Source organism: Entelurus aequoreus, linkage group LG02 (assembly GCF_033978785.1).
Source record: "Entelurus aequoreus isolate RoL-2023_Sb linkage group LG02, RoL_Eaeq_v1.1, whole genome shotgun sequence".
Lineage (NCBI taxonomy): Eukaryota > Metazoa > Chordata > Actinopteri > Syngnathiformes > Syngnathidae > Entelurus > Entelurus aequoreus.
In genome coordinates, this window is record NC_084732.1 from 38,549,849 (window position 1) to 38,670,202 (window position 120,354).

General features: G+C 39.6%; 1 protein-coding gene across 1 annotated transcript; it reads right to left on the minus strand.

Moving 5' to 3' along the window:
- Positions 1-54,654: 54,654 nt before the first annotated feature.
- Positions 54,655-114,846, minus strand: myom2b (myomesin 2b). The gene is made up of 39 exons (XM_062026305.1): positions 114,759-114,846; positions 112,537-112,640; positions 106,383-106,440; positions 106,089-106,243; positions 105,908-105,994; positions 104,856-104,944; positions 104,724-104,771; positions 104,472-104,636; positions 104,202-104,363; positions 99,732-99,873; positions 99,321-99,520; positions 99,137-99,190; positions 98,891-99,018; positions 98,158-98,341; positions 97,870-98,044; positions 97,683-97,804; positions 97,409-97,596; positions 93,331-93,457; positions 93,087-93,265; positions 92,515-92,629; positions 90,156-90,318; positions 89,952-90,058; positions 85,039-85,083; positions 84,566-84,702; positions 84,194-84,338; positions 78,455-78,517; positions 77,906-77,973; positions 70,084-70,197; positions 69,809-69,896; positions 68,959-68,997; positions 68,518-68,623; positions 67,777-67,843; positions 67,365-67,461; positions 57,153-57,189; positions 57,031-57,053; positions 56,847-56,902; positions 56,691-56,780; positions 55,245-55,370; positions 54,655-55,134 (listed from the first exon to the last, which is right to left on the minus strand). The coding sequence occupies exons 2-39, from the start codon at positions 112,617-112,619 to the stop codon at positions 54,922-54,924; spliced, it is 4,245 nt and encodes a 1,414-aa protein (XP_061882289.1). The 5' UTR covers positions 112,620-112,640; positions 114,759-114,846; the 3' UTR covers positions 54,655-54,921.
- Between the last annotated feature and the right edge of the window lie 5,508 nt (positions 114,847-120,354).

Sequence of the window (120,354 nt, forward strand, 5' to 3'; positions counted from 1 at the left end):
TCTCACATAAACAACTGAAATGTTTTTCTCTCACACACCCTACTGAACCACTCTTATAAACACTACTGAAATTCTCTTACATACACTACTGAAACACTCTTATAAACACTACTGAAACACTCTTATAAACACTACTAAAATGCTCTTGTAAACACTACAGAAACGCTCTTATAAACACTACTGAAATGCTCTAATAAACACTACTGAAACACTCTTATAAACACTACTGAAACACTCTTTTAAACACTACTGAAACACTCTTATAAACACTACTGAAACACTCTTACATACACTACTGAAACACTCTTATAAACACTACTGAAACACTCTTATAAACACTACTGAAACACTCTTATAAACACTACTGAAACGCTCTTATAAACACTACTGAAACACTCTTACATACACTACTGAAACACTCTTATAAACACTACTGAAACACTCTTATAAACACTACTGAAACACTCTTATTAACACTACTGAAATGTTTTTGTCTCATGCACACACACACACACACCTGGAATTATTTTTCACTAGTATGTATAAACGGATTTCACCTGTGTGTGTGTGTGTGCTTTTTACACGTGCGTGTGACAGACAACAATTTCAGTAGTATGTGTGCAAAGATTTCAGTTATGTGTATGAGCGCATTTTACCACTATGTGTAAGAGCATCTTACTAGTGTGTATATATATTTTTTTAAAGCCAAGTTACACTATGTCTGCCTGACTGCCGACAAGTAGCTTAATTGAGGCAGGAGCTCTACTTCATAATTTTAGGGCTTCAGCGGAGAATATAAGAACACTTTCATCCAGCTCTTGGACATTGAAGCAAGAGGACGAAAAGGTAATTAGACATTATTTATTTAAATGATTTCTAAATGATTGTTGAATCACACGAAATGTAAGACAACATGGCATCGTAGTGAGCTAAACAGTTAGCCTTAGTCTGCCTCCACTACAAACATGTTAGCAACTAGTGTTTCCGCGGCTCCTAAGAGTCTGCCATCTATTGCAAACTTGCCGTTTGTCTCGGAGGAAGCGGACAAAAGTACACAGTCAAGTCAGCTAGTAATGTTTGCAGCGTTGTTGCTATGATAACATGTCGAAATGCGAGTCACGTCGTAGTACGTCAGTAGCTAATCATATACTAATAAGAATGGATTACATTTATTTAGCGCTTTTCTATCGACTAGATAAGGGGTCCCCAAACTACGGCCCGCGGGCTGGTTACGGCCCGCCAGCGTCCAAAATCCCGCCCGCGGGGAAAAAAAATAAATTATTTTACACTTCACCCGTGGTGAAGTGTAGACAGCGGGCACGACAGTCAGTATGGTGGCCCGGGCTGAGCCAGCAGCTGAATGAATTGGTTCTCAACTGCCGAACATGCTGTAAGGAGAGACAGAACCACAGGGAGCCGCTGATGCCGTCACCATACCCAGGCCGACCATGGGAGAAGTTAGGAGCTGATTTGTTCATGCTCGGTACCAAGACCTACCTGCTGGTAGTGGACTACATGTCAAGGTACGTGGAGATTGCTTTGCTGATCTCCACGAGGTCAAACAATGTAATCCACCACCTAAAATCGATCTATGCACGCCATGGAATCCCGGATCTTCTCGTTTCGGATGGTGGGCCCCAGTTAGTAATGTTTGCAGCGTTGTTGCTATGATAACATGTCGAAATGTGAGTCACGTCGTAGTACGTCAGTAGCTAATCATATACTAATATGAATGGATTACATTTATTTAGCGCTTTTCTATCGACTAGATAAGGGGTCCTCAAACTACGGCCCGCAGGCTGATTACAGCCCACCAGCGTCCAAAATCCGGCCCGCGGGGAAAAAAAAAAAAATATTATTTTAAATCTGACTTTTTTAATACATTTTTTGGTGTCTCCTAGCCGCTCAGGCAAATCATATTGTCTAAAAATGCATTTCCCTGTATGACTTATATTGTCTTAGCTGTTTTCATGTGATCTGATTTTTACATTCTTATTTCAGAGTCACCACACAGCTGCATGACCATTTCAACAAGGACGGAACTAACAACCTCTGGATTGTGTTCTTCGAGTAATTCCAAAGCATGATGCAATTATTTGCCATGATATAGCGATGGACACACAGTGAGAAATGTGTTCAGTGGCTATACTGGATCTGGGCCGCCCTGGGTGGCCAGTCATGGGTGTTGGAGGTGCCAAATTTGGCTCTCTGTCTGGCCTCATGTTCATGCAGCACATTGCAAAAACATCTATACAATGATCCTAGAATGTTCCGGACATCCGCATCATCACACACACCAAGAAATGCAGATCCAGTTTGAGTTTGCTCATTAAGCTCTCGATAAAGCCTCTCCTGATGGACTTACTCCATCTGTTCTTCCCGTAGAGAAGACTTTAAGAGCTGAATAAGCTGGACTGAAATGCCATTTATCAATATTATATAATCAATAGGATTCATGTCAATAATATATTTTTCAACAAATTATTATGTTTGAATGAAAGTCCATTTCTGTCAAAAAAAGAGAGGATAAATGAGTTTTCTTTTTAAATGTTCTTGTAGTCAGACAATATTTTCAGTATATTAAATGGAATTTTTACCTGATATTGGATAAGCTCCAACACTTCCTGCGACCTCAAAAGGGACAAGAGGTAGAAATGGATGGATGGATGTTTCGACTGTCATTAGCAGTCTTCTTCGGAAGGGTCACCTGATCACTGTGACGTGTTGCCTATTAGCTCCTCCCCCATTGACCATCAAGTAGTCTGCCTGGTTGTCCAGGCCTATAAGAAGAGCTGATAGGCAACACATCACAGCAGTCAGGTGTCCCTTCTGGAGAAGACTGCAGATTGTCGAGTTACTGAATTAATATGTGAGTCCAGCTGTACTTTATAACGTGGATACTTTTATTAGCTCAATCACAACAAGTGTCTCGCTCTCTAACTCACTCCCACTCTGTCTCTCGCTCCGTCGCACACACGTGACGTCATAGCCTGTCGACTCTGTAGTTCTCCCATAATACAATCACACCACATCTCCCCTTTCTAGAATCAATGGGTAGACCGCCATTGATTCAACAGACCTTGAGGATTATTCTGCCTCGTGGTTGGAAGGTCTGCTCCTATATGAGCCTGTACCAGACAATCAAACACACACACATATTTTACCCCTAGAACAATCCACTTCACATCAATACTCAAACATCCATCCTATACTAATCCTGTACTGTCCTCAACCTAAGCCCTGCAACTGACTTGAACATTTACAGTACAAGAAAACATATCCAAAACGCTCCAATTACACTTTTCTGTCTTTTCCCACATACAGTAACATTCTTTTTTTTCCCCATTAGAGTCTCTGTAATGTCTATAGGAAACAAAATTATAGGTCCAACCTAGTTGGTCTCACCACAGCCCTCCCAGACCTGGTTCAAGGAATAGGAGTAGATGGAGGTTCTGGAACACTCTGCTGCGATGTTTCTGCTGAAGGTTGTTCCGGAACGCCCCCCAGGAACGGCTCTGCTGCACTACAGCCACTCTGCTCCGGCCAGGATCCCATAGGGATGAGATGACGACGGTTCCGTCTGATGGTCCCATGGGGTCCTTCCACCAGATACTATCGTGGAGTGGTGTGACGTCCGATGATAGCTCCGGCTTTCTTTTGGTCCTTGATCCACACGTCCTGTCCCGGATTCAGTCTGTCAAGGTTCATTGCACGATGCCGCAGGTTGTAGCGTTGTGCATCGTTTGTCCTCTTCTCCCCTTCTTTCCGCATAACAGCTTCACTATCAGGAAGGCAGGATTTAGCAAAGAAGGAAGGATAAGCACTGTTGTGCGGAGCCTCCTCCCCATGAGAAGCTGCGCTGGACTATACCCATTGTTGAGAGGGGTAGCCCTGTAAGCGAGCAAAGCAAGATAGGGGTCACCTGCTTTCTTTAGGAGACCTTTCACCGTCTGTACTGCACGTTCGGCTTCGGCGTTACCTTGAGGATATCTTGGGCTACTGGTAATGTGACGGAATCCGTAAGACTCTGCGAACTCGGCGAAGCCTGCTCCGGAGAACTGGGGCCCACCATCCGAAACGAGAAGATCCGGGATTCCATGGCGTGCATAGATCGATTTTAGGTGGTGGATTACATTGTTTGACCTCGTGGAGGTCAGCAAAGCAATATCCACGTACCTTGACATGTAGTCCACTACCAGCAGGTAGGTCTTGGTACCGAGCATGAACAAATCAGCTCCTAACTTCTCCCATGGTCGGCCTGGGTATGGTGACGGCATCAACGGCTCCCTGTGGTTCTGTCTCTCCTTACAGCATGTTCGGCAGTTGAGAACCAATTCATTCAGCTGCTGGCTCAGCCCGGGCCACCATACTGACTGTCGTGCCCGCTGTCTACACTTCACCACGGGTGAAGTGTAAAATAATATTTTTTTTTTCCCCCGCGGGCGGGATTTTGGACGCTGGCGGGCCGTAACCAGCCCGCGGGCCGTAGTTTGGGGACCCCTTATCTAGTCGATAGAAAAGCGCTAAATAAATGTAATCCATTCTTATTAGTATATGATTAGCTACTGACGTACTACGACGTGACTCACATTTCGACATGTTATCATAGCAACAACGCTGCAAACATTACTAGCTGACTTGACTGTGTACTTTTGTCCGCTTCCTCCGAGACAAACGGCAAGTTTGCAAAAGATGGCAGACTCTTAGGAGCCGCGGAAACACTAGTTGCTAACATGTTTGTAGTGGAGGCAGACTAAGGCTAACTGCTTAGCTCACTACGATGCCATGTTGTCTTACATTTCGTGTGATTCAACAATCATTTAGAAATCATTTAAATAAGTAATGTCTAATTACCTTTTCGTCCTCTTGCATCAATGTCCAAGAGCTGGATGAAAGTGTTCTTATATTCTCCGCTGAAGCCCTAAAATTATGAAGTAGAGCTCCTACCTCAATTAAGCTACTTGTCGGCAGTCAGGCAGACATATTGTAACTTGGCTTTAAAAAAAAAAAAAAAAAAAACTTGTTTGAAAAGGGGCGGGGATTATTGGTCACCGGAACCGGAATGTACACTAGTAAGATGCTCTTATACACACTAGTAAGATTCTCTTACACATAGTGGTAAAATGCTCGTATACACAGTGGTAAGATGCGCTCATACACATAACTGAAATCTTTGCACACATACTACTGAAATTGTTGTCTCTCACACGTACGTGTAAAAAGCACACACACACAGGTGTAATCCGTTTATACATACTAGTGAAAAATAATTCCAGGTGTGTGTGCGTGTGTGTGCATGAGACAAAAACATTTCAGTAGTGTTTATAAGAGTGTTTCAGTAGTGTTTATAAGAGTGTTTCAGTAGTGTATGTAAGAGTGTTTCAGTAGTGTTTATAAGAGTGTTTCAGTAGTGTTTATAAGAGAGTTTCAGTAGTGTATGTAAGAGCATTTCAGTAGTGTATGTAAGAGCATTTCAGTAGTGTTTATAAGAGCATTTCAGTAGTGTTTATAAGAGTGTTTCAGTAGTGTATGTAAGAGCATTTCAGTAGTGTTTATAAGAGTGTTTCAGTAGGGTGTGTGAGAGAAAAACATTTCAGTTGTTTATGTGAGAGCATTTCAGTAGTGTATGTAAGAGCATTTCAGTAGTGTTTATAAGAGTGTTTCAGCATTGTGTATAAAAGAAAAAGATTTCAGTTGTTTATGTGAGAGCATTTCAGTAGTGTATGTAAGAGGTAATTCTGAATAATGTCCCTAACGGCCCCTCATATACAAGTCTGTTCGCGACACACGCTCACACACACACACAAACACACACACACATGCTCACGCACACACACGTGCGCTAGCACCTTCACAAAGCAATTTTGATCATTCACACTCTTTCACTTAGTGTGTTCTGGTCTAAATTTGTGTGCTTCTTACTCTCATTTATTGTTTAATGTCATCTTTACTTGAATTAAATCTATATGCAAATTGATGACTGAAGTAATTCACTGAAACGAGACACACAGTTTCCGCTGAGAGACTTTTCCAGTAATGAACACTGACACCATACCTGCTGCTCTAAAATTATGAATGTTAATGCATAATACTTGAAAGTGTTCTTCATTCTTTTAGCGTTAAACTGGTGTGATGTGTCCTCATACAGCCATCAGGTCCCGGCAAAGTTGTAATATATTGTCAAGTTTAGCATGGCTGTTTCCATGGCGATTGATGAGTACCTTTCACATTTGAACCAATTGCTGTTAGCTGGGAATTAATCCCTGTACTCAACGGTAACGATTTTCGGTACTTTTGTCTGTGTGCACGTCATGTGTGTATCATGACAGACAGCATATGCTGTCTGGCTAGCTGTGTACAAACAAAATATGAAATGTGGGCTAATACTTTACAGATATGATATGATTTTCAGTCAGTACAGATTGGTGTCTTATTGCATTGTGTTGTGCATTACAAACTGAAACACGTTTCGTGCTGACCTAGACGCTAGCTTATCTCTTTCTGTAGTTATTTTTTAAAGACTAATACCGAAGCACGCCGATATGTTGCTATGCTAGAAAGAGAGTTCCTCAGTGTTCACTTATACAATAACAATGTCGCAGTTTGGTCATTATACAGTTAACGCAGTATTGGTGACGGTTTTTGAATGCATTTTTAAAGTGATTTTGAGTTAGAATTGATTGCTCCCAGTAGCTGTATTGCTAGCTACCTAGAACGAGGCGATTTGTACACGTTACATTGCAAAGAAAAACAAAACTTGTCTTCTCGTCTCTTATATTGATTGTGAACGATAGGCAAAACTTCTCAAAAAATGTAATTCTCTTTTAGGTTGGATACATGATGGATGCATGGGAGAAGTGGGGGGGTTGTGTGCCTGGCGATTCCTTATGTTCCAGGACATCAATGCTTTCTACCTTTTGGAACTATGATAACATAAAATCTACCAATTGGATTTGTCACAGGGTGACAGGTGTGTGTGTGCGTGTGGGTGTGTCTGCCTGCCCGCGTACCTGCGGCACTGATTGCCTGATGCCTTGCACCTGTGTGGTTGAGCAGTGCTTGGAGGGGGGCTCATTTTCATGCAGCATCAGCAAGCGGAGAGAGGCCAGCGTGGAGCAGCTCAGCTGAAACGGACAAGGGACACGGGCAGGAACGCCAGGGACGCTAGGAGGGACCGAGCGCAAGCCGAAGGTCGTAACGGCTGAGAACGAGTCTGTCTGTGGCCTAGTGGTTAGAGTGTCCGCCCTGAGATCGGTAGGTTGTGAGTTCAAACCCCGGCAGAGTCATACCAAAGACTATAAAAATGGGACCCATTACCTCCCTGCTTGGCACTCAGCATCAAGGGTTGGAATTGGGGGTTAAATCACCAAAAATGATTTCCGGGCGCGGCACCGCTGCTGCCCACTGCTCCCCTCACCTCCAAAGGGGGTGAACAAGGGGATGGGTCAAATGTAGAGGACAAATTTCACCACACCTAGTGTGTGCGTGACAATCATTGGTACTTTAACTTTAACTGAGAATATTTAACACGGCTTCGGAGCGACAGGAATTGCCGCTGCGCAGAGGGTGGACACCATCGGCACACCAGGCCAACCAAGAGAGCGCACAGTGCGAGAGAGGGAAGCCGCGGGAGACAGTGGAAGGGTGGGGACGCGTTCCCTTCCTCCAGCTAAGTACCCTTTCTATCCCTCTCTTAGCCAAGGAATCTTATAGCAACAATTGCATGCACAGGCTCAATAGTTTGGATGGGGATTATTATGAGTTGCAGTGGAATTGATATATTTAACTTTTGATGACCTTATCTTGTTTTGACCCGCCCTGTGTTGGCTTTTGGTTATTTGATTGTACTATTAGTTATTCTTTCCCCACCAAAACTAATTGTTGTCCAGCAAGCCTAAGCAGCTGAAGACTGATGGACTAAACGTTACGTTACGGTTACCTCATGTTCTCCTTTCTCTTTTTAAAGTGACTGACTGCCAGTGGTATCGCGGCCTGCTGCCCAAGAGCTCAACATGTTTCTCATCCAAGAGTAAAACACACCAAGCTCTTTTATATGGACTCTTAAAAGTATATTTTTAATTGGTTCCGATGGTGTAATAAATACTTTGTTTAGAAGAAACTCTCCTCTGGTCTCTGTTGGTTGTGGTGGTCGCTCCCCTCAGAAAATATCGTGGTCTTGCACCCTGTCTCAGTCACTCAGATTGAGCATTTCTCTGGTGCATCGACAAATTTGGAAGATTAGTTCAGCTCTTCAAGTTACCCAGAAGCTGCCCGTCATGATTGGTGTAATGAGCAGGGCTGTATGCCCTCAAACTGTGGCGATTTTTGAACTGATTCGCAACCTGGATAACATTTTGGATAAGCTTGTTGCTCTGTAAGGCGCAATTATGAACAATTTGAGGAAAAGGAACAAACAATTAGAGTTGTCAACTATTGGAATGTACTGTATCTACTCACGCTAATCCAAACATCCTAATCTGCGTAAAGGTCACTGCTGAAAAAACTCCTCTTTCCGGAGATCGTTGCAGTGAAACACGCCGACATTCCTCCCTCATTATCTCATGGGCACCTGCTGATCGTTCACTTTTGTTTTTGGACTAGGATCATATAGCAACCAGCAGTTTTATCGCAAGGACATGCTGCAGAATGACGCACCAAAATGTTTACGCCAGACGACGCGATGTCCCAAGCTTACAGAAGCTACAGACACTACACAAACACAAACACATGTACCTTTCCCCCATTCCGCACCTTAACCGCTTCATCCCCAGTGCGGCACGTCGACGACGGAGTTGCGCTGTTTTTGGCAACAGCTATGGTTGGCTGCCTGCTTTGTACCTCCTCCTGCCCCGCCGTTGCAAGTCTCAAGATGTATGTCATAATGTGTGCTTATGATTGCTGAGGGTTTTTTTTTTTTGTCCCCCACTGCGCCTCCTACAAGAGCGCATTTTGGGAGGGTTATTTTTCCTCCCTCTTATTTTTTTCCCCATCTTTTACGGGGCCCTGCCCATGTGGCGACCCCTCAGCCTCCTGCCCTGTCTACCCCCTGTCATATTGCATTTCTGTTTCTTGGACGTGTTGACTGTAAACAAGTCTTGTTGTACATTTTAAGTGAAATAACAAATAAAGCATCTCATATCTCATCATGAGTCCGGGTTTGTATCTTTCAACGTCAATGTCGAGTGTGATGTCCAGATCAAGTTTGCAGTGGACCACCAGGAATTTGGTCAACTCAGTGAGGTTGCAGTTTAAAGATGAGCTGCGGAGGGCGTTGTTTCACTCCAACACTTCCTCATTTGGTGATGCCACCAGACAGGTAGTGAGTCGGGTAGTGTGTCGAGATCAGGCCCCCTACGAAAGGTTTGTTTTGGTACCTTCTGCTGTAGTGGCTGTTGGTAAAGGAGCTATTTGCTCTTATGTGTCCTTCTTTGTGTTCTTCATGTGTCCCTCTTGTTTGCATGTGTTTTTTGCCTTTTGGTTTGGGCCCTTTTCAGGTCTGCGTGACGTGCTGCATTTCAGTGTTTTTTTGTGGACTTTTGGACCTGCCTCGGGGGAGCCTTTTGCCGTGACCGTGTTTGCACCAGAGACCAGCTGCTGGCTCTCTGCCACAACGAAGTCGGCGTGGAGGGACCCGGGGGGTGATGCGGAGAAGGAGACGGGGCTACGGAGCTGGCGTTGTGCGTCCTAATGGACGGGATGGGCGGGATTTGTAGGACCCTGGCTGGATATGGAGGCTTTGGTCTGCCTGGACGGATTCTCGCTCATCCGCAAAAAAATATACAACATAAGGTGGCAAGATATACATACCTGTATACATTCATAATGAATAAAGCTACATATATCTGTGTTGGCCCTGTGATTTACTCTTGGGGTCTCCTAGCCACTCAGACAAATCACATTGTCTAAAAATGAATTTTCCCATCGATAATGTGACGTCATCGTGCTGACGCCGCAGTGTCGGGTGAGGGCCTGGCAAGTGCGCGCTTTTCAGTCATATAGTGCGCACGGAAAAACATGGGAGAATAATATGCGCTGTAAAAAAATTACCGTAAAAAGAATGTCAAGCAATTGTTAAATAGTAACAGCATAACATCGTAAAATCAAAACAGTTTATCACAGTAGCAAACGCTGTGAATTCCTGCAAACCAATAAACAATATATAACTACAATTAATATGGTTATAATAAGTAGAAAACACATGACATTACTATGAAAATGTAAAAAAAAAATGTACAGTGCATTTGCAAATACTGTAATGTCACAGGCATGCAAATACTCTACGGTATTATTTGGTCTACATTAAAGATTTTGCAGATTGTACATTTAAATTTACAGTATATCTTAACTGTTTTAGGGGTTAGTGTTAAAGCGTTAGCTTAGTTAACTTTTGGCTAGCAAAATATTTTCTTGTATTTTTGTGGCAAGTCATTTCAGACATTGAGGGGTTACGTCTATGTGCTTCATTGTAAACAGAATCAAAATGAACCACGCTGTGTTTTTAAATGTGTTGGAACTGGTTGCAAGCAGCTGTATAACAGATACGGAGCATTTAAGGCTCATTTTTAATAGTTGATCACTTGAAGAAACATGATACGGAAGGCCATGTTGTGAGTTGTCCAGTGAAAGGTTGTACGAATACTTTCAAGTTAAAATTCTCATGTACCGCTCACATTTCTCAGAAATATAGGCATTTTGTTAGGCATTGGTAACAGGGCAGCTCGTAGGAACTGTTAGTGTTTGTGCCTGACAGTGAGACAGTCCTGGTTCGATTACCGGGCTATGGGTCTCTCTGTGTGTGGTTTGCATGTTCTCCCCGTGACTGCGTGGGTTCTCTCCGTGTTCTCTGGTTTCCTCCCACCTCCAAAGACATGCACCTGGGGATAGACTGATTGGCAACACTAAAATTGGCCCTAATTTGTTTTACGGTGAATTCCTGGCAACCACAGCTGCCAGTATTTTACCGTAAATTCTATATATGTTTTTTCTAAACAGGATAACAATACATCAGTTTTTTTCAAAGTAATTTACCGTAACCAAACCAGTTACCGTTAAATCCACAGATTCAACATTAACATACTGCAATGTCTTACACATTGTGACTGTATTTGTTACGGTGAAGTCCTGGCAACCACAGCTACCAGTATTTTACCTTAAATTGTGCAGATTTGTTCTTACAGTGTATTGTTGGATATAACAACATCCAAACATTTTATTTATTGAATCAAAAATATTGATGTAGTGAATCTGCAAATTGCTAAAATTATGCACAAAGCAAACTATTACCTGCTACCCAAGAACAAACAACAAATGTTCTCAACAAAAGAGGAGAAAATATAACCTCAGAGTAAAATGTGACTTAAAGCATTTGTATGCATGTACAACACCTAAACATTTCAGTACATCAGTATGTGGAATTAGATTATGGAATGGATTAAGTAAAGAAATAAAACAAATGTAGTAAAATGACACAGTTTAAGAAACTGTTCAAACTCAAAGCGTTAACAAAGTACCAAGAAGAAGGACCATGAACATTGTGAACTTATTGATAATCTTATTTATCTCACTATATGAAATACAACTTACTTCACTTTTCATTTTTTATTTTTTATGGAGTATATTGTGAAAAAATTGAAAACAAGAATTGACAAACGTGTTAGCAATTGCTATTATATGGAAAAGGGTTAGGCTTAGACAAGCTCTGCTTCCTTCTACTCCTTTTCGAACATGTTGAAGAGGAACTGGAAATTGTGATGTATCATGCTGTAATTGTATGCATGTTTGAAATAAACTCAAATCCTGAACCGTAAACCATGTTCATTCTAGGCATGTCTGAAACTGCAAGACTGTCATTGTAAGTGTGTGTGTGTGTGTGTGTATGTGTGTGTGTGTGTGTGTGTGTGTGTGTGTGTGTGTGTGTGTGTGTGTGTGTGTGTGTGTGTGTGTGTGTGTGTGTGTGTGTGTGTGTGTGTGTGTGTGTGTGTGACTGCCGAGGTGGGTGTGCCTGTGAAGCGGCAAAATCATTTAAATTGGTAAAGGAACGCAGGAATGTGTGATTCTGATCTCAACCAAATTTATCCGTCAGAAAAAGAGCCCGACCAGCTGCCTTGCAATTTCACAGTGATTGGAGAACGAGTGAAAAAAGAAGGAGGGAGGGAGGATATAAAAAGAATGAGAGGGGGGAGTGGAAATGGAATACGAAGACAGACAGAGGTGAGGAGCAGACCTCAGACACAGCCTTCAATGTGTATTGTGCTTCGGGGTTAATATTGTCTGTAATTGAGCTGCAAGGCTGTCAGATGAATCTTCTTTCCTGTAACCATTAATGCTTAACCTCCGGGATCAGGATGCCCAAAGTGGGGCCTGCGAGCCAACTTTGGCCCGTCGTGTCATTTCGTTTGGCCTGACAAAAGGTGGCTAACATATTTAAAACATATTCATACGGCACCCCGAAAGAGACAAGCGGTAGAAAATGGATGGATGGATGGACAATTATTGATGGCATGTCTGCAAGATACACTGTAAAAAAAAATTGGTAGATGTTACGATAAAAAACTGACAGTTCAGAAAAGTACCATAAAATCATCAGTGGTACCATTTTTTCCATATACAGTAATGCACTGTAAAAGCAGGAAACATATTTTTATGATAAAAAAAAGTAGCAGTTAAGTTGCCAGAATCTTGCGGTAAAAATAACAATGTTACTGTTTTTCAATTCATTAGTAATGCCCTGTAAAACAAAACGCTATAGATTTTATGGTAAAAAAAAATAACTGGCCGATCAGTCATCTGAATTTTTACCTAAAAACAACAGTGGTACAGTTTTTCAATTAATGGCAATCTGTTGTGAAAAAATATCGTACGATTTATGGTGAAATTCTGGTGACTGAGCTGCCAGTTTTTTGTCGTAAAATCTCTAGATACAGGCTAACTAGGTGCATTTGAATTTCCTGTGAGACCCCTGCTCTATGATAAAGTTGTGACTTTTTTGACGATCTATGGAAAAAAAGGATAATTTTGATCGCCATGCTTTGCCGAGCTAAGTCCTATAGTGCAGTGGTCCCCAACCACCGGGGGCCGCGGCAAGAAATAAAAAAAAAAATATATATATATATTTTTTATTTTTATTAAATCAACATAAAAAACACAATATATACATATTGTGTATGTGTATGTCAATATAGATCAATACAGTCAGCAGGGATACAGTCCGTAAGCACACGTGATTGTATTTCTTTATGAAAAAATAAAAAAATAAAAAAATACCCCACTCCCCCCCCCCCGGTCCGTGGGACAAATTTTCAAGCGTTGACCGGTCCCCAGCTACAAAAAGGTTGGGGACCACTGCTATAGTGAAAGCCTAAACACCGCCACATGCAGCTCTTCAGAGCCGCCCTAGTGGCTCTCTGGAGCTTTTTCAAAAATGTATGAAAATGGAAAAAGATGAGGGGAAAAAACTTTTTTTTTTTTTAATATGGTTTCTGTAGGAGTACAAATATGACACAAACCTTCCTAATTGTTAGAAAGCCCACTTTTTATATTAAACATGCTTCACTAATGAGTGTTTGGCTAGCTCCGTTTTGTCCTACTAATTTCAGCAATCCTTGAACTCATGTTTACCTGTACAACTTTCTCCGATGCTGCCACAGAGAGACGTGTTCTATGCCACTCATGCTTTGTCTCATTTTGTCCACCAAACATTGTTTGCTGTGCGTGAATGCACAGAGGTGAGCTTTGTTGATGTTATTGACTTGTGTGGAGTGCTAATCAGGCATATTTGGTCAGTGCAGGACTGCAAGGTAATCAATGCTAACACACTATTTAGGCTAGCTGTATGTACATATTGCATCATTAGGCCTCGTTAGTAGGTATATACGAGCGCATTTAATATCCTTTACTTACTGTATTTTTCGGACCATAGGACGCACCGGTTTAAAAGGCGCACTGCCGATGAGCGGGTCTATTCAGGTCTACTTTCATTCAAAAGGAGCACCGGATTATAAAGCGCATTAAAGGGGTCATATTATGATTTGTTTTTCTACATTTAAAATCCTTGTGGTCTACATAACATGTAATGGTGGTTCTTTGGTCAAAATGTTGCATAGATTATGTTTTACAGACCATCTTCAAGTTGCTTTCTGACCGTCGCTTCAGAATGTGCCGTTTTGTTTGATTGATTGATTGAAACTTTTATTAGTAGAATGCACAGTACAGTACATATTCCGTACAATTGACCACTAAAATGGTAACACCCGAATAAGTTTTTCAACTTGTTCAAGTCGGGGTCCACGTTAATCAATTCATGGTAATTCTTGTGAGCAGTCTTATTTACGTGGCTCCAATTCGACAGCATCTTTTCTCCGTCATTTTTGTTGTAGCGGAGTAGCGTGCAAGGACGGGAGTGGAAGAAGTGTCGAAAGATGGAGCTAACTGTTTCAATGACATTCAGACTTTACTTATATCAATAACTGAGCAGCATCTCCTCATCCTGTGCACACTAGTGCAACAACAACGCCGGAAATGTTTCCCGTAAAAAACTGTTCAACCGGAACTCTCTAGTAACTAATGTTCCGTGGGTGAATTATGTAAACTCACTACCCCTGTAGTTTTTAGCTCTTCCATAGCGAGCCTACTTACTAATATAAGTTAGAACTTTGCGCAACTTTATATTACAAATGGTCCCAGGAGGATGAATACCCCATAACAAGAAGATAGAGAAAAAAAGAAGGTGGGTCGTCACGGACTACAATGGCGGACGTGCGCAAATTTTCAGGACCCCAAATACACATCAGCAGGTACAAGTAGATAAGAAAGGTTGGTTATGAACAATATTTTGCAAAACAAAACGGCAGATAATATGTCTGCTAATAGGTGCCATTTTGCGGTCTAGTGTGTGAATGTGAGTGTGAATGTTGTCTGTGTTGGCCCTGCGATGAGGTGGTGACTTATACAGGGTGTACCCCGGTATCCGCCCGAATGCAGCTGTGATAGGCTCCAGCACCTCCCGCGACCCCGAAAGGGACAAGCGGTATAAAATGGATTGATGGATATACACACACCATATTAGCCGTATGTTACAGCACAGTACGTCTGACTACGGTAGCCGCAATACTACAACAATCAAACAAGCGGTGCGGCTTCATAGCTTACCAAAGTCATACTCAAAACATTTTGACAGATTTTTGATCGCCGTGTAATGTGTTGCTTGCTGGCGTCATTTTGCAGTCCACACGTATCTCTTATGTGTGACTGCCATTTATTGGTCACACTTATCATTACTTCATGTACCAAATAAAATAGCTCCAAGGTCGGTAAGCGCAACCAAAATTATTCCATACATTAGGCGCACCGGGTTAAGAGGTGCACCGTCGATTTTTGAGAAAATGAAAGGAGCTAGTGGGTTCATGACGATAACTTTTGTTTTGTTTTATCAGCCGTTTTACTGCCGTGTTACAGACACAGTTGAAAAAAAATCAAGGTATGAAAATAAACATGTACAAGATATTACTGTGTAAATAACTCATTTCACAATCTGCGGCTTATAAACCGCTGCGGGTAAAATATGGAAAGAAATGTTTCTCATGAAATGTATTGGGTGCAGGTTATATATCGGTCTCTATAGTCCGGAAAATTCGGTAAACTTGTTTTAGATGGACAACATACCATGCTTTATTGTCATACAAAGAAATAACACAGCAGGCCTGTTAGAAAGAGAATAAAATAATGCAAGATGACTTTGCACATATCAGCCTTTTATTGGCTTCTACAAAACATCACTGTATACCTTACAGCAGAATTTATATGCGGGAAACACACTGTAGCTCTGCAACTCTTCCTCTTTCTTGGGTTTATGTTGAGGTCAGTCCTCCAATCCGAGGGATGTCCAGTGTGGATAATGCATATGTTTAAGAGTTATTTCTTTATTCATAATCATGTTTGAATCAGCTCATATTTTTCCATGTATACTCTGTATACCAGTTTCTCTTTGTCTTCAGATTGCCTGTTTAGACAGGGTCGTAAACCATCAGGAATGTGAACACAACCCCCAAGTCTCTCTTCTTATCAGTGTTGAGAGGAGGAGGGGGGGGATGGGGGCTTTCTTTGTGTGAAAAGAGTTGCTTTTTCCTTTGGAATGCCAGATCAACTTGGGCTACGCATTTGTATGTGTTGTTCGAGGCTGGTCTCTATTCTCAAATATTTGACAATAAATTACAAAATAACTATACTGTGCTTGGTGGTACCTTTGAGTTCAGTTTATATGTCATCTAAGGAACTTGGGACTGACCAGCGTTTTACATCCAACTTGAAGGAACATCTGGTCAAACGCAACAATTTGGGGGCTCGTCCGGGATGACACGCTGACAATTGGACCTTCTCTTGCAATCTTCTGGACAGACTCACATGGCCAAAACATAATTCAAGGTAAGCAGAACCTTTCTTTTTAGATAAAATCTGCATTAGGAGTCTGCCCAGAAGTCTGTAAGTTAAACACTGCTTTGTACCCCAGACACAGATTGGTGATTTTGATAGATTGATTGCATTTTTGCCAAGCCTGCCATTGCATTAAAATTGTAAATAAGTGGTCAACTCACGTCATTGTGTCTCGATTACCGTGACGGGCAGTTTCATTGACGAGTGAACTAATAGTTGGGTGTGGCTCACCCTGGGTAGTTGGTCGCCGCCTAAAAGAGTAACGGGTTGGATGCCCATCATATGGTACAGTAAATACTCCCTGGTTGTAAGATCCCTGTGACATCTTTATGTGCACACAAACTAAGGATGGGTTGGAGGCCATTTGTAAAATACAATAAATACTCCCTGGTTGTGAGTTCCCTACGGCATTAACGTGTGCGTTAAAATTAAGAATCGTACGGGAGGAGGCCCTTCTGTACCATATGATAAATTCCACGGCTGGAGGCCATTTGTAATAAATACAATAAAGATTCCCTGGTTGTGAGGTCCCGGCGACACTTTAGTGTGCACTAAAATTAAGGAAAAATAGACACAATGGACAAGGAGTGTGACAGACAAGAATGTGATGACGGCTGGGGAAAATGTGATGAATCATTACTGTTTAATAATCAATTGAATGCACTGTTGTCGACAATGGAATTAGCAGGTAAAGTTTAAAAAGAAAAAGAAAAAAAAAAGAAAAGAGAACGTTCCTTGAAAGGGTTAAGAGGGAGTTTACAATACTCGAAAAGTTGTGAACTCAAACGTCTGGTAAAATAAAAAATAAAATAAAAAAGTAACTGGGAGTTTTATGGTAAAGTGAAACGCAGAGAGAGTGCTTACGTGTGCGTGTGTGTGTGTGCGTAGGGCCGTAGGCACTTGCTTGTGTGTGCGTGAGTGCTTACACTTGCTTGTGTGTGCGTGAGTGTTTACACGTGCATGTGTGTGTGTGTGTGCTGGATGCGCGTGATCATGTGTGTGTGTGTGTGCGCTGGTGAAAATGGAACAGGCAGGTCAAGAGAAAAAAGAGCAGGGTTGGTGCTCGAGAATTTAAGAGTTTGGCGTATGATAAAAGTAAACGGGGATTACGTGGAAAAACGAAATGCAGCAAAAGAACAGATGATTAATGAGACAAATATGACAGATGGATTGATTGGTCTTTTGCCTGCCGCGCATGCGTAAGACAATTCAAACGACCCGCCCAGACTTTGACTAAGCCACCGCCCTATGACGTAAAGCCGGAGGCGTATTTATACCCACTTTTGACAGTCACAGGAGGAGCCCTGGTGGTCGAAACAGAAACAAAGCTCTCTGGTCCACCCCCTACTCCTGTGACAAATGAGGGCGGTGCTCACACAGCCTCTCTAAGATTGAACCCTCCTCCAAAACTAACGCTGTCTCCTGAGTGTAAATCACCTCTGGTGCCTAAGCCCCAAAATAACATCCACCCAGCGGAAAACCTCCCGAATATGCCTAATCTTACTAGACAGCAGATAATGCATGAGTCAACGCAAAACTCCTCACTTTACACGCCAGACCATTTTGTTGCCATAAACAAATGCCCTCCCCCAGTAGATGACAGCCTCTCACGTGCACATCAGACATTCTTGAACAACACACAACAGAGCCAGACTTTGTGGTCTCCTGTAACTGTTAATGGCTCAATGGAAGGCTACATTGACCAACACCCACATGAACCACATGCATACAACACACGCTCAAAAAAGCTAGAGGGACACGCATATCCACTTTTTCCTCATAAAAGCGGCAGATTTCAATATAAGCCTTTTGCTGTGGCAGACATGCAAGCCATTGTTGACAAACTTCCACCTGTGTCTGAAGGTGGGAGTCTTTGGCTCAACACATTAGACAAGCTAACAGCAGGATACACTCTCTCCGTAGCACACTTTAGAGGCATTTTGTATCGTTGTGTTTCCACACAAGATGGCACCAGTTAGACACTCATACCAGGAGACCTTTGACTCCTTTGTATATTTATATATGTTGGAACTCAAGGTGTGGTTGCTCATGTTGACCTATCTTTGAAACAACTAGCATGGTATAAGATGGACACAATTGTGTCTCACATTGTTCACTTGCTCTCTGTCTCGCCTACAAAACCAAAGAACTTAGGTGCAATGATAAGACACGGCGTAGCTGCCAAACATTACACCGACACCCAAATACCACATTTTCAATTGTTTAGGTTTAGCACATAGTTGTGTTAAACACATAACTATGGGCTGCACTTTAGACACCTGTAGGCTACGAGGAGCTAGCAGCTACACAACAGCTGAGCTAAAACGACACATTACACATTTAAGCATATCAAATAATTATAGTTGCTCATTACATACACAAAGTTGCCATGGCAGAAGTCTGATAGAAAGTATTCAGTAACAAACGTGTCCGCATCATTCGACTTTCTACAACATGAGCTTGACTTAATCAATTATTGGGGCCACCAGGTGTGGTAAAATTTCAAAATACTATTGCTAAAGCATCCGCCATAAGGGTAGTATTTTTCTTGTATTTGTGACAATATAAATATGAGCATATGTTGTTACTTTCACCATATTGAATAAGTTACATAAAAGTTAGGGTTTAGTTGAGTTTGAGTTATTTGTGATATTGCTAAGGGGTCCCCTACCCTAACAACACCCCCAGTGGACCACAGAGGCTAAAGAGACTATCATTGACTTCAAACATGACTTGTCCTCCGCTACTTGACTATTAGCTGACCTTTTTCTTAGATGTTTCTGAAAGTGATAGTATGACTAACACAGTCCTTTTTCAGAAACAGAAGGGGGTGAGTGAGGGTGGATACAGACTCCTTGGAACAAAATCGACAATCATCCGACTCTGAAACATTCCATAGTTTTAACGTTTTTACCGTGGGTAAGAAGTTATAAATAATTTTAATTTGAAAATAACGATTTTACACATCGATAGTAGTTTAGTAGATCAAATTTAGAATATGGAGCAGGTGAGGGTGAACCATGTATAGTCTTTGATTTCACTAATATGATCAATACGGTACAAGGGAAAAGGTACGTACTGACTTGTGTTGACAATCACAGTGGTTGGCCGGAAGCAACAACAACCTCAAAAGAGGATGCAATATCAGTAATTAAATGACTTTTGAATGACCTAGTACCCCGACATGGTTTCCCCAAAAAGATTAGGTCAGACAATGGCAACCATTTAAAAAAAAATACTCAATTAGCCTTGGTCGAAAAGGCTTTCGGACTAGAACACAGGTTTGGGGTGCCATCCTGGGTCCCAAGGTAAGGTTGAAAAGATGGACCAGAACATCAAAAACTAATTGGCTAAAATCTGTGCACAGACCAAATTTAATTGAATTGACATGTTGCAATTAGTGTTAATGATCATTCGAAGGTCCGTGAATAAAACTGTTTTACCGCCCTTTGAGTTTTTCACCCTATGAGCTGCATACAGGTCAGCCATTTACAGGACCAGCAGCCGCCATGGAAGGAGGACTCAGCGTAAAACCAAAATGGTATTTTACACAAAAAATGCAGAATTTGTGTGCCAGTTCTTCTGTACAGATACGAGGATGACAGCCCGCCACTCCAGATTCCCTTCCGGCCGCTGAGAGGGTCAAGATCTAGGTCATCAAACGCAAGTGGACGGAGCCCAGGTGGACTGGTCCCTTCAAGGTCGTGGAACGGACGTCTCACGCCCTTCGACTAGCTGGTAAAGGGGACACCTGGTACCACCTCTCCCTCTACACTCCTGCTGAAGAACCTGACAGATTACCAGCGGATGTCATTGCTGACATCGCCACTACATCTGCCCCACTCGACCCCCTAGCAGCGCCTTTTGAGCCTGAGGCATCTGAAGAAGAACGGGAGCAGAAAACGACTCATTTTTAGTGTGTGTGTTAACGAAGTAACACACATAAGGGGTGATTGTGCTAGTAACCTCTCCCCCTCTAGGTCATAGAAGAGCGAGGCTTTAATTACACACACATAATCCTACAGCCCAGAAGACGACGCTGAGAGAGAGATTTTCTACCTATATTACTCTTTTCCTCTTCTATATTGTATATCCTTATTTGAGACCAGCCTTTATACTCGAAGTTATCCAATTTCTCTTGCTTGTTTTCAGCATAACTACATGTGTCGTTACATTAAGTGAAAAGTTTGATGTTTATCCCCGTTTTGTTACCTAAATTACTCTGATATTGATAGACGAAAGGCAGGATGTTACACCCGGTAGTGTTCCCTGACGGACTGGTGCTTGGGCGTGTTCTACTGTCTTTGTGTCTCAGTTCTTCCTTCCTGACGACAGTGACTGACAAGTGTCTAAGCACAAACAGCGGACTTTAAATAGACTGGGTCAAAGGGGATAGCAAGACTTATTTTTTGACCTGTGTAGTGTGATTAATTACGGGGGACACAATAGCTATTACCGTGGTAATAACCTCTATATTTGTTACGACTCAACCCTGAACCATTGGTGTCGGATGCAGACAACATACCATGGTAGGTGGTGCCCATCGTCCCTTTTATGTTGTTTTGGGGGTTGACCTGACTGATACAGACTCTAAAGGAATTATTAAAATTAATGTCCTTGAGAGGGCGTTAACTACCTCTACACCCTCTGTAGCACCCAAAGTACCACCCCACCTCGGTGGTGTTTCAAAGGCTCTCACATCTGTGCGTGCTAATGACATCACCACCGAAGGCCTGGTAGCTTTGACCTTAGGAGCAGGTGCAGGCAACTTATGGCTCAGGTGGATGACTAGCATGGCTAAGAGCCAAAACCTGGGTGACTGTGTTGCTTGTTCCGCTGGACGTCCTTTTCCCCACACGTAAGTTTAAGTTGACTGACATAAATGGCTCAAACTGTCTTATTTCCTTGTTCTCTGAACCCACGCCACCAGGGTGCGATTTGTTGGCTAGTGTGTACCCTCCTGTTGACAATTCCACCCGACTTCTTCCATTTGTGGCCCAAAACCTGAATTACACGTGTTTTCAATTCAAAGGACCCTCTTCGTCCCCCAACAAATTGGGTGACATTAACCCTTCCTGGTGCACCACACTGATAGATGGCTCAAGGATAGGCCCTTGGGCACGAGCTGACTTATTCTGGTATTGTGGGGAGCACAGATTGTACATTAGAATCCCAACGTTATCCGTAGGGCTTTGTGCTATGGTTAGACTGGTGACCCCACTCACCCTAGTGGGTACCAAATTAACTCCCCTTGTAACTCCTGTCTCAGCGGCCTCTCTAACTTCTCGCCGACACCGCCATGTTTTATATCGAAGGAGTGTAAAGGGCTCCTTTGATCTGATGAGAAACCCTGATGGTGTTTACTTTGATGCAATTGGACAACCAAGAGGGGTCCCCTCACAACACAAATTGTGGTGTGAATCCTGTGCAGGTTTCGAGAACCTTCCTATCATTGGTGCTATTTTCCCTGTGACTGCTACTAAAAATGTAGAACGCATTAACTATGTTTTTTATAATCTGTTGAGACTGACCAACCTGACTCGTGACGCCGTTGAGGGACTTGCTGAACAACTTGCCCCGACCTCCCTCATGGCCATCCAGAACCGCATAGCCCTTGACCGCATCCTAGCCAAAGAAGAAGGTGTGTGTGCAATGTTTGGTGACCAATGCTGTACCTTCATTCCTAACAATGCTGCCCCCGATGGCTCGGTCCAGAGCGCCTTAGAAGGCCTCAGAGCCTAAGAACTTACTGAAGTTTCCGGTGTCTCTGACCCCTTTAAAGATTGGCTTCATAACACCTTTGGCAGGTGGTCTGACCTAATTAAGTCGGCCCTGGTCTCCATTGGAGTTTTCTTGGCCGTCATAACCTCATGCGGATGCTTTATTGCCCCTTGTGCTAGGTCTCTATGCACCCGCATCATTGTTAGAGCTGTCAAAGGTCAACCCCACCCTGGTTCTGGGCTTACTATGTCACTGAAGGGGGTCAAGCATAGTGGTGACTTTCAGGGACTGTTAGTTTCCTTCCCTGACAATGACGACATTGACGTTGACTCCCTCCTTCTCTCTCCCATGTAACTATGGTTTGATTGTTTATCGATAGCTTGCTCAAAAACCAAAATAGCACCTACTTTAATGTAGGGCGTGCTTTAGAGGTGTTGCTCTCGTAGGAGAGATCTTTTGGATAAGATCTGAAGGGGGATTGTGGATAATGCATATGTTTAAGAGTTATTTCTTTATTCATAATCATGTTTGAATCAGCTCATATTTTTCCATGTATACTCTGTATACCAGTTTCTCTTTGTCTTCAGATTGCCTGTTTAGACAGGGTCATAAACCATCAGGAATGTGAACACAACCCCCAAGTCTCTCTTCTTATCAGTGTTGAGAGGAGGGGGTGGGGGGGGGGGGGGGGGAGATGGGGGCTTTCTTTGTGTGAAAAGAGTTGCTTTTTCCTTTGGAATGCCAGATCAACTTGGGCTACGCATTTGTATGTGTTGTTCGAGGCTGGTCTCTATTCTCAAATATTTGACAATAAATTACAAAATACCTATACTGTGCTTGGTGGTACCTTTGAGTTCAGTTTATATGTCATCTAAGGAACTTGGGACTGACCAGCGTTTTACATCCCACTTGGAGGAACATCTGGTCAAATGCAACAACAGATAAGCGAGTTCCACTGTACTTACGTCTCAGCATGCGACTGTTAGCCGCTGTAAGACAACTTTGATGCAAGAGAAAACTGGGGGCAGCAAGAATAACAACAACGTGGAGACCGTGGAGTGCATTATAATTCCAAAATGCAAAAAAAAAAAAAGACCACTTTAAAATGGACCTTTACTATTGGTTGCCACTGTAAAATAAACGTCTTAACTCGATTTTGTCGCAGCAATTATGAACCAATAAGTAGACATCAGTAGTTCATGTCAGCCATATCAAGTTTTATTGTCATCATATGACTATGACATTCAAGCGGCTTTCACAATTGTGGTTTGGTACTTGGAGCCTGATTTACTGACGGTTTACAAACGTACAATGTTTCCCCTGGATTGGCAAGATACCTGTGGCAGTGGGGGCGTAGTTAGGGACGTGGTCTGCATGACATCGTATATGCTATGATATTTTTTTCTTTAAAAAGGCTAAACAAAAATGATACTTATATTAAAAGAGAAATCTGTTATGAATAAGTATTAACATTAAGATTTTTATATGATATAATTGTGCTATATTTTCATTTGTTCTTATTGTACAATTAATTTTTACAAGTGTTTAGAGACTTTCAGTGACTTTTTCTTTATTAGAAACACCCAGCAACAAATCTAGCATCTTTTTTGGTGGTGTTATAAAATGTACTCGTGTTTAGAGACTATACTTCTCTCCCTCGATGTCCCCGACGAAAAGCGAGCATGACGTCACACTTACTTGGCGCTGGTGCTCCAGTTGTACTTTCTCTCCTTAAAAGTTGCCACTGTCCTCATAATAACTGCACATGTCTGCATTTGTAGATCAGTGTCGCGGGTATATCTCCGATAGATTAAAGTTACGGTCATATCGTAGACGTACTGACTACGATCCAGAGTTTTGTTTACATCTGGTTTTGGCAGTGCTATTTTTCAGTCATCAAAGGCTTTTTGGCGGCTGAATTTTCGGTGCATTACTAAAGTTAAAGTTAAAGTACCCATGATTGTCACACATACACACTAGGTGTGGCGAAATTATTCTCTGCATTTGACCCATCACCCTTGATCACCCCCTGGGAGGTGAGGGGAGCGGTGAGCAAGTGAGCAGCAGCGGTGGCCGTGCCCGGGAATCATTTTTGGTGATTTAACCCCCAATTCCAACCTAGTCAATAGTGCACAAAAAAATAGGCTATATATATATATATATATATATATTCACATTTTAACGACCTGCTGGTAGTAATGTTCTATGATCGTGTGGTTCTGATTTGTAAATTTTTTCACATGGTCCGTGCCTGACAGCAGATTGGTGGAGAATAAAAAGTGTTGCGTGTCCGGAAAAGCCAGACACATAACAGCCGAAAGTGTTTGCACGGGATGTAAAACCTGTTGAAATGGTGCCGTTGTTAGCATAAGATTGGCAATAAAAGTAAAAAAATCATCAGACTTTGTGTGAGGCTACAATACATAATATTACTTTAATGTGTTTTCAAAAACAAAACAAAAAACCTGTGTGGGCTATGATTTTTCCGTGGTGGTGCATCACATTCAGTTACATTAAAGGGAAACCCTGGTTTATGTGTATTAAAACACTTGCAAACTTGATAGTACATGCTAAGCTGAGCTACTTAACTTGTGCACAGAGGATTGTGTCTCTTAAGTGTGCAAAAAGCGTGTCTGTTCATGAATATGCAGAATATATGCTGATCATCAGAGCTCCCACAATACTGCAAGGAAAAAATGCCGCTACTCCAATCAGCGCAGGTGCAAGCAATCATCTGCTCCTGTTGTGGCTGGTGGCAGACTAATGCTGTAGCGACACACATTACCTTCTTTAATTGTAAAGTATCCACTCAACGGATAAAATAACAAAACGATAAGATTCAAAGACTTAGGTCAACATGACCATCACCTTTGAAGTAGTTAGAGTTCCGTGCAGCGCTCGCAATTTGTAAACGGCACGATGTGCACACTGAACTCCATTGTAAAAATGTGTGTTAATGTTTAATGCTTAAATTTAGCATGTTCACATTAGTAAAGTTTGTAGTTATGTTACCTTTAATTTAGCTAAAATGTTGTCATTTGTTGGACAATTGTTTTGACTATATTATAATTGTTATATTTGAATGATGATAAATTAATGTGTTGTGGCAGTTGCGGATTTCACCAATGTGGCGGTTTGAGGAAACACTTGGTTGCTTTTCCAGTATGTCTTTGATGGTGAACTGTCAACATGAGAATGCTGAACAGGAAGTGCTTAAAGTTTGATGGCTGTGTTAGTACATTTGGAGACAAAGTTGAAGTTAATTGTGTTCTTCATGGGGTTATAAAACTTCACCAATTTTTTCCTCAGAATTTCCAACTAACTTGAAGTGTTTTGCCAAGAGGATTATTTGTAATATGTACATTTTAAGAATGTGCTTGTTCTGTTGCAGAACTGCTTCTAAAATGCTCAGAAAAAATGCCACAGGTAGAAGCATGATAACATAAATGTGCAGTAAATGAGTGTATCCATGGTGAAAGCCACGTAGTACATGCAAAAAATAATCATTTAAATAAGGCGGTCTGCACCAGTTATTAAATTACATGCAGATCTAGCAGATCACACACAACACGCCCACAAATAGTACACACAATTTTATTTGTATCATAGTAGAACAGATAGATTTTGTAAAGATTGAAAATGTTTTTCTTTCATTAAAGAAACAATTTTGCTGTAAGGTTATTTGTATCAAATTACAAATATGTGACACAACCTAGCTCCATCCCCCACTGCAAAAATGCAAAATTGTTCATTCCTGCAAAACCAGCATAGAACACTTCATAGTTCACTCACCACAGACGTCATAATGTCTTCAAAGCTAACATTTAACAGTAGGCATTCACACACAGCACCGACATTTGGGTATATATGTACTGTATGTCTATATATAAATGTGATATGTGTGGCAGCATCGGACAAATTTATGTTTAAGTTTCACTTTTGCATCTCATAGCACATAATTGTGATACGTTCAAGGAACCCTATTTAAAGTTCATAAAAGAGGCATCACTAGTTTTTGAAGACAGGGGAAGCTTAACCCCAGCAGTCACACTAATAATGATGAGAATGATGATAATAATCATAATAATAATAACATAATTATGTATTATTTGTAATTATTATTATCCACTAATGCCACTCCTACATGAATGAGCCAATATCTAGTTTCTGCCAAATTAAGTCAATAGCATTGGCGTTGTTAGGCCTATTTTAGGGGGGCTCAAGCCCCCCTAAAATGTTCTTAAGCCCCCCTAAATAATTTGGTGTTAAAAAAATTCAGACCGCTAAAAAAAATATACATATATATTTATTTTATTTTTTTTACAAAGACATGCCGACATATTCATTATAAAGTGGCCTGGATAGGAGTTTAAATAAATAATCATATAACCTGTCATTATTCACTCAGTTTCCCCTCACTTCATAGCGTAAGGTAGAGAGCCCCTTTAGTGCGTCGGTATCCAATCCATTCCACTTGTTCATATACAAAATGCCAACATCACTCAAAATCCAGTCCGCATTTTTTCTGCGACTTTGCTTGCGGTCCTTGAACTTGTTCATATAGAAAATGCCCACATCACTCAAAATCCAGTCCGCATTTTCTCTGCGACCTTGCTTGCGGTCCTGCAGGTGTACGAAGCACATTAGCACACAGCACTGCAGAACAAGAACTTTGTGTCTGCAATTGTAAATAATTTAGTTTTTAAGTTTTGTGTTTCTTGTAGAATCTATATAAAGTAATATACATTTGCCTATTGTTAAAATAATGAAAACAACATCATTAAATATATTTGTTTTATTGTATTGTTACATTAATAGCTGTTGTATTATTATAGGATGACTTTTTAAACATTTCATTGGATTTTCAGAGGGTGGAAAAACCAAGACATTTAATATAAAATGTAAAATGAATAAATACATAAAAAGAAAAAGGAAAAAAATGGTTAAAAACCATCGTCCCGGGGAGCTTTTAATTTCGTCCCGTGCATTTTTTTTACCGTCCCCGGGACGACGGGACTACGTTAATCTCAAGCCCTGGAAGTTACATTTTATTGTTTGCATTATTTGTTTCAGCATTGCACTTTGAAGATGGTCCCTCAGCTCTTTGACAGCTTTGGCTCTTTTTCAGATCAGCAGACTGAATAAGTCTTTCTTATTTACAGCATATATAAAAGTTTCTCATTTCTATTCAGACTTCCATATATATTTAATTTCCTTAACGGCTTGCCATAATATATACAAACGTGTATATATAAATATATTATATACAAGCCAAATTATCCCGATCCAGATATTACTTCAAGTAATTAAGTAATATTTCCAGGGCTTGAATTTACAACCATTTTAGTCACATATGTGCCCAAAATGTAATCTGTACAACTTCAAAATATTTGGGAACAAACAATTATTGTATTATGAGCTAAAGTCGTGGCATTAGCCTCTATGTTGTATATGAATAACATACAGGCTAATGCCATGACTTTCATTGTGTTTCAGTGTATCTTGAAGGATCATGCAAGTAATAGTTTCTGTAAACTGATGCTGTAAACAAAATGTCACTGTGCAAACCCATGTTTGTTGTTGTACTGAACACAGATTGAAAATAAACCGACTGAAATAATAATAATAACAATGATTAATTTCTAAGTCTTGGTTAGCCGTTTGTGAAGTTTTGTGCTCGTGCGCTACGTTCGCTCGCATCATGTGCATCTCCTGGGGGCTAAGCCGCCCCTGTCCTTAAAAGCTAGTGACGCCCCTGGTCAATAGTTTGTTTTTTAGTGCTTACAAACATACTGAGTGCGTATATGTGCCACAAACAAAATCTAGTTTAAGATCACACAAAGTCATGGATGCACGCCAGGGTTCAGATAATCACTCTCATATATGACTAAACAAACCGTACAAGTAGAGGAAATGCACCACAGTTTGTTTTAACCAACCCCCACCTGACATGCTGACCATGGATTTGTGGAATTACATTCATGTATTCACTGAGTCCAAATGCCATTTTTACAGCCATGGTCAGCACATGTGTCAAAAGCAGTGCGTGATGATCTGGGACATTTTGGGTTGTTGCGTTTCCAGACAGATGTGTTTGTTTTTTCCTTGCGAGGAAAGGATGCTCATGGCTGTCAAGGGCAGCATGGCTGAAGCTCATACAGCATATGAGTCACTTTGATATCAAAACTAAATGAACTTTTATCCCTGTGAGAGAAGGAGAACCCACCGACACATGGAAGTGACTAATGTTCTTATCTGGCAATAACACAGCAGGCTTCCTATGAGGAATTTAGTAACAGATTGTTTTTTTTGTCTTTTTGCTAGATGTCTTTTTTGTTATGAAAAAAGAGATCTATTTCATGTAATGAATAATGGAAATAGAAATAATTAGGTCAAGTATTAAATTCAATTTAAACATTTTCAACCTTAAAACCACCAAACCCCAGTACAGGGGGCAGCTGGGTGCATCTGTGCTGCTATGGTAATTGTTTCATGTTGATCATAGTTTTTTTTAATTATTTAATGGAGCCTATCCCAACTGCACTCAGGCAGGGTACCACCTGGACAATTCTCCACCATATCGCAGGTACAACACATACAGACAGACAACATTCACACTCACATTCACACACTAGGGCCACTTTAGGGTTGCCAATTAACCTATCCCCAGGTGCATGTCTTTGGAGGTGGGAGCAAGTCGGAATACCCGGAGAGAACCCACGCAGTTACAGAGAGAACATGCAGAAAGACACCGAGCACGGGAATCGAACCCAGGACCTTCTGTCAGTGGGGCACAAGCGCTAACCATGCTCCAATGTGCTGCCGGCAAATAATATATCCATCCATCCATTTTCTACCGCTTGTCCCTTTCGGGGTCGTGGGGGGTGCTGGAACCTGTCTCAGCTGCATTGGGGCGGAAGGCGGGGTACACCCTGGACAAGTCTCCACCTCATCATGGAATAAAAAATAACTAATAATACAATGTATACAAAACAACTCAACCGACACATGTCTTCATATGCATGCATGTAAATATGTCCACATATGCTGTATCCGAGGTGTCCAAAGTGGTCTATATAATGTGTATTGGGTTAGCCATCCACCCAAGCATGTTTTGTCACATTACAAAAAAAGAACAGATATAGCACCTTGAAGACTGATGTAAACATTTGTTTGCAACTGCACGGAATTTAAGGCACTTTGATTTCTGATTTTTTTGCTGTAGTTTGTACTTTTACATACTCTGCAGGCAATAATATGTACCATATAACTTTATACTTTAAGTTTGTAACTTAAAATGTGCCAAAGATAATAAATTACAAACTTGTTAAAACTTGAACGTTTACAATGGTGTACTGCATGCCAGTATTTTTGTTGAGGACACTCGTCAATTTGTATTCAAAGTTTAAAACAATGAATTGAAAGTTGAATCAGCGTTTACAGGAGTTGTTTGCAACATTTACACGGATGCTGAGAGGGCGCCAACTTTCCAATGCATTTTACACAGTATATGCCCCCTCTCACTGCTTCTCGTGCGTAATGACGGAATTACGTACGTACGTAACACATGCACGTGCATTAGCTTTAGGTGCTTTTGGCTAACAATTGCAATTTGGATAGCCAGTGTTAGCTGTCATGGATTGTATATTCTATCATTGCAAATTGTTCGTTGCTTCCCTTGGACTGCTTTTATATGTATGCACAGACTCCATGTGTGTTCATGAGGTGGGTCAGTGACTGCAGTAAACACCAATCTATTCAGACCGCTAAAAGGTTTTTATTACATAAACTTTGTGATTGTGAAAAATATAGACAACTGTCAAACAAATGTTTTCTGTTAAACCACTAATGGTAACATAAACTAGCGAACGGTGTTCGTGTTATATTTATTGCTTTGAAAATTGTTACTGTGTCAGGACGTGAACTTTGAGGGTTTTGTTTTCCCGAGATGCAAGTGAACTTGGACCAGACATGGCGTGAAGGTAATGACATCTTTTATTTTAACACTATAACTACAAAAAAAGAAGCAAACAAAAGGCGCGCACAATGGCGGAGAACAAACTTGACTAATGAAACAAAAGACTAGCTCAATGGCAATCAACTATGAACATGAAACAAAAACACTAACTGTGGCATTAATAAACAAAACTTACTTGCGATGACGTGAACAGGGCAGCATGGACTATGAAACAAGCAGCGTGAACTAAGCATGAAACCATAACATGGCATGAAACAGAGAGATGTCGCCAGAAAGACAGCCTGGCAACTGGAAGCTTAAATAATAGTGACATGATTAGTGACAGCAGGTGCGTGACTCAAAATGTGAAAACGTGAGACAGGTGCGTGACATGAGGATGTGAACCAGGTGAAACTAATGGTTGCTATAGTGACAAAGCAAGGGAGTGAAAACAGGAACTAAAAAGTGTCCAAAAACCAAGCAAAACATAACTAAACAAAACATGATCACAGACATGACATACTGTGAGGAAGTTGCAAACAGAACATTTAAGTTTAATAGGTTGATTCAATTTAAAAACCTTAAAGGCCTACTGAAATTATTTTTTTTTATTTAAACGGGAATAGCAGATCCATTCTATGTGTCATACTTGATCATTTCGCGATATTGCCATATTTTTGCTGAAAGGATTTAGTAGAGAAAATCGACGATAAAGTTCGCAACTTTTGCTCGCTGATAAAAAAAAAGCCTCGCCTGTACCGGAAGTAGCGTGACGTCACAGGAGCTAGTATTCCTCACAATTCCCCATTGTTTACAATGGAGCGAGAGAGATTCGGACCGAGAAAGTGACGATTACTCCATTAATTTGAGCGAGGATGAAAGATTCGTAGATGAGGAACGTTACAGTGAAGGACTTGAGAGGCAGTGATGGACGTATCTTTTTTCGCTCTGACCGTAACTTAGGTACAAGCTGGCTCATTGGATTCCACACTCTCTCCTTTTTCTATTGTGGATCACGGATTTGTATTTTAAACCACCTCGGATACTATATCCTCTTGAAAATGAGAGTCGAGCACGCGAAATGGACATTTAAAGTGACTTTTATCTCCAAGACAATACATCGGTGACACACTTAGCTACTGAGCTAACGTGATAGCATTGTTCTCAAATGAATATAGAAACAAAATAAATAGACCCCTGACTGGAAGGATAGACAGAAGACCAACAATACTATTAAACCATGTACATGTAACTACACGGTTAAAAATTCTCAGCCTGGTAAGGCTTAACAATGCTGTTGCTAACGACGCTAAGGCTAATTTAGCAACTTAGCAACCGGACCTCACAGAACTATGATAAAACATTAGCGCTCCACCTACGCCAGCCAGCCCTCATCTTCCCATCAACAGCCGTGCTCACCTGCATTCCAGCGATCAACGGCGCGACGAAGGACTTCATCCGTGGGTTTGGCGGCAAGCATCGGCTAGGCGTCTGCTATCAGGGTAAGTAGTCCTTGTTGTGTTGCTGTAAGTATTGTACTTAGCCGCTAAGACACCGATCGATCCCACCTACAACGTTCTTCTTTGCAGCCTCCATTGTTCATTAAACAAATTGCAAAAGATTCACCAACACAGATGTCCAGAATACTGTGGAATTTTGTCGAAGAAAACAAGAGGTTTTTCTATCGGGTCCGATGGGGTCCAACCACTTCCGTAGATTTTGTGACGTCACGCGCATAAATCATATCCAAAGGAGTTTTTCAACCGGAAGTGTGGCGGGAATTTTAAAATTGCACTTTATAAGTTAACCCGGCCGTATTGGCATGTGTTGCAATGTTAAGATTTCATCATTGCTATATAAACTATGAGACTGCGTGGTTGGTAGTAGTGGGTTTCAGTAGGCCTTTAAGCAACCGGTTGCAAGGGTTTTTATAGTTTACTCAACCTGAGCAGGAGATAATTGTGCCAACTTCTATTTCCATTTAAGACACTTATAAACACTTATAACTCTTATTTGCAGTAGCTTGTTTTTCTTACTACAATAGGGCGAAACCTTCTTTGCCCAGGCACACCCTCCTGGTTTTGGAGTATAAAATATTTAAGGTTTTGGCACCAGCTGCTAGACTAGATCTGACCAATCTAAGTCTATGAGCATGAACTGATGAAGCCTACTCGGATGAGAGGCAAAACGACTTCTAAGACAAACCAAACAGTCCCGTTACGATTGATTGAATGCCCTGAGATGAGCTGGAAGAATTAGAAGATTCGTAGACATTGGCAACACTAAATTAGCCCTAGTGTGTGAATGTGAGTGTGAATGTTGTCTGTCTATCTGTGTTGGTCCTGTGATGAAGTGGCGACTTGTCCAGGGTGTACCCCGCCTTCCACCCGAGTGCAGCTGAGATAGGCTCCAGCACCCCCGCTACCCCGAAAGGGAGAAGCGGTAGAAAATGGGTGGATGGCACAACATGAACCATAAGAGTGGAATAAACTAGAAAATGCTTTTCAGCCGGTTGTTCAACTGTTTTAAGTTGATTCAACTTTTTACTTTTAACAGTGAGTTTGAATATATATCTTACAAATAAAGATTATCACTGTTTTTCTTTAGTAGAGAGTAAACTTCATAAAGAGTAGATAGATTCACCTAGTCCCAATATCAGGTATGCATGCACACTTTCAGATTGAATCAGAGCTGCATAAAAAAGATCCATTTTGCAGAATTAATGTTACTGCATTCTGCATAATGCACATGCCAAGATTGTATGAATGAATTTTATTTCACCTATTTGTGTTGCCTCACATTTTCCGTGGAAAAATTTTGGACACCCCTGATACAAATTCATACCTGTCATCCAATATCTGGGATAAAAATGGCAGAGTTGTTCTATAATTAATATTATATTGACGTACTGTATCATTCATTTTTATTATCAAGATGCAAATCATATTTATATTGGAATGTTACACGTCCACATAACCAGAAGGACATCAGCTAAAAGCTATAAAAAAAACACACACATGAATCTAGAACACAGAAGATAATTTAAACAAAACAAAGCAGTCAGAGACCAGCAAATGTGCTAAATCATTTCATACGTAAATATTAATGCAACAAACATGGCACTTTTTGAAAATCTATTTCTCCAGTTAAAAGGCAATAATAGTACGTACCTTTATACTTGTAGCATTTAGATTTATAAATGTTTACATCTATGATGACCTTTTAGTCGCCCTTTATTTTGATAACATGATTATCTCTATAATGTCGTCCAAAACCTTGCTAGGAGTCCATTTGCCAATCCCTCAGCTTTTTTGGCACATTGTGAAAATGAAAGTATGACCGAAATTACCCACCTAAATTTAGAGGCCACCTAAATTTAGAGCAAAACAAAGATATACGTGTAATGGTACTTCAATTTACAAACCCTCCATTATACAAACTTTTTGATTTACGAACCGCAAATCAAATAGAAATAGGCTTTGTCCTACCTTTTCTCAGTGTGTTTCATCCACCAATTGTGTTCTTTCAAATAATCAGAAAGTATCCACAGTGTTGTCGACACTGCTTCCTCCCCCTATCTAGTTAAGAAAATTAACTGACAAAGTGAAGTTGATTTATTCACTTATTCCTAATCATTGTAGCAACCAGGCTGTTAAAGTTCAGGAGTTTTTTTATTTCAAACTGCTCACCACAGTGCTAGTGACAGTGTGTGTGTGTGTGTGTGTGTGTGTGTGTGTGTGTGTGTGTGTGTGTGTGTGTGTGTGTGTGTGTGTGTGTGTGTGTGTGTGTGTGTGTGTGTGTGTGTGTGTGCGCGTGTGTGTGTATGTGTGTGTTCTGGCAATGCTTACTTATTGGGGACGTCGCTCTGTTTACAAAGTCACCTTAGGGGACCTTTGACATTAAGGGGACAAAAAAACAGGTCCCCTAAAGGGAAACCTTTTTAAATAACAGGCAGCGTGAGCGCAGTACAGGAAGGAGTTCTACATTTCGGACGTCAAAACATGGAAACAAGTCATTTAAACTAAAAGGTAAAAATATATTTCTTATAAATGGAGGTTATTGACTATCATTTGTAGAAGATTAATGTGTTTATGACCAAGTTAAGCCAAAAAATTAGCAGCGAAGCGAACCTTTTCCAACGGGTGCATTTAATTTAGAACATGAGCCTTGCTCAAAAAAAGCTTGTGAATCACTTTGTGTTTTTGATTTTTTGGCATTTGGACTGGTTTATAGTCAAATTAGCTCTAATTTAATGCTAATTGGTTGTCTATAAGAACTTTTAATAAGTTATATGTGTAGTTATGATGGACATTAGAGACTAAGGACATTTTAAAAACCTCACATTGATTTTGCTTCACACATTTTAGATGAAAGACATATGTACAGTAGACCACATGGACTTGGACATAAACAGCATAACACCTGATGTCACTGGAACAGAGGAATACTGCTCAAGTCAGGAAACGATTGACAATGTAGTTGTTCGCCCTCCCATTACAAAACATGGAAAAATAGTTTACAACAAAAGACATTATTGCTTGTATTGCAGTAAGCCTTATGCCAAGCTGGCACGACATCTAAAAAGTGCACACAAAAACAAATTGGAAGTAGCCACAGCTCTTAGCTTTCCAACGAGTTCCATGGAGAGAAGGAAACAGCTACAGAATATTCGTAATAAAGGGAACTACGCTCACAATGCTGCTATTATGGAGTCAGGGAAGGGTGAACTAGTGCCATTTAAACGACCACCTAAAGAAGCTAAAGGAAATGATTTCATGCACTGTGCACATTGCCAAGGACTGTTTACCAGAAAGGTACTGTGGAGACACATGCGAAGTTGCCACCTCAAACCTTCATCAGTCACCCGAAAACCAGGAAAGAACCGTGTCCAGTCCATCTGCATATTTACTGGGCCTGTGCCTTCAAGTGTATCCAAACAACTGTGGGAAGTAATAAGTGTCATGATTCTTGATCCGATCACAGAAATACTAAAAAATGACCATGCCATCACAGATGTTGGGCAGCACCTGTTGAACAAAAGTGGTATGTCAGCAAAAAATCAACAATGTGTCAGAGAGAAGATGCGGGAATTAGGAAGACTGATTCATAAAGCCAGGAGAGTAACTACCTTGAAAAATTTTTTAGGATTTTGTGAATCCTAATAACTACTTGGAGATGGTCAAAGCTGTCAAATGTACTTGTGGCTATGATAGTGACACTAACAAATTCTGCATTCCATCACTGAAAAACTAAACTTGGGAATTCCCTGGTTAAAGTCAGTAAACTTTGAAAGCACAAGGTTTGATAAACAACAATGAAGATTTGGTCAGGAATGCCACTCAGTTCCAAGATGTCCATCATGAGAAGTGGAACGAGTTGATCTCTGCAACAGCCCTGAGGAATATAGCCTAAGAAAAAGGGAATGTACCACAACTTAAGCCCTTCACTGAGGATGTTCAAAAAATGCATCAGTTTCTCAGTCAAATGCATGATGAGTGCAGCAGTGCGCTATCTGAACATTCTTCCACAAAGGCCTGGTCAGACCTGACAAAAGTATGTTTGACACAGTTCATCCTTTTTAACAGACGAAGAGAAGGAGAGGTAGCAGCCATGCCCCTGTGGGCTTTTTTGTCAAGAGACACAACTGATCTTCCTGAAGATGTTGATTGGGCTCTCTGAAGTGGAAAAAAAAACTCTGCAGACATTTTTCAAGGATTGTCATCAGGGGAAAATGAGGCAGACGTGTTCCTATTCTCTTGACTCCAAAAATGGTGTGTGAATTAGAACTTCTCATTAAGTACAGGGAAACTTGTGGGGTTCTCAAAGACAACACTTACCTGTTTGTAAGACCCACAGCGATGACACATTTCCATGGTTCTGACTGCATACAAGACTATGCAAAAGCTGTCATGTCTGTTTATCATGTTTTGTTTTGGCCATGTGTTTGTTTTTTGGACTCTTTTTGGTTCCTGGTTGCACTTCCTGGTTTGTTTGTTTCCATAGCAACTCATTAGTTTTCACCTGTCCTGTCACGCACCTGTTTCACGTTTTGAGTCACACACCTGTTTTTACTGATCATGTCACTATTTAAATCTGTCTTTTTCTGTTGGTCTTCCTGGCGACATCACCTTCTCCACACAAATTTATGCTCTGCACCTGTTTACCATAGTTCTTGTTTCATCTCATGCCAAGTAAGTTTTGATTTAATGTTTATAGTTTTTATGCCCAAGTGCATGTCTTTTGTTTTTCATAGTCAAGTTTTTACCTCCGCTGGGAGCGCCTTTTGTTTATACCTTTTTTGAGTTTTGTTAGTGTAGAATAAAATCATGTTTTTACCTCCACGCCATGTTTGCTTCAGTTCGTTTGCATCTCGGGAAAGCAACCCACGCAGGAAACTGCATCATAGTCCATGTTCTGACAAAAGCATGTCATGCAAAGTGTCCTGTTTCCCTTACATCCACAAAACTACGAAAACATGCTGCCACCTGTCATGTATTGGTTATCCATCCGGTCACATGACCCGGAACAGGAAACGGATTTGTTGAAGGTACCAGTTGTTATGTAACACCACACACATGTGACGGAGCCGGCCGGCAGTGTGATGTTCCTGTCGGTCTGTAGTTAATAATAAACATTCTAAAGGATACTAAGCTTTGTGTATTCAATTCAGTGGTAAGATTGACACACAACAATGGCGACGAGGATTATTGTGGACGTTTGAAGACTGTTTAGTTGGACGTTAAAAGGAGTTAAACAAGCAACATGGACAAGTCGGGGATTCAAACGTTCGCATGTTACACGGACCCAGCCACGCTCGGGCCGAGATGGACCCGTTGGCTGACTTCGTTTGAATTATATGCTGATGGGAAAGGACTGATTATTGATGCTGACGCCACGGCTGTGGTGAAACAGAGGAGAAGAGCTCTACTTTTACACCTGGCGGGACCAGACGTCCAGGATGTGTTCCAAACTCTACCAGACACCGGGGAGGTGACTGACTATGCGAAGGCAGTCACGGCGCTGAACACCTACTTCGTGCCCAAAGTCAACTCAGCATATGCCCGCCAGACGTTTCACAAGTTGTGCCAGGAAACAGGTGAGACGGTGCAACAGTTTTCTACACGTTTGAGACGGACTGCGAGGGATTGCGGCTTTCAGGCTGACACAGACAACCAGATAAGGGACGCTATCCTGAATAAATGTACATCATCATATGTGCGCAGAAAGCTACTGGAGGAAGGGGACACGTTGACTCTTGCCCGCACATTGGAATTAGCCTCACAATGTGAGAGGATCGAGGAACAGATGGCAGCCATGTCTCTAACTGAGGAAAAGAGGGAACCTACAGTCTACGGGAGGGACACGGAGGCTGTGCATCGCGTTGCTCAAAAAGGAGGGAAATACTCTACACCTAGAGGGAAAACAGCGGAAAAAGAAGAAGGCGCCACTTCGGAGAGGAAGTGCTTCAGATGTGGATGCGCTGATCACATGGCAAAAGATCCCAAATGCCCTGCACGTGGACAGACATGTCACAAATGCAACGGGAAGGACCACTACGCCAAAATGTGCCGTTCAAGAGGATCAAGAAATCAAAATGTGAACAATCTGGAGGTAGAACATGACAGTGAGTTTGCATTCAATGTGAAAGAGGATGACATGTCAGAGAAACTTACATTTTGTGTGGGGGGAGTTAAGGTGGAAATGCTGGTTGATTCTGGTGCTAAGAGCAATGTGATGGGAACAAATGTATGGGAAAAACTAAAAGCAGAAAATATCAAATGTAATTCTTATGTGCCAAAAGAGCAGAGGAATTTGTACCCATACTCATCCAGTGAACCACTGCCAATTAAGGGGATGTTTGAGTGTGAAATCACCATCGGTGACAGATCTGAACAGGCAGAGTTCATTGTAATCAAGGGTAATGGTGAACCACTACTGGGGAGAAAGACAGCCATGAAACTAGGGGTGCTGAAAATAGGTGAGAATGTATCTGTAGTTACAGACATCAAAGGCACCCTCAGGCAACAATACCCAAAGGTCTTTAAGGGTGTAGGAAAATTAAAAACCAAACAGCTCAGCCTATACATAGACCCAAAAGTCAAGCCAGTGGCACAGCCTCTCAGGCGCATACCATACAACCTCAGAGAGGCTGTAGAGAATAAAATAAAGGAGCTGACTGAGCTAGACATAATAGAGTGTGTCAAAGGTCCCACCCCTTGGTTAAACCCCGTGGTGATATCCCCAAAACCTGACAATGATATCAGGTTGTGTCTAGATATGAGGAGGGCCAACGAAGCGATCATAAGAGAACGGTACCCTATTCCAACCGTGGATGACGTTTTACAAGGCCTGAATGGCTCTGCTATATTTAGCAAGCTAGATCTTAAATGGGGCTACCATCAGTTAGAACTGACCCCAGAGTCAAGAGATATAACCACTTTTGCAGTACACAATGGAGTGTACAGGTACAAAAGGCTGATTTTTGGTGTCTCATCAGCCAGTGAGCAATACCAGCATGAGATAGCCAATGCACTAGCCGGCATCGAGGGTGTCGAGAACATATCAGATGATGTGATAGTGCATGCACAAGATCAGGAAACACACGACAAGAGGTTACATGCTGTGATGAAGAGGCTTTCACAGTGTGGTTTAACACTAAATCCAGATAAATGTCAATTCAACATGGACAAGTTGGTTTTCATGGGGATACTTCTGACACAGAAAGGGATTGGCCCTACAGAAGAGAGGGTCAGAGCTATAGTAGAGGCCAGAGAACCCGAGGATGCTTCGGAAGTCAGGAGCTTCTTGGGTCTCGTAGGATTCAGTTCGAGATTTATCTCAGGTTTTGCAACAATATCAGAACCTTTAAGACGCCTGACCAGAAAAGACGTACCATTTGAGTTCGGTCCAGAACAGAAAAAAGCGTTTCAGGTTTTGAAGGAGGAATTAGCAAAAGCTGTTATACTAGCCTACTTTGACAAAGACGCACCAACCAAGGTGATAGCAGATGCTAGTCCAGTAGGGTTAGGTGCAGTGCTAGTGCAAAAACAACAGGGGGAGATGGTACCTGTGTGCTACGTGAGTCGCAGCCTGACAGACTGTGAGCGTAGGTACTCTCAGACAGAGCGCGAAGCTTTAGCTCTAGTATGGGCTTGTGAGAGACTACATCCTTATGTGTATGGCAAGAGATTTGATTTGGTCACAGACCATAAGCCATTAGAGGTTATATATGGCCCTAGATCCAAACCATCCGCACGCATTGAGAGATGGGTCCTCAGATTACAGCCATATGATTTCAGAGTTGTATACGTACATGGGAAACAAAACATAGCAGACCCATTGTCACGGCTGCTGGGCAACACAGCACAGAAAGAGGTACACAAACATGATTCAGAAGAGTATGTTAGATTTGTAGCAATGAGTGCCACACCCAAAACACTTACTACACGAGAGATAGAGGAAGCCTCTGCTACTGACCCAGAATTAATTGAGGTACGCAATGCAATAACAAGTGGATGTTTTGATAATTGTAAACAGTATGCACCAATTGTTAACGAGCTATGTACTATTGGATACATTGTGTTACGGGGGACACGCATAGTGCTGCCTCAGAGACTGCAAGCACGAGCACTTACACTAGCCCATGAGGGACATTTGGGAATAGTGGGAACCAAACAGCACCTCAGAACCAAGGTTTGGTGGCCTGGCATGGAGAAGGCAGCCGAGAAGTACTGTAAGGCCTGCCATGGATGCCAGATTGTAGCCAGACATGACCCACCAGAACCACTGAGATCCACAAGTCTACCGGACGGGCCCTGGCAAGATGTGGCCATAGATCTGCTAGGACCGCTGCCAACTAACCACTCCATACTTGTGGTGGTGGACTACTACAGTCGCTATTATGAGTATGACATTATGACCTCCACAACTGCAGAGAAGGTTGTGGACAGTCTGGAGTCTATTTTCAGCAGACACGGACTGCCAGTTACCTGCAGGTCAGACCAGGGGCCACAGTTCAAGTCTGACGTGTTCAAGGAGTATTGCGAGACAAATGGAATCACACACGTGAAGACGACTCCAAAGTGGGCTCAAGCAAATGGAGAAGTTGAGCGTCAGAACTCATCACTAATGAAAAGGATAAGGATCGCCCATGCAGAAGGACTGGACTGGAAACGTGAACTAAGGAAGTATGTGACTGTGTACCGGAGCATAGAACATGCTACTACTGGGAAGAGCCCTGCTGAGCTACTCTTCAATCGGAGGATGAGGGGAAAATTGCCAGATCTCTGTGGATCACACACAGCGTCGCTGGAAGTACGTGATAGAGATGCAGAGCAAAAGGGAAAAGCAAAGCTCTATGCTGATGAACGACGGGGAGCTCAGTACTCACAAGTAAACGTTGGAGACACAGTGCTCGTACAGCAGGACAAGGTGGACAAGTTCACCACACCCTTCAACGCGACACCACATAAAGTGGTGAGCAAAACAGGGAATCAGGTTGTGGTTGAATCACCAACAGGAGCGAGATATCAGAGAAACACCACACATGTAAAGAGATATGTGACAAACCGACCAACAGAGAGACACGACACACAAGAGGAGACGCAGTGGACGGAGGACATTGCACTTGGAGTGGACACAGAGGGACAGACTAATGACAATCACACTCCACACCACACCCGGATGTCAGAGGTGCCAAAGGCCAGACCCCAAAGGGTTACAAAACCGCCTGGAAGGTTCAGTGATTTTTGTCTTGACCTAGGTTGACTTACATTGGGAAAAAAAAAGAAAAGAGAGTTATTGTGCATTGGAAAAAAAAGTGTTTCACATGTTACTGTGCAATGGTTTCACAGGTTTGTTTGGAGAAAACGTTTTGTGGTTTTAAGGGTCAGTACAGAGGTTGTTTACGGTACAAGTTTATTTCCAAGGAAAAGAGGGATGTCATGTATTGGTTATCCATCCGGTCACATGACCCGGAACAGGAAACGGATTTGTTGAAGGTACCAGTTGTTATGTAACACCACACACATGTGACGGAGCCGGCCGGCAGTGTGATGTTCCTGTCGGTCTGTAGTTAATAATAAACATTCTAAAGGATACTAAGCTTTGTGTATTCAATTCAGTGGTAAGATTGACACACAACACCACCCTTTCAACTGTGCTAAACATGACAGACACAGAGATGGACCAGCTGGCCAACTTTCTTGGCCATGATATTAGAATCCATCGCGAGTTCTATAGACTTCCAGAAAAGACATTGCAGCTAGGGATGATACTCGAACCCGGTTTCCCGGTTGTTCGATAAGAAAAGAACCGAGTCCTCGAACTCGAATCCCTTTTTGAGAACTGGTATCCGTTATCGAGACCACTATAGTAAAGAACAAGAGTTGGTTCTTTATTCGAATCCCTGGGAACGAATCCCGTCCCGACAAGAAATGCCCCGTGTGACATCACAAGAAATTACGTCATGTAGCTCAGTCATTAGGCGCGATGGGGAAAGCAGGAAAAATATGAACCGGAAAAGGCGCTCCAAGGCATGGCTTCATTTCACCATAAAAAACGAGGAAACAGCAATATGCAATTATTGCCAGGCTTCGCCCTCGTGTAAGGGGGGGAAGCACAACAAGTGTGTCGTGTCTTCGACACGTGTTGAAGCGGCGGCAGAGACGACGAAGAACGCCCCTCTTCTTCTGCCAGCTGCCCAAGTCCCAGCTACAGTGGCGGTGACGCCGGTGAGTAACTAACATTAACTGTTGCCGGTTAATTTCGACATCTGCTCACTTGTAGTAACGTTACCTCTTATGTCAACCAGTGCTGCAGTAATGTTAGCTAGACTAACGTTACCTAAGCATAGTCAGCGGCTAACGGTAACGTTAACGTGAGCCTTTTTGTATGTGTCTGATAACGTTAACGTTATCTTGTAGCCTACACCACAACAGAGTTTGTAAGTCTGTCTAATAAACTAGTGCTTTCTTTATTTCTTTAGTTTATTTGGAACATGAACACACTTACAGTATAATACATCACAGTTTCATATCATTTCACTTTACAGGAGTAGGAAGAAGTAAAGCTTATTTAATCCTACCCCTTTCTCACTTCATAGCGTTTACAAATATATACATCATTTACTGACCTTTTTATAATAAAATATCTGTGAATTAGTATATACAACAGTTTTGTATTATGTAATTCATTAATTCAGTCATTATTAATATACTGAGATGAAGAATATCTTATTTTCAATAAGGTTGAAAGTATTTCTCATATTTCTTCGTCTTTGTACTTTGTAAGCACTATTCATTTGAACAACCTCTTAAACTGGATCATATCAGTACAATGTTTAACTTCTTTACTTAATCCATTCCATCATTTAATTCCAGATCATTGTAGCTGTTTGCAATTTTACCAAATCATTGAACTTTAATATTTTTGACTCAATAAATAAAGTGTTTGTATGTTCTCTATATCCAACATTATGTATCAGTCTAATTATTTTTTTTTGTAACACGGTTAACGAATGTAGCGCACATTTGTAGTTATTTCTCCACATTTCTGCACAATAACTCAGATATGGTAATACTATAGTAGCGAGCAGTAGAGAATGTGAAGTGATTTTTTAAAGCAAATATTGTGTGTTTTTTTCCATATACAACAACCTATCTGGACTCGATAAGAGAATCGATAAGGAATCGGTTTGATAAGAGGATTCGATAATAGGCTCGAACGCGATAATTTCTTATCAAACATCATCCCTAATTGCAGCTGGCAAAAATCAGCAAAGTTTTGATGGTATTCGAGCAAGGTCGATTATCTGAGTTCCATGGAAAGAACTTGGATGAAATCACAATTGGTCCAAATGGTAAGTTGTCATCTTTGTTGTTTGTTTGGTTTGAAGTCAATTATAAGCTTAACATGTTATGTGTACCACAGAATGTGTTGTGCAAACCGAAGAGGAAGATATCACCAGACAATGGTAAGTTAATATTCATTTTTCTGGTTTATTAAAGGTGCCCTATGGTAAACACGACACTGAATGCTTATTACATTTAAACCACAACAGAGGTGGCATTACCAACCACTGATGATGAACCCATTTCGCCCCCCAAGAGACTGACACCACCTTTAAAAGACATGGATGCATTATCACGACATCGTGCAGTGAGACATTCTTCCAATGGTATGTTTTCATCTTTGTTGTTTCCTTTGTTTATAATTCGGTTTTGATTTTCCATCATTGTGTTTGGTTTGAACTCAATTATAAGCTTAAGAACTTGAAAGAGTAAATGAAACCAAATTTCTAGGTACAATGATTCATGATAAATTGAACTGGAAACATTTTGTATGGTCACTTGCAGGTAAAGCTGCCCAGAAAAGGCGACCCTGGACACAGAAAGAGACAAAGGCTGTCGAGAAGGACATGAAGCGATTCATCCCTTCTGGTATTGTACCAGGAAAGAGTGACTGTTTAAAATGTTTGAGGGACGAACCGGAAGCTCTCTAAAACTGGGAATGGCAAGCATTGAAGTTCTATGTGTACAACCGCATTACGGCCAACAAAAGGACATTGCAGCTAAAATAGTAGATTACGAGATTATCAGCAAGACTGGTGAAGTACAACAGTTTTGTTTTTTTATGTTATTTATATTCAATGTTGTTCAAAATAAAAAGGAAAAATGAAAGTTTAAATGAGTTTCTTGAAAAGTGAAACATGTGTTATCCTGGCATAAATAGTACTATAATTCTGTATGGTATCCATCCTTAGTTAAAACTAATATATTGTTTCCCTTGTCTCCACAAGTGATGATGAAAAACTTGGTCCCCATTCCAAATGATAACCAGTGTGTGTGTGTGTGTGTGTGTGTGTGTGTGTGTGTGTGTGTGTGTGTGTGTGTGTGTGTGTGTGTGTGTGTGTGTGTGTGTGTGTGTGTGTGTGTGTCAGCAGGGTGGCTAGAAATGAGGACAGTTAAGCGAGTTGTTTTGATTGTGTTATTGAATAGAAAGTTAATCCATCAACCCCTTGTTATTTTATTGTTTTATTATACACAGTAATGTATGAGCCGGCGTGACTCAGATGGTAGAGTGAACGTGTTAGCAACTTCAGGATTCCAGGTTCGATTCCAGCTTCCGACATCCTAGTCACGGCTGTCGTGTCCTTCGGCAAGACACTTCACCGACCTTACTCCTGACAGGTTGTGGTTAGTGCCTTGCATGGCAGCTTCCGCCATCAGTGTGTGAGAGTGTGTGTGAATGGGTGAATGCCATGTATAATGTGAAGCACTTTGGGTATTTTTTTTAGGTATAGTAAAGTGCTATATAAATACAGACCATTTACAATACAGCAGGGGTGTCCAAACTCTTTGACTCAGGGCCGCATTGGGCTAAAAAAATTGACCGGTGGCCGAAAGCTGACTGCATGTAAAATAACAATATATATACACAAATATATGCATATATATGTATACATATATATATATTAGGGCTGCAACAACTAATCGATTAAAATTGATTATAAAAATAGTTGGCGATTAATTTAGTCATCGATTCGTTGGATCTATGCTATGTGCATGCGCAGAGGCTACAATTTTTATTTTTTATTTTTATAAACCTTTATTTACAAACTGCAACATTTACAAACAGCTGAGAAACAATAATCAAAATAAGTATGGTGCCAGTATGCTGTTTTTTTTCAATAAAATACTGTAAAGGATAGAAATGTAGTTTGTCTCTATTATCCGATTATTGATCGATTAATCGAAGTAATAATCGACAGATTAATCGATTACCAAATTAGTTGTTAGTTGCAGCCCTAATATATATATATATATATATATATATATATATATATATATATATATATATATATATATATATATATATATATACTTATTATATTAATATATTACACAGTTCTGAAGTTATTGTACTTATGTAGGTATTAAACATGTGTAATGTAATCAAATAAACATCTAAATTTGATATTAAAATGGCTACAGTAACTTCAGTTGTTTTATTTAAGTTATTTACTGCAGTTGTGTGCTGTCTCAGAGTGATTAGGTTTACACAGTTGTTTTTACACGTAATCTGTGATCGCAATGCTTTAGGTCTGCATATCGATTTCATACCAAATTGAAGAGGGAAGTTTGCCAAACATGTAAGAATATAGCATAACCTGCGGTAAAGCCATGTTTTCGAAGGTAATCGGCAATACCCTGTACAATGGTTGTACAATGGATGTGTGCACAGGCACAAACACACACATAGGCACACATTCACAACTACACATTTTACGACCCTATTTTTTTGGCCACAGAGTAGAGCTTTGATTGTGATGTAACAACAATCTTTTGTACCAAAATAAGACTTCAGTTTGCATTGGTTAAAACAAGCTATAACAGACTGAACAACATCACATAACTTCAACTACTTGGACTTCAACAACCCCCCACATCAGACCCTGACGACAATGCAATAAGAAGTATACATGATAAAACATGTTGTAGGCTGGCATGCTGTTAAGTGTTTGCGATTTAAAAGATCCGGGGGACCTCAGTTAGCGTGCAGGTAAGAAGAGTATTTACTTCAATACACAAGGCAACATAACATAGACTGGTGCTAGCTTAGCAGAGCATTAAAAGATTTGAAAGTGAACACATAGGTCGCGTGAAACAAACAACAAAACCAACACACAAACCGTTGTGTATCGCAAACAGGGAAAACATCAGAATATAAAGGGGAGTTATTAGGGGAAGAATTAGGTGAGAACGCTAATCAAAAACCAGAAAGCAGGTGCGGCTAATCAGCCACCTAGCAACAAGTGCATGTAACCAAGGGAGAAAACGTGCATTGAAAACATAACAGGCCACTAAACTAATGAGACTTAACACAAACACAGACTCTAACATGGTGTGACAAATCATAACACAACATTGAATATTAAGAGTATTTGAAAGTTTGACTCCCACCTTGTTTACTTCCCTGACGACCTCCTTAAAGTTGTGTAATCAATCAGAAATATCAAGCAGGTAAAATGCATCGAACATGGGGAGGTGTGGAGAGAGTGTGTTTGCATATCACCTATCATGCACTGTAATGGATTTATATACGTGTTATTTTAATATATATACAGTATATTGTGCTTATATGTGTTTTATAATGTGCACATAGTTCAGTAAGCAGGAAGTGTGTTATGTATGACTGTGTGTTGACTTTATTTGTTAGTTATAGTTAAACTATACCATTAATTACAAAGTTGTTTGGACGAGGTCATATAAATTCTGTGCCCAAATCTCATCTAAATGAAACTCACGGTCGTAGTCTATCTTTGTTCTCAAAGGGCAGCAATGTCACTCCATTTTAACCTACAGGCTATAAATTTAGCCGGTCAATCCTCTTGCTAAACTTGTGATGTCTCGAGGGCCACACCGAAGACTCCGGCAGGCCGCACCGTAGTAGTTTGGACACCCCTGTCGTATAGCATATATAGTTCACAGTAGGATTGTACGGTATACCGGTATTAGTATAGTACCCCGATACTAATGAATCATATTCGGTACTATACCGCCTTTGAAAAGTACCGGTCTGCCACCGCCCCATGACCAATGTATGATCCTGTAACGACTTGGTATCGGATTGATACCCAAATTTGTGGTATCATCCAAAACTAATGTAAAGTATCAAACAACAGAAGAATAAGTGATTATCAGTGATTATTTTAACAGAAGTGTAGATAGAACATGTAAGTAGTTTAATAATTTATTTTTTACCACTTGTACTTAATAATTTTGACAAAATAATAGAATGGAAAATGACACAATATGTTACTGCATACGTCAGCAGCTAAACTAGGAGCCTTTTTTGCTTACTTACTAATAAAAGACAAGTTGTCTTGTATGTTCACTATTTTATTTAAGGACAAACTTGCCATAAGAAACGTATGTTTAATGTACCCTAAGGTTTTTTGTTAGAATAAAGCCAATAATGCAATTTTTTGAGGTCCCCTTTATTTAGAAAAGTACCGAAAAGTATCGAAATAATTTTGGTACCGGTACCAGTACCAAAATATTGGTATCGGCACTAGTTCACACTGTACAAACTTTTGACTTTGACAAACTTTTGTCGAGGCTAGATCCCATTATTCATAAATACATTGGGAGAAAGTTGCTTAATTATACAAAATGTTTTATTCACGAACCCTGTTTGTAAATCGAGGTTCCACCCTACAAAGGGTTAAATAATTGTTTTGAATGTCAATGTGTGTGTTTTTATTATACAAAAAGGTGAAATAAATTAAAGTGAATGCCCACAGTCTTCCATTTTTTTTGTCTGTGGTCCTTCATGAAACACGTTTGGTCAGCCCTGATGTAGACCTTGTAGATGCAGAAAAAAAACAGCATTTATTTTCTTTTTTTTTTTTACTGTAAGCAAAATGTACCTGGGATTAAGGGTAGTTTAAAGTCTGGTACAATATGCTGATGCGGCAGTTTGAATTTCAAAGTCAAGTGTGACTTTTTTTTTATAACTTCAGATGGGGTTTTACTTTCGAGATTTTATTGCACACCAACTGGACAGTAACTACACAAGCCAAAATATTGGGGACAGCTCTTAGTAAGATGCAACTTGTAAATTTGGCGGTCACTACATCCAACTTTTGTCAGGATTTAATTTCATAGTTTTTCTTGCAGACGATGAGACTTCATGATGCACCCAACAATTTCTCACTTCAGCAAAGTCTCTTCTGCACCACACTTCTGCTTTGTATCGTTTGACTAGTTTAACAGAAGTAAAAGGCCACGGTGTAGCCTTTTGTGCATCTTCCCTAATCAGTTGTCGTCAATATCATCGTCAGAATAATTGTCTCCCACTATACCAATAACGTTGTATGCGTTTATTAAAAAAATGGCTGTGTGCACATCCCCAAAATGTCAGTGCTCCTACTTTATTCCATTGTTTGAACAACACTGTTTTAATTAGGACACGCCAGTGTGTGCGTGTGTGTGTGTGTGTGTGTCCAAAATGTGAGAAATTCCAATCCATGTTACAATAGTGCCCCCGTATGGAGCTTTGTATGAGGACTAGCATCCCGTAGTCCACACACACACACACACACGCACAAATACAGAGAGCCACACACTCCAATGACACGGTGTTATATTTGGAAACCCAATTTCATGCTATCAGTCCTGGCTAGCTATTCCATTTAGATAGCTGCCGTCTGTCTGTATATGTGTGTTCATATATATATATATATGTATGTGTGTGTGTGTGTGTGTGTGTGTGTTTATGATGTGCACTCTCTCTCCTCCTTATGCATCATATTGTGTGTTTCCCAGTGCCTTTTCAAGTTTTCTGTTTTGTTTCTTTTCCTCATTGAGTCAGAAAATTGGTTGCCATGGCAACATTTAGATTCTCAGTAATTATGCTGATTAAAAATGTGCAAATTAATTAAAAAGTCATGGAAATCATCTCACAGCAGATGATCAGTGAAACATCACAATAATTCATCTTGTGCACGCACACACACACGCACACACACACACACACACACACACACACACACACACACACACACACATGCACAGTATATGCATGCATTGTCTGCTTTACATTCAAGTATATATTTCCATAATGTGCATCACTAGACTGATCATCAATATCATCACCAGCTGTACTTTGTTCGCTCTCACCATTGTTCTCTTGCGCCAACAGCTGACAGCGAAGTGTAATCTCTCGTCTTTTATTAGCAGCATGCAGCAAACATTCAGTCAATGACTTCCCTCCTCCTCCGTCTCCTCCTCTCTCATCTCTGCTGCTCTCCTCTCATCAGCAGTAACGAAGCGCAAATCTCATCAGTCATCTTTTCATTTTCTTCCCAAGCATGCTTCCTCTCCGCAATGCCGTGTGCAGACCAACACCACAACATTCAGTGCAGCAAGCTGCACAAGCCAATGAGATCCAATGCAAGCCAAAAATATGGGTGCTCAGTTCGAAATGACGGCGGCGACAGAACCAATGTTTAATATCGTCAAGGAGAAAATGACCCCCTCAGCATTATTATTGCTGTTCCAGGTTTATGTAGCACACAAGTGTCACACCAACAGCTGAGTACTGCAATTAACATTTTAAGGCGCATGCAGAGGTAAATAAAGCTGCCGGATGCTGATCACACATGCCTGTACAAATGCCACCATGTGGTGTTAATAAAATGCTTAAATGGTAAATACCGATACGTAAAAAAAACAATAATTTACGACTGTTTTCAGGACATTTTTTATTTTTATGGAATTGTGTGACATGTTAGTTAAACAGGTAATTAGTGTATTAATACATTAATAAATGATAATTATTAGGGATGTGTCAACACTTTTGGCCTTGTATCAAGATCTAAAATGTTTTTTGCAAGTAAGTAAAGATAACACCTTTTTATAAAGCTTTACCTATTAAATTTTAAATTTGATATCATTGTTGTAAATCAGATTAATTTGTGGTATTGAATGCTACATGCATTTTTTTAAACAAAATAAAGTGGCTACAGCACGATAACTAAACAAAACCAAAAACTACTCTTGGTGTTATGGTTCAAACACCTGCCGCCTCTCACTCTGCTATGCGGAGCGCGCCTCGGGATATGCCCACGGGCACTCCTCTCCTGCTGCAATCATTCTGCAATCAACACACCTGACGCTGATGAGACACCTGCCTTCATAAGCCAGTGCGTCCTGCGTTCCAGTGCCAGAACGTAGCTACTTGTACCTGTACAGTAAGCCTCACACGCTTCTCGCTTCCTTGCTCATATACTTCCTCGCTCTTTGTGTTTCCCCTTCGTTGTGCTCATTGTGTCTTGTCCTGTGTCGTCATCCAACAGCCCTTCGTCATTCCCTGGTTTCGAGATGTGTGTCTCGTCTCCCTGGATCCCCTCTGGACTCTCTGCTGCCTTTCTGGATCTCTACCTCACGCCTACCCCCGGACAATGACGCCTTGCTCCAGCCCCAGACCTCATGCCGGTCCCTGGACCTCCGAGCCTACCTTGCCCTTTCTGGACATCCGCACAGATCTCAACAGGTACCTTCAACACCACCTGGTAACACTCGTCATATAATCGCTACACATAATCACAACGTATACATTTGGATTAATCACACACTTCATTTATATATTTCAATAAACACGCTGCAAGCTAACGACGTCCCTGCCTCTGTGCTGTCTTCTTCTCCACTGTACCGTTACACTTGGCTAGCATTTTAATAATTTGGGTTTTCCCCTCAAAGCCTTCTTGTATACAGAGACTTGTTACCCAAGTTTGTAAACAAAAACATCCCCCAAAAATGTTTAGTAATATTAAGAACAATAAATCACTTTATTATCATTAATATACCATACAGCAGTGGTCCCCAACCTTTTTATATTTACGGACCGGTCAAGGCTTGACAATTTTACCACAGACCAGCATGATCATTTTAACTCACTGTAACGCTAAATCAATGGGAGCCCTGAGCTTGTTTCTCTGCAACGAAACGGTCCCAACTGGGGGTAATGGGAGACAAAGACACCCGAAGTGTGTTGCTTATGTCCAATCTGCTCCGCTGTTTTCTTTTGGTGGCTGTCACTGCAGAAAATCCCGCGTCACACAGATAGGATGTCGGAAATGGCAACAGGGTTTTCAGTGCTGTGGTGGCGATCTCGGGGTATTCTGCCATGACTTTAATCCAGAACACCGGCAGAGTTGTTGTCTCTAACACACTTTTAAGGCTGCCGTCATTTGCGATCTCCAGCAGTTGATCTTCTTCTTGCACAGACATGATGGATTCACCTGCTTTGTTGACAAATGGGTTGCGGATCCATTCCATGGCAGTTTGTGGATCCTTTGAAGTTGGGAAGTAGCACTCGAACTCTTCTAAAAACACAGACAGGTGATCGTGCACCAGCTTGGTGAATGAAGGCGCAGGCTCAGTCTCACACAAAATCCCTGTTTATGTTTGAGAGCCGGTCACCGCATATTATGCAGCATATTATGCTTGGTACGTGGGAATCACCTGTTGCGATAAATCCATATTTCAAGTAGGACTCCTGGTATTGTCTGTTAAAAGCTTTCTTTTAGTTGGAAGTCGTAGGCTGTTCTTCTCTCTCTTCACTGTGCCTTTTCCCCTTCACAAATAAACTTTCCAAAGACTTCTTTTTTTTACTCATTTTGCTAGCTGGGTTAAATGTTGGCGCTCAAGTGACCAAGATATAAACGAGAGAATCCGGTCATTTTTTTAAATAAAATACTTTTTAAAATAAAAGATTGTTCGGGCTCAGATAATAAATACAACGGAAATAACTAATTATTTCTTATGCGTCCCGGTACCAGTCGATTCACGGACCGGTACCGGGCCGCGGTCCGGGGATTGTGGACCACTGCCATACAGGAACGATCAACCCTACTTTACATTGAAGCTTTAGCGGTTAGCTTCTTGTGTTGTCCTGCTTGGTTTGTGTGAGTGTCTAGCATACTTAGCCATTCCTTTTCCTCTAGTCCTCCAGTGATAATGTTACCTTGAGGAACCGTAGTTAATTTCCGCCAAAGCGGTGACGATTAGTATTTCAGAAGTTGCTTCGCACTTTGGATAGACTACACGTTCATTGCAGATTGCGCTCTAATTCGAACCGGTGTTCTGGCAAGACACGCACCCTCCTGAGATTTATACAACTCCTGCATGTGTGTAACAAGGACTATGGAAATATACTTGTGGCTCCCTGACCGTGCATCCATGTTGAAGGAGTCTTTCACTTGACTACAATCTTTAGCCATGTAAACAATCATCATCACCTCTGATAATTATCACTAACTACTAAATTCACCAATATGAAATACAAATCCACAACAAATTGTGTGATATTATGAGCAAAATGATTATACTTTAAAAAACAATAGTACTTATAGGGCTTACAATATGCACAGCTCAAGCAGAAATTGATAACTGATAACTAATTATACATACATAATCCCACATGCAGAAGTTGTGTGTTGATTGAGCAAAATTAAGTTATAGCGTAACGACCTGCTTGTTGTGATGCGATGTTGATGAAGGCACTTTGCCGTGAGATAGATTGGTGGATAATGAGGAAGCGTTTTGCTGCTGTAGAAACCTCTGTGCCAGTTTGAATATGGTGTTGGAACTCAGATAATAATACTTGTATGTTTAATGTGCCGACAATCCATCAAGCGATAGCTTACCAAAGTCGTACTAAAAACATTTTGACAGCTTTTTGAGCGCCGTGTGTAATGTTCTATATTCTCAATGGAACATTTAAAGTTTTGGTGTTGTTTACTGGCGTCATCTTGCAGTTTACATGTATCTCCTATGTATGACTGCCATCTACTGGTCACACTTATCATTACACCATATACCAAATAAAATTGCTTCGAGGTCGGTAAGCACAACCAGAATTTTGCCGTACATTAGGCGCACCGGGTTATAAGGCGCACTGTCGACTTTTGAAAAAAATGAAAGGATTTTAAGTGCGCCTTATAGTCCGAAAAATTCGACCTGATTAGGATTGTACACCACGCAACCATTACCTAAGACACATGGCACCAGACATAATAGCATTTATAGTAACATGAATGTATCTAAATACTGGTTGATACATCACAGCAAATCATAGCAGCCTTGGGATAACATGCAAATATATACAAGTATTATAAAAGTATAAGATATGTATGCTTTCTTGTAGCATGGAGAAATCAGAAGAATTCCATTGGGTGTTTACTGTAATCGTAAGTGTGATACTGTTTCACCATGTGACACCGACAAGTTGATGTTTTTGTCCATATTCTTTTTTCTTTTGAATTTTCTTGCAAAAAAGTGCAATATTGTAGTTCTAATATGTTTTAGCAAGTACAAGCAAGATCATTATTGATTGCATTTAAATCTGCTCTGCCTTTGGTTCTCAAACTGTGGTATGTGTACTACTAGTGGTACGTGGGCTTCATCTAGTGGTACACCAAAGACTGACTTGATTAAAGTACAGTGTTGTTTTCCTATATTAAAACACAGTGTTACTGTTCAAACTGTGTGTAATGTTACAGTGGCATAAAATATTGAATATATTTGTTAAATAAAACATTTGCCTTGTCCAGGGTGTACACCGCCTTCCACCCGAATGCAGCTAAGATAGACTCCAGCACCACCCGCAACCCCGATAGGGACAAGCGGTAGAAAATGGATGGATGGAAATAAAAAATAACTGAGCATCATTGTTTTGTCAAAGCAGAAAAGATTGGATGGCTTTCATTAGATGTACCTAATGAAGTGTTCAGTAGATATTTATTTGTGTGCTCCATTCGCACATATTTTCTCCAGGGTGTCTTCTTTTATGGTGATGCAAAAGGTCAATATGGCATTGCGGTAATGTATTTGCTGTTGATAACTGCATGGCTTGAAGAGGATGCCTATTTCTTCATGTGTGTTGACATATTCGGAAAGAACATTAGAGCAAGGACATGACTATGTGAGAAAGTATGAACGCTCACATTGACATACTGGAAAGAAAGTTATGCATTTATATCCTGAAATGTATAAATGATGATTGGTTGTATAAAACATGTGTTGTGACTGAGAGAGGGCCAAGGCATTGATCATTTCCACAGCAGGCCCTCCCTGTGGACAACGTGGACCATCCTCTCTCCCCTTGGCTACGTCTTCAAAGCGGTGTGAGAGGGAGATTAAGATATGCAAAGCATCTCAAATCATTTGTATATATATATTTTTTTACCCTTTGGTAGATTGTACAATATGAAAATACAGTGCTTTGACTATTACCCCCGTCCCCATTGTGGACTCCTTCCGTTTCTTGGGCACCACCATCACCCAAGACCTCAAGTGGGAGCCGACCATCAGCTCCCTCATCAAGAAGGCCCAGCAGAGGATGTACTTCCTGCGGCAGCTGAGGAAACTTAAGGTGCCGACCGAGATGCTGGTGCAGTTTTACTCAGCCGTCATAGAGTCCATCCTGACCTCCTCCATCACTGTGTGGTTCCCCGGCGCCACAGTCCAGGATAAGCATAGACTGCATTGCATCGTACATTCTGCTGAGAAGGTGATTGGCTGCAAGCTCCCATCCCTCCAGGACTTGTTCTCCTCCAGGACCAGGAGGCGTGTGGGTCGGATCACAGCTGACTCTTCTCACCCTGGACACAAACTATTCTCCCCTCGCCCCTCAGGCAGGAGACTACGGTCCATCCAGACCCACACCTCCAGCCACCTGAACAGTTTTTTCCCCTCGGCCATCAGGCACATGAACAATAACTCCTAACAGTAGCTCCTTGAATTCCTTGAATTCCTTCTAAGTCTATAACAAGATCTGATAGCTCAGTTACAGCTCTTTTTATTACCAAATATGTGTTTTATGTTGCACGATTGCACCAAGAAAAATTCCTAGTTTGTGCACCCGTTCTCAAACAATGGCAATAAAACTATTCTGATTCTGATTACAAAACTTGCAACAGTGCTGCTTGCAGTGTTAATTTAAACACATCAAATTGGTTTTCAAGTTTCACTTTTATTCCGCTTCATTCTAATCAAATCACACACATTTTCGATTTCAACAATTTACTATATTTTGTTTCCCCAAATTCAAACATCCCACGCTGGCAATTTGTTTTTCTAATGTTCTATTATACGTCTGCTTTTGTAATACATTTATAAGAATTATTCAATTACCATGAATTTCCCAACACTCTAAATTAATGTCACAGAATTTGCTCCATTTGATTTTAAAGACAAGTGCACAAAAAATGAGCACCAGTTTGTTGTTATGGTTTCTTTCTTAATCTTTTAGAACTTCCTCCGAGTTGGGGTGGGACTCTTCACACCTCTTCCCGGGGCTGCCCTGGGAGGGGTGGGGCTATGAGCGGGGCGGGCGGGGCTTGGGGCTGGCGAGGTCTTGGTTTCAGGGAGCTCAATGGGGAGTTTGGGCGGGATTATTGTTTTAGTCGTCACGGTCGGTTTTGCCTCTGGGATTTTGTCACCTTGACGATACACGCTGACCTGAAGTACGAGAGACCAATATTTACGAATACAATCAGAAAACATTTCTACCACAGAGTTATTTTATCATTATTCTTAATAGAAAATATGGGTTTAGTGCTAAAACTCACCACAACATCCACAGACTCCCCTCCAAATTTGTTCTGGATAATCATTGAGAATTTTCCAGAATCCTCCATGGTCACACCTTTGATTGTAAGACTGGCAAACTTTCCCTGATCCAGAGAGATCACGTACTGGAACATGAAAAGAAAGTGTCAACGGTGGCTCTTTATTCTGGATCGAATATATACAATACATTAAGAAGTGTTATACTGTATAAAAATGTTTAATGGCATTAGCGCAAAGTAAAGATTTTGTTAACTATCAATATACCATATAAGTATTGATTAACCATTATTGTCTGTGGTCAAATGAGCTACTGCTAAAAAAGTATGCTAATATACACCACAGTGATATTATATTGCAATTAACCCCTTAAATTCCTAACCAGTTTCTATTGATTGTGTGGAAAGTGTTGATATATATCACATGGAAGCAACTGACACAAAATAGAATATTATGCATTACAATTATTTCATAGTTTCACATTTCTCAGCAGAAATCAGTAAACCAGTCATCCAACTCATAATGACTGGTATACACAAGCTACGGAGATGATATCGTTGGAAAGAAAACTGCATTTAGATGAGATAGTAATGATGTCTTTAAATCTGGGATTCATTATACTGTATGAATTAGTTTTAACTATTAAATGAACCCAAAATAAGACATGTTCTTCCCTGTGGTGAATGAATATGACTATCAGTCTTGACTATCACACTGTAGTGTGATAGTCAAGCGTATTAATCAGCAGTGCGTCGTATAATCCGGTGCGCCCTATGGGCCGGAAAATATGGTATTCTATACAATATACTGTGCATCTGTCCTATGTACTGTATGAACATCCATGTTTATTTGTGTTTCTTTTATCAGCTTCAAAAGCCTTGGTGGTGGTGGTGGTGGTGGTAGCTGTGTTGCGGTGAGGCACCCTGAGGTTTGGCAAACACAGCACCAAGGAAAAGGAAGTTCTTGTTTTAGACACACATTGTTACCAGGTGAGGGAATAAATAAAGACGCGAGACAACTTTCAATACGTATTCCTTGCGGAACTCCTCCTGTGCCATTTCTCTGACTTAAACACTTCAAAGCATCCAGGCTCCACGGCAATGCTGATGATGTAATAGCAGGAACCCCCTCTGACTGACTAGGGACACACTGTCACATTTGTAGATGCAGGCTGGCAAGTAGGCCATTAAAGTATGGAAAGAGAGAGATTAATTTTATTTTTCTGGTTGTATTGACTTCAGCACCTTAAGTGTGGAGATCCAAGCTATGATTTTAAAGGATGCACAGATGGATGCTAGATCGAACAAAACGACCACACTGTGTGTCATGCTGCATGTCCAGTAAGCAGCAACAAAGTGTTTTAATTATTAAGGAGATCTGAAACAAGGGCATATAAAGGTGCTGGATTTATTCCAGAGAGATGTTTGTATTTCTTTATTTTGTATTACCTGATCGTCCCGCTCAACCTCCACTCCGTTCTTTAGCCAAGTGACCTGAGGTTTGGGGTCCCCGCACACTGTGCACGTTAAGCTCAGAGTCTACAAGAGGCACACACATGTTCACACTGCACAACAACAACCTATCACAACCACTCAGGTGTGTACCTTCTTTTCCATAATGGTGACGACGTCAGGCAGCCCACCAATCACCTTACCACGGTCTGCAGCAAATCAGCGATAATTCCAAAAAGTGCATATTTTCCAGTGTAATGCACAATATACCCCCAAAAGGTATTGTGTACATTAAACCGTAATAGTTGTAAAAACAGAATGAAGGATGCACACTCACGCTTATCAGCATAAGCCTCCGCCCTAACAAATAAGGGAAATGTATTTTAGTCCAGATAACAAACAATGTCAAAGAGGTTTAAACTATGCTGATATGGATCTAATTTGAAAACATTGACTTACTTGAGTCTCTGGAACTCAGCGTATGCTTTGTCATAAACTGTAAAACAAAAAACAAACATAACTTTACTTCAAACAAATTCAACAATAGCTTCTGTTGCAGACTCTTTCAAAAAAAGGTTTCATCATTAGAAATTAAAATGTTTTTGGTGACAGTTTCAGACTTTCCCAGATAAATTTGTTATTAATTACATTAATTTAACACAAAAACAATTTATTAAAGAGTGATTGATTTTGCTTTAAAGTTCGAACTAAGATAGAGAAAAATAGCACTAGATGCATTAATCCCTTTGGATAGTTGGCATTCTGAATGTTAGCCATTGTAGTTGAGTGTTGAAAGGGAGGTTAGTACTGTTAGGCCTGGGGAATAAATTGATTTAATCGGTAAATTAAAGTTTTTGGAAGATTTCCTCAGCGGTGATTCACACACAATAGCAACAACATGGCAAATGTTAACACGAAAGAGAGCAGAACGTTTGCTACACCGAAAAACATTGTGTCGTCAGTGGCTTGGATTTACGGCAACAAGCATGTAACAAGTGACTAGACGCTGCAGAGTTTGTTTAAAAAAGGCAGCAACACAAACGTATTACAGCATATGAAAAAGAGGCATCCAGCCAAGTGGAAACATGCAACTTGTTACAAGGCGAACAAGACTGTAACAACATAAGCATGAACAAACTCCTGCCTAAAAGCAACTTACTTTTGTTAAATAATTTAAACAAAGTTTAATAAAAAAGAGCACAAGAGAACCATCACCAAAAAGCTAAATAATATGTGGCGCCCATACAGTGGAAAAGTCTGTGTTAATCCACTAAAAGTATAGAGCCCTCTCAATGTTGGACTTTATTATTTGCATAAAATGTACAATGCAAAAATTTTGTTTGCAGGCCTACTGAAACCCACTACTACCGACCACGCAGTCTGATAGTTTATATATCAATGATGAAATCTTAACATTGCAACACATGCCAATACGGCCGGGTTAATTTATAAAGTGCAATTTTAAATTTCCAGCTAAACTTCCGGTTGAAAATGTCTATGTCTATTGACGGCGTGGCGAAGTTGGTAGAGTGGCAGTGCCAGCAATCGGAGTGTTGCTGGTTACTGGGGTTCAATCCCCACCTTCTACCATCCTAGTCACGTCCGTTGTGTCCTTGGGCAAGACACTTCACCCTTGCTCCTTATGGCTGCTGGTTAGCGCCTTGCATGGCAGCTCCCGCCATCAGTGTGTCAAAGTGGAAATACTGTCAAAGCGCTTTGAGTACCTTGAAGGTAGAAAAGCGCTATACAAGTGTAACTCATTTATTTATCATTTATGTATGATGACGTATGCGCGTGACGTCAATAGTTAAACGGAAGTATTCGGACACCATTGAATCCAATACAAAAAAGCTCTGTTTTCATCTCAAAATTCCACAGTATTCTGGACATCTGTGTTGGTGAATCTTTTGCAATTTGTTTAATGAACAATGAAGACTGCAAAGAAGAAAGTTGTAGGTGGGATCGGTGTATTAGCGGCTGCCTGTAGCAACACAACCAGGAGGACTTTGACTTGGATAGCAGACGCGCTATCCGACGCTAGCCGCCGACCGCACGGATGATCGGGTGAAGTCTTTCGTCCTTCCGTCGATCGCTGGAACGCAGGTGAGCACGGGTGTTGATGAGCAGATGAGGGCTGGCTGGCGTAGGTGGAGCGCTAATGTTTTTATCACAGCTCTGTGAGGTCCCGTTGCTAAGTTAGCTTCAATGGCGTCGTTAGCAACAGCATTGTTAAGCTTCGCCAAGCTGGAAAGCATTAACCGTGTATTTACAGGTCCATAGTTTAATAGTATTGTTGATTTTCTGTCTATCCTTCTAGTCAGGGGTTTATTTCTTTTGTTTCTATCTGCATTTAAGCACGATACTATCATGTTAGCTCCGTAGCTAAAGTGCTTCGCCGATGTATTGTCGTGGAGATAAAAGTCACTGTGAATGTCCATTTCGCGTTCTCGACTCTCATTTTCAAGAGGATATAGTATCCGAGGTGGTTTGAAATACAAATCCGTGATCCACAATAGAAAAAGGAGAGAGTGTGGAATCTAATGAGCCAGCTTGTCCCTAAGTTATGGTCAGAGCGAAAAAAGATGCGTCCTGCACTGCACTCTAGTCCTTCACTCTCACGTCCCTCATCCACGAATCTTTCATCCTGGCTCAAATTAATGGGGTAATTGTCGCTTTCTCGGTCCGAATCGCTCTCGCTGCTGGTGTAAACAATGGGGAAATGTGAGGAGCCTTACAACTTGTGACGTCACGCTACTTTCGGTACAGGCAAGGCTTTTTTTATCAGCGACCAAAAGTTGCGAACTTTATCGTCGATGTTCTCTACTAAATCCTTTCAGCAAAAATATGGCAATATCGCGAAATGATCAAGTATGACACAGAATGGATCTGCTATCCCTGTTTAAATTAAAAACATATTTTCAGTAGGCCTTTAAAGTTTAATTTTATTCAGGACGGAAGATTAAAGTTTGCACTTTATTGACCTCAATATTGGAGTTTATTCATTAGTGTGCAATGTGAAATGCTACCTTTCTGTTTACAGAAGTATTTTATTCAAGACAGATGTTTTGCCTCATAGAGCATGTTTTTTATTTATTAAAAAAAAAAATTATATACAAAGGCGCAATTTGAATATTTGCTAAAAATACCAACTTTATAAAAATGAGTAAGATGTTCATGCTATGTATCCTGTAAGTTTATGCCATTGATTGTCTCCATTCAAACTACTAGCTTATGATCAAATAAAAGCAAAATTTGTTTTGAATTATATTTGTATCATATTTATTAGTTTCTTTAAAAGTAGGTAAAAGAATCGTAAGACAAATTTTTGGTGAAAAAAATTGGAGATTGTATTTTTCGGCCATATCGAAAGATACTGTATCTCATTGAGGTCATTAAATGGGCAACCTATTTCATCGACATTTTAATGTCTCCAGAGAGCGCAATGGTATACCCGGCATCCAAAGTATTTCCCTGATATGCCCTCATATGTACCTCGATGGACTTTGCGTGGCAGTGGGGTTGTAACTGTTGCTACTAATAATTATTATAATTTGTTTTATTTCTCTAAAAACAGAATAATAAGGGAATTCAAATCAAAATGCATAAAAGTTCATAAGAAGGCTATTTTTAAGTTACTATGGTTAAAAATGTAATGTCATGCCTTTTTTGTTAAGTTTGAGGGCATACTTTTATTTTGAAGTTCCTCGTTTGGTTTGTCGTCTGATGTAAGGAAGCTACTTCCGGGTATGAGAAAACATTGTTGATGCCATGTGAAGGCAGAAAGAGAGAGACTGACTGTCACAAAGACTAAAAGGTGTCACAAGGACTCTAAGAGTTTGGGCTATAAGAGCCTGAAGATCACAATTTCCTCCTAAAAGAAGCATGCAGGCCAACGAGGTATTTGTTTGTCATATCTGTTTGTATTTACTTCGGTAAAATGTTTGATCCACATGCTGTGCATGTTGTTATTTTTACGTTCATAACCTGCTTTATTTTATTTCAGTTTTCACGGTGAATTTGAAGGGAAAGGAAGCCTTCAAATAAATCAGTTCAAGAAAGCCATTGTGTCTGTGCTATTTGGAGGGAGTTACAGTGAAAACTCGCACTGTTCAACGACGCAGTGGACAACGCTGAGACTGTCGGCAACTTAAAAGAACCTGGACAGAGCAGCTGTGACGGAGCATCCCCCCTCCCTTTTTCCCCTCTCGCGCACACACACTCAAAAGGAAGAAACACAGGTAATCACAGCGTTTTCAGTAGGCTGTTAAGAAGCCAATAAGGAACACTGGACACTTAAAGAGTGATTAAGAAGACACTGACATGTATGAAGATACTGTAGAGTGTGTGGTAAACGTCTGGATTTATCTGCTCATTTAATTTAAGTTAAAAGAACCTTGTCAAACAAGAGACATTTAAAGGACGCTAAGATTAAAGGACACTACACTTTTTTCATTTTTTGATATCACTCCAAGTTAAAAGGGCGTTTTGCTAAATAAGTGAAAGTAGGCTATTGGCCATTTAATTTAATATTGAAGCTTTCCTATTGTCTTTGATATTTTCTAATTGCCTTTGATTGTATATATTGAAGTTTTGAAGCGATCTAAACTGCATATCTTTGGAGTGTTTTGCAAAGTGATATTCAAAGGTTGAATTTAAGATTTGTATTTGTTTAAGCTCTAAGGTATTTACATTTAAGGTATCTACATTTTATTGATATTTGCATTGGACAAGTTCATCTAAGGGTGATTTAAAATTTCTTCTATTGCTAATATTTTCTGTTGATACATATTGAACAATTTAAAAACATTTAAAAGTGTGTTTAATTTAACTGATTTAAAATGTCAAAGTCAGGTGGGCCTACAGAACAGGTAAGGGACAGTGACAGGGACAAGGAAGATGTCCTACTGACACCTGTACAGGCTTATGAGAGTGGTGATGAAGAGGAAAAGCAGCAAGAGGGAAATCAAGAGCTGAGGAGAGGTGCAAGACTAAGAACCCTAACAGAAAAGGGTAAAGGAATGCAAATGATGAAAATCAACGCACTTCAGTTTAAGTTCAACGCCAGTTATGGAAGATGGAGAGCTCAGGCTAAAGCTGCTAAGACACCATTATCATCAAAAGAGCCTTTGGATGAGTCATTGGTTGATTCCATTATTGGGGAAATCAAACGTCTTTCTGCAGATGTCATGAGTGCTTATGAAGAGCTACGCCAAGTTTCAACTCCAGAACAGGAAACACGCCGAAAAGTTGACGTGTGTACACAGACTTCCATTTTTATTCTCTCTGTAGCTGCAAGCCGTCTGGATGGACATTTTCCAGAAGAAGAGCTAGAATGGCCAGAAGCTGGTTCTATATTTGACTCAACTTGTAAAAGTTCGGTCATGTCTATTTGGAAAGACTACACAGTGCAAGGAAGCACCAAGTCTTCTGTGGGTCGCCAAGAAGCTGCCGCTGAAGCTGCTGCAAGCCAAGCTGTTCTAAAAGTGCTACAAGAGCAAGAAAGAGAACAATTGGAATTAAACCGTCTTGAAGAAACAGCTAGAAAGAAGATAGCTGAACAAGAGGCAGCAGCCAGAAAACGTCGCTTACAGCAAGAAGAACGTCGCTTACAGCAAGAAGAAGAGGAAGCTAAAATAAAAGCTCAATTAGAAGAAGAGCATGTAGCTCTACAAAGGACTCTAGAGGAAAAACGGAGAAAGATAAAGACATTGGAGACAGTGAAAAGTCTTAATGCAGCAAAGGCGAGAATGCTGATATATGATCAAGGGAGTGTCAAAGAAGAGCGGAGTGACGTGCTAGGAGATGAATTTGAAGAAGATGAACAAGTATCTGCACCCCCAAGTCATCTGTCAACACATAGGTCTTCCGTATCAAAAGTTAAGAAAACCTCCAATGACAGTACAGCAGAGCTCGTTAAGATGCTAGCGGGTGCTTTAAGTGCCAACAGAATCCCAATTCCTGAACCTCCAACATTCAGTGGGGATCCATTGAAATATAGTAACTGGAAACTATCTTTTCAAATTTTGATAGACCAGAAGAACATACAAGAGAATGATAAATAAATAAATGATAAATGGGTTATACTTGTATAGCGCTTTTCTACCTTCGAGGTACTCAAAGCGCTTTGACAGTATTTCCAAATTTACCCATTCACACACACATTCACACACTGATGGCGGGAGCTGCCATGCAAGGCGCTAACCAGCAGCCATCAGAGGCAAAGGGTGAAGTGTCTTGCCCAAGGACACAACGGACGTGACTAGGAAGGTAGAAGGTGGGAATTGAACCCCAGTAACCAGCAACACTCCGATTGCTGGCACAGCCACTCTACCAACTTCACCACGCCGTCCCAATGAGAAGATATACTACCTACGAAGATACATAGGTGGTCAAGCCAAGAAAGCCCTTGATGGTTACTTCCTGCTCGGAACTGAATCTGCCTATGCTGCTGCATGGGAGATTCTAGAGGAGCGATACGGAAACCCATTTACAATTGCAAAAGCATACAGAGACAAGCTCCAAGCGTGGCCTAAGATGGGTTCTAAGGATAACCTTGAGCTCCGAGAGTTCACAGATTTTCTACGCAGTTGTGAGGCTGCCATGGTTAACATCAAGGCATTGGAGATTCTGAATGACTGTAATGAAAACAGGAAGATCCTTTCTAAGTTACCAGATTGGCTGACCGCAGCTTGGAATCGAAAGGTTATGGAAATGGAACGAGAGAAAGAACAATTCCCCTCTTTCAGTTATTTTGTCAGATTTCTATCTTGGGAAGCTAAAGTCGCCTGCAACCCTATCACTTCAGTGCAGTCACTGAAATCAAGTGAGACCGACAAGCCAAGGTCCCAAAGACAACAAAGCTTTGGAGCAAAGACGTTGAACACAAGTTCTAATGAAAAGACACAGACAAGTTTCAATGAAAAGACTGCAAACTCCAAGGAAAAGATTGTCATGACATGCATTTTCTGCAAAAGGAACCATCATACATTGCATAAATGCAGGAAGTTCATGGAGAAAGCTGTGGCGGACAGAGTCAAGTTCATCCAAGCTGAAAGTTTGTGCTTTGGTTGTCTTCAGTCTGGACACCGCTCAAAGAACTGCAGCAATAGGAGTGTTTGCGACACATGCGAAAAGAAGCATCCAACTTGTCTGCATGAGGAGCGAACCAAAGATGAACAAAAGCCACCGCAAGCCGAACCAAGTACAAGTCAAGAAAATCCTAATGAAAGACCTCAAGCACCCCAAAACAAAGAAAGAACCAAAGATGCTACTTCATGTAGAGTAATACTTCAAAAAGCTAACATACAAACGGCTGCAATAATCCCAGTCTGGCTTTCATCCACAACTCAACCAACGCAAGAGGCCCTTGTGTATGCTCTGTTGGATTCTCAAAGCGATACAACCTTTGTTCTGAGTGAAGTAGCAGATGCGTTGGAAGTGGACAAAGAGCAAGTCAAGCTTAAACTTTCTACTATGACTGCAATAACTACAGTAGTAAGCTCCCAAAGAGTAACCAACCTGCAAGTAAGAGGCTTTTATTCAGGTGAGAAGATTGCCTTAACACCAGTCTAAACGCGTGAGTTTATTCCGACGAACAGAACTCATATACCTACGGGTGAAACCGCAAAAGCATGGTCCCATCTAGAGCATCTCCAAGATGAGATACCACCTCTGCAAGACTGCGGAGTAGGTTTGCTCATCGGGTACAATTGCTCACAAGCCTTACTTCCCAGGGAAGTCGTGTCTGGCAAAGAAAACCAGCCCTACGCCCAGCGTACAGACCTTGGATGGAGTATTATTGGTCACCGGAATCCCTATGTAGACTACGGCGATGCCATCGGAGTCAGCCATCGCATTGTAGCGAGACAAGTGACACCAGGTTTGAAGCCTTATCTCAACCTCAAAACTGAAGTACACTATGTGTGTCGAACCAAAGTGAAGGAGATTACTCCCTCGGACATTATCAAAGTCCTTGAATCAGACTTCTTTGAAAGAGCTGTAGAAGATGTTCCAGTGTCTCAGGAAGACCTCAAGTTCCTGTTAAGATGAGAGAGAACATCACACAAAATGCAAATGGTCACTACGAAATGCCATTACCGTTCAAAGAGGAACGACCAAACTTGCCCAACAACAAGATGTGTGCAGTACACCAACTAAACTGTCTTGAAAGAAGACTAAAGAAAGACCAAAAGTACTACAAAGACTATGTACATTTTATGGATGACATAAAAGAGTGCACGGTGGGAGAAATCAAGGAAGATGATCCTGAACGCCGCAAAGCTGTCGTGTGTAACACCAAGGCAGAAGAAGATAGATCATTGCTGAATCGCCTGAAGAAATTCTCTGATTGGTCAAGAGGAGTAAGAGCAATTGCCAGATTGAAACGATGTGGAAAAGAACACAAAGGTGTGAAACAAAGAACTAATGAAAGTACAAGTCTGGAAGAAAGAAAAGAAGCAGAACTTGCTATCATCAAGCTAGTTCAAGCAGAAGTATTCTCAGATGAGATAAAGAGCTTGGAACGTAAAAAAGCAGTTCTCAAGACGAAAGACAGTAAGCTGTGCAAGTTAAATCCATTCTTGGATGAAGAAGGCATCTTAAGAGAAGAAGGCCGCTTGAGTCAAGCCACGTTGCACCCACACGTGAAGCATCCGGCAATACTCCCAAAGAGCAGCCATATCACAGCCTTGCTTATTAAGCACTTCCACGAGAAGGTGCATCATCAAGGACGTGGAATGACGATGAACGAACTGCGAGCCAATGGATGGTGGGTCCTAGGATGCAGCAGTGCCGTCTCGTCACACATTTTCAAATGTTTCAAGTGTCGAAAGTACAGAAGGAGTACTGAAGAACAGAGAATGAGTGACTTACCTGAAGATAGAACAGAGACTACTCCACCTTTCATTTACACCGGCATAGACTGCTTCGGTCCGATCTATGTTAAAGATGGAAGGAAGGACATGAAAAGATTTTTGAATCTACAATCAAAGCAAAAGTGGCTCAAGAACAGAAGGAACATGAAGGTCAATGACTTCGTCCTTCTGAAAGACGACCTGGCACCACGCAATGAATGGAAGCTGGCCAAAATCACAGATGTCTACCCAGGGTCAGATGGTAGGGTGAGGAAACTAAAACTGATGGTTAGTGAAACCACATTTGATAAAAAGGGAAAGCCCACAACTAAAACAGTGTTTCTTGACAGACCTGTACAGAAGGTGGTTATTCTGCTTGAAGCAGAGTGAGTTTAAGTTTCATGTTTTTGCTTGAGTGCAATTTCATTGTAAATGTATAAGAACAGAAGAAGTTTATTTTGAAGTTAAAAATGTTTAAAAGAAATCCCACATTTAAGGTTTGTGTGATTTGGTGCGAGTGTAACTGTTGCTACTAATAATTATTATAATTTGTTTTATTTCTCTAAAAACAGAATAATAAGTTCATAAAAGGGAATTCAAATCAAAATGCATAAAAGTTCATAAGAAGGCTATATTTAAGTTACTATGGTTAAAAATGTAATTTCATGCCTTTTTTGTTAAGTTTGAGGGCATACTTTTATTTTGAAGTGTCTCGTTTGGTTTGTCTTCTGATGTAAGGAAGCTACTTCCGGGTATGAGAAAACATTGTTGATGCCATGTGAAGGCAGAAAGAGAGAGACTGACTGTCACAAAGACTAAAAGGTGTCACAAGGACTCTAAGAGTTTGGGCAATAAGAGCCTGAAGATCACAATTTCCTCCTAAAAGAAGCATGCAGGCCAACGAGGTATTTGTTTGTCATATCTGTTTGTATTTACTTCGGTAAAATGTTTGATCCACATGCTGTGCATGTTGTTATTTTTACGTTTATAACGTGCTTTATTTTATTTCAGTTTTCACGGTGAATTTGAAGGGAAAGGAAGCCTTCAAATAAATCAGTTCAAGAAAGCCATTGTGTCTGTGCTATTTGGAGGGAGTTACAGGGGTCGTTATCCCTAAGCTAGGTGTATGCCTCACTGCAATCATTCCTCCTTTTTCAGAGCCAATTGCTGCTTTTTTTTGGCAGCACTTCTTGATACGGCTTTGGTAGATGTAGCAACAAACCCCCGGCATTCCACTTCCGCTTGAAAAATGATTGCCTTCCAGCATTTCTCAGATGATTCTGCAACTAAGTCAGAAAATGTGTTGTTCTTCCTCTCAAAAGCTTCTCCAACCTCATCTTCTTATGGCGCTGTCAGGTCCATGACACAATCCAGCTTTGCTGTTAGAAACCACAGGATTATCCCTGGCCAGATTGTCGTTGTCACTATCTTAGAGGAAAACCCTAGCTTTTTTTCCAGGTCTACTTCCAACCTTGAGCAGCCTGCAGAACGTTTGGTTGGTTTTGTTTGGTGCTCTTGAGGATGGCTTGCTGATATAGACTGTGTGAAGTGGACCTTGTTTGATAACAATAATAATGGTAACAAATAGTTGACAGTGCCTCCTTTCTGGACACCTTAAGCCCTTTACGCTGATAACCCATTATTAATTCTGGTAATGGTAAGCTACATCTGTCGCCACAGCTACCCGGGGGTACACTGACGGTAAAGAGGCTGCCAGTTTGTGCCAAACACTACCACCAAGCATTCATTCACTTTTATACACCAGCGTGGGCAGCACTGAAGACTAACGATGATGGAAATGATAAACAAGAGGACTGACCATCACCACTAAGTTCCAGTGTGCGCTTGTGTGAGTCTTCAGGGTCGGTTATCACGATGGAGTACTTCCCTTTGTCCTTGTCGGTTGGTTCAACCACCTAAGCATCAATAAGTCCATTAAGCCACATCATTTCAACAGTGTCCGTCTGTTTCATTTTACCTGTATGACTAGGACTCATGTTTTATTCATTCTGCAGGTAATTATGATGATGACACTTTATGGTACAAGGTAAAAAAAAAAAATAGAAGATGGTGTTTCAATAATTTATTTTAATGAAACCTAAAAGGTATGAGGTGGAGATTATTTGTTTCATTCACCTAGAGGTCATCTGGCTCTAACCTTTGCACATGCACTCCCATGCAAATCACCCACGGAAGAATGCACCTAAATGTAGAGAAGAAAAAGCTAATACCTCCATTGTTGCCATAGCAGGGGTTCCTCCTATTACAATCTTGTCACTGGGGGAGAGTTTCTTCTCACTGTGGAGACACCAGCAAAAGGGAGAGAAGTTAGGGTTGTGCGAGTCTGTACGTAATTATTGTTTATGTGTGAGTGTGTGCAGTCTACTTCAGACGTAATGGAAAACCATGTTTACATGCCAGCCTAATGTTACGCTTAGGGATAGCAATTTCTCCCTCTCTTGCGATCTGTCACTCTCTCTCATGTGCACTCACAGAAGGCGCGAGCATAGGTTACAAATCTCATCTCCGTAATTTGTGTTCTCTGAATAATTAAATAACCTGAAAAGCCTCCACTAACCCGTGTCACCCTTCTGCCTTCTTTCCTCTTTATTCTTTCCATCCGCTCCCTGCCTGCTCTTGTACACCATTTCCACCCGTGTCCACATTTCACATTCTCTAGGGCCCCATGGAGTGCTTTTAAGTGCACAAATGTCCTCGCTTCTTCATAGAAAATGACAGGGGGTGATTTTTGTCACAAAACAGGCCAATTTTACTGCAATAACAGGAATAATGAAAGTGTTTGCAACAGCCCTCCCAAAGTGTATTGTTTTTGCCTCGACTTCAGAGAAAAAACAAACAACTCGTGTTTTGTTATCAGCAGCTCTACTTTCATTATTCCTGCCATGGCAGTAGCAGTGATTGCAGTCATGAGTTTAAAGCGGTGAGAGGCGCGCACTGAAACAATGCCTTACCCGTAGTACCAAGTGATGTTCATCTCTGAGGTATAATACTTCATGGCACATTGCAGCTGAATGCCAGTGGCCGTGCAGTGGATCACCAACTCCTGTGCAGTTGCTCCTGGGGAGGGATGGAGGTGAGGGAGGGTTGTAGAGGTCATTTTTGAAAATCACACAGCCACTTTTGCACTGGTGAGAGCCACTTTGCACTTTCCCCCAACATAAAAGGAAGTGCAATTCAATTCTAGCCTACATGCATGAAGAGACTAAAAGAGAATCATCATTTTTAAGAAAGTATTTTGGATGAAACATTCTTCTTTCTCTTCCTTTACCTTTCTGCACTACATAAGGGTAAATTATTGAACTCGAATATAACAATTTGTAGCTTTTGTAGGGTCAAAAAATGTACAAACTAAAAGACAACTTTTTATGGGTGTAGAAGGGCAAGACACCTACCAGCCAGTCGGGTGATCTGGTTTATGGTCTCTTCAAATACTAGAAAAATAAGACACACAAATGAAGAGGGTGTAAAGTCACAAAGCTGCCGTCTGGCTGCTGCTTAAAAGGATGAAAACAATTAAACTTAATGTGTTGATTTGCAATTGAGAATCATGTGCCATCTGGTTAATTGGCTATTAGAAAGTCAATTATGCTGTTATTCATGTTAAATGGTATCTTGAACCATAGTGATAGATGAACTGCAGACATTAGTAAATACAATTTAATCATTTAAATACAGCAGCACACAGAGGTCAGGAATGTACACCCACTGGACACTTCATTAGGTTCGCTTGCACAAAGCAAACAAATGAATCTGAAATGTGGGCTCTTGTGTAACTGAATGAAGTAAGTATTACAAGGACTTATCACAATGATGCAGTTCTGTATCTAAAACTGTCAATCAAAAAAGAGTGTGTTTGATGATGGATTGTGTGTTGTGTACCTAATGAAATGGCTGGTGACATTACAGAATTAGTATTTAACCATGATTTTAACCCTAAACTTATATGAGAAAAAATAGATAACCATATCATATTTTCTGAGAAATGCTTCCAGGCCTGTGGGTGAACAAGCTGTCACATCTAGCTATTTTTATACAGCAGTTAAAGGTTACAAGATTTGAAATTGGATGGGGATTTAAAGTGAACGGCATAGCCACAGATGCAGTGTTCCTACCTAAAATATGCTCTGTTCTTCACCCTTTTTTTAATGAGCTAGCTCCATATTAGTGCATACATTTATTGTGTGAGTTGATCTTCATTTTTGCCCTTATTAATAAATGCAGTGAATAATTCAGTTTGTTTACCTTTTCCAGAAATGTCAATTTGGCTCATGTCCTTTCCTCTATCATCACTGATGGTGGCTTTGTAAATTCCTGTTGTTTTCAGAGAAAACTGGACAACAGAAGTAGGAAATGATTATATGGCTTACATTTTTTGACACATTAACTAATTGTCAAATGTTGCAAAAATGACATTTTAGATGTTTGTGCACACCGGGATAACTTCTATTTTCATATATGTCTGTAGCATTGTAGACCTACCCACTTATGAATAGACAACTGTACAAAAATGTACTCACCAGCTTAATGGCCAGTTTACAGACTCCTGATACCAAGTCAGGCTTTACATCGGGGATTATTTCTGCGTTTTCTCTAAACCAATGGAACTCAGATTCTTTCTTCAAGTTAGCAACCTAAAATGAATAACACAATAGCAACACACAACATTTAGAGTACCGCATGGAAAAAAAACAGCAGAGTGCGTAAATAATTCATGACTAACTAATTTGCAACCATAAGATCAATGAAAACGCAAAATGATCAGCAGGAGAGCAATTAAGGTTTTGTGCATGACAATAACTAATAAATAGTGTTGTAGGTGTTGAAACAATTTATCTAGCTACTGTACAATTACAAACTAGTGGAGAATTGAGTGAGCTTTGCCCAGCTGGTGAAATTAGTGCATTATTATTTCTGCATCCAAGCTTCTTCAGTGCTTTTGGAATCAGTGTTGTGCTATATCGTGACCACCAAGAATGTAAATGCTGCATTAAGTTTGTTTGGTTAAAGCTGGTTTGAATGGGAATATGCTCAGCTCACCAGTATGTTCTGTGTTGAACTTGTCAATTAACAAAGAAGGAAGTTAGGCATTAAATAGGCTTCTCAATCAGAGGTCTGAGTCCAACTGTCTGTACTGCCTCTATTAATCTCCCTCTCTAAGGCACTTTTGATGGTGTCAACTTCATCTTTCTTTGGAGTAATTCAAAGCTAAAAGTGTTATACCTCCATTCCAAATGTTTTGTGGGTACATTTAAATGTCAAAAGTAAATCTTGCTCTAATGCTTTTAATGTAGGCAACCGCAGGCTGTATAACTCATTGCTAAGTGTGTTTAGGTTCAGTGCATGTGGGTGTTCATTAAGAGTCACTTTGGGCAGTTACTTTCACACTGCCAAAGGGATGACAAAGGCCACCCTGTCACCCTAAAGTTATAACCTGCAGTTAGTCACCCTAAATAATGTAGTGCTTCTTAACTAATCACACACAATAACCACATTATTTGCAGGATGACATCTGATGGTAAGGTATGTGTTCCCATGAGTTGATTCTCATTTGCAAATATTTCTTTCAATCTACAGTGGTACCTCAACTTGAGAGTACTAAGAGTGTTTTGAGATAACAGCTGTCTCTTGGCTAATTGCTATGCTTTAAAGGCCTACTGAAACCCACTACTACCGACCACGCAGTCTGATAGTTTATATATCAATGATGAAATCTTAACATTGCAACACATGCCAATACGGCCAGGTTAACTTATAAAGTGACATTTAAAACTTCCCGGGAAATATCCGGCTGAAACATCGCGGTATGATGACGTATGCGCGTGACGAAGTCCGAGTAACGGAAGTTATGGTACCCGTAGAATCCTATACAAAAAGCTCTGTTTTCATTTCATAATTCCACAGTATTCTGGACATCTTTTGCAATTTGTTTAATGAACAATGAAGGCTGCAAAGAAGACAGTTGTAGGTGGGATCGGTGTATTAGCAGCGGACTACAGCAACACAACCAGGAGGACTTTGTTGGAGCGCTAGCCGCGCTCACCTTGACTTCCTACGTCTCCGGGCCGCCAAACGCATCGGGTGAAGTCCTTCGTCCTTCTGCCGATCGCTGGAACGCAGGTGAGCACGGGTGTTGAGTAGATGAGGGCTGGCTGGCGTAGGTGGAGAGCTAATGTTTTTAGCATAGCTCTGTGAGGTCCCGTTGCTAAGTTAGCTTCAATGGCGTCGTTAGCACAGCATTGTTAACCTTCGCCAGCCTGGAAAGCATTAACTGTGTATTTACATGTCCACGGTTTAATAGTATTGTTGATTTTCTATCTATCCTTCCAGTCAGGGGTTTATTTTTTTGTTTCTATATGCAGTTAAAGCACGATGCTATCACGCTAGCTCGTAGCTAAAGCATTTTGCCGATGTATTGTCGTGGAGATAAAAGGCACTGAATGTCCATTTTGCGTTCTCGACTCTCATTTTCAAGAGGATATAGTATCCGAGGTGGTTTAACATACAAATCCGTGATCCACAATAAAAAAAGGAGAGTGTGGAATCCAATGAGCCAGCTTGTACCTAAGTTACGGTCAGAGCGAAAAAAGATACGTCCATCACTGCCTCTCAAGTCATTCACTGTAACATTCCTCATCTACAAATCTTTCATCCTCGCTCAAATTAATGGGGTAATCATCACTTTCTCGGTCCGAATCTCTCTCGCTCCATTGTAAACAATGGGGAATTGTGAGGAATACTAGCTCCTGTGACGTCACGCTACTTCCGGTACAGGCAAGGCTTTTTTTTATCAGCGAGCAAAAGTTGCAAACTTTATCGTCGATTTTCTCTACTAAATCCTTTCAGCAAAAATATGGCAATATCGCGAAATGATCAAGTATGACACATAGAATGGATCTGCTATTCCCGTTTAAATAAAAAAAAATCATTTCAGTAGGCCTTTAAGTTGCAAGCAAACATTTGGGTTACAAGCAGCCCTGCTATTAGTTGGCATAGCAAATGCCACAGTGAACCCCATAAGATCTGACTAAAACATTTGGTCTTACTCGCTGGCATGCGCTTATACTCAAAGATCGACATAACTTTGTTTTTCTAACCTTGGTAAGGAACAAAGCGAATGTAAAGGATAAGTGGATGGTATTCATTCAATTAAAGAAAGAAATTCTAAATAACAGAGTGATGGCTTTTCTTCTCCTTATTGTGCATCTTGAAACAGCCACACCTCAATTTTTCAGAGAGTCCTGTATTTCAGCTGAAGTTATTTGTGGATTTTTCTTTTTATCTCGAACAATTTTCCTGGCAGTTGTGCCTGAAATCTTTGCTGGTCTACCTGAATCCCTCATTTTCCACTTCTTAATCAGCGTTTGAACACTGCTGATTTTTTAGTATAAGAAACCCTACTTTTACTACGTTACATTAAGTTTCCGATCGTTACATTTATTTATATCATAAGTGTTTTTATTTATCGATGAAGGCTTGCAAAGACATTTTCTTATGTCAGCGACGCTGCTTCGAGCAGGTACTGTCACATGACTCTGTTTTGCCAATCCAACGTAAGCTGTAGTAACGTTTGAATCCATTTCACCAATCAAACAAGCACAAAGTACAGCTCTAGGAAGCCGAAATAGGTCAGTATATTTAAAGTAAATGATAAAATAGAGACCTACTTACTTGTTTAATAAGTATCAGAATGTTTCCAAATAAGACATTTTAATTATGTGACATGACGCCAACACATCCCTGCAGTTTGAGAGAACTGCTGAACAGAAACCTCCAAAAATAGTTGACTAAAATAACGATCTTTTTGTATGTCTCTGATGATTCTAATAACCACAAGTATTATTTAAACACATTAAACCATTACCAACAACATCAAAAAGCAGTGGAAATTTGTACTTATCTGTTAGATCCATAGCTTTAAAGTTACTAGTGCTAGCTTATTAGCATGTAGCATTATCTTCTTTGACTGTATTTACATTTCCACATAGCTAAACAAGCTGAAATGACCACAATTGCCCCCGAGTGTACCAGAGGCACAGTGCATATGGCCATCAGTCACATTAGAGATAAGAGCACGGAAACTAGAACTTCACACGTAGCTGTGAAAATAGAAGAAACTGAATTATTTTTACAAATCTGACTAATTTAATACATATAAACATACTGACTGTAAAAAGTGACATGATGTCAGACTGGGTAGCAAAAAAAAAATAATTAATTATTACTTTAAAACTGGGAAGCACGGTGGCACAGAGGTTAGTGCATGTGCCTCACAATACGAAGGTCCTGAGTTCAATCCCGGGCTCGGGATCTTTCTGTGTGGAGTTTGCATGTTCTCCCCGTGACTGCGTGGGTTCCCTCCGGGTACTTCGGCTTCCTCCCACCTCCAAAGACATGCAACACTAAATTGGCCCTAGTGTGTGCATGTGAGTGTGAATGTTGTCTGTCTATCTGTGTTGGCCCTGCGATGAGGTGGCGACTTGTCCAGGGTGTACCCTGCCTACCGCCCGAATGCAGCTGAGATAGGCTCCAGCACCCCCCGCGACCCCAAAAGGAACAAGCGGTAGGAAATGGATGGATGGATGGATTACTTTTAAACTATAGTAAAAATACAATTTATATCATGTGCTGTCATGTGTGTCAGTAGAGATGTTCACATTTCAGTTTACAGGAATTCTACTTCCAACTAGAGAAACCATGTTGAAGTAAAGTGTAAATGTATGTTTTACACACACTCACACACACATGAACTACAATTGTAATCCAAAAACCAATAAAAAAGAACTACTAGATACATCAGAAGTTACTCACAAGTTACTCAATACTTAAATAGTTTTTTTCACAGAATACTTACTGTAACTCATGTAATTTTTTTAGATGACTACTTTTTATTTTTACTTCAGTCATGTTATTCTAAAGTAACATTACTCTTTCTTGACTACAAATTTTTGGGTACTCTACCCACATACATATATATATATATATATATATATATATATATATATATATATATATATATATATATATATATATATATATATATATATATATATATATATATATATATATATATACATATATATGTATATATATATATATATATATATATATGTATATATATATATATATATACATATATATATATATATATATATATATATATATTAGGGCTGTGAACCTTTGGGTGTCCCATGATTCGATTCAATATCGATTCTTGGGGTCACGATTCGATTCAAAATAAAAAAAAATTTGATTCAACGCGATTCTCGATTCAAAAACGATATTTTCCCGATTCAAAATGATTCTCTATTAATTCAATACATAGGATTTCAGCAGGATCTACCCCAGTCTGCTGACATGCAAGCAGAGTAGTAGATTTTTGTAAAAAGCTTTAATAATTGTAAAGGACAATGTTTTATCAACTGATTGCAATAATGTAAATTTGTTTTAACTATTAAATGAACCAAAAATATTACTTATTTTATCTTTGGGCATTTGACCGTGTCCCTCGGGAAGTCCTGTGGGGAGTGCTCAGAGAGTATGGGGTATCGGACTGTCTGATTGTGGCGGTCCGCTCCCTGTACGATCAGTGTCAGAGCTTGGTCCGCATTGCCGGCAGTAAGTCAGACACGTTTCCAGTGAGGGTTGGACTCCGCCAAGGCTGCCCTTTGTCACCGATTCTGTTCATAACTTTTATGGACAGAATTTCTAGGCGCAGTCAAGGCGTTGAGGGGATCTGGTTTGGTGGCTGCAGGATTAGGTCTCTGCTTTTTGCAGATGATGTGGTCCTGATGGCTTCATCCGGCCAGGATCTTCAGCTCTCACTGGATCGGTTCGCAGCCGAGTGTGAAGCGACTGGATGAGAATCAGCACCTCCAAGTCCGCATCCATGGTTCTCGGCCGGAAAAGGGTGGAATGCCATCTCCGGGTTGGGGAGGAGACCCTGCACCAAGTGGAGGAGTTAAAGTACCTAGGAGTCTTGTTCACGAGTGAGGGAAGAGTGGATCGTGAGATCGACAGGCGGATCGGTGCGGCGTCTTCAGTAATGCGGACGCTGTATCGATCCGTTGTGGTGAAGAAGGAGCTGAGCCGGAAGGCAAAGCTCTCAATTTACCGGTCGATTTACGTTCCCATCCTCACCTATGGTCATGAGCTTTGGGTTATGACCGAAAGGACAAGATCACGGGTACAAGCGGCCGAAATGAGTTTCCTCCGCCGGGTGGCGGGGCTCTCCCTTAGAAATAGGGTGAGAAGCTCTGTCATCCGGGGGGAGCTCAAAGTACTGTAAAGCCGCTGCTTCTCCACATGGAGAGGAGCCAGATGAGGTGGTTCGGGCATCTGGTCAGGATGCCAACCGAACGCCTCCCTAGGGAGGTGTTTAGGGCACGTCCAACCGGTAGGAGGCCACGGGGAAGACCCAGGACACGTTGGGAAGACTATGTCTCCCGGCTGGCCTGGGAACGCCTCGGGATCCCCCGGGAAGAGCTGGACGAAGTGGCTGGGGAGAGGAACGTCTGGGCTTCCCTGCTCAGGCTGCTGCCCCCGCGACCTGACCTCGGATAAGCGGAAGAAGATGGGTGGATGGATTATCTAAATATTGGACCCAGTGTGTTGTCAAGTTTATGAGATGTGATGCAACTGTAAGCCACTGTGACACTATTGTTCCTTTTTTTTTTTTTTTTTTTATAAATGTCTAATGATAATGTCAATGAGGGATTTTTAATCACTGCTATGTTGAAATTGTTACTAATATTGATACTGTTGTTGATAATATTCATTTTTGTTTCACTACTTTTGGTTTGTTCTGTGTCGTGTTTGTGTCTCCTCTCAATTGCTCTGTCTATTGCAGTTCTGAGTGTTGCTGGGTCGGGTTTGGTTTTGGAATTGGATTGCATTGTTATGGTATTGCTGTGTATTGTTTTGTTGGATTGATTAATTACAAAAATTAAAATAAATTAAAAAATTTAAAAAAGGAAAAAATAAAATTAATTTTTGAAAAAAGAGAATCGATACTGAATTGCACAACGTGAGAATCGCGATTTGAATTCAAATCGATTTTTTCCCACACCCCTAATATATATATATATATATATATATATATATATATATATATATATATATATATATATATATATATATATATATATACAGTATATATATATATATACAGTATATATATATATATATATATATATATATATATATATATAAATATATATATATATATATATATATATATATATATATATATATATATATATATATATACAGTATATGTATATATATACAGTATATATATATATATATATATATATATATATATATATATATATATATATATATATATATATATATATATATATATATATATATATATATATATATATAATAATAATACCTGGGATTTATATAGCGCTTTTCTAAGTACCCAAAGTCGCTTTACATGTTAAAAACCCATCATTCATTCACACCTGGTGGTGGTAAGCTACTTTCGTAGCCACAGCTGCCCTGGGGTAGACTGACTGATATATATATACAGTATATATATATATATATGTATATATATATATATATATATATATATATATATATATATATATATATATATATATATATGTATATATATATATATATATATATATATATGCATATACATATACATGTGTATATATACATATAAATGTATATATATACATGTAGTATACTGTATATTGATCGATAATTATAAATAATTGTTCTATAAATAAATGTAACGATCAGAAGGAAATTCAAAGTAAACGAATAAAAGTAGCGTTTTTTCTTCTTAAAAATACTCAAGTAAAAGTAAAAAGTATGTTACCCTAAAACTACTCTGACAAGTACAATTTATCTAAAAAGTTACTTACTAAATGTAACGGAATAAATGTAGCGTGTTACTACCCACCTCTGTATGTATACACACACACACACACACACACACACACACACACACACACACACACACACACACACACACACACACACACACACACACACACACACACACACACACACACACACACACACACATACATACACACATACATACATATATATGTAGTATCTACTATCTGTAAAGCTATAACCTATACATATATACATACATATAATAATATATTGTATGTTCATTTGTTTTTCTATATTTTTCACAAAGGCAAAAAGGAAATCAGGCCTAATTTTGGGAAGTCTCTCCTTGGACCTGATCGTTAAAGACTATTATTCCCTGCACCAACTCTGAGATGAATGGCTACATGGGGATCCACAAGTGAGCCTTGCGTTTGTTTCAAGTGTAAATGTTCAATAATTGAGTTTGGCTGAGTATACCTTGCACGCCACTGTGACTGAGCAGTCATCTCCCACGTGAAGGGACAGGAACTCGCTGAAGTGGGGGCCTGTTGTGACGCAATGGGACACAAAAACACAGAGATGAAACATAATTATGTTTAACTACTTGTGGCCCTTTATGGCCTCAACTGCAGGCATAACGAAATAAATATGAATAATTTAAAGGTGATTTAAGCATGTTTTAATGCAAAACTTGTCTCTGATATGGAAAGTGTGGCCGCCTATATTGTACACTGGTGTACTCCACCATAAAATGCCGTCCAGTACAAGAGTGGTATCAAAAATGCTGATTTTACAAGGATAATGATGCTCAATTATTAGATTGTATAGGTTTAGCATCATATTGAGAGGGTTTTCTTTTACAATAGGTAAAAACTGTTGCCCTTGAATCTGACTCTGTATAATATGTAGAATGCACGGTGCGAGTATGATGAGGAGTATTTAAGTTACTTCTAATTTGAAGTATGTGTTTCTTTTGTGTGAACTAAAGGCTTATTTAAGTGAAGTACAGAGCTAAGTGTTTCTTACCCTCTTTGACTCTGATGTATTCTCTCCTCTGATATTCAGCCTCAGCCAGCGCTGCCTTGAAAGCTGTACACACAGAGAATCATTTAAACAGGTCTGCAAATGTTTCCCTATACTGTGCATCCTTTTTGAGTGAGTGGACATTTTCCAAGAATTATAAAATCAAGCATGTGTTTGTACCACATTGCTCTCCTTATAAACTATTTATTAAGTTTGGCTTACTGTATATTCTGGACTATAAACCGCACCAGTATATAAACCATACCAGACTATAAGCCGCAGATATATACAGTACCTACTGGTACATTGTGAAATTAGATAGAAAGAGTTTGTAAATGTTTATTGTTTCCAAACGGTGCCTGTAACACAGCAGTGAAACGGACAACATTTTTTCCTTTTTTAACAAGGTTCAAGATGTTTATCATGATTTTTCTTCCTTGTACTTTGTAAACACTAAGTGTAAACAGTTTCTTAAAGTAGATCGTTTCAGACCATTGTTTGATTTATTTGCTTAATCCATTCCATAATTTAGCCGTTAGCGAAGAAAAATCCATTGATTAGCCGCACCTTTGTATAAACCGCAAAGGTTGAAAGCTTGGGTAAATATCAGTGTTTTATTGTCCAGAAAATACGATAGTTCACTTGTCAAAATGTTGCTGTGTTTTGTACCAAGCATACGCATGTACAATTGGAACCTGAATTGCATGGTAATGGACAACTACTAAGCATACCGGTACCCGCATCCTCAAATTGCATAAGTAGCATTAGGGCTGGGCAATTTTGGCAAACATCTACATCACTTTTCATTGAAGCTTCTACTTTAATTCCGGTTGAACCACAATTATTCAACTCTCCAATAATTTTTTGATGGTTTATATTGGGTGGGATTATTATTCTGAATATATGTGAATTAAATTAAATATGATATGATATGTATCCTGTTAAAGTACCTAATACTGTCAAGCATCAGATGATTACATATTGTATTGATGATTAATAATAGGGCTGCGAATCTTTGGGTGTCCCACGATTCGATTCAATATCGATTCTTGGGGTCACGATTCGATTCAAAATCGATTTTTCCCGATTCGACGCGATTCTCGATTAAAAAACGATATTTTCCCGATTCAAAACGATTCTCTATTCATTCAATACATAGGATTTCAGCAGGATCTACCCCAGTCTGCTGACATGCAATTAGAGTAGTAGATTTTTGTAAAAAGCTTTTATAATTGTAAAGGACAATGTTTTATCAACTGATTGCAATAATGTAAATTTGTTTTAACTATTAAATGAACCAAAAATATGACTTATTTTATCTTTGTGAAAATATTGGACACAGTGTGTTGTCAAGCTTATGAGATGCGATGCAAGTGTAAGCCACTGTGACACTATTGTTCTTTTTTTTTTATTTTTATAAATGTCTAATGATAATGTCAATGAGGGATTTTTAATCACTGCTATGTTGAAATTGTTACTAATATTGATACTGTTGTTGATAATATTCATTTTTGTTTCACTACTTTTGGTTTGTTCTGTGTCGTGTTTGTGTCTCCTCTCAATTGCTCTGTTTATTGCAGTTCTGAGTGTTGCTGGATCGGGTTTGGTTTTGGATTTGGATTGCATTGTTATGGTACTGCTGTGTAATGTTTTGTTGGATTTATTAATGAAAAAAAAAAATTATGAACAAAAATAAAAATGAAAAAAATTAAAATTAAAAAAAATAAGATTTTTTAAAAATGAGAATCGATTCTGAATCGCACAACGTGAGAATCGCGATTCGATTTTTTCCCACACCCCTAATTAATAATCAGATTATCTGAGTGATGGGGGACAATCTAAGTCTTTGCTTCTTCCTGCTCTGTATCTATTTTGGATACACACACTGTTTTTGTTTCTATTATATGTGCTTTTATTATTGCTATTGATTTTTGCAGATGCATATATAGCATTGGAGAAGCTTTTTTTGTTTAAATTGTGTACATTGTTCATTGTGCGACAAAAACATTCAACAGGTGCGACAGGTTTTTATTTTCCAAGTCCCACAGTCTATATTTACTCGCATTTGCAAGTAAATTTGTCGCAACGTACACCTCTGCGTAATATGATTATTCATGTTTTTTAGTCAGTACAGATTGGAGTCCTATCGCATCGTGTTGTGCATTACAACCAGCTGTTGATGCAGTAGCTACAGTATCTTACCTCTTGCTGTAGCTAGCTTACAGCTAATGCCGTAGCATGCTGTCGCTTGGCACTGTGTTACTATGCTAGAAAAAGAGTTCCTCAGTGTCCGCTCTTTCAATAACAATGTAGCTGCAGCTTGGTAACTATACTGTACAGGTTACGGAACGTAAATTAAATGGTAAATGGTAAATGGGTTATACTTGTATAGCGCTTTTCTACCTTCAAGGTACTCAAAGCGCTTTGACACTATTTCCACATTCACCCATTTACACACACATTCACACACTGATGGCGGGAGCTGCCATGTAAGGCCCTAACCACGACCCATCAGGAGCAAGGGTGAAGTGTCTTGCTCAAGGACACAACGGACATGACGAGGTCGGTAGAAGATGGGGATTGAACCAAGAACCCTCAGGTTGCAGGCACAGCCACTCTTCCAACTGCGCCACGCCGTCCCCAAATTAAGTATTGTTGGCAGTTTTTAGATGCATTTTTTAAAGTGATTTAGAGGCAGAATCAAGTTAACCCATTAGCTGCATTGCTAGCCACATAGAACGAGCTGATTATTACAAGTAAGAATGCAAAAAATAAAAAATTAAATACAGTTCCCCTTTAAATGGAAAAAAAAAACATATATTTCTTTCAAAACAACAAATTTAAATACTACAGTGTACAGAAATCTGGATAATGTTCGCCTTATTAAAAAGGTAATTGTTACTATATGACTATGTTAAGTTCTTTTCGCAATCCTTTCCATACTTGTAAATTATTTAGTTAAAGACAACTGCTTTATGGCAATACTTGTTGTCGGGAATTTATATGTAATCTGTCCCTTTTTTGTGACATGCATTGTTCATATTTGGCAACAAGACTTTGCTTACTACTGTTTGGTTGACATCATCTTTATTAAAGCCAAAGTGTGCTAACACAGATAACAACTACATTCCTTTTGGGAAAAAACTAAATAACCAGCATGACAGTTTTTCATTGGATTAAAGGTCTACATTTCATTTTTTATTATTGTTTTGATTAACTGGCCAGCCCTATGTTGCATACAAGTTGAACCAGGTTCTGATGATAAAGTCAGTAAAAAAAAGATATTGCATAAGAAAATGTGGTTGTACCTGTTCAATGACAATAAAGATCCATCCAACACATTGTTGGTCTATGTAGCAATATCAAGTTTAGTTACAAACACACACACACACACACACACACACTCACTGTGATATGTTCTATTCCAGGGGTCACCAACCTTTTTGAAACCAAGGGCTACTTCTTGGGTACTGATTAATGCGAAGGGCTACCAGTTAGATACACACTTAAATAAATTGCCAGAAGTAGCCAATTTGCTCAATTTACCTTTAACTCTGTTATTATTAATAATTAATGATATTTATCTTTGTGGAAACACTGATCATCTTAATGATTTCTCACAATAAATATATATAGAAACAGATAAATATCAATATGCAACACTTTATTTTTATATTTTCTCTAAGTGCACATTTTTCAAATTGAACATTTTCAAATGATCACTTCTAAGACAGTCTTGTGAAATCCCAATATCCCATTTTAACTAGCTAGCCACTAACATTTTTTAACAAATCATGAATTACTTTGCACCATGTTTGTACAAATAATAACTCATGTAAAATACAAAAGTAAACTCTCAAATTTTTAAATCATGTCACACTTTGAACTGGACACCAAACCTGTTATCTGTTTCTTTGTCAGTTAGTGGGAAGCCTGGCATTGCATGCTGTTAACTAGTGTGTTGTACTCTGGTGTGTAACTTGACACTGCAACTCTGAGTGAGTCTTGCAGATGTGTATCAGTGAGGCGTGTTCTGTGTTTGTTCTTGATGAAGTTCATGTCAGAAAAGGCTGATTCACAAAGATAAGATTTGTCCTCATTGTTTGCGGAATCTTCTTAATCTTTTGGACATATTTTCACAGCAATCTGGCCTTAAGCTTAATTATGATAAATGTAAAATGTTAAGGATCGGAAATCTAAAGGGAACGTCCTTTCGAATGGAATGCAAAGTGCCTGTTTTGTGGACAGATGGACCAGTTAACATACTTGGTGTTGCTGTCCCAGAAAATCTGGAAGATCTAGGCTCAGTAAATTATGATAATCGACTAAGAAAGCTGGACAAAATTATGCAATTATGGAAAGGGAAATCCCTAACCTTGTATGGTAGAATGTCTATTGCCAACTCGTTAAATATTCCTCAATTTATTTATTTGTTTTTGTCATTACCAGCTCCATCACAAAACTTTTTTAAGATTTATGAGCAGAGGGTCTTCGATTTTGTCTGGAACGGCAAACCAGAAAAGATTAAAAGAAAGGTTTTGTACAAAGAGTATGAATATGGGAGCCTGAAACTTCTCAACCTTGAAGCTATGTGTCTGTCTTTAAAAGCATCAATTGTTCCAAAGATCTATTTAAACATTGAGTGGTACACAAATGTGGTTTCTGTTATTTTAGGAGAGTTCATTGACAATCATGATTTAGTCAATTTAATTATAGTACTTGGTAAAAAATGTATTTTTAAGGCCAAAAACAGATATTCACTTAGTATTACTTTCTTTAAAACATTTATTCAGTATTTTCTAACTTTAGAAAGTTACATGGTTGAAAACGATAATGATGCCAAAAAACATTAAAAAAAAGATGAGAAGTCCTCAAAGGCTTATTTTGAAAGTATAATTATGTTTATAGATTATATGATATCTGTTGTTGTGTTCCCTAATTTGAGTGACCTGGACATAATCTGGACTGTACATAAATGCTTATTTTGAAAATGTAATTTTGTTTATAAATTATATGCAATCTGTTGTGTTCCCTAATTTTTTTCTGTGTACACGAATGAAGGTGTGTGTTGCTGAGTCCGACTTGGACATTATCTGGACTGGGCCTAGTTTAAAAAACCCTTTAAACAAATCTAATTTCATTGACAACCTGGTCTGTTGAAGATAAGGTCTTTTTTTTAAAAATAAAATAAAATAAGATAAATAAATAAAAAACATTTTCTTGGATAAAAAAGAAAGTAAAACAATATAAAAATAATTACATAAAAAATAGTAATTAATGAAAATGTTAGTGGACCAGCAGCCTATACAATCATGTGTGCTTCAGGGACTGCGTCCCTTGCAGATGTGTTGTCTATGTTGTGGGAACCAGAATATTGGTAGCAGAAAGAAATAACCCCTTTTGTGTGAGTGGGTGTGGATGAGTGTGCATGGGGGAGGTTGTTTGGGTTGATGCACTGATTGAAAGTGTATCTTGTGTTTTTTTTTATGTAGATTTAATTTAAAAAAAAAAAAAAAAATTAAATTTTTTTTTTTTAAATTTTTTTTTAGAACAGGCCCGCGGGCGACTCATCTGGTCCTTGCGGGCGACCTGGTGCCCGCGGGAACCGCGTTGGTGACCCTTGTTCTATTCTGTACCCTCTTTAACAAAGCGTTGAAGTGCTTTTGCACACTGTACTTAACATTGAAATAGGCATGCGAAAGAATCAATGTCACATGCACTACGTCATCAGGCTTCCCCTACCATTGCCAATCAGAACCAGAGAGCTCTGTGCTGTGCCACCTCCATCAGTAATCTGGCAGGTGTACGTCCCTTCATTGTCTTCAGTGAAATGGTCCATGGTGTATTCAATGACGCCTGTAGACACGTCATGGCCCAACTTGTTGGGCTGCAAAGAGAGAATGTGCTTTTATTTTGCAGAACATAGGAATCAAGCTTATTTAAGTTACATCCAGAATGCTTGTAAAAGGCTGCAATAATCTTATGAAACGTTGTTGGAACTATTGATCTCAGAGAACAATCCTTCTTTTGCACAGTTTACTGAGTCATCCACATTGTGCATCGTCAAGTGACATTTTTTTTAAACTATTCTCTTAAACTAAAGCTACATCTTACACTAGCTCCAGACATTTCCTTGTTATTAACAAAGAATTTGTAGGTGACATTGGGGGAAATTTCTTCAGCCTGCAGCCAGAACTTCATTCTGCCTCTCTCCAAAATTTTGTAGGCCAGCTCCGACTTCAGTGGGATGACTAGGAAAAAAAGAGGAAAACGTTTAAAAGAGGTAAAGAAAAAGTATTATTGTCCTCCTTTCATTTATTTCTCCGGCACTTGGGGCTGAGGACAGCATTTCTCAGCATTCACAGGAGAGGAGACAAAGGGAGGGCAGTCAGTTGGGGCGCAGGAGTGTATGGTGATTAGGTAGGTGATGCAAAAGCAGGTAAGGTGTGTTTGGATCCAAAAAGAGAATTGTTTTAAAAGTGAAACGCAAAAGTAGAGAAGGTGTGAGAGAGAAAGAAGTGCAGAGGACAAGTAATGAAGAGACAGGGGGAGTAAAAGATTGAGGGAGTTAATCAAAAGGAACCTACTTGGGTGTCTGATGTCGTAGCTGAGTACCAACAACTTTGCCATCTCTGAAACATAAAACATATGATCACACTTTAGAACTAATTGTACAGTTCATTAATGTGTGTGTATATGTTTTAGTGTGTGTATTTTTATTTAATGCCCACCATTTAGAAATTATTTTAACGCCCTTAGGTGGTGATATAATAGCCTTTTTCTGATTCCTTTTGCTTCAGTAGCAGTGCTACTCTAGCAATGCTTTGCCAAGTCAGCTACATGCAGACCTCAGCCATGTTTTATTCTTTAATGCAATACCTAGCATCCGCTTTATCTTCTCATCACTGTTCTTTACACTCACTTACTTCGTTCCCATGGTTGGAAAAACATGCCGTGGTAATTATTAGCTAATGCGAGTGAGCAGGGCTGTAGCTCCAAATTCTGGGCCCCCATATACAAGACTCCTCAAGGACCGCCCCATACCACCCTAAACCCCACGTTGCTGCCCCATACACACACTTGGTATATTTACGTGCATTGAACAACAAATAATTGAATAGATTTGTTGCTTGTGCACACTGTAATTGGATTGCTGTCCTCTATCTTTTATACATTTTTTTTATGGATTTGTTTAAAAACAGCTTTTTCAAACACATGTAAAAACCTTAAATGGGTTATATTATGATTTTTTCTACATTTAAGAAACTTTCTCTACATAACATGTAATGGTGGTTTTTTAGTCAAAATTTTGCAAAGATTATGTTTTTCAACCGCTTTCCGCCATTTTGTTAGTCTTATTTACGTGCCACCACTTCGTTGTAGTTTTTACACTGCAAGTTTTTTGCCACTTGCCAAGATTTAAAATGTTAGGGACGGCGTGGCGAAGTTGGTAGAGTGGCCGTGTCAGCAATCGGAGTGTTGCTGGTTACTGGGGTTCAATCCCCACCTTCAACCATCCTAGTCACGTCTGTTGTGTCCTTGGGCAAGACACTTCACCCTTGCTCCTGATGGCTGCTGGTTAGCGCATTGCATGGCAGCTCCCGCAATCAGTGTGTGAATGTGTGAATGTGGAAATACTGTCAAAGCGCTTTGAGTACCTTGAAGGTAGAAAAGCGCTATACAAGTATAACCCATTTATCATTATCATTTATTTATTTCTAGAAATTACCCTACTTTTAAGAGCTATTTACTTATTTTTAGTCATTGACTACCGTATTTCCTTGATTTGGCGCCGGGAATATAGTATTCGCCTGCCTAGAATTACAGCCGGGTCAAACTCGTTTCGCAAAATAATTAGCGCATGCTTGGCACTTCCGCCGGGTCAAATATGAGTCATTAAATGACTCCCGCCTCCTGGTGGTAGAGAGCGCTAGTGATCCTTCTTGCGACTACCAGTACTGCAGGAGACAGGTACTGCAGAAGAAGACAACAAGCAGCAAGCATGAGCAGCGATTGTTTGCTTGCACTTTTAACATGGAGGATTACATATCTAAAATAAAACAGTTTTCTAAACTGGACTTTCAATCGAAGCAGGAGGTAATAATTAAAGGAATATCTCCAGAGACTTTTAAAATTGAAGAAAGATAAGAAAGACTGCCTTTGATCAGAAGCAGCTGCACATGGACCCATTTACAAGTAAAGGTAAGATCATAATAAAATTTTTTTTATTAAATGTGCTTTTCATGATAAGGTATGCGCCGGAGTGAGAATAGGTTTTAAAATAATTAGCGCATGCTTGCCCATTCCGCATGGTTTTGGTAACCGCAGGAGTGAGAAGAGGTTTTAAATTAATTAGCGCCCCTGCGGCTATTCAAGGAAATACGGTAATCTTAATGTTAGCATTAATAATTATATTGTTTCCTATTCTAGTTTAAAATGTTAAAACTCAGAAAATAAATATTCAAATACTATAAGAAATAGTGCCCCCCCCCCCCCCCCACCCACCCACACACACACACATTGAAAATTGCGTTTATATATTATGCAACATCTCGATGATGCATTATTTAAGAATTCCAAGTTGAATAATGCTTATTTTCAGAATAAAATACGTATTTCTAACTTAAACGTCCTACTAATTTCGAGATATACAAATCTCAATTTAGGATTACTTATCAAATAAAATTATCTGTCCATGCAGCTAGTTAATTGCAATAGTTTTTAGCATGTTTTCTTAAAATCTAGTCGTTTCCTCCTAAATTTTGTGTAACGCTTCCATATCAAGTCTACTAACAGATATACATTTGAACCATATACTACTTTGTATTAGAAATGGCAAATGCTAAGAATCCATGCGCATGTACGAGCCAGTCTGCCCATCAACAAGGGGATAGCGGAAAAGAAGGAGATTGACTACAGCATCAGGCTACAATGGCGGATTTGAGCAGAGCACTTTGGGTGAACTCCTACCATATATGGAGATATCTGTTTACGTCACACTTGGGTAAAATGTCACAGGGGACCTATTAGGTTTTTGACTTTTTACAGGGTCTCTGCAGGTTTAACCATGTCAAATTTTAGACTTTTTTGAGACCATAATGAATATAACTTATGACCATTTCACCATTTCACACATGGACAAAAATATACAAAAAACAAAGAAAATCAAAGGGACAGAATGAATTGTAAGTATATGAATTCATTCACTGCTGTTTCATATTGGAAAACACAATGGTTAAACTAACTAAATACACAAGAAGCTTCTCTATTGTAAACTAATTAAAAAATGTAACAACAAGCAGAACTAAAGCAATGGTAGAAGAAAGCACAACAATTTATCGTTTGTGAAAGAGACTGTTAGCATTTCTGCTAAAGCTAAATGGTTAACTTTTGCAGTGTTTTTCAGTTGTCAGAATTGAGCAAATAGATAAAAACATATACAGTACTACTACTGTATCTGCACAAAGTTGTGAAAAACAGAGTGCAGACAGAGCAATTGTCTAAAAAGAAAAAATGTGATAATGGCTTGCAAGCCTCAAACATTATTGGGATGTGAATAATGTGGATAACATTCAAATTTACTCAACTCATTTTGTAACTGGTATGTATGAATACATGTTTACCTGTTTTTGTGACTTTTTGTTTAAACAGATTGCTAATAAACAGGGACTAGTATCTATTTAAGCATGATGAGATGCCATTTGCAAATATTCCTTGCTTTCCTCATGCAACCATCAAGTGAGTGTAAACACTAAACAGACAGTCTTTATAGCTTTTAATATCAATTGTTGTATAAACTTGGAGTACAGACTAAGCATGAGAAGCTGACCTGAAATTATTGGATTATTAAATAATATAAATAATATAGGATATACTTATGTTTTTATGTAGTTTTACTGCTGAATACACTACTACCACAGAGAAATTAGCATGTGCTCACTGTATGTCATAGTATAATTTCACTAGTAAACATCTCATATTGATCTCCTTCTGCAATTGGCGACACTTTACCCACTTGATACTCCTTTGGTGGGTTAAGTTGATCCTTGTATAGGTGTGCAAGTGTTTGTGGCGTTTCAGCTTTTTTTGACATGGACTTATCCCAGACTTTTGACTTGATTTTTACAAACGCTTCCCTCCACATCTGGGTCCTAAACACTTTATACGTTTCCAGCCACAGGCTTCAAGCATGCAATAAATCGTTGAACCTGCATTTACCCATTTTATGCAAGTAATTGGACTTTGCTGTGAGCTTTCGTTAAGTTTTCTCCGTTGTTATGCTAAACTGTAACAACAAACCAATAAAATCTGACCAGGCAGCACAGGTAGCCTACTTTAGTTTTGTAGTTACGTTATAGCATTCTTTTTAAAACCCCACATATATTGTGTTTTAAAGATGGGATTAACATATCTAAAACAAATCTAGATAAAAAGAACAATTTCAATATAAAGTGGCCAGAATATGACTTTAAATGATCATTATTCACTTAAATATGATTATAAATGTGTCAAGGTTTTTTTTTACTTTAAGTGTAAAGTAGAGAGTATCTGTTACACATAGAATTATGAGCGGCTTTTAAAAAAAAATGTTTTCAAGATCCTTTCAAAGAGCCATAAATCCTCTTGAGATCCTTTCAAAGAGCCATAAATCCTATGTCTTGTTAGAAGCTAAGTTCGCTGCTATTGAGGTGGATTGAAACATTTCGTATTTTTTGGTAGGGGGTAAAGGTTAGTTAGACAATTCTTAATTTGATGCTAGCAACCAGATTATTGAACTTGCACGGCTGTATATGTATTTTTTTTTACAATTTACATATTTAATAGCAGAAAAAAACAATGTTTAAACTTTACAAAAGTCCATGAGCCCCTACTTAGATGCCCCTGCGAGTGAGTGAGAAACTGGATGATTTTTTTTTTTAGATTTCTCCGTGTTCATTGTGACATTTGCTAGGCCAACTAGCATTGAGGAGGCTTGTAACATGAATTTTTGATCGAAATTTATGGCATAACAATTAGCAGAGAGACAGCTTGTATCCAAAAAACTTGAGGTGGAGCACTCAAAAGCCCAGATAACACTATACTTGAATTGGTAAAATAGATAAACAATAATTGCATTGTATAGTATTGTATATAGTAAAAAGGAGATTCATATGGCCCCATTTTTCATATGGCCCCATTTGTCACGGTTTACCTGACATATGAAACGTGACGAATGGGGGGTGGGAGGGTGCACAATCCACTTTAGCTGTCAGATGGCAGTAGAGTGTTGAATATCTTAAAATGTGCTTTGAGACATTTTCAACGTCAGTTGCTATGAAGGGTGGCGCTTTCCATCACTTTCCGCAGACTACATTGCAAAATGATTAACCCCGCTTCCTCTCAAGCGAGATCTAACCAGGAATGGGGTCTTTATGAATCCCTTCCCTGCTGTATAGTATAAATATTGTATTTGTATGGGGTATATCTTGCATGCTAAGCAGCACTAAACCATGAAGCGTACCATCAGGGTCAACCGCAAAACTGGATGAAACTCCTTCTGTGTTGGTGACAGAGACAGAGAATGTCCCAAAGTCTTCTTTATCCGCATTCTTAAAGATCAGCTTGGTTCTACAAAGCAAAGTATTAGAGAGACAAAGACAGCGAAAAAGAGGGTTGAGTCACATTTCGGATATCAAAGAGTTTGTGTGTGTGCGTGTGATCTTACTTGTTGCCTTCGGTCTTAATCGAAACCCCTTTAGAGAAATCTGTGATTTCTTGATAATCTTTCTTCCAGACAAACTGAGAGCCTGCATTCATTTGGCAAGACTCGAATGTGAAAACAATGTCACCCGTCTTCTCATCCACACAGCAGGACACCTCCTGGGAGCCTGGATTACACACAAACAAACACAACCATTGTTGCGTTGACTGCATTGTCCAACTCATGCAGTCTAACCTCCTGTGACTGTTCATTATTTCAACATTTTAGTGGCTTTTTACTGTAGTTGTTCACCTCTTTTTCTGAACTTAAACATTTAACTATAAGGGAGAACAAGGTAGGTTGTCACACTCATTATTTCTCTGTCTCTCAAATTGCGGTATTGCAGTTTCATAGATTAGGATCAGAGTTCACCTACATAGCTTTCTTTAAAACAGTGTTTCTTACCATATTCTTAACCCATATAGGACCGGCAAAAAATATCTGTTTCTCAGCTGTTGTCTCTTTGGATCGCAGTGGTACTCAGTTGTAGTACACTTTTCCACCACTTGTGGCAGTAATGACAATAGCAAACACAAAAAAGAAGTCTCAACCTTAAGTCATAGAGAAGTTTTTAAAAGTCAACAATTATGACTAAAGTGGTGAACCTACATTTTTATTTGCACTTCCATTTAGTTTAGTTTATTTAAGAAACATATATTATTATCATTAAAGATTAATTGAATTAGAGTCTATGTATTTTAGTACTGTATAATTGTAAGTCATTGTAAGTCACTTCTTTTGCAGTATATTTGATTAGTGTTTATGTTTGTAATCAGCCTGACCTAAGCCTTGATAACATTATTTGTGATTAACACATGGTTGCATATCATTTGACGAGGTTGATCATGTAAAACTTTAAGTAGGTTGGATATAATTGTTGAATATGATTCAAATCAAGAGTAAGATTACTGATTCAGGGTTAATATTTGAGTAGGCCCCAGATCTCTCTGTACTGGAAAAAATGGACCCCGAGGTTAAAAAGGTTAAAAAACCCTGCTCTTGAGAATGGCAGCTGCACTTGAGATGAGAGGACTGTTTGTGTTTTTCATGTGAAATTGTAAATATTATAGATTTTACACAAAGAGTTTATAACAAAAAATATATTCTTAAAAAGTGTGAAAGCAATAATATAAATCAGGGGTGTCAAACTTGTTTTCATACAGGACCACGTCACACTTTTAGCTGCCTTGAGTAAATGTAACAGTACATATAAATTAATATAAACACATAATTGCCTCATTATATTATCATACAATTGCTGATGCATTTGATTATTGTATTTATTTTACTAACAAACTGATCAATTACTTGCTTTGAAATCATTGGAATTTCTTGTTGCACAGGCAGATAATATATACGTTTAGAAGATATGCAATAGCATACAGTCAGTTTTTTCGGTCAAAATTAAAAGAATAAATACATTTAGGAAGAAAAATGAAGTGCTTTATTGACACACATTATTTTCAGACTATAGCAAACCACACAAAATGATCTGACACAGATTGAGTTTGACACCTCTAGTTTAGATTGTTATTAACTAGCTAACTACTTGTTAGCCTTGATGCTAAAAAAAAAAATCCAGTTGGGGTTGGTCGTCACATTCTCTTTGGGGTTGGTTGTCATGTGTAATCAAAATTAATTGATATCACAAATACACAAATACAATAGCTGGCCTAAATGGGTTTTTCCTGTTCATGTTACTTGCTCATTTTGGATTAAGACACAATACATAGGCTGTTTGCAACTTGCTAAAAGTAACATTTTGCAAACCAAAAAATATAATATTTCTCAGTCAACGTTAGCAGCTAAAGCTATCAAGTCGCTATCACTAGCTGACAACACACAAAATTAATGTGTGCGTTACATAGAACGTAGTTGATGTCATTACGTGCTAAAAGCCAGAAGACTGTGAGGTATAATGCTTACAGCACTTTGGAAAGTTAGCGCCATCTAAGTAGCAAATAGCCCTATTAAGTTACACATTTGTTTTGTCAATGCAATTAAACTCTCAAATTTTGTTCTGCCCTCTTGCTTTTTTTAAAAGATGTTTCTCATTAAAATAGCATTGGGGCAGCCAATCCCATAGTGTGGTGACAACCATACCCGTGATGAGGTTAAAGTGTCTTTGATAGTGAATTATCTCCTTGTTACAGTCAGTTGAAAAATAAGAGGAATACATACAGTATCTCATTATAACACCTTAGACTTGATTTCATGTCGATAAGATGAGACAAGATGTTTTTGATAATGAGCAATTTACCCTTGATTAAAAAGTGTGACAAGCAACCCCGTTCTCTTCTACTGCAGCAATTTTAGTTGTTACCTGGCACAGCTTTAGCAGTGACGGGTTCAGAAGGCATCGAGGCCATGCCGACACCTGCATCATTGACAGCACGCACCCTGAGGTCATAAGTGCAGCCCTCCTCCAGCCCTGTTACCTAGGAGACCAAATGTTGATGACAGGTGGTCAGTAATGTTTTTATATATGCATTTTTGTTAACACACATAATGTACACTTTAAGTTAATAAACTGAACTATTTTACTATCATTACATGAAAATAGTGTCAAAAGCAACGTGTAATTGCCAACTTTGTTCAGCAGATGTCAGTGTCGCACATGTAGATGTCCCAGCGATAGACTTGACACACATAAAACATTGCACAGCACTTTGAAAACAATATTACAAACAATTAAAAACTATATATATCAGGGGCTGACAAAAGAAACCCTGATAGGTCATTACAAGCACCAACATTTAGTTATTGGACTGATTATAAAAGGTAATGTCTGATGAAAATTGTGTAAAATATATAATACAATAACAATAATATTGCAACAAATATCTCATAAATGGATAAGCATTGCTACCTCAATACATCAAAAGGTATTCTCACCTTGAGGAAGCATTGACTGGTGGCTTCATCATTGGCTGCGGTCCATTCATTAGTACCACGCTTAGCATATTCCACATAATAACCATTGATGGGTCCAGAACCAGTGTAGACTGGCTTTTGCCACTCAAGTACCAACGAGTCATCTCTAACCTCGCAAGTAGACAGATCATATGCAGGGCCTGTAGTAAAATGTTCATTATTTTCACAATAGACATGTTTGGAATAGTATAGTTCAGCAACAAACCTGGCTCAGGCATAGTCCATGCTTCACAAGTGATGTCGGCTGAGGATTTGGACGCTGGTCCCAGGCCAACAAGGTTGGCTGCATAAACCTGGAACTGATAAACTTCTCCTTGTGTCAGGCCCTCCACCTGTAAATGAGAGCAGTACCATTGTCAATATGGTGCAAAATGTAATTACAGCAGTGACGTGCAGTCACTGGAGGCAGGTGAGGCGGGGCCTCACGTGCCATCATGGAAAGAAAAAAAATGTAAAAAGAAAAAAAAATAATTAAATTGTTATATGTATCCAGTGATTATACTATAAAGTTATTTTCCATTTAACTTCACCAGTTTTAGATTATTTTTATTCAAAATCGCTGAATTTTCACATTTGCCGTTCAAATACTGAGAAGAGACGGTGCGGTGATCAGCAGCCAGTTGAGGAACGTCACTGCGTTGTGCCTCAACATGGATTGCGGACTCAGCTAACTGCTGGCCTGCTGTGCAGTGAGACCGTATTGCTATATGAACTATATTATACATTTCCATAGTTTAGTTAGCTGAGGTATATAATGTACAGTGTATTTTGTCAACAACTGTATGTGTGTAAGTATTTATTTTGCTGAGCAATCATAAAACTGCTGCGAAGACGCACTGGCTGAGGCTCGCAGTAATCCCGCCTCCTGGTGGTAGAGAATGCACCCCCGCCGTAGAATGCACCCCCTGACAGGAGTGTTATATCAACTAAAGCCCACACTTAAACTTTCCACGTGCAAGATTGAATCTATTTAAAAAAGTTATTTAATAAGAAGCCAAAAAGTGCAAAAACAATAATGTTTGTGTTGGATTGCTGGGCCACAACATTAGATACACCTGCAGACTGCAGCACGGATTTCATATTTCATTCATTCAAAACTCCTCCAACACGAACATTATTGTTTTTGCACTTTTTGGCTTCTTATTAAATAACTTTTTTAAATAGATTCAATCTTGCACGTGGAAAGTTTAAGTGTGGGCTTTAGTTGATATACCACTCCCGTCAGGGGTGCATTCTACGGAGGGGGTGCATTAATCCAGCACAACAGCGGCGCATGGACTTCTTTTATAAGTAAAGGTAAGACCATAATAACGTTTTTTTTATTAAATGTGCTTTTTTGTGTGCTACAGTTTGTATGTGTAAAGTTAAAGTTAAGTTAAAGTACCAATGATTGTCACACACACTAGGTGTAATGAAATTTGTCCTCTGCATTTGACCCATCCCCTTGATCACCCCCTGGGAGGTGAGGGGAGCAGTGGGCAGCAGCGGCGCCGCGCCCAGGAATCCTTTTTGGTGATTTAACCCCCAATTCCAACCCTTGATGCTGAGTGCCAAGCAGGGAAGAATGCTGGTATGAGCTTTTAAACATAACCCGTTAACTGCTGCCAATCAAATGGTGAATAAGATACTCTTTAGGGTTCATATGTTTGTAAATCTGACCGTGATGAAGTCAGTGCCTTACCAGCCATGAACCTCACCGCACGTCACTGAATTACAGTCATCCCTCATTTATCTCGGATAATTAGTACCGGACATGACGACAATAAATGAAATTCCGTGAAGTAGGATTACTATTAATACATTGACTATTTTAATAGTAAGAGCATTAACAACAAAAACATTACTAGAGCCCTCTAAACATGAAATAGTTTTCACTTGTTTTATCCAAAATAGTAATAGCCTTGAGTAGGGATGTTTACCAAGTACGGGTATTTTTGGTACAGGTTCCTAATTTGGTGAAGATTCCAGACTAATGATGCTGCTATCGGTATTTTTTGTTCCATCTGACTGACGTAATTATGACACGCAGCCACATTTAGTTCAGCTGCCGCTACTCCACTGTAAAATTAGCTTTGAATGATGACAAATACAGAAGCAACACCAAACAAAAGTTGGTAATGCAACAATATTTCCTCCCCAAAAGTTCCTCAAAGTCGCGCACTCTGTGTCAGTTTGAGTCATGACCGTGTTTTATCAATCTTCCTCTGGCGATCCACTAACGCATTCCGTCAGTGTAGTCTTTACCAGAAGATGTCATTACAACTGAACTTCACCTTGCACTGCAAACATTGTTGACTTGCTTAAGACTTAAAAAAAACAAGGGGGTGGCAAAAACAGGTGTTAATAGAAGATTTCCCTGCTACCTCGTGTTAATCCATCCATCCTATAAATGCTAATTAAAATGCATTTTTCCCTCACATCTTTATTTCCACAAATTGTATAGAGTATGATAAGAGCACCGATAAATACCAATATCGATAAGGAATATCGATATAAACCTAACAATATACATAGCCTTGAGTGTGTTCTACTGTATATTATAGAACTCACTAGCAGTGTACAGGAAACTGGTGTTACACGATAACATTACTACAGTAACGCCGTCAATTAGTAACAAGTAATCTAATTAAATGATTTGATGTACATTACAACGCCGTGATCAATACCTTGGCTGTAACATGGCACGCTACTTTTGATGTAGTCAAGACAGCTTTAGAATCCCAGCAAGTTCACTTCAGGAAGTAGCTCTTTACTAGTGCAAGCGGCAGCCACCGCATGCATACACACACACGCCACTATGACTTCGGGGTAATAATGAACATTCAACAAATTGACAATCATCAACAGTAATTACCCTGTAATACCCTGTTTGTGGAAGAGGATAGACACAGCCATTTAAGCATGTTAAAGCGCTTTAATAACTATCAGTAAAAACATTCCACAGGCGTTGCCGTCAACAATCTCCTTACAGTACCCAGACTACCAAAGCTGAGTTAAAACAGCCAATGAGTGCATCCTCGCTGATGTCACGCTTCACTTGGCAACATGCACCACCTTTTAAAGGCACAAACTCCCGCACTCTACTCTCATGAAACATCTCTTAACTGCATAAACCAGATATATGAAAGTAAAAAAAAGTAACGCATTAATAACTTTCCCCAGTAATTAATTATATCTATTAAATAATATTTTCATTAGTAATTCAATAACTTTTTTGAGAAAGTAACAAGTAACTTTAATAATTACTTTCTAAAAAGTAATTTTTCGAACACTGCTCACCAGGAGCCCAGAGGATCTTCAAAGCGTCTTGCTATGGCCGTCCCCCGGCCACTTAAACGGCGACGACGTGGAAATACCAGTAGTCACATCCTGGGTAATTCCTCTAAATTAGAACTGGGCTTCCGTGTGCTGAAACCACGGGCGTTTGTTGTTCTGCAAAAACTTGGTCAACAGTTGCAGCTGCGATCGTTAGCTTTGTTGTTACTTGTTAGTATTCCGTCTTGTTAGCACATAGCTCACATCAAAGCTTTTTCATTGACGTCAAAGATGAAGTACATATTGAATCAAAAGAAACTTCATCTACACTTTGCCCGGACAGCTATTGTTAGCTGACAGCTAGCAGTCACAGCTAGCCTGAAGTGTGACTTATCCTGTGGCAAAATGTTTTAAAGCTTTTGTCATTCGATGCAATGCGGTGATATTATTTTACAGTGTATTGTACAAACGTATATTCTTGCTGGAACAAAAATACAAGACAAAGTGTGTCCGTTACCATCTAAATACAGATTGGGTACTGTTTTGTCTTAATACAGGAAGATTCTGTATTTGAAGGAACGATTGGCAACCCTTTTGATATCGCTCGCGTCAAAGTCTCACCAATGTGGGGATATGTTATTGATGAGACAGGATTTAAAGATAAAGTCCATCAAAAAGTTGTTCCGCCAAAAGTTGGTTAATGCGAGACTGTCGCAATGAAGATAGTGACTGGATTAGCCACCTGTTGTTGTTAGCATGTTTCACACTTTACCCGGAAAACGGAAGTCCCGCTAAGACAATAAGACAATTCCTGCAGTTTAATACATTTATTACATAAATTAAACTTAATGTATCACTTAATTTAGGCCAAAACATTTAGTATATGCTTAATTATTATTATTTTTTTATGTAGGTAGTGACTTTGAAGCTGCTTATATTTGTAGCGTGATGTAGCATGGGACGACTGTATCCTATAAGATGGGAATGACATTCTCAAGCAAGGGCTAACCATGTTCTACCACATTTACCTTGTAAAGTCTTTCTGCGACTGGTGGGATATTGATCTCCCTCCACAAGCTTGTTCCGCTGTGTCTCTTATCAATATAATATTCCTTAATCGGTGTACCGCCAGAGAGAAGGGGCTTCTTCCAGCTCAGGACCATTGAATGTCCGTCACAGCTGACCACAGCAATCGCATAAGGAGCAGACGGTGCGGCTAAACAGAAGATGAGATCATTTTAAAGTAACAACCCTATTAAATACAATTATTAACTATAATGACAAAAGGAAAAAAATACTGACTAAGGGCAGCCTTTACTGTTAGAGGTGCAGACTCTTGGGACTCCTCACTGAGGCCAATCTCATTGATAGCCTGGACACGGAACACGTAGGTTTCCCCTGTTGTCAGACCACTTACCACAAACCTGCAGAGAGAGACATTAAGTATGCTATGAATATGCATACTGTGTCCTCAGTGTTGGAAACCTACTTTGTGCTCTTGTGTGGTTTATGGTTGGCTGAGGTCCAGTCTTTAGACCCCTTCACACACTGGTCGATGTAGTAGCCAATCAGATTGTTGGGTTCTTTTGGAGGAGCCCATTGGATGAGGACAGAGGTGTCCGTTTCTCGGGTTGAAATCACCTGGCCGGGAGCTGAAGGCACACCTGAAGCCAAAGAATGAACAAAAAAATGGAATTTCAACAATTACAATGACTAAAAACCAGACAGTTTAAGAAGACTTTTGAGTGACTATATGTGGAGGGGAAATAAGACAGACCTTTAAGTTCTTGCGTTTCAATGGGTTGACTTGGTTCTGATGGCTCGCTGGTCCCATACATATTTGCAGACAAGACTCTGAACTTATACTGTTTACCCTCTGCCAGGTCAAAGACAGCATAGCGGGGGGATCGAATTGGGACCTGAGTGTTAACACGTTGCCAGGCCTCACTGTCTGCCATGCTCTGTTACACAAAGACACACTTTATGATAATACAAACTTCTCAGCTGTAGTAAGCACTCTTGAGAACTATATCTTACACGTGATGGCCATGGCAATTTAAGTCAAAAGCCATTCTATGTGTCACAATGACCATTTGTAATATTTAAACAAATTATTGTCAATAAAAGGATACTATACATCTTGAGTAATAACCTCTTATTATATAGATATATGTAATTCTGTGAACCCTAAAGATTTAGAGTCATATTGTTTTTTGTTAATTTGTTATAATTCTAACAAGATTTCCATTATGTTCATCCCTCATCCAGGTTTCTCAGAGAAGAGACATGCTCCTACCAACAGAGTTTTTAGTTAACATACACAAGGTATATTTTCGTAAGTTAAGTTGGGTGCAGTCAATACATCAAAACACCCAAAATGACCGTCATTTATAACTTTTGAGAGGAGCAATTGCATCAATTATTTATTGCACAAGTGAACAAGCTTGTGGTGTGTGTTGACAATGCGGATTATTTTAAGTCTTCTATACACGAAAGGGGGACTGCCTCACCTTTTCTATGTAATACCACATGGGGGCCTTGTTGGAATATAAAGGGGCTTTCCAGCTCAGAACAATGTACGTCCTGTCAGTTTCTGACGCATAAATTCCGGACGGAGAACACGGAGGTTTTCCGTCAGCTGCACACAAACAGATATAGAATATACTGTAATTACACAAAAATACACTTAAAATAGTTACGCTTCGAATCTGCACACCGATATTGTACAAGAAAGCAATAAAGGCAATAAAACACACCTTCAACCTCATCGTGGTAAGACACTACATCCAACCTTCCTCCGAATTTTCTGGCTGCGGAGAAGACATGACAGATTGAAATAAATTATAATTTCTTCATATGGAAAAAAAGCTGTTATTATTTGTATCTTACTATTACTTGTCATTAAAAGCAATAATGATTAACATCACACGTGCAACCCACTATGCAGCCTTTCAAACTCGGTCGGGTCCAATGCAGCGATGGGCTCAGACATGCGGGATGGTTTGCTGACTCCGCGGGAGTTGACGGCTCTGACCCTGAAGTAGTAGGAGTGTCCCTCAAACAGGCCGGACACAGGGTATTTACAGATCTTAATGGGTTGATCGTTGCACTGAGTCCAGTTTTCTGTTCCAACCTCACATCTGCAAAGGGAAGTAAAAAAAAAGGCATTAATAATATTAATATAAGGGAATGACATACTGTAGATGAGATACTGTAGTGAGGTACAATATTTATATTAAGTACATTGAAAAGAGAAAGGAAAATGGTTGCGTTTTTACTATAAATAATCAAAGACAATTAGGTCTAATGTATCAATATATTTGCTTTATGGTACTTATTTGTAACTCTTACTTGTCCACAAAGTATCCCAATATTGGACCCTCTGTGGTGGTATTGGGGGGCTTCCATGACACAATGACGTAGTCCCTGTTGGCATCGTGGATCTTCATGTCCATTGGTGCACCAGGTGCACCAACGACTGGGGGAGGACCGTCTATACAGGACGTAACAAGGTAACACTGCTTTGGTTGTTGTACGTAGGTAAACCATATCTAATCAATAAAGTGCACTGAAAAATGTATTGTAAGTCAGCACTCTCAAGTTCTTCAACAACATACTTCTCCATGCATGTCTTTATGGAAACGAAGGGCCTGATCGACTAAGATCCCAAAGAAGTGCTAAAAAGCATGTACAAACTTTAAAATTGCTTGTACTATTAGTGGCCGTGGTTTGCTGGTGATCTACTAAGATTGCATGCACAACTGATAACAAGTACAAAAGTGGTGCAGACCCCCCTATTTAAATGAGAATGTTGCGTGTCATCATGGAAACACTCATTTTCCCCCATACTTGTTGCTTCAAATGTGCCAACTGTGCTGTTTCGTTATGTTGTTCAACATGAAGCACACAAATATAATCTGGGTCACCTTTTCTGGACTATATTGAAATGCAGAATCTATTTTAGCACGCCTTTCCATCCTTGCACTTTCCATCATTGTAACTGAGCTACTGTGTTGAACAATTTCCCTTGTGGATCATTAAAGTTTGTCTAAGTCTAAGTCTAGAGATGCAGTCTGGTAGGTGCCGCAGTGTTGTGATGATTATGCATCTGGATCACTCCAGACGTACCAGCTCAAAAGAAAATGCATATGGCAAAAAGTTGTTTATACTAAAAGGAAAACCTAACACAATTAAAAATTAATTCCAATGGACACAAAATGAAATCAATTAAATTGTAATTTTAATCGGCCTCTTAAGTCACCCAGCAGCTATGAAATTATACAATGCCATTGCTGAATAAACGATATGTCTAATATTTTTATTAATGACAGTTGTTGACATGCACACAGACAAAGGATTTTCTCTCCATAGTCCGGCGTCGGTTACCCTCTTAAAGGCCTACTGAAACCCACTACTACCGACCACGCAGTCTGATAGTTTATATATCAATGATGAAATCTTAACATTGCAACACATGCCAATACGGCCGGGTTAGATTACTAAAGTGCAATTTTAAATTTCACGCGAAATATCCTGCTGAAAACGTCTCGGTTTGATGACGCCTGCGCGTGACGTCACGGATTGTAGAGGACATTTTGGGACTGCATTGTGGCCAACTATTAAGTCGTCTGTTTCCATCGCAAAATTCCACAGTATTCTGGACATCTGTGTTGTTGAATCTTTTGCAATTTGTTCAATGAAAAATGGAGACAGCAAAGAAGGAAGCTGTAAGTGGGAAGCGGTGTATTTCGGCCGGCTGCAGCAACACAAACATGTAGCCGGTGTTTCATTGTTTACATTCCAGAAAGATGACAGTCAAGCTTTACCATTGCCCTGTGGAGAACTGGGACAACAGAGACTCTTACCAGGAGGACTTTGAGTTGGATACGCAGACGCGGTACCGTGAGTACGCAGCTGCGGCTTCCAAACATTTGATCGCTTGCTTGTACGTGCGTGCCACTATGTGCATGTCACATACGTAACTTTGGGGACTTTGGGGAAATATATGTGCTGTATGAACTTTGGGGAGGTAAACGGTACTTTGGGCTGTGGGATTGAGTGTGTTGTGCGGGTGTTTGAGTTGTATTGGCGGGTTATATGGACGGGAGGGGGGAGGTGTTTGTTATGCGGGATTAATTTGTGGCATATCAAATATAAGCCTGGTTGTGTTGTGGCTAATAGAGTATATATATGTCTTGTGTTTATTTACTGTTTTAGTCATTCCCAGCTGAATATTAGGTCCCACCCGCCGCTCACAGCATCTTCCCTATCTGAATCGCTTCCACTGCCCTCTAGTCCTTCACTCTCACTTTCCTCATCCACGAATCTTTCATCCTTGCTCAAATTAATGGGGAAATTGTCGCTTTCTTGGTCCGAATCGCTCTCGCTGCTGGTGGCCATGATTGTAAACAATGTGCAGATGTGAGGAGCTCCACAACCTGTGACGTCACGCGCATATCGTCTGCTACTTCCGGTACAGGCAAGGCTTTTTTATCAGCGACCAAAAGTTGCGAACTTTATCGTCGATGTTCTCTACTAAATCCTTTCAGCAAAAATATGGCAATATCGCGAAATGATCAAGTATGACACAGAATGGACCTGCTATCCCCGTTTAAATAAGAAAATCGCATTTCAGTAGGCCTTTAACTTTCTTGTAGCCTCTTTTTGCAATTGATCAAGTGACCTCTCAATGAAATTGACAAGATCTCGGGGGAACATGCCTGTCCCGACGGAACAGTTGTTGCTGGACACATGATGGACTCTTGGAATAAGCAGAGTGACGCGTGCCTGGCGACCCTTGCAGTCGAGGACGTTGAAGATATGTACCTATTCGGAATCATTATATCAGGACATCACATGAACCCCACCCCCACATCCCACGCCTTTGACGGAAAACGGAGCAGCGCCCCAAGTGGCAGGCAGCTTTTGGCCGGATGCCCACCCCCTCTGCCCTCGTTGCAAGTTTCAAGTTTAGTTTGGGGCTTTCTTTTTTCTTCCCCTCGTCCCCTCAAGTTTACTATTTTACTACCTGCCGCCCATGATCAGTGTTTTCTTTTTGTTCACTCTGTAACTGTATATCTGTTCTTGGCAATATTTGTACTGAAAATGTAATTTTGTTGTACTTTTCAAGTGCAATGGCAATAAAGTTCCATCGATCCATCCGTCCATCTCTGCAGCGCGATCCACTCCTTTCACACAGCCATGTGTACGCAACTCTGCCAGTTTGCACGTAACTTTAAAGTTTGGAATGTTGCCGATAGTTTACAATCCTTATGAGAAATAAGAAGACAAAAGTTTTTGGGGTTTTTTTTGCATTCTGTATTTGTAATAATTGGCTTGTTCTAGGTGGCTAAGAACGCAGCTAATGGGAGCAATCCATTCTGCCTCTAAATCAATTTAAAAATGCATCAATACAACAATACTTAATTTATGTTCCGTAACCTGTATGATAACCAAGCTGTAGCAACATTGTTATTGTAAAAGCGAACACTGAGTAACTCTATTTCTAGCATACTAACCCATCTCCTAGCAAAGGCACGCTACAGTATTAGCCATAAGCTAGCTACGGCAAGAGGTAAGTTAACTACTGTGTCAGCAGCTGAATGGCTTTTGAGTTTGTAATGCACAATACAATGTGATAGGACACCAATCTGTACTGACTGAAAAACATGAACAATCATATCACAGTATCTGTAAAGTATTAGCCCACATTTAATGGTTTCTTTGTACACAGCTAGCTCAACAGTGTATGTGCTGTAGTTGTAAGAACAAGCATGAAGTGCTGCATGATCAATAAAGTGACTCACTCGATGGGCAGTAGTTTGTTTCTGGTCCAGCTGGCCGGGTAGGTTTTGTTTTGGTTTATAAAGTTTAAGCACGCCACTTCTGTCGTCATAGCTCGGCTCCTAACGCCACATTTACCGTCAAGTCACGCCAACCTCATAATATCGGCTTCCGTCTGCTCTAAAGTTTTACTCCTTAGTGCTAGCTTATATAGCCAGCAGTTCATCCTCTGCATATTCAAAGTAGAAAAGATATGGTTGTGAATTCTCATTTGTCCAAAAATAGCCATCTTTGTTGTCTATTACCAAGTCTGTCAGGATTAGAAAACCCACAAGTGTTTGTTTTTGTTAGTAGGATCCAACATTTGTTGCCAGAAGTCAGAAGTTAGTTGCTATAGGAATATAAATAAATGTGCTGTGGATATAAATACCAGTAATACATCAAATTAACAAAATATGGTAAATGTTGAACATATAAAATATTGTTCTGAACGTGTCTGTTTTTACATTATACTGTATATACAGTATATACTCTCAGTGTGCATATAAAACGTTGATGGACAGTTTTGAAGATGTTTTAAACGGCTTTGAAGGTGACAATGGTGAATCCAATTACCAGCATCCTGCAAGCATTTATTATCATTTTCAGAATCCTACAAAAAAAGCCATGTGTGTTCTTGTCTCTCATAATGATTGTGAACGATAGGCAACATTTCTCAAAAAGTGCAGTTCCCCCTTTAACGTGCTAAATAGACAACAAAACAGCAGCCTCAAAACCATTTTAGGTTTTATATATCAGATTGCAAGCTCTGCATTTATATATCTTCATCTCCTCCTCCCAGTGTTGTAGGCATTCTAATTACCAGAATGTATTCTGCATATACAACATAGAGAGCGCAATCCTCTTCGAATGAGCTTTGTGGATCATTTTTGCGTGCGCTATCAAGTTTGCACGTGTTTTAATATGCAGACATTTAGTAGATCAGGTCCTGAATGTCTTGCTAAGATTTGCATTTACGATTAGTCCACCATTCCTCACCTGCAACAGAGACGAATGCACTGTGTTCTGCAGTGCCTCCTTTTGTGACCATGCGTAGTGTGTACAAGCCCTCGTCATCTTTGTAGAGGATAGGAAGACTCAAGGTGCTGACTCCTCTACCTGTTTCAATCTTCACCCATTTAGAATCAAACAAACGAGTGTCTGGACAGGGAGAAAGAACGATGCAATCACACTGTATTGCTCTACAAAGACAATATTTAATTCTTATACTAAAAAAGTAATGAAACACCATCAATTGTAGCCTATTACCATCTCTGTACCACTGTGCCTCAGGTTGCAGGTTGGCCAGGTTGGGTTCCAGGTTCATTGTTGCAGTCAGAGTGGCGGACTCTCCCTCAGAGGCAAACACAGGGCCAAACTTCTCCTCAAAGGTAATGTTGATTTTAGTGTAATGGATTTGAGGAAGCATGGATGCTGTAAAAGACAGGTAAATAAAAAAATGGTTATCAAAAAGACTATTTAGCTTGTGACCACTGACTAGTATTTGAAATTCGGTTGTACCATTGTAAGGTACCCATCCATATGGACAAAACTCCTCATGTTTGTATCCTATAAGAATGAAAACAAATACAAATAAATAACATAATTGACTTATTTCAGCCAAGTCTCGTAAAATAAGTAATGTGAACTTACTCTTCACAATAACGGAGGCCTGACTGGAGGCTTGTCCATGCATATTACCAGCCACAACTGTGTACTGAGCTGTATCATCAGTAGTACATCTGCAAAAAGAAAACAAGTAAAACCAACACTCAAATTGCAAAAGAGAACATCACATTCCACTGTCAGTATATTTTTGCCAACACACCCATATAAATCAGATAATCAAAATGGGGATACCAAAGTGGTACATAAGGTACAGTATCTGCTTCTTTTTCCGCTATCTTGTATCAAACACCAGCATCAGAATTCTAACAAGCGTCGTAAACGCTTGACTAAACACGTGGGGCAGAGTCCTTAGGTATAGTTATTGTTGCCATTCTCCTGTAGATTATGGTTGAAACGTTCAAAATCATGTAATTCCTACATGTTTTAAGAGTCTAATTTTATATGGGTTATAGTATAAACATAGTTGGTTGATAAGATGATTGGATGCAAGGAGAGAGAGAGAGAGAGAGAGAGAGAGAGAGAGAGAGAGAGAGAGAGAGAGAGAGAGAGAGAGAGAGAGAGAGAGAGAGAGAGAGAGAGAGAGAGAGAGAGAGAGAGAGAGAGAGATATATGGCTGAAGGAATCTGGAATCTTGGGGTATCACATAACACTGAGGTCAGCATTTGAACAGCTGTACTTCCCAAGAGACGAGGGCGGAGATACACGTCACTTACTTTGCAGTCCTGATGTAATCATCAAAAAGTCAATCAATAAAAGATTTAGATTCAATCCAAAAACTCTGATGTTAATTTAGGTATGAGCAGAAGTAGTGAGCCACCTACACAGTAAAGCTACTGCAGTCTTACTGGCATCCCATTAACCCAAACAAAGGTGTTTGATGGGGTTCAGGTCAGGGCTCTCAAGTTTTTTTTTACACCAAACGAATCCAAGTATGCCTTTGTGGACCTCGCTTTGTGCACTGCATACAGAATAGGGTCAGCATTGAAATGGATGGGTTTTATAAATTGGGGATGAATTGACGCCAATAATTTTCAGTAATCCTAACAATTTCATTACACTTTATGTGTTTAGTGCACCTTTGAATCTCCAGGGAGTGGACACCACCGTTTGCTTGAACCAGATACTTCCCAGAAGACATGTCCAGGATCACATCGTCTTTATACCTGAATTACAGTAAGAAGTAGAGTACAATGGCACGCTAAAACTGAGGCAAGATGTTGTCATAGCATTATGATGTAACTGTTTTTAGTTACTCACCATTTCACAATAGGCAGAGGGTAGCCTTCCACAGTGCAAAAGAGATTGATTGGAGTGTTTTCAAACACGGTGTGAGACCTGAGTCTGACCAGGAAAATTGGTCCCCTGATCGTTGGCTCCTCTCGCACGTATTTGCGCGGCATCTTCATATTTAACTAGATGGAAAATCAAACATACCCATACAACATAAGTAAGGTTAACACACTTCTTAGTTGGTGGAATTTTTAAGATGCAATATTTCAAACATGTTTATTTATTTCTTCAAATCAGTTAAAAGTTTGAATTGCTTCTTACCACTTCCTGGATGTGGGCTCGTGTTTTATATTCATATCTGTCCAACACCTCCTCAGAACTAAACAGTAGATAGAACGTAAGTCAGTTCAAAAACAGATTTATCATTTGCCTCGCAATACCTGATGACTTCCCATTGCTGCACGATATTTCTTTAATTTCGAAGGTATTTTATTTCAGGGACTAAAATCAATATAAGTTAAAATATTTTTGAATAAAAAGATTCTTAAGTCAACTGATGCTCATAAAGATATATTTTTTAAATACAATTATTTTGAATCAATGCTGTTTTGCTTGTTCTGAAGGAAGCACTAAGGGCATTCAAAATCGGTTTTAAAGTTCCGAACAATTTAATGTGGAATCAGAATTTTAAAATTACATTTCCTGGATTAATAATTTCATTTGTATCTGCATCAAATATAATAATTCTCAAATAAAAAGCTTTGAAATATGTTTGTATTATCCTGCTATTGCAAAGGGCAAACTAATTGAGCCTTTGTAAAATATGTAACACTATTTAGTTGTTATTTTACTTTTACAAAATGTTGCATTAGAGTAGTTTCTTACAATCTTTTGCTCAGTGGTTCTTAACCTTGCTGGACAGACCTGGGCAAATTAAGGCCCGGGGCCACATGCGGCCCGTTAAGTTTTTCAATCTGGCCCGCCGGACATTCCCAAATAAGATCTTTAAGATGGAAAGTGTATGATGTGCAGTGATGTTTTCTAATGACCGTAAGTCTTGAACTATACAAAGTATTTCAATGGTTGGAATCTGCGCTTATGGATGATATACAAGTTGGTAATCTAATTAGTTACTATGGTCATCTAATTGGTTACTATGGTCATCTAATTAGTTACTATGGTAATCTACGTCACAGCAGCTCAGACGAGGCACCAAGCAGTGTGGGCGGGAAGCGTTTCCACGGACGCGGAAGGAGATTTTCACAACAAAGTTCTAAAGCTTAGTGATATATCAGATATATCAGATTGTAGGTGGGTTTATTTTGTACCCTTCGCGTTCATATTTCACTGTTTGTTGCATTTTTGTTGCGTTTCACTTGATTGTAATATATGTCGATCGAAAGGGGGTGTGACATTCACATTTTGTCAATATTCAGTGTTTTATCGTTCATAGAAAAAATAAAATTCCATTACGTTTTTAAAGGCCGTCTGTCATAACGTTTTTAGCATTCAATCAGACATTCTTGTGAGGTTTTGTATAAGTGTGGCTAAAAAATAGATATACCGGCCCCCAGACACATTTTTTTCTCTAAATGTGGCCCCCGAGTCAAACTAATTGCCCAGGCCTGTTGTTGGAGGTACCGAACCCCACCAGTTTCATATGCGCATTCACCGAACCCTTCTTTAGTGAAAAATAAAATGTTTTTTCAATTCAAGAAAAAGTTATATTTTTTTACTGGTGCACAAAATGAAACGTGCATGAACATCACCTTGTTCAAAGAACAAAACCAACACAGTGCATGAACTCACAACAAATTACACACCTTACACACATTAAAATGAATTGATTAACGTGGACCCCGACTTAAACAAGTTGAAAAACTTATTCGGGTGTTACCATTTAGTGGTCAATTGTACGGAATATGTACTGTACTGTATAAACTGTACTGTTTCATATAATGTATTCTCTTCCTTTGCAATCTGATAGTAAAAGTTTCAATCGATCAAACAACCTGCAAATCAGATGGAAAATTAGAGGGAACATTGTTTGAGGGTATCCATAATACGCCGACAGGGAGAAGTTTTTATTTACACGATAAGTCGGATGTGTCTTTACCCCTGAGGCCGACTCACCGAACCCCTAGGGTTCGATCGAACCCAGGTTAAGAACCACTGCTTTAGCTAAACCTTTTTAGGCCAAAGGTTGTGGCCATTAACCGAGAAGTTTGTAAACCTTCCTCAATCAACCTAGACCCAGAGTTGGCGAGAAAGACACTTAAAACGCTTAAAACCCTTTATTTTTTTACTGTCTAATTGGAAAGATATGAACGTCCCACATCAGTCGACTTCCCCCTGAAAGCGGACATTTTACAGTAAGTGATTGTTGTATTATGTTCGTAATTAGTTTTTCTTGTTTAGCACTTAGCTATGGTGTTATATGATGCTTGTGTTTCACTAAAGCTGGATCCTTTTAACACACAACTTTTAAAACTTGGAGCTCATCCTCCCTATATTCAGGCTAAAAAATATAGGGATCTGATCATCATTTGTCCCAAAGTCGTCTTTGTTGGCTCACATGAAGTCTGTCATGATTAGAAGTAGTGTTTGTGGTTGAGAAGAAAAGTAAAAGTTGTGATGCGTCTGTGAAATTAATACGCCGCTGTATGCCTAAAATGACCAAAATATTACTTGGTATCATGAATGTGCGCTTTGGGTATCATTCCAGGTATAATAAAGCGCTATATAAATACAGACCATTTACATTGATATAAAAGTTGATGGAGGCTTTTAGATGTTTTTTAGAACAACTCCATTGGCTCAATTTATTTATGAGTTAGAATGAATAAAAAAAAGAAAAACATACAGTAGGGAAGGGACACATATGGCCCCAATGCTGGGTGGATATTGTGTGAAAGGATAAGAGAGGAGTAATCATTTGGCAATGCAGTCTGCTGAAAACGATGAAAAGCTGCACTCCACATAGTAACCGATGCTGTGGTCAAAGTTGTAATTGCCACAAAACACATTTTAAAATATTCAACACTCTACTGTCATCTGGTGGATAGAGTGGATAGTGCAACCCCAATTTGTCGCCTTTCATGTGTCAGGTAAACCGTGACTAATGGGGCCATACGAATCCCCTTCTCACTATGTGTGCTTGTCTCACATATGGATTGTGAATGTTAGGCACAAAAGTGCAGTTCCCCTTTAAAATGAAGTGACCCCATCTTTCAACTCTTGCTAACACCTCAAAATAGGAGAAAAAGGAATGTGAACATGGCCAATACTAAGAATGTAGGACCCTTTCAAAGACCCTTCTCCGGATGAACATGACCTTGTGCAATAATATAATCAACAGTGGCTTAACTCCAACCCCCTCTACAAGGTGGGAAAAGTTGAAAATACTTACTGTAAGTTGTGATTGCACTTTGCTTTAAATTGTACATCATGCTCGAGCATTATGTGCACAAAGAGAATGCATCAATTAGTCTGACTAATTTAGAACCAAAAAAAACAGCGAAATGGGAGAAATAGTTCAATACAATTCATAATAAACGACTATATGTTGTCACATGACTGACTGAGGTGGGCTAAACATAACTTTTTTGTTTACTTGCTGACTTTTTCTTTGCTGAATGTTGTCACTATGTCTTAAATAACAATGACAGGGAGCTAAACTCCAGAGTGTTTCCAACAAAGACAAAAACGGGAAACTGTGTTTGTCTTATGAGGTGTCTCGACTGTTGTTATGCCCTTCAGCAGAAGTCATTCCGCTGCCGATGCCACTACTTAAATATAGAAGAGAGCGCCACAGTCTTGGGAATTGGGATGATCCTGAAAGCTGGCTGGCTGTGATGGCAATCAAAGATGTTGCCATGGGGAATTAGCAATAGTGATGACACATAGGAAGCCAGCGATGTTGCACATCAACATAGGAGTCTGAGTTAATGTAAACAAAAAAAAATACAGTGAATGACAGGCTGGGAAAATGGCTAAGCATCGCCAGTAGTGTGCATGGATAGCTTCTAATTGACAAAACAAAAGCACCTTGTGTCATCGTATATAAACTCTGTTGTGGTTTTTGTTTGCCAACAAGTAAGCAGATGTTTCTGAAAACTTTTTGTGGTGGTGGGAAACCAATTACATTTTAGTGCACATGCAGCTCTCCATGGTGACAACAATAAACAGAATCCACAAATCTAATAATTAAATCTGTTGATTTTAATTGTTCTTATTTTCTTGTTCAGGGTATACGAGTTAACCTTGTGCATAAAATATTGGAAGCATAGTCTTCCCCAACATGTCTTGGTCAACCAAGGAAAATACATTTTATTTCTCCAACTAATCATATACTTTGCAGGGTTATTCGACTAGCAGCCAAGGGGCCAAATCCGGCACAAGAATGACTCCAGACCAGGCTTTGTTCAAAACTTGGGAGACGCACATGTTTGCAGCAAACTCTTAAAAAGTGCTCTTGTTATAGAGGAATTTGGACTATTGTAAACACATTGGTAGATCCTTGCATTGACATTTTAATATTGCTACCAAACATAAAACACTGGAGTCCAAACTTGTGATTTACATAACTGAGGCGTTTCTCGAGGCACCTCTTTAAGTGCTCTCCTTTTTGGCAGTTTTTTTTTTTCACACAATGTGATTTATGTAACTAAGGTATTGCTGTAGGTTTTTTACTTCAGATGCAGTCAATAGTAATTTCTTCAACTTCTTTAGTTATACTAGTAGTGTTCCTCGTGGTTCCAATTTAGGTACTCTCTCTTTCATCATTTGAGCAATACAACTGGTGGCCCCTGAGTTCGGTTCAAAAAACTTGTGAGAAACTCAGATTTTGGCAGTAGATTCTTAAAAACACTACAGTGCTGTCATAGAGATGATCTTTGACTAGTTTTTTGCAGAAGGTCCTTTAAAGCAGCAGAGTGCTCCTGTAACTCTGACAAATTAAATAGACCTACATAAAACGTCTAAAAGTTATACAAAATATACAAAATAAAAATAATAGTGAAGGGAAAAGTCTAGCACCCCTTGGTTCTTAGCTTTCTAGAATGTGGCCCCCAAAACAATTGAGTTGAATATCCCTGATCCAGTGCAAGCTAATTTTCTCATGTGGAATTTTTGACTTGGTTCAGAAGTTCAGATAGTATGAGACTCTGCAAAATTTTAATTCTAAAACCCTAAAGAACAATTTTTTAGAGTAATCAATACATTTGCACGAGGTATTCAAGTTTGCCTCGAACACCGCATATTTGGAGCATATTTATGAAGTAACATGACATTTATACAAAGCGAACAAGATAACTGAAATTTGGAGGTATAATCATACACAGACTGGAGTTAAAGGTCAGCAAATGTGTTCTTCATTGTAGGGTTTAATAACATTTTTAGGGTTTAATAACATTTTTATGGGCTGTGTTTTTTGGGTCATACTGTAGTATTTATTTTGCTAACATTGTAATATGATTTTTTCCCCATCAATGTTCCTTAATGTGCCAGTAAATAGTGAAGGTATAGATGTGTGTCAGTGAATATGTAAAATGTGGTACTTTCTGCCTTGAAAGTGGTCTTTGACATTTTGGTGTTGTCTAAAGTATGCGTCAATAAGAGTTGTTATTCATATTGTTTGAAACTAGAAGGTACAGTAGAAAGATAATTCAATACATATACAGTGTGTCATTTTCCTGTTAACCAGTAAGGACAGATCATAACTTTCACATGAACTTGAAGGAAATTAATTAGACATAAGAACACTAGCTCTATGTGAGGCATATAACAATGTTAGTACTGTCATGCTGTGTATTTGCAAGAACTTTAAAAAGAAACAAAAAAATTGACAAAAAATATTGTTTTTTTAAGAGGTAAGTGAAGACCACAGCATGTCACCAACAAGAGATAAAAAACAGCAGTTGCAGGCAGAGAATTAATGTGGCAGAAAACGTCACCCACATTTATTCTGTGAAACTACATGACTGTAGATGGGCAGCCGTGAGCTCAGTCAGCTCAGAACCACACTTGATCTCGCTTTCTTCTTAATGCAAGCTGTCAAAATAGACACAACACTTCTCTACAAAAGGCAGGGAGTTTTTTTTAACTGGGTTACGCTCTGGTGTTTTGACTGCTGTCTTAACAGAAGGCAGTATCCTAATGTGGCCTTGTGTCGCTTGTCACGAGCAATAACATCCCATTTAAGACTTTATTTAATCTCAGCTGGGAAAATACTTAGAAACACAGTTAGAATGAGTTAATCTGTTTTTTAGATTGGGCTAAAATTGTCAGGAAATGTGAACTGCAAGGACTTGCAGTGCAGTATGGCTGCATTTTCAGGTTTACAGTAACAACAGTTTTACAGGTTAAGAGTTTACAACCAAGCTGACTATTGTTAAATCACTGCTATTAGTAATAACACCAGCATCAACATTAGAATCATCAACACACTATATTAGTATCAGCTCTTATCCAGTACCTGCTGTACTCTTTGACCACATATTGGCTCTGTTTATGGTGGTACTTATGGTTGTAATTTCCTCGTTTGATCCACCCCGACATGGTGACACTGCAGATACTGACCTGTTGGACCAGCAACACACACATACATGATTACAACAGACAACGGACCATTACCTGCAATAAGCCATACCACATCTAAACATTACAATGGGGAATTGTGGAAGAGAAGAGACTACCGTGTAGGTGTACCTAAAAAAGTGGCCATTGTTGAGTTACGACTGTCAACAACATGGAATTTGCCTCACACATATAGACACATGGAGACATGACGTTCCCGTTGACACCCTTTGCTACGACAAGGTGACACTAGATACACGTGTTCACACAAATAAACAAAGACAGGGGTGCAGTTTTCTATTTATATATTTTTGTGTGTTTCTGTTTTTCAAAACTAAATTCAGTACTAGAAGTTGCAGTGCTATGACACTCACTTAAAGGGGAACTGCATTATTATTTTTTTTGCCCACCATCCACAATCCTTTCATGAGATAAGAACACTTCTTTACCTTTTCTGTGCATACTCAATAGTGAAAAACTATATACAACACAGGTATTGGAAATATGATCTATTCCACCTATAAAGCCCTCTAAAACCATCCAGAAACCTCCAAAACAGTTTGATATATATGCTGTTAGTATGCATGTAATGTAGTAACAGGGACATTCATGATAACATGTAACATTTACTGTATTTTGGTCATTTTAAACATTACCAAAACTTCTTTCCTGGGCGTATTAATTTCACAAAGCACTTTCACAAACACTGTTGGTATGCACTAAAAGTTTCAAATAAGAACAACAGTGACTTAATGTCTGTTCTCACTGGAATGCCGACTGGTGGGATGGTTGTATCTTTCAGCTCTTGTGCTCGCCTCAAGGTGGTAAATTCCGACTAATACTCACTCCTCAGATAAATGAAATTAATCCTAGCGATGTTGCTGTGGTCTTGATATACGTTCCATTTGCTGAGAGCCATTATTGTGTGGATTAACCAACTTCCCAGCTTGGCGCCACAAACTTCTACTATACAATTGAGATGCACGATTTATAATTTTGCATTAACTTTTACAAAGGCAATGCAAAAGCAGCTCAAGAAACGTATTCTTCTTTATTTTAAGGCAGGTTGCAGCCAATGTTCTTTGCAGCTCAGGCTAGCTAGCAGCTGGATACTCGCTAGTGGTCGGAGGAGCAGTGTAAGCAAGGCGATGTTTCACGACGCCAGAAAAGTAGTTCCTTGCTGTTAGCTCCTACAATAACAATGTCACTATAGCTTGGTTAATATGCAGGTCGCGACATGTAAATGAAGCATTTTTTTTGGAGAGCTTCATGCAGAGTACAATCATCCCATTACCTGCATTGTTAGCTGCCTCGTACTAGCAGGTTTTTTTTTTTACTATTTAGGATGCACACATAAGGGGAATACATGTTTTCTTGTCTCACATAGGGATTGCAGATGTTGGGCAGAAAATAAAAAAGTGCAGTTCCCCTTTAACAATTATGGACTTTGGGTGTCAATATGTTCTCTTAATCAAAAGATAGTTGAAAAACGTGGGCTATTTTAAAATACATAATCAACACTAGTGAACATCTAAGAAACATTACAAACAAAAATCCACACAGTGTCTGTAAACAACCCTGTCTTTGAAACAGGTGGTCCTATTCCCACACCTCCAATAGTTCAATTTTGCTCAGAAAATTAAAAAAAATAAAACTGAACGCTTCACCTGCTCATCACAAATAAAATATAGAAAACAAACACATAAACTACAGGTACTTTCATAAAAATAAACTGAACGGTAGATTATGTTCTCGCCCTGTCAGTAATTCCACTGAGTAAGGCCAACACTGTAAGAGTACAAACGTCAGAAGACACCTGAGCCGTTCACGCTGTAACAGTAGACCTCAGTAAACCAGCTATAACTGCACAAACCCTGTATAAAACATTACGTATGCAATTAACACAGTGACATGAAGTTTAAATGGCATTTCATTATCTTTAACTTTGCTATTGAATGTTGCCTCCCAGACACACATCCACAAATCATACATTGCTCTTATTTTATTATCCAGTGTGTACATGTGTACATTTATTTCAACACACATTGATCTAATCCAAATATGCGGAAAACTTGCAAGAAAAAGGATTATTATCAAAGTTTTGACAAAGATTTCGCTCACCCCTTGAGATTTCCTTTGCAGCGACTTCGGTTGTCAGCCCAAATCCACAGGGGTAGTCAGCCTAAACCAAGTAGCAGGCCAACAAAACCACCAATGTCTCCAACGGACCCCCACCTGCCGCTCCCTGAGGCCTTAAAAGGAGACAGAGGTGCCTATATATAACTAAGATACTTCAAGACTCAAGGCTGCTATAACCAGTCAAATACTGTATATGATCAACACAGTTTGACCAATACCAAAGGTTTCCAATCTTGGTAGAAAGGCTACAAAAACGATTGTACAGTACATATTTAAAAACAAAGTTTTGCATTACTATTAAATAATAATAACATTTCCATCTGTTTCTTTTTACATTGTGCCTTTTTGCTGTATTTTTCCTATTGTAGCTGTTTTTTGTTTATTATATTACGACAATGCGCCGCTAATCCATATAAATGAGCTACGTGATGCAAATGCCTCTCAGGCCGCTATTTGGACACCCCTGCCCATGGGAGCCATTAGATCACGTCCTAATTCATGGCTACTTAAACACACGATGATACGGATGAATGAAAGCTGGCATTGTGACGGGAAGCGTGGGGGACTTTTAACTTTCAAGCTATGTTTTGCATCACATCACAAAAACAAAAATTCATTTAAATTTAAATTATGTGTGTGTGTATATATATATATATATATATATATGTATATATATATATATATATATATATATATATGTATATATATATATATATATATATATATATATATATATATATATATATATATATATATATATATATATATATACATATATATATATATATATATACATATATATATATATATATATATATATATATATATATACTTTCGGTCTCCCCTAGAGGGGGGGGGGGGGGGGTTACCCACATATGCGGTCCTCTCCAAGGTTTCTCATAGTCATTCACATTGACGTCCCACTGGGGTGAGTTTTCCTTGTTTTCTTCTGAAAACAAGAATTATTCAACTTGCAAATCTTAAATTAAGCATCCTCTGGATGTTGCAAACTACATCCATCTTCTACCGTGTGTCCCTTTCGGGGTTGCCGGGGGTGCTGGAGCCTATCCCAGCCGCATTCGGGCGGAAGGCAGGGTACACCCTGGACAAGTCACCACCTCATCGCAGGACCAACACAGATAGACAGACAACATTCACACTCACATTCACACATTATGGCCAATTTAGTGTTGCCAATCAACCTATCCCCAGGTGCATGTCTTTGGAGGTGGGAGGAAGCCGGAGTACCCGGAGGGAACCCACACAATCACGGGGAGAACATGCAAACTCCACACAGAAAGAGCCCGAGCCCGGGGATCGAACCCAGGACCTTCGTATGCACATGCACCAACCCCTTAATCACTGTACTGCCTATGTTGCAAAATCTTTAAACAAAATGTTTTAAGTGGGGAAAAGCCACTTATTATTTGAATAATATTTTTTTCAATTTTTACATTTTTAAACTACAATTGACAAAATGTAATTATACATGCTAAAATTATTATGATTATGAGCAAAAATAAGTAAATAGCTCTTAAAACTTGGGAAATTTCTATAAATAAAATGTTAAATCTTGGCAAGTGGCAACTAATTTGCAGTGTATAATGTACACACAAAAAATATATGTATTTCTTTATTTTTCTGAAGCTGCTGACATGCAGTACACCCGACTCAAACTTTGAGAACCACTGATGTAGTTCTTTCTCACAAACAAACGCAAACATTGGACGGCGATGCTCGGTTGGTAGAGCGGCCGTGCCAGCAGCTTCTGCCATCCTAGTCACGTCTGTTGTGTCCTTGAGCAAGACACTTCACCCTTGCTCCAGATGGGTTGTGGTTAGGGCCTTGCATAGCAGCTACTACTCGACAGCACACTCTCCTTTAAAGCCCACATAAACAGCATTACCCGGTCTACTTACTTTCATCTTCGGAACATTAATCGTCTTCGCCCATCCCTTACCCCTCATACTGCTGCCATACTAGTCCATAGTCTGGTCACCTCTCGCTTGGACTACTGCAACTCTCTCCTGTTTGGTCTCCCTCACAAGTCACTTCACAAACGTCAGCTTCTCCAGAACTCTGCAGCCCGGATAATCACCAGAACCCCTTCAATCTAGCACATCACCCCTGTTCTGCAGCAACTCCACTGGCTACCCATCAAACATCGCATCCACTTTAAAATAATTCTCTTCACTTTCAAAGCCATCCATAAACTCTCTCCATCATATCTCTCTGACCTGATCCATGTTGCCACGCCCTCACGTTCCCTAAGATCCTCTTCATCCATCCATCTCACTGTCCCTTTATTTAAACTGTCCACCATGGGTGCCCGAGCTTTCAGCCGCTCTGCCCCACATTTTTGGAACTCTTTACCACCAGACCTTCGTAATTTAGATTCAATATCCCTCTTCAAATCAAGACTCAAAACACACCTATTTCTGACTGCCTATTCATTGTAATCATCTTTTCTTCTAAATCGTTGTTGTTGTTGTTTTTTATCCAATTTGATTTTATTATTGTGATTTTGTACGGTGTCCTTGAGTGCCCAGAAAGGCGCCTTATAAATAAAATGTAGTATTATTATTATTATTATTATCAGTGTGTGAATGTGGAAATAGTGTCGAAGCGCTTTGAGTACCTTGAAGGTATAAAAGCGCTTTACAAGTATAACCCATTTACATCTGATAATGGTGATGATGTGCCAAAACAGATGATCTTATTGTTTGTTAATCTTACACGATCATACTTTGGCGTAACTTGACAAGATAAGGTCCCTATTTTAACACAGTAACATGTTTAAGATCGTACTATTACATAATTTTCTTGTAAAATAAAGACATTTTATTTGTAAAATGACAAGATATACTGTACTTCATCCATCCATCCATCCATTTTCTACCACTTGTCCCTTTCGGGGTTGCGGGGAGTGCTGTAGCCGATCTCAGCTGTATTCAGGGTACCCTCTGGACAAGTCGCCACCTCATCACAGGGCCAACACAGATAGAGAGACAACATTCACACTCACATTCACACACTAGGGCCAATTTAGTGCTGCCAATCAGCCTATCCCCAGGTGCATGTCTTTTGTTTGTTTATTCCAGTGTTACATATTCCTCAGAATATCGCGCCCCGAAAGGAACAAGCGGTAGAATATGGATCGATTGATAATTTTTTTCCCCAGTTTGGCCCTTGTATACCTTTGTATTAAACATGCAGGACATTCAATTCAGATGCTCTTAAGAGAAAGCTAATGGCAGTATTTAATGATAATACAGTATACCAGTGATTCTCAAACTGTGGTACACTAGCTCCATCTAGTCTAGTATGCCAAAGAATTACTTGATTAAAGTACAGTGTTTTATTTTCCTATATTCAAACGCAGTGTTACTGTTAAAAGTGTGTGCAATGTTACAGTGGCCAAAAAATAGTAAATATAGTTATTAACTAAAATATCTGCTTTGTTATTAATGAATACTTAGGGCTACTATGCAACTGTATTTTAATGGTGGTCATTATGGTGGTACTTGGAGAGCCAAGTGTTTCCTGAAGTTGTACTTGATGAAAAAAGTTTGAGAACCACTGCAGACAGTATAGTCTTATTTTTGGATTTTCGTAACAACATTTTTACTCAAATTATTTACCTTAACTCAGTCTACCCTCTAAGTCTTAAGTCACTGAGTTGCAAATCCTGAACTTTGGCCAGTGTTTATTTATAAAACAAGCTACAGTTACAGTACAACTGGGCCTATTTCTGACTCAGTGAATACCCTGTGAAAAAGACTTTAAACACATACAGTATGAGCTATTAAACACGTTCCATTGCTTCTCATTAGAGTATTTTTCTGAAATCTAGGAATTGATAATAATACATGTCCTAAACACAAGTGACAAGAATTTATGGAAAATATGGGAAGTTCTTTTACAGCCTGAGCGTGGTCAAAAAGAGCCCCCTGTTGGCCAAATACGAGCAGTGTGACAACAAGGCTCAAATATATCCATCCCAACCATTTTCTACCACTTGTCCCTTACGGGTGTTTAGTACATTACGTAACGTTAATAGCAGACAGTGAGAAGTTGTTAAGCCTATAGTCTGTGCTTGCCAAGTGGCCATAATTTTCATTCAGTCCTTCATGACATGGTTGAATTATTCTCTTTTTCTCCCGTCCTGACAAGCTTAATTCTTCACATTAGATTATAATGATTCATTAATTTAATAACAGCCCCATGGCTATATTCATACAGTTAATCAAGCCTGTCTGATGAATGTGAATGTGTGAAACATCACTGCAGGGGCAAATGAAAATGCCATAAAAGTACACTATATCGGATAAATGTAAGCCTTTTTCAAACAGAAAAAACTACTTTAATGAACAGTGCAAGTAAGTTAAATGTTGGACCTCATCCAGAAAGTGTCTTCACTTTATTTTATAATAGCACAGCTGATAGAATCTAGCATCGTGCTGAAATGACTTCTACTGGTGCCTTTCTGTGACAAATAGTGGTCTTCCTAACCAATTACTGTAATATACAGAGAATAAAGTACTGCACTCATCGCCACTTTACCTGAACAATGAAAGTCAATACAATCGCTAACTTAAAATGCAGTGGCGGGCCGTGCGTTTCCCACCTAGGCCTTCAGTGATGTCCGACTTCAATGATTACCTCTCAAAATACCATCATTTATGTCACCACATGACCATTGCTGGAGAAATACTATACAGAAACACATTTACACCCTACTGTGCATTGAATCACATCAACAGTATACAACATTTTCTGGCACATTTAAAAATCAATTAAAACGCATCGGCAATAAAATCATATACCGTAAATTTCTCTGCTTGGCTTATGCAACTTCCGGTCAATAAAGTTTGATTCAAAGTACACACTTCTCAAAGATATATCAACTGCCCTGACCACATGATGGCGACAAATACACATGAAGTGGATTATATTTATGTAGCGCTTTTCTCTAGTGACTCAAAGCGCTTCTACATAGTGAAACCCAATATTTAAGTTACATTTAAACCAGTGTGGGTGGCACTGGGAGCAGGTGGGTAAAGTGTCTTGCCCAAGGACACAACAGCAGTGACTAGGATGGCAGAAGCGGGGATCGAAACTGGAACCCTCAAGTTGCTGGCACGGCCACTCTACCGTCCGAACTATACCGCCCCATGTCCATCCATCCATCCATTTTCTACCGCTTGTCCCTTTTGGGGTCGCGGGGGGTTCTGGAGCCTATCTCAGCTGCATTCGGGCGGAAGGCGGGGTACACCCTGGACAAGTCGCTACCTCATCGGAGGGCCAACACAGATAGACAGACAACATTCACACTCACATTCACACACTATGGCCAATTTAGTGTTGCCAATCAACCTATCCCCAGGTGCATGTCTTTGGAGGTGGGAGGAAGCCGGAGTACCCGGAGGGAACCCACGCAGTCACAGGGAGAACATGCAAACTCCACACAGAAAGATCCCGAGCGCAGGATCGAACCCAGGACCTTCGTATTGTGAGGCAGACGCACTAACCCCTCTTCCACTGTGCTTCCACCGCCCCATGTAACAATGTTAATTAA

Excerpts from the sequence above, each read along its gene's own strand:
- myom2b (XM_062026305.1), bottom strand. The coding sequence starts at position 112,619 with ATGTCGGGGTGGATCAAACGAGGAAATTACAACCATAAGTACCACCAT. Across the intron at positions 104,637-104,723 it reads TGGATGGGTACCTTACAATG|CATCCATGCTTCCTCAAATC; the intron begins GTACAACCGAAT and ends TGTCTTTTACAG. Across the intron at positions 56,781-56,846 it reads TCACCATTATGGAAAAGAAG|ACTCTGAGCTTAACGTGCAC; the intron begins GTACACACCTGA and ends TGCCTCTTGTAG.